This window comes from Anolis carolinensis, chromosome 2 (genome assembly GCF_035594765.1).
Source record: "Anolis carolinensis isolate JA03-04 chromosome 2, rAnoCar3.1.pri, whole genome shotgun sequence".
Lineage (NCBI taxonomy): Eukaryota > Metazoa > Chordata > Lepidosauria > Squamata > Dactyloidae > Anolis > Anolis carolinensis.
In genome coordinates, this window is record NC_085842.1 from 29683012 (window position 1) to 29827190 (window position 144179).

Sequence of the window (144179 nt, forward strand, 5' to 3'; positions counted from 1 at the left end):
GTTTGACACCACTTTCACTGCCAGAGCTCAATGTTGTAGAATCCTAGAAGCTGTAACTTAACAAGGTCTTTAGCTTTCTCTGCCAAAGAGTACTGATGACTCACCAAATTAAAACTCCCAGGATTCTATAGCATTGAGCCATGGCAGCTAAAGTGGTGCCAAACTGCTTCAATGCAACAATGTAGATGCGCCCTAAGTCTATGAAAGCTTGCGCTACGAATTTTTTACTCTGTTTCTCGAAGATGCTGCAAGATTCCTTTTTTATGCTGATATGGGAGTACACACCTGCTTCTTTATTTCACTTTTGGCAATACACACATGAAAAAACAAATCATTCCAACTTGTGTATCTTCAAGTATTCTATTTATGAATGATAATAACCCCATGGATTTCATAGGGTTTTTTAAAGGCAAGTAAACCACAGAGGTGGTCTTCCAGCTCCTTCTTCTGAAATATAGCCTAGATTGGCATTTCTTGGTAGTCTCCAATCCAAGCACTAACTAGTTCTGACACTGCTTAGCTTCCAAAATCAGATGGGATCTGGTGCATTTGTTTGTTTGTATGTGTGTGCCTTCAAGTCTCCTGTTGACATTTATTTATTTATTTATTTATTTATTTACAGCATTTATATTCCGCCCTTCTCACACCGAAGGGGACTCAGGGCGGATCACATTACACATATAGGCAAACATTCAATGCCTTTTAACATAGAACAAAGACAAGACAAACATAGGCTCCGAGCGGGCCTCGAAATCATGACCTCCTGGTCAGAGTGATTCATTGCAGCTGGTTGCAGCTGGCTTGCTCTCCAGCCTGCGCCACAGCCCGGGCCCATAATACATTTCTTACATACATACATACTTATGGCAACATAATACATTTCAAAGGGTTTTTTTAAAGGCAAGGAATACTCAAGTGGGGCTTTGTCTTTCCTCTGAAATAATAGCTTAAAGCACCCAGTATGCACTGGCAGTCTTCCATCCAATAAGTAACTAAGTTTGATCCTACTTAGCTTCCAAGACCATATGGAATGCTGTTTTTAAAGGACAGTACAGTATTTAAGTTTCTGGTGTTTTTGTCACTTTTATATACAGTAGTAATTTCTCTGAATGTCCAGCAGGTGGCAGCAGACACAAAGATGCTATGATTTGGTTGAAAAATGTAGGGCTTTAACTGCCATGCTTCAATGTTAATATGGAATGCTGAGGGTTTTGGTGTTTTTGTAATGTCATGTGTTAAAAGATACTAGATCCTGTCTGATCTTGGAAGTTAAACAGGGTTAGCCTTAATGAGTTAATGATGGAAAAAATCAAACACTTGGGGCCCAAAGCTGAATACTGGCTTTTGAAATTCTACAATCAATGCTTGGCACACAAACAGATTCCCAGAGCATGGAGGAAAACTAAGATCATTGCCATTTAAAAACCCGGTAAAGATGCCTCCAATGCCAGGAGCTACCGACCAATCTCTCTCTTATGTCATCTATATAAAGTATATGAGAAGATGCTATTAAATCGATCAGAACCTGTTATCGAACCCAAGCTTTTTGCACAACAAGCAGGTTTCAGACCAGGGAAAAACTGTACAGGTCAGATTCCCCATCTGACTGAGCATATTGAGAAAGGCTATGAGAAAGGCTGCATTACAGTTTTTGTGGACCTTATGCAGGGCCGGCCGGAGATAATTTAAAATATTAAGCGGGGGTGGAGAAAAGTGCCCCCCCCCGCCGGCGCCGCACAGGGGGTGGGGAAAAGCACACACCCCCCCCGCAGGGGCGGGGGAAACCTGACGGTGCCCCCTGGGGACCTGCGCCCGAGGCGGCCGCCTCACGTGGCCTCTATGGTGGGGCCGGCCCTGACCTTATGGCAGCTTATGACTTGGTGCAACATAGAAAAATGCTGCATAAAGTCTACCATATCACCCGGGACTTTGACTTCACAAAAACTGTCCAGACCAACCTGGAAAACCATAGCTTCTATGTGGAGTTTCAGGGTTGGAAAAGTAGATGGAGGAGGCAAAAGAATGGTTTACCCCAAGGCAATGTTCTTGCACCGACCTTGTTTAACATTTTCACAAACGATCAGCCACAACCACCACTCACAAAGAGTTTTATATATGCTGATGACCTTGGCCTTACAACACAAGCAAAAGATTTTGAAACAGTTGAAAGCCAGGGTTGTTATATGTCTTTCGGGCTGTGTGGCTATGTTCCAGAAGTACTCTCTCCTGACGTTTCGCCCACATCTATGGCAGGCATCCTCAGATACCTCACAACCTCTGAGGATGCCTGCCATAGATGTGGGCGAAACGTCAGGAGAGAGTACTTCTGGAACATGGCCACACAGCCCAAAAGACATACAACAACCCTGTGATCCCGGCCATGAAAGCCTTTGACAACAAGTTGAAAGCCAACTCACTAATGCCTTGAAAGACCTCTCCAGCTACTACAAAGAGAACCACCTGAAGCCTAACCCTGCCAAGACACAAGTGTGTGCTTTCCACCTACGTAACCGTGAAGCCAATAGGAAACTGAAAGTTACTTGGGAAGGCCAAGAGCTCGAACACTGTTTCCATCTAAATATCTTGGTGTCAGATCGAACATTAACATATAGGAAACACTGCACGAACACCAAGCACAAAGTAGCTGCATGCAATAACATCCTGCGGAAACTGACTGGCAGCTCATGGGGTGCAGACCCACAAGTAATAAGAACATCAGCCCTGGCCTTGTCTTCCTCAACTGCAGAGTACGCCTGTCCTGTCTGGCACAAGTCTGCCCATGCAAAGCAGGTGGACATAGCACTGAACGAAACATGTAGAATAATCACAAGATGTCTCAAACTTACACCTGTTGATAAACTCTACAAGTTAGCCGGCATTGCTCCTCCTGACATGCAACGGGAAGTTGCTGCTAACTGTGAGAGAAATAAGGTTGAACATTGTGAAAGCCACCCACTGCATGACTATCAGCCTCCTCCCAGTAGACTCAAATCAAGGAAGGGCTTCATGAGAACCACCACTCCTCTTGATGCTCCTCTAGCAATAGCAAGAGTGTCCCTCTTGGCAGCAAAATCAGGTAATTCCAACTGGATGGCCCCCATGAGGGTTTTCCTCCAGAGGCAAACCAAGAATGGGCAACTTGGAAGTCTCTGAACAGACTCAGAAGTGGAGTGGGCAGATCAAAAGACAACTTGGCAAGGTGGCACTACCTGGAGTAATCCTCCACCTTGTGTGACTGTGGAGCAGAACAAACAACTCCGCATATGTATGCTTGCCCACAATGTCCTGCCTCATGTACGGAGGAGGGGTTGTTTAAAGCTACGGGCAATGCGGTTGCTGTTGCCCGCTTTTGGTCTAAAACTATTTAGCTGCTTGTGATTTCCTTTATTTATCACTTTTAAATTTATATATTATGCAATGCTTTTGACACAAAATAAATAAACCAGGGTTAGCTTTGGTTAGTACTTGGATGGGAGACCGACAACAACAACAAAAAAAACAGGTGCTGTAGGCTATTATTTCATAGGAAGGAACTGGCCAGACTATTCTGAGTCGTCCTTACCTAAGGAAATCCTATAAAATGCATGGGGATGCCATAAGTAGGCAGACCATTTGAAGTCACAAATACACAAAAGAGAACCAAAGCATCCCCTGGAGGGAGCATTGAGCAGCCAGTAGGGAGTCGCAGCCAATCAAAAAACGTTCGAATCTTCAACATCCAATCGCGTGGCCTCGCCTGAATTCCAACGTGCCAATCAGAGAGCCCTATTCCAACCCTGCGCTCTTGCATGCCTTGTTGCATTATTTACAGTGGGTGCAATCTACATTAATGCGGTTTGACACCACTTTTAATTGCTATGGAATCCTATGAATGTGTAATTTGTTGACGCATTTGTCCTTCTCTATAAAATAGCTCTGTTGCCACAAAAATAACAATAGAAATCCCAGGATTCCGTAGCAATGAGCCATGGCAGTTAAAGAGGTGCCAAACTGCTTTAATTCTACACTATAAACACTCCGATTTCCTCTACACTCGTGGGAACTCTTTTTCTTTTTTTTCTCTGGTCGCCTATACAATATGGGTATATTTTTAGAAATTGCTAGGCAAAAAAAAAAAATTATTGTCCTTCGAGCCGGAATCGAACCAGCGACCTAAGGATGACTTTAGCATTACACACTCTACAGTCCTCCGCTCTACCAGCTGAGCTATCGAAGGCACGTGTTCTGCCGCCGGAGTTTTGCTTGATAAGGACGTTTCGCGAGGCGTTTGCCAGCCATTTAAACAGTAAAGAGGCTCATTCTTTTTATCTGGATCGCCAGTCCGACTAATTTAAACAATAACCTTGCTTTGAAAACAAAAGAAACACCGTGTTTGAACTACAAATGGATACCAGGCATTGCTTATTCGCAAGTCTCTCTGTCTTGTGTGAAAGTGTTGTAGGGTGCATCTACACTGCAGAATTAATGCAGTTTGAGACCATTTTACCTGCAGTGACTTAGTTCTACAGGGAAGAGTTGGGGTTGTTTCATGACGATAATCACTGGGTTTTGTGAGTTTTTCGGGCTGTATGGCCACGTTGCAGAAGCATTCTCTCCTGACGTTTCGCCCACATCTATGGCAGGCATCTTCAGAGGTGGCGAGATCTGTTGGAAACTAGGCAAGTGGGGTTTATATATCTGTGGAATGTCCAGGGTGGGAGAAAAAACGCTTGTCTGTTTGAGGAAAGAGTGAATGTTGCAATTGGCAACCTTGATTAGCATTGAATGGCCTTGAAGCTTCAAAGCCTGCCCGTTTCTTGCCTGAGGGAATCTTTTGTTGGGAGGTGATTAGCTGGCCCTGATTCCTGACACACCATATTATTTGAGATCACAGAAATGCTGGACCACTCTCACAACCACCATGTCAGACTACACAGAGAAGCCATTGAAATCCACAAGCATGTGGGCAATTTCAACAGAAGGGAGGAAACCATGAAAATGAACAAAATCTGCCTACCAGTATTTTAAAAACCTCTAAAATCAGGAGAGTAAATAAAGAACACCACTCCGGAAACAGAGGAATTCCAGATATGAATCAATTAGGTCCAGCTAACACCTTCCAACAGAGGATTCCCCAGGCAGGAATCAGCCAGGCCTTGAAGCTGCCAGGATATTAAATGCTAATCAAGTTGGCCAATTGCAACATTCACACTTGCCTTCAACAGACAAAAGTTCTTTCTCCCACTCTGGACCTTCCACAGATATATAAACCCCACTTGCCTAGTTTCCAACAGACCTCACAACCTCTGAGGATGCCTGCCATAGATGTGGGTGAAACATCAGGAGAGAATGATTCTGGAATATGGCTAGACAGGCTGGAAAACTCACAGCAACCCAGTGTTTCTGGCCATGAAAGCCTTCGACAACACATCAGTATTATTATTGTTGTTTATTTGCAAGTCTCGCTGTCCTGGGTGGAAGTGTTGAAGGGTGCATCTACACTGCAGAATCAATGCAGTTTTAGACCATTTTAACTGCACTGACTTAGTTCTATGTACACCCATGATGGGGACTGTAGTTCGACAAGGTCTTTAGTTGTTTTCTGCCAAACAGTACTTGTGCCTTAACAAACTACAAAACTTATGAATCTAAAGCACTGAGTCAGGTCAGTCAAAGTGGTATCAAACTGCATTAATGCTAGGGAGATGTTGACAAGCTGGAATGTGTCCAGAGGAGGACAACTAAAATCATCAAGAACAAGCCCTATGAGGAGCGGATTAAAGAACTGGGCATGTTTAGTCTGCAGAAGAGAAGGCTGAGAGGAGACATGATGAAGGCCATGTGAGGGAAGTCAAAGGGAGGAGGGAGCAAGCTTGTTTTCTGCTGCCCTGGAGACTAGGACGCGGAACAATGGCTTCAAACTGCAGGAAAGGAGACTCCACCAGAACATCAGGAAGAACTTCCTCATGTGAGAGCTGTTCAGCAGTGGAACTCTCTGCCCTGGAATGTGGTGGAAGCTCCTTCTTTGGAGGCTTTTAAACAGAGGCTGGATGGCCATCTGTCGGGGGTGCTTTGAATGCGATTTTCCTGCTTCTTGGCAGGAGGTTGGACTAGATGGCCATGAGGTCTCTTCCAACTCTATGATTCTAGTGTAAATGGCATCCCACTTGGCTGTTTAATGAAAACGATCCGGCTGCCATTCCTCCTTCCCGCCACAGGAGGGCAGTATTTGACCACTTTAGCTGGGTTTCTCTGGATTCCTTTTGATGCAGAGCAAAGAAACTGGAAGGCCCCTTTTCTAGTGGTATAAGGGTGCATCTACTCTGTAGAATTAATGCAAACTGACACCACTTGAACTGTCCTGGCTCAGTGTTATGGAATCCTGGGAGTTGTAGACCTCTTTGACAGGGAAAGCTAAAAAAGATTGTGTAAAACTCCCAGGATTGTAGAGCATTAAACAGTGGTAGTAGTGCAGTACTGCATTCATTCATTCTGCATTCATTCTGCAGTGTAGATGCACCTTTATTTAAAGCACTTCTGCCCTACTTTTCAGCCCAAAAGTCTCCCAGGGTGACTAAGAAATAATTAATTTGTTGTCAAAGGCTTTCATGGACAGAATCATGGGGTTGCTGTGAGTTTTCCGGCCTGTATGGCCATGTTCCAGAAGCATTCTCTCCTGACGTTTTGCCCACATCTATGGCAGGCACCCTCAGAGGTTGTGATGTTGAGCACACAAGCCCCCGCCCTCACATTGCTTTGTCACACAGCTGATTTCTGCCAGGAGTTCCACAGGCTCGCAGGAACTCTAAATTTCCCTTCCAGATAGGCTTCAGGCACACAGAAACAGTGTATCTTCCATTCAGAACTGCTACTGTAGCCGAAAAACCGCAGGCAGCCTCTCTTCCTTAAGGCTCCATTGTCCTTTGCTACACATTAACCAAGAGTAATAAATTGTATCTGCTGTTTGCTTTCACTTCCCAGCCTGCAAAAGAGCTTCTTTTGCAGGCTCTTCCTACAACTCAAAAATTAACAATAAAACCCTTTCCGAGCCGCAGATCTCTGCCAGGTTGGTCGAGGCGGTCCAGAACTGCCTCGGGAACAAGGGACTGCAGTCTTTCCCATCGTGGATATGGAAACCCACTGGGCTCCCATATCCACAACTCAACGGATTCACTCCGGACCAATTCTATTTTACTCTGGGACATTTTCTAAACTAAACTAAATCTCGCATTTTTCCACAACAGCCCCAATTCACCTCCTGACAAATGAATTGGTTCCTTTTCATGAATGAGTGGCCTTTTTATGAATTAGCATGGGCAACGCGATCTAAAAAGTACTTTTATGCCTTATTATGAACTCCTTATTATGAACTTTTCCCTTTCCCTGCATGAACCCCTTGTATCTCCCATTTCTAGGGGAACCCCAAAAGCCTTTTTGCCTGATGGGCTGCTGGAGAACCTCTGGGATTCCTCTCTTTGACCTTCATGGGAAACACAGGGGTGATCGAAGCCCTCTGAAAGCCCCATGAGTCTACCTGCGTCTGTCTCCCAACACATGGGGATGCTGGATCTCATGTTTCTCCCCCATTGTGAATCCCACATGTGCCTCCTATCAATTTTATTTTATTTTATTTTATTATACTTTATGATATCTTGCTCCTTATAAAAAGAAGCACTATGACCCTGATGTAAACTTTTGGCCAACACACCATCCTGACCTGAGTATCACCAGGCTGCCTCAGGCCATATTCTACAAACATGGATTACCATGATCACCATCTGGAAATAAAATAATGATCTTCCTCAAACTTCGGAGGGCGATGCCAGGCCACTTGAGAATGGAGCAACCTTTGGACATTCCAATCATTCACCTAAATGGCTTACCTCCTCTGCAAATAAACTGCAGCTATCAAGATAAATCCATCTCCCTTCCTTGGACTCTGAAATCTTAATCCCATCAAGATTTCCAATGCTGCTGCTCTTTTGACAATAGAGCTGACATCCAGGTGTCAGACTCCCATCCAAGGGACTTGTTATTCCAATCAGTATATCAATAGGCAGTCCAGTTAGCAGAGACCTAGAGCACCCACTGGACTGTTTGACAATGGACCCAAAATAGGGTCAATCATTAATCCTGTCATCAACATATGATTGCCTTTGTTTCTCCTGTTGCCGCACCTCCATTGGCCAGCCAGGGAGAGACGTCACAGGCTTGTGCTTCCATTGGCTGAGGCGTGTGAGCCCCCAGACCACTACTTCTGGCTCCTGACATTTCCCCTGACCAATCAGCGAGGAGCCAGCTGGGTTGGCGGGAGCGGGAAATTCAAAATGAAAAAGTATAAAATGTGTATTTTTCTGTGTAATGGCATGCTGGTTCTTCTTGTAACTTATTGCTGCCATCATCCTGCTCCAGCTGGACCAGAATAAATTAGGTGACTTCTGCTGCAAACTTAGTGAGCCTTTTATTGGAAAAGGGGAAATCTTTATTTGCTTCTCGTAAGCTTGCCAGGTGTTGTGCAACCCTCCTTCTGGGTCTAGCGTGGGTCTCCACTTCCAGTGAGATTCCCAAATCTTTGATCTCCTCATCTGTTGTGAGGTCTGTTTGAAACTAGGCAAGTGGGGTTTATATATCTGTGTAAGGTCCAGGGTGGGAGAAAGAACTCTTGTCTGCCAGAGGCAAGTGTGAATGTTGAAATTGGCCAGCTTAATTAGCATTGAATAGCCTTGCAGTTTCAAGGCCTGGCTCATTCCTGTCTGGGGTAATCCTTTGTTCGGAGGTGATTAGCTGGCCTTGATTGTTTCTTGTCTGGAATTCCCCTGTTTTTGAGTGTTCTTCTCTATTGTATATTTCCTTTATTGTGTATTGTGTATGTTCTTTATGTGTCCAGTTTGGTTCATCAGGTGCTCTGCTATGGCTGACTTCTCTGGTTGAGTTAGTCGGCAGTGCATTTCACGTTCTTTGATTTGTGTTTGAGCAATGCTGCGTTTGGTGGTCCCAGAGAATTCAGCCATAGCAGAGCACTTGATGAACCTATCTGGAAACAGCATATTATTTGAAAACGCATAAATGCTGGACCACTCTAACAACCACCATGTCAGATTACACAGAGAAGCCACTGAAATCCACAAACATGTGGACAATTTCAACAGAAAGGAGGAAACCATGAAAATGAACAAAATCTGGCTACCAGTATTTAATAAACTCTAAAATTAAAACAGTAAATAAAGAGCAACACTAAGAAAAGGGAATTCCAGACAGAAAACAATCAGGGCCAGCTAACACTTCCCAACAAAGGATTCTCCCTGGCAGGAAGCAGCCAGACCTTGAAGCTGCAAGGATTTTCAATGCTAATCAAGGTGGGCAATTGCTGCATTCACATTTGCCTCAAACCGACAAGAGTTCTTTCTCCCACCCTGGACATTATTCCACAGATATGTGAACCCCACTTGCCTAGATTCCAACAGACCTCACAATCTCTGAGTATGCTTGCCATAGATGTTGGTGAAACGTCAGGAGAGAATGCTTCTGGAACATGGCCAGTCAGCAACTAAAGTAGTGCCATCCTGCTTTCATTCTACAGTGTAGATGCACTTTTATTTAAAGCAGTTTTGCCCTTCTTTTCAGCCCAAAAGTCTCCCAGGTGACTAAGAAATAATTAATTTGGCAGCTTTCTGCCTTCAGGCATTCGATCTAAAAAAAAAAAAGACGTGCTAAAAATAGATGGTGCCACGTTTCTTTTTGGCCCATCGTAGTCTAGTTTCTCAGCTTCCTTACAACTGCTTTTGCAGTCGGCCTTCCATATGCACGGCTTCCACCATCCCTGGCTTTTAAAATATTGTTTTTAAAAAATCCAAAACGAAAAGCTTGATTTTGATATTTTATATAAGGGTTGCCTTTTTACTATGCCATCGTATATAATGGGGCTTTAGCCCCCATAGATTTGGATATCCACGTTGACCCTGAAACTAAACACAAGAGCTGAGCATACTTGGAATTTGGAAATCCGAAAACCCAAACTAGTCCACAGGGATGGCTGAGATAGTGACTCCTTTGTTTTCTGGTGGTTCAATGTACACACACTTCATTCTCTGCAAAATATTGCGTATATAATTACCTTCAGGCTACACACACACACACACACACACACACACACATATATACAGTAGAGTCTTGCTTATCCAACATAAAGGGGCCAGGGGAATGTTGGATGAGTGAAAATGTTGGATAATAAGGAGGAATTAAGGAAAAGCCTATTAAACATCAAATTATGTTATGATTTTACATATTAAGCACCAAACGTCATGTTTTACCACAAATCAACAGAAAAAGCAGTTCAATACACAGTAATGTTATGTAGTAATTTGTATTTACGAATTTAACACCAAAACATCGCAATATATTGAAAACATTGACTACAAAAACACTGACCACTAAAAGGCAGACTGTGTTGGATAATACAGACCGTTGGATGAGCAAAGGTTGGATAAGCGAGACTCTACTGTGAGTGTGTGTGTGTGTGTGTGTGTGTGATGTACTGTATATGTAACATAAATGAATATTGGGTCTCATCTCCAAAATATCTCAAGATGTATCTGCAAGTATACATTCTGAATCTGAAACCCTTCTAGCCCTAAACATTTTGGATAAGAGATACTGAACCTGAACTTTCTACACTACCATATAAAATCCATATATGGTAATCTGCTTTGAACTGAATTATATGTAGACTCATATAATCCAGTTCAGAGCAGATAACCTGGTTTATATTATTTGATCATGTGGATTATATGGCAGTGTAGAAGGGGCCTTAGTCACATTTGTGTACAGATTATTTAAAAAATATTATTATTGATAATATTTAATACACAGCAAGATTAGTACACAGCAAACAAGACCACTATGCTGGCTTTTGTATTGGATCACTTCCCAAGTGTCTAGGACTATGTGATGTATCTGTGCAAATCTGAGTAGGGTGGCCTTTTGCAGCGGACAGATGGTAATTTTGTCAGCGCCGATTGTTTTCAAGTGCTGGCCAAGGTCTTTAGGCATTGCACCCAGTGTGTCGATCACCACTGGGACCACCTTTACTGGCTTGTACTAGAGTCTTTGCAGTTTGATCTTTAAATTCCCATATCGTGCCATCTTTTCCAGTTGCTTCTCGTAGATTCTATTATTCCTGATATATTTATACACTGCTTTTCTCCCAGGACCAGGGCCCCATCTACACTGCCATATAACACAGTCTGAACTGCATTACGTGGTCAATGTCAATTAGATTCATATAACGTAGGCTGAACTTCATTGAACTGGATCATGAGTCTACACTGCCATATAATCCAGTTCAGTGGATTATATGAAACTACATTATGTGGCAGTGGAAATGGGGTCTGGGATTCAAAGCGGCTCCAGCCTTACTTTCTCCTTTTTGCAAATCGCAGCCATTTCCTAGTGAATAAAACAGCAAAAGGTAAAGGTAAAGGTTTCCCCTGACGTTAAGTCCAGTCATGTCTGACTGTGGGTTGGTGCTCATCTCCATTTCTAAGCTGAAGAGCCGGCGTTGTCCGTAGACACCTCCAAGGTCATGTGGCCGGCATGACTGCATGGAGCGCCGTTACCCTCCCGCTGGAGCGGTACCTATTGACCTACTCACGTTTACATGTTTTCGAACTGCTAGGTTGGCAGAAGCTGGAGCTAACAGCGGGCGCTCATTCCACTCCAGGGATTTGAACCTGGGACCTTTCGGTCTGCAAGTTCAGCAACTCAGTGCTTTAACACACTTCGCCAACGGGGCTCCTAAAAACAACAAAACCCCTTGCTAAATAGCCTTTCCCCTCCCTGGCTTTACACCCTTCTGTTCAGCCATCCAATTAGACTAATTGAATTATTGCTCTGTGTGTGCATTCATGTGTTCATGCACACAAGCAACCTATCCCCATTGCCAATACTCTGCAATTGATTTCCTGTCAAATAGCAGGGAGATCAATGGAATATTGGTAGAGGATGGGAGAAAACAGAGAAGTTGCCTTCACCTCTTAGGTATACAAAGCACAAACTTTGGGACAGAAAGACCAGGGATCTGAGTTTATTTAGCGTGCATCTACACTGTAGAACAGGCATGGGCAAACTCTGGCCCTTCAGGTGTTTTGGACTACAACTCCCACAATTCCTAACAGCCGATGGGCTGTTAGGAATTGTGGGAGTTGTAGTCCAAAACACCTGGAGGGCCAGAGTTTGCCCTTGCCTGGCGTATAATAAACTCAGTCTGGACACAACTTCAAGTGCCATGGCTCAATGCTATGGAATCACAGGAGTTGCAGTTTCACAAGGTCTTTAGCCTTCTCTGTCAAAGAGGCTGGTGCATCACCAGACCACAACTCCCAGGATTCCATAGCATTAAGCTATGGCAGTTAAAGTGGTGTCAAAACTGCATTAATTCGACAATGTAGATGCATTCTAGAAGAAACTACAGTAGTTTGCTTTATGTCCGAGCCAATTGAGAAAGGCAAGACAATGGAGGCTCCTTCTTTGGAAGCTTTTAAACAGAGGCTGGATGGCCATCTGTTGGGGTGCTTTGATTATGTTTTTCCTGCATGTCAGGGACTTGGACTAGATGGCCCGTGTGGTCTTTTCCATCTTGCCCTTTCCCTCCTTGTGAAGTCTTGGCCCTGTCTCTTCCTCTCCTTTGCTTTCGTTCCCCCCTGTTTATAGGTGTTCCCTTTAATGTAGATGGAGCCCCGGTGGCGAAGTGTGTTAAAGCGCTGAGCTGCTGAACTTGCAGACCGAAAGGTCCCAGGTTCAAATCCCGGGAGCAGAGTGAGCGCCCGCTGTTAGCTCCAGCTTTTGCCAACCTAGCAGTTCGAAAACATGCCAATGTGAGTAGATCAATAGGTACCGTTCCAGTGGGAAGGTAACGGCACTCCATGCAGTCATGCTGGCCACATGACCTTGGAGGTGTCTACGGACAACGCTGACTCTTCGGCTTAGAAATGGAGATGAGCACCAACCCCCCACAGTCAGACATGACTGGACTTAACGTCAGGGGAAACCTTTACCTTTACTTATAGTGTAGATACCTCCCTTTGTATTAGTTTTGGGTGGAGCATTAAAAAACCCCTGGAGGCCACCCTTAGTTGGTCTATTCCATTTGCCTCAACAGAGCTCTCTTGCTAGACTCCTCTTTCTGCAGCAGAGCTACAGTGACCAGAAGCTTGGGAATTGTCTGGTAATCCTAGGCCCAAGCAATCCAAAACAGGCGTTCTAGGCACCTGCATTCAGCCAGCATTCATTTCCCACCAGTCTCAGAGACAACAGAAGCTTTTGACTAGCTTAATCTTAGCAAGAAGGAAGGTTGAGACAGTTTATGAGCACCAGCAAGTAAACCATCGCCTTCCATCAGAGGCAGAAGACTTTCAAGGACTCCAGAGAGATGACTGCAACCAGCAAAATCTTCATTTGTAATGTATTGTCCTAAGCTATCTTATAATAGTCCCAGGTGGAGTTAACCCTTTATTCACCTTGTTTTCAGTAAACTCATTTTGGTTATCTTTTCACTTTGCCTAAAGTGCCTCTGTATGTTAAGGGTCTAAGGGTATACAGATAGCCCCCGAGTAAAGCCAGACACTATAGTTTTTCCCAAAGGCTCGGGCGTGCCATCACACTCCTGGTGAGTCAACTGGGTGTAAATTACTTTTGCATTTTGAACTTAATTTTTGGCATAACTGAATTAGATAGACGAAGGATGAAGAAAATTGGGACATTCTGAAAGCATCTGAAAAAGTGGGACAATAGAGGCTTAAATGGGACTAAATCCCTCCCGATTTGGGACAGTTGGATGGCATATCGACCTGCTTTTCTTCCCTCTTAACTCGTAGCAATTCTGTCTGTATAGCACAGTGGTTTGAGCATTGGAATATGACTTCGAAGGGTAGTGTTCAAATCCTCGCTCCGCTATGAAGCCTATTGGGTGAGCTTTGGTGCAAGTCACACTCTCTCAGCTTCAAGAGACAGCCCACCCCACAGTAGATTTACTTTAGGGTTGTCAGAAACAACTTGAAGGGTCACAACAATAGTTTAAAAACCCATTTACTGGCAAACTTTGAAAACTATGAATTGTGTGTACCTTTTGCTTGTAGCAATCATCACAATGCATGCTTCATATCCCTTGTTTAAACATGATTTTTTAAAAATGCCAGGAAGCTTGCTGGAGCTTTGTGTTCCTTTTGTTTGGCATTTGGATTAAACTATGCAAACTCACACGGAGGAGCTTATTTTGCATAAGCTCCAGGACTGCAAAGAAGGCTGCGGTTGTGTTTTTTCCATGGCTTGTGTGGTTGGAAAGGAGGAGGGAAAGAGCATTACTCAACATCCTGGAATAAGGGTGGGGTTCTGGGGGGCATAGTATTTTGTATCCCTTGAAGACATGTGACCCCTCCCTTTCCCTAAACATTGAGGCTAATTTTTCATAATCAAGAGAATGCAAATGATTGGCATGTAGTGACATAGAAACAGAGCCGGCCCTAGGTATTTTTCAAGTGTAGGCGAACAGAATTTTGGCGCCCCCCCCCCCCAAACCAATCACTGAAAAATAAAAGCGTTGGATAAGCGAAAATGTTGGATAATAAGGAAGTATAAAGGAAAAGCCTATAAAACATCAAATTACATTATGATTTTAAAAATTAAGCACCAAAACATCATGTTTTACAACAAATCAATAGAAAAAGCAGTTCAATACATGGTAATGTTATGTAGGAATTACTATATTTGCAAATTTAGCACTAAACATTGAACAGGGATATAGGGCAGTGTGGACTTAGATAACCCAGATAGCCCTCAGTATTAAAAAAAAAACAACCCTAAAATCAGGACAATAAATAAAGAACAACACTCTGAAAACAGAAGAAATCCAGACAGTAAGCAATCAGGGACAGCTAACTCCTCCCAAAAAAAGATTCTCCCAGGCAAGAAGAAGCCAGGCCTTGAAGCCACAGGGCCATTAAATGCTAATCAAGGTGATTAATTACAACATTCACACCTGCTTCAAAGAAAAGTTCTTTCTCCCACCCTGGACCTTCTACAGATATATAAACCTCACATACCTAGCTTCCAAGTTCCTACAGACCTCACAATCTCTGAAGGCCCCAAAGGTGGGCTTGCGTGGTGCGAAGGTGGGTCTGCGCTGGCCGGAAGGCCCAGCGCGGCCGCTGGAAGGCTCGAAAGAGAAGGAGGTGGAGAGTGATGCCCTCCTCCCAGGACGATGGTGCCCCCGGGACGATGGCGCCACAGGCAAATGCCTATTTCGCCTTATGGTTGGACCTCCTCTGCATAGAAACCATTGTTGCACACAGGCACACAGAATTTCTATGTCCAAAACCATATTGCTCTACAGTCGTCCTTCTACATTTGTAGTAGCGACTTCTGCAGATTGGATTATTCACCGATATTATTAAAAATTGTTCATGGAAACCCACCGGGAAAAGTTTATTTCATTGGAGATTTTTAAGCAGAGACAGGATGGCCATCTGTCGGGAATGCTTTGATTGTGTCTTCCTGCCTGGCAGAATGGGGTTGGACTGGATGGCTCTTGGGGTGTTAGCTAGCCCTGACTGATTCATGTCTGGAGTTCCCCTGTTTTCTGAGTGTTGTTCTTTATTACTGTCCTGATTTTAGAGGTTTTTTTTTTAAAAAAATACTGGTAGCCAAATTTTGTTCATTTTTATGGTTTCATCCTTTTTGTTGAAATTGTTCACATGTCAGCAAACACCTCCCAACAAAGGATTCCCCCAGGCAGTAAGTAGCCAGCCAGACCATGATTCTAAAAGACTATTTAGTGCTAATCAAGGTGGCCAGTTGCTGCTTCCTGCCTGGGGAATCCTTTGTTGAGAGGTGTAAACTGGCCCTGATTGTTTCTTGTCAGGAATTCCCCTGTCTTCTGATTGTTGTTCTTTATTTACTGTCCTGATTTACTGTCCAGAGTTTTTTTAATACTGGTAGCTAGATTTTGTTCATTTTGGCCCCTTTGGAAGAAGGAAAATGTACCTTTGATTGTCGCAGGGCAGGCAGTAATGACCTTTGCCCAGTACAGAGAATGGCTGTTGGACTGTAATTGGCAGCAAACCTCCTCCTGCAGTGAGAACAGTCACCTCTTGTGTGGCAATATTGCTGTGACCCGTTTTAAAAAGGGATTGGAAAAGAACGCGAATTTAGTAATTTGGTGGACTTCAGTAGTGGAAGGAGCAGGTTTTATATCATTTGAAGCTCGTTATTTTACTTTTAAAGCATTAAGTCTGCCATTTACAGCCAATGATTTAAAAAATAAATTGATGACAGTATCTAAAACTAGCTGCAATTCTTTAAACATGGAGAGGAAATAAAAGCATCTCCAGTCTAGATGTTCATGGGTCACAGGTGGAAGAGACCCAAAGGGACATCCAGTCCAATCCCATCCTGCCCTGGGGGAGGACAATACAATGAAAGGACTCCTCTGACAGATGGCCACCCAACCTCTGTCTCCAGAAGAGGCTCCAACATACTGTACTCCCAGGCTGAACAGCTCTTACCATCAAAAAGTTGGGTGGCTGTGAGTTTTCCAGGCTGTATGGCTATGTTCCAGAAGCATTCTCTCCTGATGTTTCACCCACATAGCAGGCATCCTCAGAGGATGTGAAGTCTGTTGGAAACTAGGCAGGTGAAGTTTATATATCTGTGGTATGTCCAGAGTAGGAGAAAGAACGCTTGTCTGTTGGAGGCAAGTGTGAATGTTGCAATTGTCCAGTTTGATGAGCATTGAATAGCCTTACAGTTGCAAAGCCTAGCTGCTTCCTGCCTGGGGGAATCCTTTGTTGGGAAGTGTTAGCTGGTCCTGATTGTTCCTTGTCTGGAATTCCCATTTTTGAGTGTTTTTCTTTATTTACTGTCCTGATTTTAGAGTAGTTTTAATACTGGTAGCCACATATTGTTCATTTTTATAGTTGACTCCTTTTTGTTGAAATTGTCCACATGCTTGTGGAATTCAGTGGCTTCTCCATGTAGTCTGACATGGTGGTTGTTAGAGTGGTCCAGCATTTCTGTGTTCTCACATAATATGCTGTGTTCAAGTTGGTTCATCAAGCGCTCTGCTATGGCTGACTTCTCTGGTTGAGTTAGTCTGCAGTGTCTTTTACATTCCTTGATTCATGTTTGGGCAATGCTGTGTTTGGTGGTCCCTATGTAGACATGTAATGTCTAAAGCTGCCTGGTATATGGTATATTCCTGCACACAGAACTGCTGGACCACTCTACCAACCACCATGTCAGATGACACAGAGAAGCCACTGAAATCCAAAAACATGTGGACAATTTCAACAGAAAGGAACCATGAAAATGAACAAAATCTGGCTATCGGTATTAAAAAAAAACTCTAAAATCAGAACAGTAAATAAAGAACAACACTCAGAAGGGGAATTCCAGGCAGGAAACAATCAGGGCCAGCTAACACCTCCCAAGAAAGGAGTCCCCCAAGCAGGAAGCAGCCAGGCTTTGAAGGTGCAAGCCTATTCAATGCTCATCAAGGTGGACAATTGCAACATTCACACTTGCCTCAGGCAGACAAGAATTCTTTCTCCCATCCTGGACATCTCAGATATATAAACCCCACTTGCCGAGTTTTTGATAGACTTCACAACCTCTGAGGATGTCTGCCACAGATGTGGGTGAAACATCAGGAGAGAATGCTTCTGGAACATGGCCATACAACCCAGAAAACTCACAGGAACCCAATGATTCCGGCCATGAATCCTTCGACAACACATCAAATAGTTCTTCCTATTATTCAGAAGGAATATTTTCCTGTAGTTTGCATCCATAGCTCCACGTCTTAGTCTCCAGAGCAGCGGAAAACAAGCCTCTCAATTGAGAAACTCTATTCCATTTCAGCTTCAGGTTAAAATCACACAGATACCACCACGTCTTCACATTCAAGCCAGCTCTTTCCTCTCCTTCCACCTTTAGTGTCTTGTGTTTTGTAGCATATTGACATCTGGCGATCTTGAAAGCTTGTGCATGTTTTCCTGTGGCCTTTTGGTTGCCCTAATAAAAATCTGTATTAATGAAAACACCTTTTTCCTTCTGGCCAACGCAGTTCCGTTTGCTTTTTTAAATGACAGATGGTCAATTACTTGCTTCACCCCGCTGAAACCTGAACAGTCTATTTCTTAACGGCTTCTGAAATTCCCCACATATCTCAACTCAATGTGCAGCCATATGGGCTTTAAAAAAATTATAGTTTCAGTCCAGTGATTTGCAGAATGTTTGTGTTCTATTTTTGCACACTAGCGCCAATTAAGACAACTACATCTTCAGCCTGAGGGATGTTGGGTCATCTGAAGACGCTGTTAGGTGTTTAAAATTAAGGATGTAGATTATAACGTATGTATGAAATGAGACTTCGAGAGATAGAACATTTAAAAGGCAATAAATCACAAACTACAAGAAGAAAGGAAGTCAAAATACAGAGCAGGGGTGTCAAGTTGGTTTTTTTTATAGTTTTGTACAGCCAGGAAGATAGCTGGAGGAAATGACTCAGATGCCATAGCTTAATTCATGAACAAAACACACACACCCTTCAAAATGATTTATGTGAGGTCACAAAAGACCTGAGAATGTGGTGTGTTTCATGGTTATTAAAGGAAAAAAATCACACATGCAACTTGTGGCCAGGTCAAATGTGATTTGCTGGGGCTGGCTCATTTCAAGTTAGGAAAGCACCAGCAACAAAATCTTAATTCTGTAATAAACCTGAATATTATGTTCCAAGAGAAAATTGTACATAAGGATGCTGCTTCTTTTAGGCAGAGTTCTTTTTCTCAGAGGTCCCATTGCTGGTAGGAAATTGTAATATGTATAAGACTAAACTAGGACCCTGAATTGGACTCCACACCCCAGTAGTCTTAGCCTTCCAGATGTTGGACTATAACCCCAGCAGCCTTCGCCAGGATTCACAATGAAGGATATCAAAAACAGCATTTCAGCAACAGCTAGAGAGCTGCCTGCCTGCTCCCACCCATGCTCTACTACAGGGGTCCCCAAACTTTTTAAGCCGAGGGCCGGTCCACAATCCTTCAGACTGTTGAGGGGCCGGATTATCATTTGAAAAAAATGCAAACAAATTCTGATGCACACTGCATTTGTCTTATTTGTAGTGCAAAAACAACAACAACAATGAAAGAACAATACAATATTTAAAAATAAAAACAATTTTAACCAACATAAATTTATCAGGATTTCAATGGGAAGTGTGGTCCTGCTTCTGGCCAATGAGATAGTCAAATTAATTAGGGTTGTTGCTGTTGTTGTTGTTGTGTGCCTTCAAGTCATTTCAGACTTTGGCTGAGCCCAAGTCTAAAATGTATTTATTTATTTATTTATTATTTACTGCATTTATTTACTACATTTGTATCACACCCTTCTCACCCCAAAGGGGACTCAGTGGCTTACAAATTATATGTACATACAATATATTATATTATTAGCATCGCACAATATTACCATTATATATTACTACTAGCTATGCCCGGCCACGCGTTGCTGTGGTGTTGTCTGGTGGTGTTGGTGAGAACTTGTTGAGGTAGTGGTGGTATTGAATGTCTGTTGTATGGTTGTCTTTATGTTTAGTATGCATTTGGTTGTTTGTGTACTGTGAAAGTGGTGAGGGTAGAGGGGGTCTATGTCCCTGTGTAGTATTGTATAGTATTTATACGTTGTCCATGTGTTGGGAATGCTTGGATTGTGTCCTGCTGCATAGTAGAAAGGGTTGGGCTGGATGGCCCTTAGGGGTCTCTCCAAACTCTTGTGCCTGTCCCCTGGGCTGAGTGCGTTGCTAGGAGACCAAGTGGGCAGAGCATAGCCTTCTAACTGGCAGCAATTGGATAAAAACAATTATTCCTCTCCCTGTAATTAGGACTTTATTTTTCTTTTCTTTTTGTTGTATCAACCTAGAGCCGTGGATGATGGGTTGTGTTGTCAAATTTCGAGGTTGGGGGGCCTGTCGTTTTGTTGTTTTGTCCGCTGCCCTGATGCCATCACTCTTTTATATATATAGATATTGAACTATACCACTATACTGTAATATTATTAGTAATATTATATGTAATATAGAATATATAATTAATATTATTATGATATGGTATTATTAGTAGTGTTATATTGTATTACATTATAATATTATTATCAATATTATATGTATATACAATATATTATATTATAAAACTGAGGGCGGGGGCCAGGTAAATGACCTCGGAGGGCCGCATCCGGCCCCCGGGCCTTAGTTTGGGGACCCCTGCTCTGCTACATCATATATCCTACTAAATAATTATTTATTATCTGCTGATCCATTTTAATAAACTTTAAATAGTTGTTCTGTTGATCCTCAGAAAAAGAACTGGGAATCTGTATCTTTAAGTACAAAGAGTAATGTGCATTTTATTTTAAAGTAACCTGTTAAAGAAGTGGTTAGGTTGCTGCGAGTTTTCCAGACTGTATGATCATGTTCCAGAAGCACTCTCTTCCTGACGTTTCGCACACATCTATGGCAGGCATCCTCAGAGGTTGTGAGGTCTATTGAAAACTAGGCAACTAGTTTATATATCTGTGGAAGGTCCAGGGTGGGAGAAAGAACTCTTGTCTGTTTGAGGCAAGTGTGAATGTTGCAACTGGCCAGCTTGATTAGCATTGAATAGCCTTGCAGCTTCAAAGCCTGGCTGCTTCCTTCCTGGGGGAATCCTTTGTTGGGAGCTGTTAGCTGGCCCTGATTATTTCCTGTCTCAAATTCCCCTTTCTTTTGAGTGTTGTTCATTATTTACTGTCCTGGTTTTAGAGTTTTTTTTTTAATACTGGTAGCCAGATTTTGTTCATTTTTATAGTTGACTCCTTTCGGTTGAAACTGTCCATGTGCTTGTGGATTTCAATGGCTTCTCTGTGTAGTCTGACATGGTGGTGGTTAAGAGTGGTCCAGCATTTCTGTGATCAATATGCTGTGTCCAGGTTGGTTCATCAAGTGCTCTGCTATGGCTGACTTCTCTGGCTGAATCAGTTTGCAGTGCCTTTTACGTATGTTCCTTGATTCGTGTTTGGGCAATGCTGTGTGGTTAGAGTTTACCAATGGCCCTTGGTAGCAATGATAATGTAATAAATGAAGTTTGCATTTAAAGTGGCTATTCTTGTTGCCTGTGATCTAGGGTCCCAATTAGTGCTGACAGTGATCGAGAGGAAAAGCAGGCATGACTCACTCCCATGTTCTGATTCTGAGCTCCCCTAGAACAGCTAGCAAGCCATTTGGAACACAGATTTACATAAATCTTTGGTTAGTGTGAAAAAAGCAAGGGTGTTTGGGTTTGTTTGTTTTTTTTGTCCTTGACATTCGTCTGGCTCTACTTAACACTGACTAACAAACATCCAATGACGCAATGAGATAAAAGACACAGGCTGTCTGAAAAGGACCAGTTTATTTTATTGTGGAAAATAAGTTTTTGCATCTTTAATTTTTTTTCTCACTAATTGAACTCTGGACATAATAACAGCATCTCTCCATCAAACACAATGCAATAGCTCCTGGCTTGCACCCGGAGTATATTTAGTTCAAATCTCAAAACAGACTTCTGTGTGTGGAAAGGGATGGGGGCGGAGGGGAGAGGGGGCAGCGGCTGCTGGTGGGCTCTCCTTGACAGAAACCCTTAGTCTTGGCCCTTGGGTCTCCGCTGGCTCCCTTAAGAATAATTTGTTATCCAGATCAGAAAGAGAAGCAGTAGCCCTGTGAACTTGGGCAAAAGACAAACACAGATGACATGCCAAGAGAGAGAAATAATCAGGCAACAGGTGGTACGGGTAGTTACACAGATCTGTGGGATCCAAGCAAGACAGAAAAAAATCCTCGAGTCAGACTCCTTGTGCAGGACGTGAAGGTTACTGCCTTAAAACACTCTCCATTCACTGGAAAGGATGTACAGAGATGTACAGATGTATGCTCCTAACTTCTGCCTAGATTAAAGGAAGAAGGGCAGAGATACAGGCAAATTTGGAGCACTTTAGGGAGGGAAGAAATGATGCATCACCAGCAGTGCTTTCCCCTCTTCCTCTCCAGCAGCTGTGGCTTTTTGCCTGGGTCCAAGAGGACAGAAAGGGAAGAGGGAACAGCATATGTTGCTTTCGTCTCTTTCCCTTGAAATCACTAGCTCTCTTCTACTAAAAAGGGCTGCCCATCCTCTAAGGTGTTCCTTTATCTGCAGCGGGAATCAGTCTGAACACGTAGTCAAAGGTGATGGCACCCTAGATTTGTCTTTTCCTTATATGCCACAACTTCCAACCTCAATTTTTTTTGGCAATGTTTGAATTAGGCAGTTTTCAAAAGCAGGGACAAGGGCCAAACGAATGTGCAAAAGGAATCAAATGCACTATCATCATATGCTTTACCATCTTCCTAACATATAAGGTAGATGTTCTCAAGCTCCGAGTTTCCAACTTCCGTATGTCCCAGTCAGCATTCAAGGAATAAGCAAAAGCCTTGGAGGACCAACATTTGACCTGTGAGCGATCATTTTCCCACTAACTGTTCAGGACAGAGGATAACAAGGTACATCATATCAAATTCATGTGCCCCAGAGGGCTAACTAGGGACAAATAAGGTTTTTACTTTCAAAATGCCTTCTTGCCAATTTTAGTTTCAAAGAGAAGTTAACAGAAGTTTCTGCTGCTGCTGCTGCTGCTGCTGCAAAAAAAGACTTCTCTGGGGACTAAAATGGTTTGGCCTCACCTGGCAAAAATGTCCCAAAACTCAATTTCTTCCACTAAGCTGAGCCCCCAAGCCTCTGCTAGTAGCACCCCTGCCCCCAGTGAAGGAGAAATTGGGGGCACAAGGGGGGCTGCTTTCCATGGATTGGGCAATATCACATACAAATGAATTCCTGCCTGCTTTATTCTCATCCCAGAAACTTTACAAATATGTCTTCCCTCATAGATGAATTCCTCTGAGAGAATCCAAAACACCTCACTTTGAAAAAAAATTACAAAACCTCAAGGTGAGGATCTTCAGCAGAACAGGTGTCTCCCCAACACATCTAAGGGCTGCGTTGCATCACTGCTGTTTTCCAAAACACAATAAAGCAGATACATCAAACCATTTCATTTTGTCCCCCAAGGCACCATCTCCTGTCTTCTCATCCACACCGACTAGAAGAACAGAGACATGAAAGGAAGGCCTCTGACACCCATTTCACTTAAACCTGACCCAGGAAGGAAATTCTTAACTAAAATTAGCAAAGAGAAGTGTTCTTCCTCCACTCACCAAGGAGAGCGTAGTATGTATTTTTGTTTTTTCTTTAGAAAAAAAATGACACATAAAAGTAATACAGCATTGGAACCAACAAAATACTACCCTTTGGTGTGGTCTGAATTTTGGCCAAGTGAGGTCTGAAGTCCTTTCTCAATGCCTGCTGTGAGTAAAGTGGTTGTAGAGAAGCTCTGCAGCACCTCAGAGGCAAAGATGGGCAAGGGGGAGTCTGCACCACTGAGTAAGGCTGGGCTCCTTTTCAAGAAAGCCCCTTCTGTGGCACATTCTGCTGTCGTCTCAGGAATGCTTCCCCTCCTGCCTCAATCCTCCCAGACACAGCAGTGTCCTGTTCTCATATGGCAGCAACAATATTATAACTCATTTGTGTGTGGTGGTGGTGATCCCCCTTTTTTTTTCGGACTACAATCCCCAGAGGTTAGGCTGGTTAGCTAGGGAATGTTTGGATTTTTAATATTAAAAACCACATTTTCTATGCTCTGGTAAATGCCACTGAAATGACAGAATGTTCTGAAGCTCAAATATTAGGAAGGAAAAAAGCCTTTCCCCCAAAAAGGAATTAAGGCAGCCTGGGAGGGTGGATGGGAAATGTTGACTCACTTGGGAAGAAAAAACATGGCATCTCTGATAGGCCATAATTAAACCAGCATCTTCTCTTAAATATCCTATAAGAATGGGCCACCAAAAACACTGAGAACAAAGGTGAAGAAGCTCTAGCTGAATGCAACCTGGTGCAATCCAAATGGGTTCAATTAAAACTCCTTGCTCTAGAACAGGCCTACACAACCTGCAGCCCTCCAGGTTGTGGGACTTCAGCTCCCAGAATTCCTGACCATTCAACAAGCTGTCTAGGCTAGGGAGGTGAGAGGCCCAAACATATGGAGGGCCACAGGTTGTGCAGACCTGATCTAGAACAGGTTTTTTAAACCCTGCTCCTCCAGGTGGTTTGGACTTCACCTCCCACAAATCCCAGCCAGCTTATCTGGAGAAACAGAGTTTGAAAAACACTGCTGTACAACATAGGAGCTGTAGTCCAGCACACAGCTGAGAAAAGTGGCTTCATCATAACAGATCCAATACCACCTCAGTCTCCAAATGGGGCCCCAAAAGTCTGCTAGCTTCTATACATACATCAACCAGAAGCCTAAGACCTCTGCATCACTGTGCGAGTTTTGCAAATGCAAGGAGTGTACGTTTTTGTGTTTCCAAGCATAATCCACCTGCAAGTTTTAAGGCTTTGGGTCAGTCTCCCTCAGCCTGGTATCCTTCATTGGACTTATACTACAATGTCCATCATCTTTTAGGCTTTCTGTGAGTCGAAGGAAGCAGTTTGGCAAGGGCTGAGAGGAGAGCTGCTGAGCAACCATCGTGTCCCTCTTTTAGCTGGGCGAGTGGAAGAAAATGTCTGCCTCTCTTCAAGATTTCGTGTAGGCTAAAGACAAGACAGAGGTCCAAAATGTCACTTTCTGGATTACAATTCTCAGAATCCCTCAGCCATGCCAGCACAGGGACATAATGGGAACTGCAGTCCAAAATGTTTTATTACCATGTCTCACTATGGTTCTGTAAAAAAGATAACACAATTCCATGCTATTCCCTTCCATTTTACCCTACTGTTACTGGTAAATGCAAGCCAGAATTTCTTACTTTGCCTCATCATCTCCAGAGCGATCTTCATGTCACTTGAATCAGCATATGCATCTTTTCTCAAATGTCCAATCCAATAGGGCTAAAGATATAAATTATCCAAGAGACCCATTTTTAAAGGCCAATATGGTCAATTAAAATAGTCCTTCTAAATGGGCCCAGTGCTCATTAATAAGACTTTCCTATCTTCCAGGCCAGGCCAAGTGAGAACAGAACAGGCAAACCAAGACGTGGGAAAACGACTGCATTTCTTTCCTGTACTTTGAGCTTACAGAAATTGTGACCCACCAGGCTGAATGTGGTAGACCAGTTATGTACAGTGAGCTATTGGGAGCTTTCTAAGTCAATCATTTTCATTTCCATGAAATCATAAAATACAAACGGGTGAGTTATTGAGCCCCTCACAGGCCACACCATAAGCTGATGAGCTCCATCTGGCATGCTGGTTCAGAAGCCACCCAGAGCCTGTGGTAGCTGGAGACACCTCAGTGGGTTTTGCCACTTTGGTCTTAAAATGCACCCATTTGGAGAAGCTACCAAAGAACCAACTGAGTGAACACACTGCTATGTCAAGGAGTAGAATAGGCACTAGGGAGGCAGAACTGAGAAACCCCAGAATGCTCCACCTCACCCCATCTTTTTGGGGGCATTAGAATCATCTCCACAACAGACCCCTCCAACCCTCATATTTTAAGTGCACAAAGCAACCCTCACCCCTGGAATGCACTCGAATGCCACACAGGAAGAAAAAAAAAATACAGAGTTTTGTCCACCCACCCACCCTACCCCAGCACCCCTTTCCTTGTAAGGTCCAACATGCTTAGGATCAACAGCTGCTAACTCCAGCTGGGGTCGTAACCTGTCCAGTCCGAAGGAGGCGCTAAGTAAACACGCCGCCCTCGATAAAGGAAGCTGACAATGCCCTGGTAGCCAGCACGGGGCACTCCCGACTTGAGGTCGTCCATGACGCCCAAAGCTTTTGCAAAGGCCTTGAAAGAGTCCCGAGTGGTATATTGCACTCGGACTGTACCCAATTCCCGGCGCTGGTTACCCTGTAGCTCCTCAACTCGCAGCTCAGGGGCCCCATAGACCTGGGCCAGGAAAGAGCGATCATACTCTTCCTTCTTGAGGTAAGATAGGTCCATCTGGGTGAAAGGCACGAAGCGGTCATTGAGCTTGATGAACTTCAGGTACTGGTCAAAGAACTGACCATGGCTCACACCCTTGCGGCCAAAAGTCATAGTGCGGGACACCTCGGGCCTGATGCATGAACGGCCCTGCCGTTGTTCAGGCTGCCGCATCCAATCATCCCAGAAGGCCTTGGGCCACTTGGGCTCTAACTCATCCCATAGGTCAGAAAGCAGAAGCCAGCCAAGACCAGGAAAAAAATCCGTACGGTAAAGCAGCTCCGGGTGGGCAACATCAACCATCTGTTCCTTGCCATTATCATTCCACGCAGAGATGCACCAAAGGCCTGGGTCAGCTAACAGGTGTGGAAAGATTGCTTGGAAATATTCAAAGAAATCTGGAGCTACTTCCAGGTCATCTTCCACCAGAATGGCTGCTTGGTACTTGAAGGTCCGGAAGACCTGGCTCAGAGCCCAACGATAGTGCCGAGCAATCTTGTAATAGCCTTGGAATTTGCGGTGGTCAGTGGGTACAGGAATATCACTCAGGTTAGGCTGCTTGATGTGCATGATAGCGTCTCCATAGGAGGCGATGACCCTGGCTGTCTCCTCGTGTCCGCAGTCCTGGCTTACAATGATGGGGAACCGCTCCTTTGAAGGCCGGTAATGTAATAGCTTGTCTAGGCAACGGCGGACTGTGCTGCGGTCACAGGCAATGACGACCACCGGTAAAGTAGCATCTGGAGAGATCTGACTGCGACGGGACAAAGGAGCAGCTGTGGAAGGTTTGGCAGACGCTGCAGCAGCTGACAGGTGGTGCTTTTTGGCCTCATCAGCCTTTCTCCTGGTCCAAAGGGCACTGTAACGGTAGATCTGATGCAAGAGGTCCTTCTGGCGCTCAAGTTCCACTTCAGCGTCCTGGGCCAATCGGATGACCTCTTCCGTCAGGTGGCTATGGTCTGAGAAAGACTGAGGCCGTGTCCACAAGAAGAAGAGAATCAGGGCATTCCAAGCCACAAAAAGCACCACGCCCCAGAGAACCAGGCTGATTTTCTTCACCATCCTTCACAGGCACAGGCCCCAACACTGTCTTCTTGTGTTGTTCCCGCTAATAGGTGTTAGACCATCACCATCAACCTGGAAAATAGTGGGGAAAATGTCTTTAATGGAGACACCAAATATAACAAGTTTCTCTATTTTTTCTTTGCCCCATCACTCTGGTTTTTTAAAAAAGTTACCAATTACTCTCTATTTTTCATAATTTATCCTAGATGGCAAAGTTGCATTTTGTTAGAAAATATAGGGCCCCAAATGAAGATGCAACTCAGCAATAATCAATAGAGACAAATGGACCTGCTTCCACAATGGTTCCCAGATATTGTACCAAAAGAAGCCATCTAGATATATCTTGTCTTAATTCATGATCCAAGTATTGGTTCCACATTACATGTACATTCACCTCAGCCTTGTGTTCTATGCAGGTTCCATTTCAGAAATGTTAATGAAGACAAAAATGAGGAAACAAAGCTGTCTTATGTCAGAAAGGAAGAGAATGACACAAATCTGCATCTTTCTCTGGCACTGTTTTCATTTCCTGTAACAGTCATGTGTTTTCAAAGCACTGTTACAAGAAATGAACAGTTCTATACCACAATCAACATGGAATCAAACGAGTCAGCTTAAATGGGAAGGTTATACAGCTTAGTTTGTTTGCAACTTACACATACAAGGCCCCTATTATTCATTTGACAATCTCTACTGAGGGACTGACCTATCCGTTGAGGGTCATCCTATGACCAACTACTTGAGGGCCATCAATCCATAGGGAAAAGGTCAAGGAGTAAGAGGCCAGGTCAAACCAGCTGTGTAAGTCAGCTCACCATAGCTAAAAGCCCATGATATACATTTACGACCCTGTCTACAGCAGTCATTTGTCAATAGATTTTCTAACCAAATTTTAAAAGCTATGGCACATGCAAACACACATTTCCACTCAAACATTCAAAGAGCTCCTTTCATTCATCACAGACTGCCAGCTTCTTGCAACAATTCTTTGCCTGGGCAAGCCAAAAGAATACTTGAAATAAGGCAGTTCTCTAGCCAAACTTCAATCCTTACCACATAAGGGTTTGAGTTGGATGTTGTAAAAGGCAAAGAACCGTTTATTATTTCCACACTTTTAATTGATTATCCAGCAATTAAAATCTTGAGGAAGGATCACTTTCCCCATCTGGTTTGTTGTTATGTGCCTTCAAGTCATTTCTGATTTATTAGAACCATAAGGCGAGCCCCTATTAAGGGGGTTTTGTGGTTAAATTTTTAAAAAGGAGTTTGCCTTTGTCGTTTGTAAGTGCCAAAGTTCATCCAATGGGTTTCTACATCCGAGCAAGGATTTTAATCCTGATTTCCAGAGTTCTAATCAATTGCTCAAACTTCTACATAATCCTGGCTCTCCCCCATCTCTAACAGGCATCCCAAATAAGAAAGACACCCTCATCCTGCCCCTACTCAGAGTGAAAAATAATTGTTAAGTGATACATATATTGGTAAAATGGATGTACATGTTATTTTTTTCGCGCCGGGGGGGGGGGGGGGGGGAGTACACACGAACTTAACATTTGTGCCCTTTCTGTATGCAGTCATCATTTCCCCACACTCTCAACAGCCATTTTAACCAGACTTCCTCTACAAAACCCCACAGGCTTTTATTCTGAACAAAGCTAGTAACTTGAGCTGTTACATGCGAGACAATTTTGTACCACAATCATTTGCATAATTTATATGGAAAACAGAACTTGAGCATTTGAAGAACGAAGTATGAACAGCTCCTCTTTCAGGATAAGAAAGAGCAGGATTAACTTCCTGAGGAAACCACAAAATGGGGAGTACTGAATGCTGGACTAGGGCCTGAGCTGGCACAAAGCTCAACTAATGCTGCTACGGAGCTGTGCAATAAGGGCCAGGGCGAATTGATGCCAGGCCAGTTCAACTAGATATTGCTAGGGATTCAAGGACAAAGCATACTTCTTTCTTTCTGCAGCCCTATGTGCCTCTGGTCATAAGGAATTTAAGAGGACATGTTCAAATTGACTTCCTGACAATGAGCAGTAGCTTTTATTCAATCACAGTATATCAAGAAAACCACCACTTAGAACAGTGCATGGAAGCAATGCATTAAAAATTATAACATTACTCTGAACAGGTAACCTTGGAAAAAAGGAGTACTGTCTACTTTTTCCCTTTGAACACTTAATAGATTAAGTGTTGTGACTGTGCCTTCGGTGACTGTGGATGATGGTGGTGGGATCAGGAGAGGAAGGAAAAACCCTCGCGAGGAGGGCTCCTTGGAGGATTTGTACAGGAATAGAATTAGGGAACTCAATGGGGAGTCTTCTGAGGAAGATTCAGATGGAGAGTTTGTGGAAGAAATGGATGCTGGGGAACAGGTGGTGGCTGAGGAAGTGAGCACTGACTGGGCACAGGCACCGGAGATGCCTGGGGAATTGGGGCCTATGGATACTGCTGAACCTTGGGTATCTTCAGAAGCAGATCCCACTTGGTCTGCTTGGAGGAGGGAGGATGGATTCTCAGGTGTGCATGGTGTTGGGTGTGGGCAGAATGATTGGAATTCTGATGAATTAGGCACGCCCGATCCACGAGCCTTAGCTGTGTGGAGTTCTGACTCTGATTAAGGATTTGGGACACCTGCTCTTTGGGTGTTGGTGTTTGGACACCCAGGGAGAATTGGGATAAATTGGGAGTGTTTGGTCACTTCACTTTGCGTGTGGCAAGGTGTTGCTGGGCGCCATTGGGATTCCTGTACGTGTTAAGAAGACTTGACTGGGACTTTGCTTCAGATGTAAGTTTACCTGGGTTGCTCTGCAACGGAGGGCTGGAACTATGTGGGTTTTCCTGGACTGCACTGTTATTACTATTTTTAGCTGCGGTTGCCTTCATTGTCTTGGCTCTTTGTGCCAATTCGTGGACCTTGGATTGATGACAACAGCCTCTGACCCTGGACTGGAATTTGACCCTGTTTCTGCCTTCGCCCTCTGATTAGTCTACCCACGGCTCTTGACTTCTGGCTTGCTTCTGGACCCTGCTGTTGTCTCCTGCCCTGACCCTGGATCAATCTGACGACGTCTCTTCACCTTGTCCCTTGAGCTTCTGGCATTACCTGCACTCCTGAAGCAGTTTGCTGCTGTTCCTGCTATTTTGACTCCGGACCGGTTGACAACGTCTTTTGTTCACTGCCCCTTTAAATCTCCAAAGCCTGCTTGCTTGCAACAGAAAGGGTTTGGAACCATCCCTTCCCTTTTTCACTGGCTCTGACTCTGTTTGCAAGCCCGGTTTTAGTTTCTGTTTAGAGCCTTGTGCTTATGACTTTTGGGAGTTTTTTGGGAAGTTTCCAAGTCTTCGTTTTGTTTTGGCTGCCTTTCCAAGCCAATTTAGTTTGTTTAGAGCTGAATTGAAGCACCTTTTGTTTTATCTAAACTATTTGCTTGGATAAATCCAGTTTGGTTGCTAAAGCATACTTTTTGATACATTTTTGTTTGGACTGCCTTTAAACACTGAAAGTTAAGTGTTTAAAGCCATCTTTTGTGTTTGTGCCTATTTTTTGGGCTATATCTTGAATAAACTCTGTTTTGCTCTCAAATTGGCGTCTGACTCTTGACATTAAGAGTTTAAATGAACAACTAATTTTTTTCAGGGTCATGGGAGAGGAGTTGGCCATTTTTGTATTTTAAGAATATTTTCAAAATAAATTAAACCTATCTTTAAATCATACCACAAAATCAACGCAAACCTGCTGGAATTCCACTTAGATTTTCCTTTATAATTTCAGATTTTTCAAGCCAGTCATCACAGCTTTAAGAGCTATGGTGGGCAAGTAAAAAATGATAGTAGATGGCTAGTTATTACCTAAGTGGATCAAACTCTGATAAGACAAAGGGACTCAAGAAATCAGTAGACTACTATCTAACACACCCTGTTCTATAATGATTACTTCATTCAAGTAGAAAGGTAAAATATACAAATTCTTTTAACATGCATTGTTCCAACAGAATAAGTAGGTACGCAGAAGGAAATCTTGGGAAATACCAGCACAGATTGAAGCTTTATGGCTGGAACCACTTTGAGATCAATTTCACATGAGCACTGCAAAACATTTCAATACAGTTTTTTGTTCTATGTGTAAATTTTCCATGGAAGCAAAATTTACAAAGTTCTTTAACCTATTAACTATTTGTTGGGGGAGTAAGAGCTAGATTCTCAGTGAATGTGAAGCTGAAAATAAGATCATATACGTGTAGTGACAGAGATGAATCCATTGACAGAGCCTTGTGTTTCAATATGGAAGAGTGCATATGGGAGACGAGAGGGGAGAAGGGGCCTTGTTCAACATGCTCTTTTTCAGTTCTTCACACTTCCAAGCTATGTGGCAGAAGCTGGAATGGCCTGTAAATCCTATCTCTCACACACATACCCATTCTGCAATTGACTCCCAGACCCAGTCAGTTCCTTAGACATTAATCCATGATCCTTTAATCCTCTTGACTCCCCCTTGGCCCCCGCAGCTTATCAGTGGCATCAGTAGCCTTCTAAATCTCCACTCAGGAAGTGCCCTGGTTGTGTATTTATGATGAAAATATATTTATCATATATACGTGCTCTTTGCTGCCAGATCTTAGTCAGAAATATGCAAAGTTAGTCATTCAGAAGTTCTGAGATGCTCACTTACTGGCTACCTACACCAGGCAGCTATTACCAGCCGCTTCCAGTTTTTAGGTCACAACCAAATAAACAAAGGTGTGCTGAAATGTAAACTGCCGTACAGAAGTATAAGAAGACAATCCCACAAGAATATTCTGTGAAGATTCCCCATGGGGTATTACTGGTGCTACCATGCTAAAATATATGTGTGTGCATGTACACACACAATCAAAGTGGTTTCAAACACAGAGCTCCTGAAAAATCGGAGATGCCTATTTAAAAATAAAACATGTTTCTAATTAATACCAGGTGGTGTAAGTTACATTTCAGAGGAAGGAACTAGTAAAACCACCTCTGGGTAACTATGAAATTCAATGAGTTGCCGTAAGTCAATAGGCAACATGAAGGCACACACACACATATACAAGTCTTACTACATGAGCAATGCAAAAAGGCCACTAAGGTTTCCAAGGCTGAAGAAAGTGTTGGTCATTTCAGTATTTCCTCGGGGACCTTTTCGCCAACATTGCTGTCACACAAAGTAGTCCCTCAAGATATTCCAAGCTATGTCATTTTCTGTTCCAAGACCTGTGAATTACTTACAAGGACAAAAGCATGCATACTATACACATACTCACTTCCTACTACATATCTGGAAATTAGTTAGTAACTGCAAACTACTTACATACTGAATAGCTTTACAAAGTATGGAAATCTCCATTAGTGAGACTCTACCTCATTGCTGGGACACAGTTATAGGGCAGGTGAAGCATCTGTGTGTCCACCATAGATGATTTGAGATAGGTTTCTACACCCAAAGGAATGGTGTGGAAACACGAACTGGCATACAGAGAAATATTAAAAACATTCAGGAAAATTATGTTCAGTCTTGCAAGAGGCAGAACAACAGGTTCCCACTGGACAGCAACCAAAAAGCAAATATTGATTCTAGACAAAGTAGTTTGACAGTGAGACTTACCTTCCTTTCCCCACAAACTGCCTTGGATGCCTTTTCTGGCAGAAAGGTGCAACATAAATTAAAATAATTCATTGATACAGAGGGGGGAAGCTTCTAGTCATCTGGTGTATTTGAACAAAACTTGCACTAACCTCAAGAAACGTGTTGATGGTTAGATTTTGTTCACATAAGTAGCGTTCAATGCCAATGCCAAACAGCTGCAGCTCTACCAGACTTTCAGCTCCATACAGAAGATGAGACTATAGTGATCCAGGCTATTACCCAAACATACCCAGGTCCTGAAGAAAAGAGTATTGTCTCAGAGTACTGAGAATCTTTTTGGGTCTGAAACAGTGATGCTGCTTGAAGGTCCTCAAGATCTTAAGACAAAGGCATATCTAAGTGGGGTCTATTGGAGTCCATCTGTCCTGCTCAGCAAAGCTCTCAAGAGGATTCCTGCAACATCTGTCAAGTTCCTTACATGACCTTCTTGTACCCTGTCAGGGGTTAAAAAGAGTACAGCCAGCTTGGCTGGTACCTAGACTGATTGATTCAGAATCCATGCTATTAAGGGAGGGGCAGAGGGAGAACAAAAAGGTCACAGAATACAAAAGGGAAGGTTCGACCAAGTTTATGGGGAAAGATGGCAAGTAGACAGATTTTTAAATGATTCTGTACCTGAGATAAACAAGTGAAACAAATGCTTCAGGGACCTCCACTGCAAAGGACAAACCTCCTTATACACTTGTGAGATAGTCACAGCAATTTTTTCTTCCAAAGTTTACGCACTTGAAAAGCAAGGCTCAGTGGATGTTTGTACCACACAGCCCATCAGAGTCTGTCACCACAGGGTTGCCACTCAAGTGGATCCCACAGGAATTATAAAAAGGAGTATTTTGGAGCAGATTCAAGAGAGATGAAGTAGGGTGCTGCATACAGGTTTTATCAGTTTAGTATCAGCTCGTTGTTTATGCTCTAGACAAGACTGAGTGCCTCAAATATAAAAGCTGTTATCCAAATATTGAAGAAATACCTACATCCTATGTATTTTAATTCTCAAAATGGTTTCAGAAGCAGTTTCACACATGTGTTAAATGCAATGGGAGACAATAATAATTCCACTGGAACCCTGTAAGGTAATTCCCAGAAGTAGGGAATTCTTCTCCAGCACCATAATCACAGCCACATGGGAGGAGAAAGAGAGCCTTCTCAATGAGAAAGAAGAACGCTCCTCTGGCAAAAGTCATCCAGAATAATCATGGCAGTTTTCTTTACTTAGGATTGTTGTCGTATGCCTTCAAGTTGTTTCCAATTTACAGTGTCCCTATCACAGCGTTTTCTAAGCCTGAAAGTATGATTTTCTCAGAGTCATTCAGTGGGTTTTCATGGCAGAGCAGGGATTCAAATCTTGGTTTCCAGAATCATAGTCCAATACTCAAACCACTGGGCCACACTGGTAGCCAAGCAAAAATCTGCTCCAGCTCCAGAGGGGAAAAAATAAGTCATCTCAAGAAAGGTTTCACATGACAGATGTGAAACCAAAGCTTGGGTTCTTCAAAAATTTCTTAATGCTGCTCTTTTCCATTGCCTCACCACACAATGAGTCCAGATTCTCAAGTATTTGGTGACACAACGGATACAAATAAAAAAAAATGGCACAGTTCAAAATGCTTTGCACCTTAAAATTCATAGACTAGAAACATTTGCATGATGTTAAGGCTCTTCCTCCGTGCAGCTCCGTGATGGGAGAGCAGCAAAGAAACTGATTCCAAAGCAGCTCAGGAGCTGGATGGGGATCTTTCTTTCTTGACAAAGAAGACACCCAATACCCACTATTCTTAATTTGTGGCCATTTGATCCCTGGCACTGTACTGCCAACAACATTTATATCAGTGTACTTACATGATTCATCAGGATTGCCATCTTCACTGTTAATGTACCCACAGAAATGATATGGTACACTCCAAACTATTTGGTTGGAGCTTGTTTGGAATATCTACAGCATGCAATCTTGCCATCACCCCTTATGGAACAGTCCATAAAAGTAACTGATCTAGATACTTCCACATCAAATAATTTAAACAGGTTTCCTTGCTTGAATCTGAACAAGGAGTCAAAAATTCTTTGCAAACACAAGTCACTTTTCCTCATGGCCCATGGAAAAACAAACAGAGCATATGACTTGTGTAGCGTGTTGCGCCCAACAATCCTCTGGTTGTCCTGAGTTGTACTAGAAAAGAAGATTAGCAGTTTCAAGGACTAATAACATTGGGGTCTGCAAACAGGAAGTTCATTTGTAGAGTAAGTTAATAAGCGAGATAGCTGAAACAACAGAGGATTCAATCTGTCCTTGTAGCTGACAGCAGAAAAACACATTCCATAAGGACCCTTTGCCAGACAAGGCATCTATGATATATGATGGAATATTTTGCCAGTTCCTCCTCAGCATTCAAGTTAGGCTGGTTCCTTCATATAGGATTAGATCCTAAATTATTGGGAATAGGAGTCAGTACCAATAAAGGAAAGACAGGAAAAGGATGGCACAGTCATTGGCTGAATCTACACTCTAGAATCAATGCAGCTTGGCTCCAATTTAATTGCCATGGGTCAGTGATATGGAATTATTGTAGTGTGGTAAGTAACCAGCACTCCTTGGCAGAGAAGACTGAAGACCTTGTAAAATTACAATTTCCAGGATTCCATAGCATTGAGCCATGGCAGTTAAAGTGGTGTCAAACTGCATTTGGTCTAAAAGGTAGATGCAACCAGTGTTTGCTAGCTGTCCTTACTTTCTGTTTCATCCAACATGCCCATCCACTAATGCCACATGTGTTACTTCCTCCACTCCTTCAGAACTTATAAACAGGGCAAAGAATGGCCTCAAGTCCCTATAGAGCCTGAATGAAGTCTCTTAAAATGAGCCAGAATTAAAACAGCAAAACTAGAAAGCATTAAAAAAGGTAAAAATAATCACCTCTCCCCACCCCATTACAGTTTCTATCAGATACACACTATCAAAAGGAAATAAATTTCATAACCCTCCACACTACCATGAAAGCAACAGAAGAATCTTCCTTACTCCCTGCTAGTTCCCTACATTTCTATATAACTGCTAGGATTCTAAACTTTTTTTTTTACCAGAAGGAAGTTCTGTGTAGATGGGTAGAAGAGGCATCAGGAGAACAGCTCTGGATATAGCTGTATGTTTGCCCCATGAAATTTCACTGAAGATCTAACACGAACCAAGACTAGTCTGATGCAACAGAATTGAGATTTACTTTAGAACATTCTCTGCGAAACTGATTTTCCCCCGGCTAGAAACCGGGCAGCCCTTCCTTCACAGAGCAGGAAGTAGTGTATTTTCTATACGCCTTGCAAAGCAAAGATTAGATAAGAATCTTGAAAGGGGGTGGTGGTTGCTGACATAGCATTGTCCTTCTAGAAAATTACAACAATACCAGATTTGAAGGACAATTCACTTCAATGAACTGGGGTGGCACAGGCAGCAGCTGAAACAATATGTTGGCCTGAAAAGGAACAGGATGTGAGGCTTTTGTGAAGGCAGCCATGTCTATGGATCACAATACAGATGAGCTGAGATTGGAAACAGTCACATGTTTTCAATTTAGTGAAGCAGAAAGATGAGAAAATGATTCCATTTTGGCATTCCTCAAAAAAAGGGAAGCCTGCAGACCACAAGTATAGTTTACATTCTACCTGGGTTGCCAGAAACAACAAAAAGAAGCACGCATCTTTGGAAAATTATCAGTTGCTTGGCAATCTGAAAGTCAGAAAAGAAGGGCCCTGACTGAGATGTATACCGACTCAACTTCCCAATCCACCACACAACAGAACAGAGGGAGCTACCTTAGGCTGAGGGTGCATCTACACTATACAGTTAATGCAGTTTGACACCACTTTAATTGCCATGGTTCAATGCTATGGAATCCTAGGATTTGTAGCTTGATGAAGTACTAAAACTCTTTGGCAAAGAAGGCTAAAGACCTTGCAATACTACAACTGCCTTGATACCGTTACATTGAACCATGGCAGCTAAAGTGATGTCAAACTGTGTTAATTCTATAAGTGTAGGGGCACCCTGAATCAGACAATTAATTGGATTTAATAGTGTCAACATAAGCTAACAACAACTCCTCAGAGTTTCAAAGCAGGGCCATTCTCAGTCCTACCTGGAGATGCCAAGAATAAAGGACATGTTTTTTCTATAGAAGGTCCCAAATTCAGACATTTAGTATAAAAAGCACATGCTTTGACTACGGTGCCATAAACTCACCCAATTTGCAAGACATATGGTCAACTTTACAAGTACACAGAGCTAGATTATCTCAAGTGCTCTCACTGGATATAAATGGGGCAGCAGGCTAGCCATATCCCTTGTGGCCCCTAGCTAAAGCAGCACAGCTTATAATCATAGAAGGAAAGAACAGTTTACTTACAAGCAGAGCAGGGAGCAATAACGCACAAAGAATTGCAATCCCTGTGGGAAAGAATCCAAAATTCTACCCTGGAAATGACGGGGTCTATACAAATGAAGAAATTGCACAACTGTTTCTGCCCGCAAAGACTGTATATACTAACTACCATACTTCCCCAAAAATAAGACATCCCTTGAAAATAAGACCTAGTAGAGGTTTTGGTAAATTGCCAAATAGAAGAAATTCCCCGAAAGAAAGACCTAGGAGGAGGGAGCTGCTGCCGCTGAAGAAGGCGTGTGCAGCGCGAAGGAGGAGGAAAAGGCGCACACCTTTCCCTCCTTCTCCTTCGTGCCACAGGTGCCTTCCTCGGCGGAGGAGGGAACAAAATAAGACATTCCCTGAAAATAAGACCTAGCCTGTTTTGGGGAGCAAAAATTAATATAAGACACTGTCTTATTTTCAGGGAAACACAACATACACATCATGGTGGGAAGAAAGAAAATAACCAGTTGAGAACAATAGACAATTCTGATACAGTTTTACATGGAGAAAGTTTCATTTCTCCTCTTTAATGGCTGTTGATGCACACCTGGTTATGAGTGAACTAAACAGGCAGGAGGATGGAGTATCTATCCGTGGGATTTTGGCCCCATCTACACTGATAATTTAATGCGGTTTCAAACAGGTATTGAAGAAAGTGGTTTTGCTGTGTAGATGATTACACAGGAAATCCTGGTACCGGCTTGAGGCTCGGACGGTGATTACACAAACCAGAAAGTACTACTGTGTATTAAGGGCTTTCTTTTGCCCGCTTTTGTGGGAGTTTGTTGTTTGGCTGCCAATTTGGATCTAGCTTTAAAGTGCATTAAATGGTCACTATCCATGGGGCCTCTGGCACCATTTGTTACTAGGAATATAAACTTCCCAGTACTTACTAGCAGGTTTTCCAGCTATTACTGTACTGCCTGCTAACTATGCTGTTCATACATTTCAGGAACATTGCTCTGAACTGCTAGCTAATGTCTAAAGATTGAATAACCATTTTGAGTGTCTGCTTCTTCCATCGCATGCTCTCTCAGTCCTCTTAATACTCTGCCAGTGTTTACTTTCCTGCTACTAAATTGCTCCTGGCCTTTCCTCTCCAAATGCTGAACACAATGTCTGAGTTTTCTATAATGTAATTCAACATGGGGGGGGGGGGGGGTGTTTCTGTTTACTGATTTGCGTAACTCTTGAATTTGCCGCGTACAATAGGAACAGCTCTGCTATTAAGAGAGTAGCTGTAGGTTAGTGTCTGGGTAGACACTTTGAAAACAGAAACTTCCAGGTGCAAAGCCTGACAACGCTAGTTAAAACGATCTCAAGGTGGGTAGTGGAGCGAGGAAAAACACAAAATTCTTGATGAGTTGATGCAAATCAGAGTAGACACCGTGGGTGTGTGGTGTCTAATAGTCTAATGGGTGCACAGGAATTATTATTCTAAAACTTTAGATTGTGTGACACACAAATCTTTATACAACACAGTCCCTGACATTCTGAGCAAGTAAAACCTTGCCCTGGATATATTTTACAAATTGAAAAAAAAACCCTACTTCATTAGGATGTAGGGGGTGCTTTGAATGCGATTTCCTGCTTCTTGGCAGGGGATTGGACTGGATGGCCCATGAGGCCTCTTTCAGCTCTACTATTCTATGATTCTCTGATCCCTAAGCTTTTTAATAGTTTCAATTGAAGCCAGTAATAAGCGTTTATTAAATTTTATTTTAACATTGTACGAGGGCAAAAGAAAAAAAATACCTCAATGTAAACCCCCCCCCCCCACAAACAACAGATAGAAGCACTTATACATAAAAAAGATAACTTCCTGCTTTTCTATTAGTGATATATATTTTAACAATATATTAACTACCACGATCTTTATACATGTTTTACATTCTCAACTCCTTAATTGTGAGCGAAATTCAGTTTTCCAAACTAACAAAGACATCCTATTCCAACATTCTCAAACATACAAAAATTAGTTCCAATCTTCCCAACAGACATAGCTACTTTACCTCTGCCTTTTCAAACATTTTTTTTTTGCTCCAACTGTTCACTGAGAGGATCTCTATACTTTTCTCCCCCAGGCATTATACTTCTGCCGCCGAATACTATTCGAGCAATCATCTTGCCAATCCCATTCAAAAAACCTTGCTCTGAAAGCCTCCTCAGAACAAGCCACTTGGGTACAGTTGGGCTCTGGAGACTTTGCAATGTATAAACATTTCCAGCTGTTTCCTGCTGCAGTGGAAGGGCAGTGGGGATTTTTGGAGAAGGGAGCAGCAGGGAAAGGGCTCTCTGGGGAGCCAGCTATCTATTGCTCCAGGACATCCACCTGACTACTTTCTGCCTGTGGCATCTGCAGTCAAACCAGATTCTCTGAGCAGCACTAAGGGCCCTTCCACCCACAGAACATAAAGCAAATTCAGTTGTTCTTCTACACTTGCTGCTTTAACTTCATTTGATTATTCACTGATTTGAATTTTTAAAAATCTCTAGGTCCTCCAGTGGAATTCTACAATCAACTTCCTGAAGCAATGCTGGAGGACACTTCTCTGGGACCTCTCTAGGTCTTCCATTGCAAGTTATGCTCAGTTTTCAGTGGAGGTTAACCACAGAATTGGGTTGGAAGGCCTAGACATTTTCAGAGAAGTAAAAAACAAACAAACAGCCATTTCTTTATTCATGTTTTTACACTTTCACCAGAGTCCTGTATCCCTCACCATTACAAATGTGAAGTGATGGTTGAACTCAGAAGGAACATGAAATGTATTTTTAACCTATGGTATTTAACCTGAAATACCAGATTCTAAGATCAACATCTGGAGCCCTTCACTAAAAGCCCATCTGAGGGAGGTTCAGAGGACTGAGGGCCCTTCCACATAGCCATATAACTCAGAACATCAAGGCAAAAAGTCCCACAATAACTGCTTTGAACTAGGCTATCTGAGTCCACACTGCCATTTATTTCAGTTCAAAGCAGCTAATATAGGATTTTATTTAGCTGTGTAGAAGGGGCCTAGGACAAAAAAAAGGTTTCTTTGGCTAGCCAATTTTGGGATAGCTTACGGAACCTTATCCTCAGTGATGCCTTCCTATCTTCATTTTGGTTTCCATGCATGTAGTCATATATAATGTGATACTTTAATGCATTAGCATAGTGTGCTTAAGGTTTTCACTGGCATTTTTATTATGTGAGTGTATGTATATTTTATTTTAATATGATGTGAATAATTTATTTAACTTTTAAAATGTAAAGTATTTACGGAAATGCTATGCTATCCAAAGTCCTTTTTAAAAGGTTGTTTGAGAATGTGGATGGATATTGCTAATCATCATCATTATCATCACAATAATAATATAATAATTTAAAAAATTGTATACCACTCTATCTCCCCAAAGGGACTCAGGGTAGTTTCCAACCAGTGCAAAACAACATACAATATACAATAACTTCAGTATTATCCAGGTTTTAAAACCTTATCCAGGTTTTATAACACTGAGCACCTTCACAATTGCAATCTATGATTCACCTAGATTGTATCTTATCTCTCATTATCATGCTACAATAAACACAAAGTATCTAGTCTGTCTTTTAATTCCTGACAGCAAGCCAAGAGTCAGTATTTGTGGCATTATTCCTGTTATGGTCAATACATAACACATTACTTGCTGCAAGTGTTCACTTTCCAAGTAAAAGGATCTATCTGGGTGGTTGGTAGTTTAAAATGGCTGCAATACTATAGGAGCTCCTTGTTAACTCTTGTTAACACAATACAAAACAATTTGATTAAAATTAGCAATAAATAAAATAAACAATCACAGTCAAAACCTTCGCTCAAGGGGGCAGGAATCAGGGCAGATTAACATGGTTCATATTAGGGATAGAAAAACTTGTACAAATTTGTACCTTATCTTCATATAAAATCAGGACAGTCCACTACTTCACAGTATCATGATCATCCAATAATTCTTCTTGCAACAAACTGAAACTGTGTCACACCAGGCAGGATGCACTTTAAGAACACGTTTATCAACTTAATAATGCTCCTTCCACCATCTCCTTCTTCTTTCATTTCAACCCAGAGGGAAGAGAATGAACAAGGAAGCATCAATGAATGCAAAATTGTTGCTGCCACTCATCTTCTGCCTTATCTCCCGAACCATGCTTCCCTTCCCAACGGCTTAACCAAATTCATGAACCCTGAGATCTTTTTTTGAAATACAAAACTGTCATCTGGTCTCCGAAAAACCAGGGTTGGGTATACCTATTTTTTCACTTCAATAATGAAGAACTGGGAAGAAATTTGGGAGCACACAAGCCATGCCATCCAAAGTCTACAAAACTATTTTTAAAAGACATCAAGTAACAGCAGACATAATGTGACTAAAGCTACAAAACTGATCCAATACCATAGGGAATTTTGCACTTGATTACTTCGCATCCCTGAAGTGTTTACTGTTGACACAAAAGCTTAACATCAGAAATTTAGGAACAAGAAAAATACCCACAGATCCAGAGAGGCCTGGGGACAATTTAAGGCACAAAAGTAAATTGAGAGGTTCGGGCATGATTCCAGTTTTACAACTTTTGTGGAATTCAAATGGTTTCTGACTTCTCCTTGTATCCCATCTTGGGAAAAAGGTGGGATATAAATCCTATAAATACAGAAATATCTTGCTTCAAACTTCACATCTACTCTTCCAAGTTCAGCCAACTCACCTGGCTCCATATTGATTAGGAAACACCTTTGACTCCATCCGAACAAAAAGGGGCTTGATATGAACAATTCCTTTAAAATTGAGCACAGAGGGTTTCCTCTTGCTGAGGAAAAAAATTACTTGGCAGTAGGAATGGGCACAAGAAAGAAATGAATTTAGTTTAACATTGATATGGAGGTCCAAGTTTTAAGTTGGCCTCAAGATACCAAAATGAACTTCATAAAGAAGAGTTGATGAGATTAACAGAGCAATTAACTATGCAACAGGAGAAACAAAATCCTACCACTCTATACATTAATGGGATTGCAACTGGTTGTGATTAGCTCAGAAGAAGTCATGAATCATGGTGAAAAATTCACAAATGATTTTATCTTAGTAGATGGTGTCAATTAAAAGTAAATACTGCAATTAGTTGGGAAAGTGATGGAAAATAGCAGTGAGTATCACAATTCTATGATAAAAAAAACACAAGATAATGTCAGTGGTTTGAAAATTGTGCCAATTCTGTGTCAAAAAGTTCCAGTTACCCAAAAGATGAGAATAACCCCCATACCCGCGGGAAATAAATGCTTCCTAGGAATTTTCTGCATTTTCCAAAAGATTCTATGGTATGCTTTCACAAGAAGTTGCCATAGAATTTTGTTGGAGGACCTATCCAATTCCTGTAAAGTCTACATCTCTAGGAATTTATATGTTCTCCAACACTAACCTATAGTCGCTTCCAGCATTCATTTTAATAGGATTTGCTATTATCCGTGGTTTCCTGTTTCCACAATGCATTCAGGAACAATTTCATGAGGATACAGGGATAGTACTGTGTTTGAAAGGGATGAATAGAATGAAATCAGAAGCATTAATGATATTGGAGGAATGGAATACTGATAACAAATGGAAAAGTCCTTTGCACAGAATATAATTGTAAGGCATCCTAGGAGGTGTGACAAATTCATAGAGGATAGAGGTGTAAGTCATGATGAATATATGCAACCCCCACAATGAGAGGTAGTATACTGACTGGAGAAGAACAGCACAGGAAGACTATTATAATTTTATGGACCACAAGCTTTACATTTTTTACAGTTTAGACTACTGATTATACAATGCAGAATACACATATAGATGAACAGGCCTGGGAATCAGTCTGGAGAGTTAAATTATATGTCTAAGGTTATCCCAAAGTGGTCTTCCGGATGTTTATTGACTTCAGTTTCTAGAAGCCCTAATCATTGGCAAAGACAGTTGAGGGTTCTGGGAGTTAAGGTTCAAAACACCAAGATAATTAGAGTTTGGGGATCATTGGTTTAAAGTCTATACACATTACCATTATCGGTCTTCATTTAAAATTTTTATTTATTTTATTTATTTCTCACATTTATATCCCGCCCTTCTCACCCGAAGGGACTCAGGGCGGGGCTTACAACGGCTTACAAAATGAATAATACTAACATTTTGCAAAGACCTCTAACTACCGTGTTTCCCCGAAAATAAGACAGTGTCTTATATTAATTTTTTCTCCCAAAGATGCTCTAGGTCTTATTTTCAGGGGATGTCTTATTATTCCATGAAGAAAAATTCACATTTATTGTTGAACAAAAAAATGAACATTTGTTATATACTGTACAGTAGTTGTCATCACAAACCAACATAACCAGACAAACTGTGAATCCTATCAAGAATTTCTTGTTACTACCAATATTTCCATGTACAACACTTTATAGTATGTACATTTACCGATCCTGCATGCTCTGGTGTTCTGTTTGGCGGGCATGCTTCCAAACAAAATCTTTGCTAGGTCTTACTTTCGGGGGAGGCCTTATATTTAGCAATTCTGCAAAACCTCTACTAGGTCTTATTTTCTGGGGATGTCTTATTTTAGGGGAAACAGGGTAAGCAGTTTGTTTTTAACATCTGGACACATTGGGGTTGATCTATAGTAGGCACTCCATATTTATGGTTTTGAGATTTGATTATTCATGAATTTACAGTAATTAAAATGTTCTATATAGGAACTCTCGGTCCTCCAATGTGATTCTATGCTCAGCTTCTAGCGTAAGTTGATCATAAAGTTATGCTAGAGGGCCTAGAAATTTATAGAAAGGTGTTATCTCAGATAAAAAAGTATTTTTTAAAAAATTATATTTATTGAGATTTATATATTACCAATAGACAAGAAACACAATAAAATGGCAACTTTTAAGTCATAATTTTAATCTTTCATGAGGTTCTATGCCCCTAACCCCAGCGAATGTGGAGAGCTGACTATATTGTACTTTTCCTGTGATTAGTTCCTCCATAGGAAGGGCCCTCCTACTTTTGATTTCCCTTCCCTAGAATTCTCAGCTTCCTATATCACTGAGAGGCAGGCAATCAACAGAAATACACTGTCCATTCCTTTTCTTCGTGTCTTTTATATACACAAATACAAAGATCCTTTTGGGAAGGACTTTTGTGCAACAAGGATGTCTTTGCTGAGCAGGGATGCTGAACTGAAAGATCTCATGGCCGAGTTCCAACATTACTCACTAGAGTGGCTTCTTGAGTTTGGGCTGGTATATCTCCCTGGAGGCTATCTTATGCATTAGCATAATGGAGACATTCCAAGTACAGGCAGACCCTGAGTTACAAACGACTCACAGTTGCAAGCAGGGGTTGGACAATAGGAAGTGAGAGTAATCTACCCCTAAGGAAGGGAAATTCACTACTGAAAGAGTTATCATGGGCAAAAGGTGCCTCCACTGAAACTTTATCACCAATCCTTGTTTCCACAAGACAATTTTTTTCAAAATTCAGTTATCAAAGGGACAGAAAGTGAGATGAAATCTTCTGAACAGGGGCACAGGGGTGTTAACCCTTCTCTACTCTATCCAAAGCTAAAAAAATTGCCTGGAGTTACACTTAAAAATGTACCTGTTCCAACTTATAAACAAATTCAATTTCAGAACAAACCTACAGAACCTATCTTGTTTGTAACTTGGGGGCTGCCTGTACATGAACACATTTTTCAGTGCAAGTTAGCAATTCACATGTCTTGACGCACCTAGATTTGCAAGATTTCCGTCATGTTTCAGGAACATCCGGCTAGTTTTGCACCTAATACTAAGGGCCCTTCCATACAGCCACATAACCCAGAATATCAAGGAAGAGAATCCACAATATCTGCTTTGAACTGGATTATCTGAGTCCACACTGCCACAGAATCCAGTTCAATGTAGATTTTATACAGTTGTGTGAAAGGGGCCTGAGAAGCCTCTTCCTCATTTCTCCTCAGCATCCCTTGGCCTTCCTCCAACAACATGTATAGGCAGACACAGTAGAGTCCAAACATCTTTTTCGTCCAAGAAATGTGAACCACACCTTGTACTCCCTTCTGCCCCCAATTCATAGGGGAAGAACCACTGCCAAGAACCTGAGCTACTCACCTGATCCAATATAGCAGTGCCAAGTCAACAGAAGAGTACAAGGACTTCGGATCAGCTGGATCTTTTCCAGCCTCAGCACCGACAGAAACCTTGAGCAATCTGTTTCTAGTAATAAAAAAACAAACAACCACAGGCTTATTGAACACAGCTTGAGTAAATAAAGCCAAGCCTCAAATAAACTGCCAGGAACTGAGGTCAAGACACCTCTCTTCCATCCCCATGCTCTGTTGCTGAATTAATAGCTACACTACAATATCATCCACAGCACTAATCAAGTTGTTAATGAAAATCTGTGACCAAACTAGTTTGACTGGCTAGAGCCGAACCCTGGCCTGGTTTTAAAAAGAAAAATTGGGAGGTCAACAAGTCCCTGTCTCTGTTTAGTCTAGCTCCAGCTCCACCTATAGGAGGAAAACTCTGGCCTCAATGGGAGCCTTGAGACACACTCTGGTTGTATCTACACTGAAGAATTAATGCAATTTGACATCACTTTAACTGCCATAGCTCAATGCTATGGAATACAGGAACTGCAATTTTAGAAGGCTTTTAGCTTCTTCTGCTAAGGAGTGCTGGGGTCTCATCAAACTACAAATCCCACAGTGTAATGTACCTTCTGAGGTTCTGACAATCTGAGTCTTTTTTGACTCCTCTGATATTTTCCTAACAGAAGATGGGGAATTCTGAAATATTTTTAGTGTTTATTACATATATATACATACACATACACAGACATACCAAAATAATTTAGAGCTAGACAACCTAGTGCCAGAAAATATTTTGGACATCTCCAGATCCCCAAAATCTTGAACACTGGCCATGCTGTCTAGGGCTGATGGGAGCTACAGTTCAACATCATCTATGGGATGCAATGTTACCTACTTGTAGCATAATTGCATTTTAGCTCTAGATATGTGCTCGAAGGCTGAGTAATGACTGGAACCAGTACTGGGAACCTGATAATATTTGTGACTTTGTATGTACAATAGTACTCTATCCTGAAGGTGAATGGGAGGAGTGGGATCCCACCAGGTTGCTGGGATCAAAGACTTCTAGATAAGAGAGACAAGCTGTAAAAGACTCCTCTCAAAGACCAGCTGTTCCCAGTGAGGAGAGATCTGATCTGCTGTAGCTGAGAAGATATGCCCAAATCCTGTGCCAACTACAGAATAACAACCCATATAAATCATCATTATAAAACATTAGAAGAGGGAACAGAATGGCCTTTAGGAGTGTCAAGAAAAAGTCCCTATTCCATGGGAAATAATAATTTCCTCCCAAAACAGTCTTATTCCAGCAAGAGATTGGCCTACTACAACATTTTCAAGCAATGACGCCAGAGACCTTTAACCATCAGTTCTGAGAATTCAAGTCAATTTCATTAGTATGTCAGGGCTAAGAGAGGAGGTATGTCTAAATTTCAGACTATGGGACATTTCTGTACTTCTACAGGGAAGATCCCAAATTAAGGGCTAGGGCTGGACAAGGCATCAGACAGAAGACAAGGAAATCAAACCTCTAAACTGAGAGAATCTCGGTCTTAAAAGATTGACCAGGCCATACTCCTTAGATTTGTGGCTATTTTCTTTTGAGAAAGAAATGGACTTTTGCCTTGACTGGAGTATATAAACCAGAATATAAAGGAGGCTGGTGCAAATTCAAAGGCATTCAAGAGTCCCCTTGAAAGCAGCTGTGTATGCCTGGGGACTTTATTCTGAGAACACCATTGGGGAGTTCAAGGTAAAAACAGAATCAAAATGTATAAACTGGACATCTAAAAATCATAACTGACTTAACTGTGTTTCACAGTCCACTGAAACATTGTTGACAGATTGTGGACCTTTAGGATTCAATGAGATTATTTAAAATCAGAGGTAAGAAATTTCTTCTTTAAATAAAGCTTAATGGTAACAACCTGTAATTCTGTTTTCACACTTTAGTGAACCTGAATGCACTGAGCCGCCTTTCAGGAAGTCAGTGCAGCTGCAGATGCATGACTATTGGTATCACTGTACGCAGAACAATGACGGTTACCTCCCTCTCTCATGCTGGTTTTTATATCTACAGAAGCCAGGTCCTGCGTTCTGCTCTACTACCCTTATGGGTCTGGAGAAATTCAGTTTTCCCTAGATAAAGGTGAGAATGACAGCTTTGCAAATTCTGTAAGGTCACAGAAATTAAAGCATTAGACTTTGTCCTAACACTTTATAAACTCTAATATTTATAATGTACTGGGCAACAAGACAGACAATGGGAAGCAAAGCTACCCAGTAACAGAAGATGATCAGCCACTAATCTTGGGACACCAACAGTCTAACACAGTGTTATCATTTAACCTTGGATTTAGAGTTGGACTTGGACAATGATCTGTACACAGAGATTAGCAGGCTCAGCAGGTCTGTTACAACAACAGCTCAACCAACACTGTGTGCAATAGCAAGATCTTAAGACAGCTTTTGAAATATTAAATTAATAGTATTTCATCTGAAAGCTTCCCTGAGGTTCTCATTGGGGTTAGAAGGTATGGGGGTGCTAAAGTTTCTTGAAATCCATTTCTAACATCATAATCCTTTGGAGGACAGAAAACAGTAAGAGAAGACAACCAAGAACCATACATAATCATTACTTTTCCTTAATACAATTCTAGTAAAAGCTTTAATCCATTTTACAAATTTGTATATGCAGTTATTTGTTTCCTGGATGGGAAACATACATAAATCACAAACACACACAATTCGTTTTTATAATCATATATGTTGTTGAGTGCCTTCAACTAATTTCTCTTACGACAATGCTAAAGTGAATCTACCAAGGGGTTTTCTTGGTGGAATTTGTTCAGAGGGGGTTTGGCCTTGTCTTTGTCTGATGCTAAATGTATGCAACTTGCCCAAGATCACCCAGTGGTTTTCCATGGCCAAATGGAGATTCAAATCCTGGCCCTCTAGTGTCCTAGTCCAACACTCAGACCACTGTATCATGCTGGCTTTCACACACACACACACACACACACACACACACAGAAACATACATTCTACACGAACATATACAATCAAGTATATATGACTGTATTTGCAGTCACTGCCTATCAAGTTCATTATGTGTGCTGCATCAAATTATTGGAAACAAGTTAGAATGTATACATTTTAGGTTAACCTTACCATGTTAAAGCTTGACTGCCGTGTTCTTTGCAATCTCTTTCCGAATAAGGCAAATGTTCCAGTCTTTTAAAAGTTCAACTTGTACCACTGCCACCATTATCTCGCTATAGTCACACGCTTGGTACCAAACTTCCTTCCTTAATCTCACACTCTGTGAAGTCAAAATGTCCACACTGTTGTCCCGAGCCCATTATAAAGTCCAGCTTCGTTGAAACAATTCCTGGCCCATGACACAGAGATAAGTTCAGCTCAAGAACTCTCTGTTGCTATTAAGTGGTATTTAACTTTCCTCTGGCCCACCTTTTATCTTACTCCAATCAACAGCCCAAATCCAATGTTATGAGCTTGCTGTCTGTCTCTCTGGCAGGTTTCATTGCTTGGGATGGAAAATCTTTCTACCGGGATCTGATTTCCAAATGTGGGAGGATGGCAAGGCTCCTGCACTCTGTCAGACCCGTTTGGCGGCAGAAACAGAATTGGAGAGGACGGCACGCTGCTCTGCTGAAGTTTGAAGCTCTGAGTGATAGTTTCACTCCCTCCCAGATAACTGGAATGGTGACTCCTCCTTTTAGGAAGGATGTGGGCAGGGTTAAAGCAGTTGCTATAGGGTGCCTTCTCTATCAGAATTCAGGAAGCTGGGGGCCCTCTGCTCTCCAACCTGAAGGAGGAAGGCTTAACTCGCACACACCCAGAATCAGTGCAAATGAATCATTCAGAAGCTAACAAAGGTTTAAAGAGTGACTGCAAAGGACTGGAGTGAGCCCTCATGCTTCTATGTTTCCACACAGGCCACTGTGAGCCTGAAACTGCCATCCTAACCAGTATGAGAACTCAGCTACAAAGGTCAAGTACCATTTATGCCAACAGACAAATATGGCCTCTTCTGTTAACAGCGAGGTAGAACTGGATAAGAATATCTGGAAAGGAACATGAGCTGACGCTGAAGGATGGTTGCTAAAATGCTTGGGAAGAAAAGAGGGAAAAAAAATCCAGATTTCCTGGAGATGATTAGCTAGCAAAGCAACAACTGCAATGAGCTAATTTCTGCTGCCACGTTTCTCCACAGAGGAGTGTTAACCATTAACTGTTCTCTTCCCAGCCTACTGGTTGCCTGATCTCTGCTGGGGAAGGGAGAGAGAGGAAGAGAGAACTGGCTTAGAGGTAAACACTAAACAGGACATAGAAGAGGGAGGGCAGAACCCTGTGGAAATCAGTGAAAAGACATTAGGTGGCCTGTGCATTAGGGGGTTCAAAGACACACCCACATACATAGCTCTCCTGTAATGGGAAGGGGATTAAGGGAGGAAGAGAAAGCATTAGCAGGTTCCTCACAGATCCCAATGGAAGAAGACAGGGGAAAGTCAAATGTCACCTGTGGCTGGGTGTAGTTTGGTCTTTCACACAGATATAATGGGACTGAGTGGTAAGGGAAGAAACTGCTTGGAAGGAGGAAGCAGAGATAAAATGGTATATAATATATTGGAGCTTTAAAGTGGACATGTTTATATGCCATTCCTCAACCAAAGGTGGAGTAAGAGTAGGAAAAATCCAATTTACTGCACAGGAAGACAACGTAGTTAAAAGGACAGAGGTTAAAATCCCCACTCACTTCCCCAACTTGCTCGGCCTCAGTGATTTCATGATGCCATTAAGGAAGCAAATCAGATTGTAGCACACTTAGAAGGGCAACATGTACAACACTGACAATGAAAAGGTTTTATTGCTTTGGCAGATCAAGGCTGCAAGTGAACATAGGAAGAGCCAGACAAAAAATTAGGACCAGCTCATTCAATCCCATCCTTACTGCAGCTGCCTACCCCTTAATCAGAAACAGAATTTTGTATCCCAGCCTGCCTAGCCCTTGCATAATTATGCAAAAGGAAGGGGAAAGGAACAGAGTGGACCAAAAAAACAGGAAGCCAGCACATGCAAATTCAGGAGGTAAAAGGAAGTTCTAGCAAACAGAACCAAAGAAATGTGGAAGGAGCTAAATGCCGACGTTAAAATTAAGGATTCTCAAATCCCCCCCCCCCCAAAAAATCTTCCTTTCACAAAGAAACTTGTAGTGATATGCATAGGGTTTTAAGAAGATCCAAATTAATTTCCCTTCTACAATGTATGTCTTGTGCACAACTAGAGTTTCTCAAGTTTCTCAAGTTGCTCCTGACACGAAAAAAAGCTAGAGCAAATCCAGCTAGGCAACTATGGTCTATTATTTTATTGTTTCCCAAGACTACATAAATATAGTCTAGTGATTAGAGGAGAAAACCCAAAGGATAGGATGAGAAGTGGAAACAACACATCATCATACAGCAAAAAGCTGCAATTTCAACAAAGTATTTTCTCAACCTTGCGCAGGGCTGGTTCCAAAAAAAAATCTGAGGGAGAGACAGGTAAGTGGCAGAGAAAACTCTATTTGAAACACAAAGGCTTTCCATATGGTCTCCCAAGGCCAGAGCTTTGGAGTTTGGTGCCATCTCTACACAGATGAGACTCAACTCTACTACTCCTTTCCACCTAATTCCAAGCAAGCCCCCCGGATCCTGGACCAGTGTCTGGCCGCTGTGATGGGCTGGATGAGGACTAACAAGCTGAAGCTTAATCCTGACAAGACAGAGGTCCTTCTGGTCAGTCGTGCATCGGATCAGGATATAGGGTGGCAACCTGTGCTCAATGGGGTTACACTCCCCCTGAAGACACAGGTCCGCAGTCTGGGGGTCCTCCTGGACTCAGAGCTGACGTTTGATGCCCCAGCTCTAACCTAAGATATAGCTTTTGCACTTTACTATTGTTTTTTTAAAATTCATTTTTATTAAAAGAGAAAAAAATAGTAATAAAAAAACAAAATACAAAAAAGATATAAAATTGCACTCACAAGTATTTTTCATTACAATAAAAGTGGGGGAACATAAATGATAAAGAAAAGTAGGAAAATTGAAAGAAGAGAGAAAGTGGGGGGGAAAAAACACACACACACACACACACACATGCCTTAAAAGAAACCAAAGTATACCAAAAAAAAATCAGCTGATTGGACCCTTTTGAAAGAATATTTAAAATGAGAGAAAAAGAAAAAGTTGATACCCAAATACAAAAAACAATTTTAGTAATAGGGAGGTAATTTTTTATCAAAGAAAAGAAATGTATATTTCTTTATAAGTATATGGAACCTAATTCTAAACTTCTATGGAAGAGATCGGAAGTCGACAAAAGTGTGTGTGTGCACTTTACTATTGTTTACTACCCTTTGGATATAATGTTCTGTTTCATATTGCCCTTCTAGCCCTAATTTATCATCTGGCTCCTACACTTTACCCATCAGCCCTGTCCTTGCAACTGATTTGCACCAACCTACCAACCTGAGCTCAGTATTTGTTTACTATGTCAGGTTATTGGTTGCTTGTTTGATGGCTGATTTATGCTGTTGTTTTATGGATTTTACTGTGTGTTATTTTAAACCATGTTGACCGGGCTTGTCCCATGTAAGCCACTCTGAATCCTTTCAGTGAGATGGTGGTGGGATACAAAAATAAAGTTGTTATTGTTGTTATTCCTCATTACACAGCTCAATTACTTTCATCTATGAAATGTCAGACATGGACTAAGTTCTGTTTAGTACCAGCTCCAACAACAGGTCCCTTTTACTGTGCAAAGAGCAGCATAAGGCTTTGGCAGGGTTCTCTTGGATGTAGCTCTGTTTTGGCCCTTGAAAGGGAATATGCAGATGTGACACATCACAAGGAGAGATAAATTCCAAAATCTGTGTTCACACACTGAGAAAGACAGGGCTAAACAGCCACTGGCCTAGACCTGAACTTGTTCTGGAGCGAGGCAGTGGGTACAGCCAAAATTGCTTACTAGACAACTATTGCTCACTTTAAACTGCATTCCCTGGTATGAAGCAAAATGCAAATCTGAGCTCTTGAGATTTCAAGCAGTCTCTTCCTCCCTTGACAGCATCCGGCTTACTCAGAAGGTTGCTTCCCTTAGGAGTTGATTCATATTTTGGTAACTGCCAAGACTAAAGTTTGGAAAATTACATTTAGACTAGCCAGAATAGGTGATTCTAGAAACTATCATCCAAAAATACATGTTCCAGTTCTGACATCATTTATCCTAGGCAGCAAACAATGCTGATCTCCAAGATGAAGTTTTTCGGGGCATGGAAAGAGCACTTGAAATGAATGCCAATGAGCAGAGAGCAACCCAGCCACAAAATATAGCTTCCATTCCAACCATCTTTCAGTCCAATACAGGGCTTGAAGACTACATATCTAGAGTCAAAATGAAGGAAATCACAGACTCTGTGTTCCCCTTCCTAACAATGTCACAGAACCCAATAACCTCAATTTAACCTTGCTTTTCAAATATGTGGCAACTCTTAAGGAAATAATCTTCTGGACAATTCTGGGAGTAATCTTCTTGACAAGCTAGATGCTATCAGGAGACCACCTTGAAAGCTCACACAGAACTAAGCAAAGCAGCAGTGAAGTCAGCCTTGTTCACAGGTGTACAAAAACATGCCTTCCCTTGAGACTCAAAGGATGGGGATGTTTTTGTCCAGCTGGTTTGCTCAGGATGCCAAATTCCCCTTTTCTACGACTATCAGCAGCTTAATCAGGGAAGAGTCAATATAAAATATTTTACTAAAAGCAGTAATCCAAGCAAAGCCTGGATTTTCGTCTAAAGAGCTGCAAACAGAGTAATAGAAGGAGAAGAGAATTTACTGAACAAATGTTGAAGATTTGTTTCAACATGGCTTGGCTTGGTTAATGAGTGGAATCAAACAATACAGCATTTTTGCATTGGATAGGAGTAGCCCCCAAAGTAGCAAGAAGAAGAAAGAAAAGATTATTTGTTATCCACTCACCAAGGCCAACAAGTATGAGCAGGACTAATACTACTGCTATAAGGATAAAAGAATCCCAGATATAGAAAGGGGAGAGAAAGTTGTGTGGGCAACTAAAGAGATCTGGTAAGGCCATGCCCTATGAATACCTCTTGTTATGTCAGCTTTGGGAACCATGCAGTGCTCCAAATGTTTTCAGACTGCAACTCCCAGCAACCTTGGTCAGAAAAACCAATGCCGAATATTGTAAAGTGTTGAAGCCCAAAAAATCTGGGGAGACAGATTATTCTCACTTGTTTCAAGCCTTCAGTTGCTTTAGACTCCACCGCTATTAGTATCATTAACCAAAAACCTGGTCATTTGGAAAACACGTTGAAGCAATGATTAAACAATCAAATTTTGTGAAGTTTTCTGCAGCTATTAGTTGGACTTAGACACTCATCCTTTGTCCCTTTTCAGGAAGGTTCAAGTGCAATCAAGCTTCAGAATGAAAGAAGACAGACATGAGAAAAAAAGCTTCTGCCCTTTCCTAGCTTACAGATAGCCTCCCATTACAGAATAGCTTCTCACCATGAGTTATGGATTACCTCAAAGAAACAATCTCAGAAATTAGATCCTGCAACCAATCTCCTCAGACAACATTTATAATGGGACCTAACAGATACTTTCATTTGCCAACGATGTCCTTGGGTGCACCTGTACTGCAGAATTAATGCAGCTTGACGCCACTTTAACTGTCATGGCTCAATGCCACGGAATCAGTAATGTTGAAGTTTTACAAGGTCTTGAGTCTTCTCTACCAGGAAGTTATTGTGCTTCACCAAACTACAACTTCTAGGATTCCAGAACATACAGCCATGACAGTTCAAGTGGTCTCAAGCTGAATTAATTCCACAGTGTAGTTGCAGCCCTTGATATGCCTAGTAGAAAAGAAGTAGGTGGCCAGGACAAGGGAACCCATATAACCTATCCCTCATGTGTTTCAGCAGTTCTGCTCCACTGGTTACAAAGCAATCCTTCTGGATTTTTATTCACACCAGCAGATATAGTTCACTGACAAAACACAAAATAATACACATTTGTATACGGAAAAAGATGTTTCTGAATGTTCTGTCTTCCCTTTTATTTGCATCTCTTTTGTCCTCATCCATTATCGGCACTCCCACTCCTTTCCTCTGTTAGATTCACAGGAACAACTTAATATACTTCAATGGTGAGGAATGCAGGGAGTTAACATTCAACAACACCTGAGGGTCATGATTCCTATCCCTATCAAGAAAGGCACAAACACCAAACAGAATCCAGTTTCTCCTTCTGGCACTTTAAGTGGGACTGCACAGCAAGAATTCCTTCTAATCTCAGTTCGCTATTGTCTGCAGGCTGTAGCAAGCTGGCAGCAGGTCAATTCATAATTACCCCCTCTAGTAGTGTGTCATCGTATTTCTGTTCTGTTTCTGGCAATCTATTTAAAAATACATTTTTCACCCACACATAGAAATCTTTTTGGATGTGTGCCTGTTTCGTTCCAGGACCCCCTGTGGATACCAAAATCCATGGATGCTCAAGTTCCATTACATATATAATGGTGTAACAAAATGCAAAATAGAAAATGCCAAAATTAATGCTTGCTTTTAGGGGGGAAATCAGGAATATTTTCAAGCTATGGATGGTTGAATCTGTGGATACAGAGGGACAACTATGTGTGTGCACATGTGTGTACCTTACATGATGCCTCAAGACAGGAAAAGGTTTGTATTACAAAGGAAGCAGGAGTATGTAATGGGTCTGCTTGAAAAGTACTGGATGCTGGCAGGCAGCAAAAGTACACTCTTTTCAGGAACTTACTTGTAGTAGTGTTGGGAATAGGACTCCAGGAGACCAGGGATCAAATCGCTGCTCAGCCATGGAAACCCACCAGGGAGCACTAGGCAAGAAACACTATTTCACAGAAAGCTAATGTAAAGCCTCCATTGAAAAAACCTTGAAAGAAAACCCTGGGACAGGATCAACATAAGCCAGAGCTGGCTTGAAGGCATATAACAGTGTTTTCTCAGAAATATATGTAACCATGCCTATAAATTCCAAGGGTTGCTGATCTTTCCTAACCACATAGGGGCCAGTCCCTGCTTGTCTGATCCCAACTCTTTAGAACAGCAAAATTCTGAGATCAGGGGAATTTGTGGCAATTCCACCACCATCCACAGATCAGACTACCGGCAATCCCTGAATTACAAAAATCCAACTTACAAAACTCATAGGTAAGAACAGGGGTGAGAGAAATCTACCCCTCAGAAGGAAATTTCACTCCTGAAAGAGTTTTCATGGGGAAAAGGAATCTCTGCTGAAACTTCCTCACCAATCCTTGTTTCCACAACAAGCCACATTTTTCAAAATACAATTATCACAGGGACCAAAAGTGAGGTGAAATCTTCTGAAAGGTGCACAGACAACAGAACAAACACACACAGGGGTGTTAATCCTTCCCTTTGCTATCTAAAGATAGATATAGATAGATATGGCTAGAGTTAATTTTTAAAATGTATCTGTTCTGGCTTACATATAGATTCAACTTAAGAACAAACCTACAGAACCTATCTTGTTCATAACTTGGGGACTGCCTGTACTTAGATCCTAATTAAGGTATGTACGTCCAAAAGAACATCTTCACTGATAATTTTCTTCCGCCTGCTAAGAACTGAGAGGTGAAATACCATGAAATAAAGCCTTTCAAGAAAAAAAGCACAGCCTTGTAAAAAAAAATTTACACTTCCGTCATAGCTGGATTCTCTTCCCAGGGAGCCTTGCCAGTATTCAACTCTAAGCTCTTAAGAGACATGGGAGACTTGCATTTAGTACATCATACTTTTTAAAAACTTGATTCTATTACTTATTATATTGTGACCACTCCTTTGTGTGCTTTGGTGGCTAGCTAGCCTCTCCTTTTGGAAAGAAAGGCAAAATTAAAATCCTAGGAATATATATAAATAATGAATATCACAGGCAGAAATCTCTGCCTATTATTCTGAGAGAATATGATCTGTGGGTTTTCATCACCCATTGTCTTGTTTCATAGTCCCTCTGTTAGCCTTTAAAAGGACTAGACCGATACCTTCCATGGACATAATGGAGGCATAATAGGCACTGAATCCAGCCTGCCCTGCCTGGGACACTGTGATTCATGTACCAAGAAGAAAGAGAGTTTCATAATGGGAATGAGAGGCTAAAGTCAAGCAAAAGGACTGAACTGAGTTTTCAGCCCTGGCTAAAGAATGTATTTGAAAAAGAAAGCAATAAATTAATTGGGGCACAGGGAAAAGGTTAATGGTATTTTTCAGAAAGCTGATCAAAAGTAGCACAGAATACTTCAGAATGTGGTGGGTCCTTCCACACTAAAATCCTTTAAGCATAGACCAGGTGGCCAACTGGTAAGGATGCTGTAGCTGCAGTCACTAGATGGTCTTCAAGATTTCCCCTCCCACTTTATGATTTTGTTGCCTTCTAAGGATTGGTATTGTAAATGGAAGTACAGGACAGTGTTATTCTAGGACTAATGAATGAATTATCTAAGCACAAAGCAGTACAGCTGGACTGTTCTCTCTATAAGAGGTCTGTAGACAATCTGTATGGTTCAGCTTCAAACAGATTACTATTTGTTTTCTGAAATGTGAAACCTGCCATATAATAGCAGGGAAATCCCTGCTCAGATAATTTTAGAACACTTAGAGGTAAAACTACTTTGTTAATTCCTCTATGGCTTGATATACCGTAAAATGAGAAGGAAGCCTTAACCTTTTCATTTGAGGCCACCAGTGTCTTCAAACTTCCCTATCTCCATAAGAAGGAGTTCCCTGTGATGTAAATAAATGACATAAGATCCCAAAATCTGCCTTTTAAAATGCCACCAAGTTGGTCTTTTCAACAGTCATTGTCTTGGTTGCTTGGGGCAAGCAAGAATGAAATCAAGATGGGAAAGTTGGAAAGATTCTGCAAAACAAACAAGTCATGGCCTCCTATTTCTGGAGGCAATAAAGAGCTAATAGGCATGTGGCACAGAAGTAGCTAGAAAAACATATTGGTGGGCTAGAAACATCTGTGAACAATGCTAGTACAGACTATATATTACAGACTATATATCTCTCCTGGAAGAATTAAAGATATATAGCTACCTCACCCACAGCTTATTTATTTATTTATTTGCAACATTTATATTCCACCCTTCTCACCCCGAAGGGGACTCAGGGCGGTTTACAAGTATATATACATACAATATATTATATTATATGACTATATTGCTTCACCTAACACTGGAAACTGGAGCTGTTCAGCATCTGTAAACTTTGGTAATGCTATAAGCAGACTATTAGGTGGCTGCGGTAGGGCTTTTTAAAACACAATAGGCCCAATTATAAGACCTGAGATCCTGGTGCTAGCTCACAATGCTGTTTATATTCCATTATGGTTTTCACTTGCAGGCTACATCTTTCTGTATTTTATTCCCTCTACTTTCAACTCTTTTAAAGCAACTCACCAATTCTAGAGAACATTTGAAGATGAACAGAAACATTCACAAAGGACAAGCTTCAAAGTGGAGGAAAAAACATTGTGCCTGACTCTAGGAGAGAGTTAGCAGAGACAGCATCGAGGCTATGCAGCCCTCCACTGTGGCAGAAGAGAAATAAAATGGAAGATCAAACTGTAAATATAGGACACGATTTTCAGCACACCAGAGATTTTTTTAAAAGGCAGGAATAAAGTTCAGTATATTGAGTGGGCTAAAGACCGTGTAGCCTAAAGAAATACAGCTCAGGATTCCTTTAAGTAGCCACAGAGACTGCATATCCAATCTTATCACCAAAATCACAATCATGAAATTTTCTTCTCCTCTTAAAGAAATTCAGTTATCAATAAACATAGAGCTTAATGAATTATATAAATAATATGCTAAATTTGTATTAGTTTGCAGCTCTTCATTGCAGCAACGAGATGGGAACATCAACACCTCAACAGGTGTAATACCTATGTAACAATTTGCAAACTCATCAGTCATTCTGTGAGAAAGCTTTTGGGAAGACCTACTAGAGCAGGCATGGGCAAACTTCAGCCTTCTGGGAGTTTTGGACTTCAATTCCCACAATTTCTAACAGTTAAAGTCCAAAACACCTGGAGGGCCAAAGTTTGCCGATGCCTACTCTAGAGGAAAGCTGAATATAACCCTTCTTTGACTAAAAGCTGTGGCAAAAATATTCTGTAAAAGATACGTAAAATCTATCTGGAAATAAATCCAAGTACAGTAGAGTCTCACTTATCCAACATAAACGGGCCGGCAGAATGTTGGATAAGCAAATATGTTGGATAATAAGGAGGGATTAAGGAAAAGCCTATTAAACATCAAATTAGGTTATGATTTTACAAATTAAGCACCAAAACATCATGTTATACAACAAATTTGACAGAAAAAGTAGTTCAATATGCAGTAATGCTATGTAGCAATTACTGTATTTACAAATTTAGCACTAAAATATCACAATGTATTGAAAACATTGAGTACAAAAATGTGTTGGATAATCCAGAACATTGGATAAGCGAATGTTGGATAAGTGAGACTCTACTGTATTTTAAACATAGAGCTGTGTGCCGGGCTGTGGCGTAGGCTGTTGAGCAGCTGCAATAAATCACTCTGACCATGAGGTCATGAGTTCGAGGCCAGCCCGTGGTGGGGTGAGCACCCGTCAATTAAAAATAAAAAATAGCCCCTGCTCGTTACTGACCTGGCAACCCAAAAGATAGTTGCATCTATCAAGTAGGAAATAAGGTACCACTTATAAAAAAAAGTCGGGAGGCAACATTAACTAATTTATGACCTGGAATGAGGAAGTGCCGTCAGAGTGGATGATGAAGCAGCTGCTCCCCCCTGTGGCCAGAATCGAACATCCCCTCAGGAGAAGGTTAAATTGCCTCTGCGTCTGTCTGTCTCTGTTTGATGTGTTTATGGGCATTGAATGTTTGCCCTATGTGTATATAATGTGATCCGCCCTGAGTCCCCTTCGGGGTAAGAAGGGCGGAATATAAACACTGTAAATAAATAAATAAATAAATAAATAACAAATCATGACAATTTAAATGTATACTCAATGAACTGGTGCAAGTCAGTCTGAAAGCACCTCTGCTGCACACAAAAATATATATTAAAGGTTTAAATAGAAGTCAAATGAGTATTAATGCATGGTATTGCCAATCAAAAACATAACACAAGAAAGGTTTCAATTTTTACCTCCTTCCACGACAGACTTCTAACAATTGGGAGCTAATGTCAAAAATAGGTGTGATTGGCCAATGACTGGGTTGATATATTAGGATAACCTTTATTTTAAACTCTTAACAAATGAGGTATAAGACACATAGACAATTACAAAAATTCAAGACATGTCATAGGAAAACCACCTATATATTGGAAAATCATGAAATGCAGATTTTTTTTTGCCATGTAGCAATTTTCCCTCATTAAAACCTAGCTTTGCGCCTCAGCATTTATACATGCATGCATACTTGGCACATTTTTAAAATTCACACATTTTAAATTCAAAAGTTCAAGAAGAAAGGTTGCAATAAAAAATATAAAAAGACTTCATAATGAAATACAGAGTTCAAACCCATTCATTTTACAGTTTCTCTGTACATTGCCAGGAAAGGAAATGTCTTTTTAAAAAATTAAAAAGCAAAAAAGGCAGGATGTTCACATTCTGTTCAGGATCATCTGCTGAAGTATGACATCAGCAACTAAGGGTTCCTGAGCCACCTGCAAGTAGCACTCAGTCATGTGATCACGCATAGTAATTAAAATGCAGTCTTTAGCTGATAAATTTTTATTGTAGATTGTTTTCACTGAAGCCAGAAGCTCATTTGCAACAAAAGCAGATATGCCCAAAATTCTACTTTATTTGGATTACAAACAGTATGCCAATCAGTGAAAAATGTTAAATGTTCCATATTTAAAATGATGTCCATGAGAGACTGGAATCCCATTTTATGACATCAGGGTTAGGAGTAAGGTCTCCAAATTGTCTGGGGCTGCTACAATCAGGGATATGCACTTATTCCATGCCATCCCTTCATAGTTTGATTTTTAAAATCTCTTCCCAGACCTCTTCCCAAATTAAGCTGCATAACCCCACTTCTGCTGGCATTTCTGAGCCAAAACCAGGACACAACATGAAGCAAACACACACCAGGTCTAGTGCTGCTAAACGGACAGAAATGTATGGGCTTTGATGACCAACACAATTAGAGGCTGCAAAGTAAGAAAGATCTAGGAGAGTAGTTTGTGTTATTACTGTGCCCATGTGCAATATTATAAACATGCACAGAGGCATCACATGGGGAAAGTAATGGCATTCGTAGTATAGTACTCACACTAACACAATGAAAGCTTTCTGCTGTGAGTGCAAATGCATCCAGTTTGTGGTGCTCCCTAAGGCTATGGTTCTTAATTGGAGAAGGCTGGGGAAAACTGGATAGTTCAATTTCACACATTCAATTTGGAGGAAACACATGAACGGATTTCATGAATCCAAGTACCAAATATGGATCAAATCTCTCCCTCTCAGCTGAACAGCCACCTTGCTCCAAGCCACCTTTCAGGCAAAGCATTTGCAAGGCAACTGTCACAGTAGGCAGTCAGAAAGACACAGAACACAAGAGACCTAATATGCTCCAGGCAGATAAGAAAGCATTCAGCCCCTCTGAACATGCCGCAAACACATCACCCTTATCCAAAAGCCATTTTTAAGGGTTAGGAGGGCAAGAACAAAGACTGTTCATTCTCCTATGTACTTAGCATCTGTGTTCTTTCTCTCTTTTTTAAGCAAAGGATGCAACATGAGTGTCCAGCAGTCAGAATTATCATAGGCTCAGCAGCATTTGAGGAAAGAAAAGACCTCTATTGTTCATTTTTATTCTTTATGGGAGCTCATATAGAAATGCTATGATTCAGGATTTTACAGCATTGAGCCATAGTGAAAACAGAAGAACAGGGGAGCGTGCTTGCTCAATCAATGTTTAACATTTACACAAATGATCAGCCACTGCAAAAAAGGACAGAAAGTTTTATCTATGCTGAAGCTTGATCGTGTCATCATGCCTTACACCACTGGAGAAATCAATGCTGTTTAGCTGGCATTGCACCACTTAATATCCATCAGGAAATAGCAGCCAGTAATGAAAGAACCAAGGCATTGACATCTTCGGCCCATATTCTGTTCGGATATCATCCAGCACAGCAATGCCTTAAATCAAGAGATAGCTTTCTAAGATCTACAGAGATACTTTCAGGAACACCTCAGCAAACGAGAGTCCAAAAGTGGCAGGCTAAAACCTGGAATCTCAATCAGATGAGAAACTCCCCCCTGGGCACACAGAAGACTTGGTGGCTTGGAAGGTGCTGAACAGACTGTGCTCTGGTACTATGAAATGCAGAGATTATCTTAAGAAATGGGGCTACAAAGTGGAGTCCACAAAATGTGGGTGCGGAGAAGAGCAAACCACAGATCACTTACTCCAATGCAGTCTGAGCCCTGCCACATGCACAATGGAGGACCTCCTTACAGCAACACCAGAGGCACTCAAAGTGGCCAGCTTCTGGTCAAAGGAAATTTAGTATAATGCCAAGTGTTTCACTTTGTTTGTGGTTTTTTTCACAATATAACTGTATTTTCAATTCTGACACGATAAATAAATAAATAAATGGCAGTTAAAGTGATGTCAAGCTGCCTTTATTCTACAGTGCAGGTGCACCCCTAGAGATAAGTGTTCTCTGCCAGAGACCAAGCCTCTCAAAATGTTTGAGATCAATCTGCCAAAAAATAAATGCAACGTTCAATATTTCACGCTAATGAAAAAGGGTCTTCCCCAAAATGTATTCTGATTATCCAGAGATACAAATCAGACTCAGCTGAATTTTGAATCCAATGTCCTCAGATTGTGTGACCTCAAATAGATAGCATGTCTTTTAAATAAGTCTAACTCTATTTTAGGGAAGACATTTCTTATCTATAATTATTAGCCACAAAAACTAATTGGAAACACTATGGATGGAGCAGCAGAGCTCTGATGACAGGTTGTTTAAATGTAAATAAAGGATGCAAATCAAACCTTGATCACCTGCTTTTGTCTTCTCACAAACAACTGATACCTGCTGCAAACAGAATGCTGGATCAGATAAACCAGCAAGACATTTCTGACATACTTATGACAAGCTAATAATACTAGGCTTAAAACAGACTGTCATATACTGAGAACCTCTTTCCAGGGCTACGACACTGTAGAATGTATACATGCAAACACAAATATATTTTAATTTGCCTTCAAGCACAAAACACATATTTGTGAAGATTGAGAGTGGAAAGTAACCGGACAGCACATAAATGAAAAGAGAAAGGCCCTAAAATGTGCAGTTCTTTAGTTGTAACAGGAGCCCCATTACAGAAGTACAAATACTTTTGAATGCAAAGGCTATCTTTTCCTTCTTTCTGCCCTTAGTCTAATATCAAACAAATTTACCCTCATTTCAAATCAAGCAAGTTAACTGAGCTGAATCTTTGAGACAGAGGTTGCCCTCAAGACTGCTTGAAACTCCTGACTTCTTCAAATCCCCCAGACTTTTTTCTGAGAATGGAAGAATTACCTTTCCCAAAAATCTCCAAAAGTGACAATTCATCTTTTAAATATAAGACACTTAACTGCTCCTTCCCACACTGTTCGGCTCTTTAAAAAATCTCCTTTTATCAAAATCAAACACGTGTATATTTTCTGCTTGTATGGTTTTTGGCAACTTTTGGCTTAGGGAACTCAACGCAGTCCTCAAAAGGTCCAGGGCGTAAAACTGACTCCCTTATTCTGTGGAATTCCCCGTTGAGTCTTTAAGATTTGGTTCTATTTCTTCATTAGTTTTTCTCTGGGTCAATTCCAAAGGACCTACCATTGCACTATGAACAGATGGCACTGCCTACAGATAAAGGAACAAGTGATGCTGTTAAGCCATCAGTTGCTAAATGATCTTGACAAAACTTAACTAGAGTTTTGCTTGATTTGGAGTGGCACACTAACAAAATTGGAATTAACTGCTGTCATGGCAACAACTATAAGACAACTATCAGATATGGCTCACAAAGGGAGAATCCCTCTTTTGTATAGTCAGATCTGGTCCTGTCTTCACACAGAAGCTGGGCATATTGATAAGTCACCCAAAACCACACTCAGCCAAATTGGGGGGGGGGGGGGGATAACTCTCCAGCACTATTGCCCAAAAACATGGCATTATCATGGCAATGTCTGAAATTTAAATACCTCCCTCTAATTAACTTAAAGCCATAACAAGCTTAACTGATTTGAGAGAAAAGCAGGCCATAATTGGGGCTCTTGCTCCATCTCAGCAGTTAATGATTATGTAAACAGAAGCACAGTAATTATTTCAGGTAAACAGAGATGGATGGCGTCCAGTATTCATAGCAAGCAGCTGGTGGAGGTACTCAATAACAGGGTGTGGTTGGAACAGCTTGCCTGTACTACAAGCTTAACCAAGCATCACTGAAGCCGCATCAGAATCACTGACCTCATTAAAAATTTACACAAAACAAGCTGCACAGTTTATTACATATATAGTGTAAACACTGTGATGCACCGAACTGGATCCTATTAAGAACCAATGTTGATACATGGAGGAAAAGATGGGGTTGAAAACAGCAACCTAAATGGCATCCTACTTCTTACCAAATGTGTGAAACACAACCTTGTCATCACCAACATGCTCTTCCACCAGAAAAAGACATTATGAAACCACCCTCGGTCCAAGCATTGGAACCTCTTAAACTACATAATTATATGTGCCAGATGGCCATCAAGATCACCCCCAAATGCAGACTCCACGAGAGAAAGATAAGACATAAAATGAACACCCAAGCTCTTCAACAGCCCTCTAAAGAGCCCTTCTCCAAACAAGACTTAAGGATCATCTACCCATAGAACACCCTGAAAATGTTGAGGAACATTGGATTAAACTGAAGACCTCTATCATCACAGCTTGTGTAGAAACCACTGGATACCAAAATAAGAAACATCAAGACTAGTTTATTATTACAATATTTATATCCCACCCTTCTCACCCAACAGGGGACTCAGGGTGGCTTACAATAAAACAGACATATAAAAACAGCACAATACACTATAAATCAGTTAAAAAATTAACTTACATATAACATTCATAAAATGCATTTATAAAATATAGATAGGCATGTACAAGTTTAAAAGACTGGGTCTGTCAATTGACTTCCAGCATACATAATAGTAATTAATGCTGCTGATTCTTATTCGAAAGCCTGGCCCCACAACCAAGTTTTTACCTTCCTACGGAAGGATAGGAGGGAGGGAGCCTGCCTGATTTCAATGGGGAGGGCGTTCCATAGGCGGGGAGCCACTACTGAAAAGGTCCTGTCTCTCGTCCCCGCCAGCCGCACCTGTGAGGCTGACGGGACCGCGAGCAGGGCCTCATCCGACGATCTTAAGCTTCGAGGTGGGTCATAGTTGCGGCTCCTCCATGATAATATGATGGTAGCAGTCTTGGAACAGCAATGGCTCCCAAAGTAACCCATTTAAGATGGAATCAGGTTTCAAACAGGGATCTGTTATTGTTCCAACTTTATTTTCCATCTTCAAGCTATGATACTGCAACTTGTTGATGGGAAGCTTCCTACCGGTGTGGAAATCATCTATTGGACAGATGGCAAGGTATTTAACCTCAGTAGACTGAAAGCCAAAACCAAGATCATAACATGGTCTGTTATAGAACTCCAATATGCTGATGATAATGTAGTCTGTGATCATTCATAAGACGAACTACAAGCCACTCCATAAACTCCTTTACAGAAGCATACAAAAAGCCTACAGTCACCTACAGACTCCCTGCCAAGACCCTACACTTGAAAGGCAATCATACTTGGCCATGAATGATAGCCTATGATTATGATACCAATACATTCCAGTAGCTTACATATTGAACTAGGATTCTATGAGACCAGGGTCCAAATCCTGATCAGTAATGGAAATTCACTAGGTGGCCTTAGTCAATTTTCACCCTCTTAGCCTCAGAGGAAGGCGATGGCAACCCCCTCAGCACAAATCTTGTCAGGAAAACCTTAGGATAAGGTAGCTATAAGTTGGAGTTGACATGAAAGCACATAATAGTAAATCTTATTGTTTCCTAGTAGAGAGGGAAATGGTGAATCTGAACAATAGGTTATATCCATCTACACTGACCACTTTATGCAGTCATAGCTTTGCACTGTAAGAAGGATAGTCCAAGTAACAGCCAGCCTGCTAGTGCATATTATATGTTGCAGTCTGTCGGATCTGAAGACACTGAGTTGTGTCATCGTTTCAGACTGCTATATAACAGTCTAACACATATAGCAGTCTGAAACGATGACACAACTCAGTGTCTTCCGATCCGACGGACTGCAACATATAATATGCATTAGCAGGCTGGCTATTACTTGGACTATCCTTCTTACAGTGCAAAGCTATGACTCCAAGATTTTAAAGTATTAACTCAAGAATGTAGATGGCAAGCACTGCAGCTGACACAAATAATAGGGCACAATAATGCATGCAAAGAAAACATACTAGTTACAATAAGATTACCTCCCAAATTATCTGCCCTGTACACCTGAGTCTTCTGATTTTACTGCAGTTGGACAAGAGTAGGATGGCGATGGTCACCAAGGAACTTTTTCTTCAGCCACCCCCAGATTGTGGAATGACTAGCTGGAAGAGATTCGGCAGCAAAATTTACTGCCTGAATGTAAAATAGCAATAAAGACCTATCTGTTTTTGCCAGGTTTATCCAGATGAATTTTGAATTATGATTTCTAAATTGAGTGCCAATTGTTTTAAAGATATTTTAATTGTCTATGTGTTGAGTTTTTAATGACAGTCATGTTGTATTTAAGATTTTGATTTCCTCTGCCTCAATCCATGGGGAGAGGCAAGTGAGAAATAAGGACTATTGTTTTAATAAGACACCAAAGAACTGAGCTCCTGGTTCCTATCAATTCTAAAGAAATAGCCAAAGCCTACAAACACTTATGAATGTATGTAGTCTCAAACTGACTTATATCTGAAACAACATGATGAGAATGGTAAATTATGTGTCTGAATTGTGATCTCTAAGCCCTTCTACCCAATCTCAGGTCCTAGATTGATCGACTGGTGTCTTTAGACAAAGTGCTATATCTTTGCCTCCCATCCTACATTGTCTAGTAGGGAAATGATACTGTAGAAATTGTACCAAAAATATGAACTGCATTGAAAATTAACCTACTCCATCAAGTAGATTTAATGTCAATCATTGTATTACTGATACTACACTAGAAAATGGAAGAGATCACTTCAAATAAAATTACACACACCCCCAATGGAAAGGCCACACTAAGAGGACCTCATTTTTACCCTAAATTAAACTACTTGACATAATCACTGCAAATCATAGCCAAAACTACTACATCCTAAAGCATCATCAATACAGTATATCCAACATACTTTACCAGTCATGCTAACTACACAAGTGATTTTTTTTTTCAGAAACACACATCACAGTTCAATACACTCATTCAAGCCTGTCCATATTGTTATTTGTTTTTGGCTTTTTATGGGCCTTATGAGTCTCATATCTAAAGCTTACAGAGGTCCCCGGACCCTGAATTACTGCATACAACTGGTAACAAGGACTGCACAGATCAAGCATTCAGACCCTTCCTTTGGCAAGAAAATTCAGTATTGAGATGATGGTATTTATCAAGTTTATTGCAGATCATCCCTAAGAAAAAAATAATGAAAACCAAACAGGCACACACAAATCTATCTAACTTACATTTTTGTAATAGAAAGTAAATAAAATACTAGGGAGAACTGTAAGTGCACACCACAGAGATGAACATACCTCATATTTACAGGTCCTGCCCACCTTCAGGAGACTTTACTATTGTGATTAGAAATATGGGTTTCAGTCCACTTGTTTCATACTTGCATAATACTGGAAAACTCAAAGCCTACAATAAAAAATATTCCAATGTGTAACAAATGTTAACATCTCCAGTATATTAAATCCCATCACAAAGTAACAGTTCTCACCTGATAGGCATCACCTCTCCACAGATGTTCAGCAGCCAACCTAAAGATGTCTTCTGGGGGAGGGGGGTCTCTTGGTACCCCCCTCCCCCTTCAAAGATCCCACTTGGAAGAATCAGCACAAGAGGTTAACCCAGAATCTTTCTTTTTTTCTTTTTCTTTAAATGCTTTATGCAAATCTTGTTACACCACGAAGTGATGGGTGGAGATTCCTTTAGCTCCTGCCGCTACTATTAAGAATAGCAGCTTGGCCTTCTGATCCTAGGATAATTTCCATCATGTCTTTATGGCTCTTGCAGAATTTTCCATCTCACAGAAGGGATGTCTACCCTTCACCACCAGCCATCAAGGTTGCTCAAGAAAAAATACAGGCTATAATACTCCATTGCCATTAGCATCGTTGTGCTCCTCAGACAACTGTTCTGTAGTCCAGCTGCACATCAGTCAATGAAGTGGTTCCTTCAAGCAATATCTCAAGGAAACATATGTCTTCTCCTGGCTGTATACCATCTTGACAGGAACGGAGATACTACATGGCACCTACAGTTGTTCCGGTCTCAGTTGTTCCTGCATAGCATGTAAATCTGGATTAGGAAGTCCCTCCCAATTTGCAAGCAAGTCATCCCCACATGGCCTCGATCACTGTTGCGAATATTATCTGCATTAGAAATTACATTTAGAAATTTCTTTTAAACAACACTACTACTTCACACAAACACTAGCAGCCATTATAGACAATTCCTACCCATTTCAAAGAGCATCAAGTTTTCACAAGCTCTACAGGTGTGCTAACCTAAATAAAGAACACCAAACCATTTTTACTCTAAAACAAAAGCTCCTCCTGCAGGAAGGCAAGAGGAGGATGAAGTACCTGTCACTCCACCCCCTTCCCAAAGATACACCGTGAGAGAAGCAAATAAATATAAAATTACATCAACCAGCACGAAGTGCATCAAGTGTTCACATACTCCACAGGTGTGTTAACCTAAATAAAGATCCAGCCAATATTAAATCTATAATGCAAGCTCCTCGGTATGAAGGCAGAAGAATGAGCTACTTGTCAGTTACCTCCCTTTCCCAAAAATAGATATATATCACACACAAACACAAACATACACACACACATATATATCTACATCAACTATCCCAAAAAGGATTAAGTGTTCACACACTGCTAACCCTAATAGAGAACCAAACAATATTTACTCTACAACAGTGGTTCTCAACCTGTGGGTCCCCAGGTATTTTGGCCTACGGCTCCCAGAAATCTCAGCCAGTTTACCAGTTGTTAGGATTTCTGGGAGTTGACGGCCAAAACACCTGAGGACCCACAGATTGAGAACCACTGCTCTATAAAAACAATTTATCCTGCATGAAGACGAAAGGATGAAGCACTTGTCACACACCTCTCTTCCCAAAAATACATACATATATACAGTAGGGTCTCTGTAGACTCTCAGTTAACCGGAACTCAATAAAATAATATTTTAAATAAAAATAATATCAATTTGTACAATATAGTAAATCCAGTTTTGATTATTTTATATATATATATATATACACACATACATACATATATATACACACTGTTTTATATCCTGCCCTCTCTCCCTAGCCAAGGGACTCTAAGCAGCGAACATCCAGCAACCATTTGATGCATTGACATATCAATACATATAAGTAAAACATATCAACACTTATACACTAATTTAAGTACAATAACACAAAAATTAAACATGACTAAAACCATCTCACTTATAAACTGAGATTACCTTAAAATTATTATAATTAAAACTGCTTCCAACTCTTTGCCGTGTTCCATATTCATTGCACTTAACCTGGTTTATACTGTAAAACTGTGTGAGATTAGGTTTGCCTTTCATTACTCGTATCTCAATATTAATGTCATGTCAATCTAGAGCTTCTGCTACCTTATAGTACCAGAAATTAATTTATTAGGAATCTATCCAACCACATGAGTGCCGGTTAATTGAGGGTTTACTGAAGGCATGGGCAAGCTTGGGCCCTCCAGGTGTTTTGGACTTCAACTCCCACCATTCCTAACAGCGTCAGGCCCCTTCCTTTTCCCCCTTAGCTGTGTAGCTGAGGGGGGAAAGGAAGGGGTCTGACGCTGTTAGGAATGGTGGGAGTTGAAGTCCAAAACACCCAGAGGGCCCAGGTTTGCCTGTGCCTGGTCTACTGTATATACACAAACATACAGACAGAGAGGTGCAAATATATCTACAACTACATCAACACTACGAATGATTTGCTTCCAGTCAGTATTAAGGCAATACTGGGCTAGAGGGACCAACATGTAGCATATTCTAAGCGTGCTCTGTTTACCTATCTCTCCCAACGGCCTTTCCCCATTCCTGTTTACTTCACCTCCTCAGGGGCCTCTTCCTTTGCTCAGCATACTGCAAGCTTTATTAGGTGGAATAAGAATAATAAACATAGCAGGGGCCACAGAAGGGCTGCGCTTGCTCCATCCCCGCTTTCCTCCTCAGACTCATCTATCCTCCATCTTTCTCCTCCAAGCGAGGCTCGGCGAAACTCCTTCCCTTTCCCCCTCCTCGCTTCAACTGACCGTCAACCAGCGCCAGAATTCCAGCCACTTCCGCCCGGCAGCGCCGGAAGCGAACCCATGGCAACCGCCTGTCCCGCCCATACCCCGCGCGCCCTTCCTATGCAAGCCCCGCCCCTCTCCCCCTCAAGTTCAAAAACTATCATTGAAGCCACGCCTTCTTTCCCAAGCCACGCCCCTTTACCGCCTCCTCTCTTCTGAAGCTCCAGATAGCCACGCCCCGGTTCTCCAGATCTGACGTTTCAAAACACGTCACCTCCTGCGTGAAGAGAGTGGCCCGAGGGGGAGTGCGAGGCTCCTCGTAGTGACGTATATGGCCCCGCCCCCTCTTGCCTCATAGCCATTCGGAGACTCTTTCCTTGCCGCGCTTCCCTGCTGTGTTCTGAGCCACGAAGACGTCTGTGTGTCTCTCGCGCCACCTATCGGTGCTGTGTGGTTACTGCAAGAGGAGCTGCATTGAAGTCGATTTCAACGCCAGGGATGGTGCATGGAAAGCATTGTAAGACAATTAAAAAAGCATGTCAATTAGAATAAAATAAAACTGTTACAAATTAATTTGGAAGTGGTATTTTAACACCGGGAATGCTAAATGTTATGAATAGAAACTATAATGAAAAATGTTGGAGTGGGTGTAAGGAAACTGGGACATTATATTACACTAGCTGTGCCCGGCCAAGCGTTGCTGTGGCGAAGTATTGGTGGTATGGGAAATAAAGTACTGAGGAATTGGTAGTAAAGGGTAAAGGTTTTCACCTGACATTAAGTCCATTATAAATGGGTTACATAGCTGTGTGGAAGGGCCTTGAGTCTACACTGCCATATAATCCAGTTCAAATCAGATAATCTGTATTTTATAGGCAGTGTGGAAGAGGCCTAAAGTGAGGCCTAACTCTGCCTGTCCCCTGGGCTGAGTGGGTTGCTAGGAGACCAAGTGGGCGGAGCTTAGCCTTCTAACTGGCAGCAATTGGATAAAAACAATTATTCCCCTCCCTCTAATTAGGACTTAATTTTTCTTTTCTTTTTGTTGTATGAACGTAGAGGCATGGATGAGGGGTTGTGCTGCCAAGTTTAGTGTTTCTGGGATGTGTAGTTTTGTTGTTTTATCCTAGGCCTTTTATATATATAGATGTAATAATATTACAGTATAGTGATATAGTACAATATAGTAATATATAATGCTAATATTGTGCTATGCTTAGTAAAGGTAATGGTTTCCCCTGACGTTAAGTCCAGTCGTGACCGACTCTGGGGGTTGGTGCTCATCACCATTTCTAAGCCAAAGAGCCGGCGTTGTCCGTAGACACCTCCAAGATCATGTGGCTGGCATGACTGCATGAGCGCCATTATCTTCCCGCCAGAATGATACCTATTGATCTACTCACATTTGCATGTTTTCGAACTGCTAGGTTGGCAGGAGCTGGGGCTAACAGTGGGCACTCATTCCGATCCCGGGATTTGAACCTGGGACCTTTTGGTCCGCAAGTTCAGCAGCTCAGTGCTTTAACACACTTCGCCACCAGGGTATTATATAGTAATATATAATGCTAATATTGTGCTATGCTAATAATATAATATACTGTATGTACATATAATTTGTAAGCTGCTCTGAGTAAATATACAGTAGAGTCTCACTTATCCAAGCTAAATGGGCTGGCAGAACCTTGGATAAGTGAATATCTTGGATAATAAGGAGGGATTAAGGAAAAGCCTATTAATATAAATATTGTAAATACAGAATATAAATACTGTAAATAAATAAAAATTAAACATCAAATTAGGTTATGATTTTACAAATTAAGCACCAAAACATCATGTTATACAACAAATTTGACAGAAAAAGTAGTTCAATACTCAGCAACAACAAGAGTATCCCCCTGGGCAGCTAAACCAGGCAATTTCAACTGGATGTCCCCCCATGAGGGTCTTCCTCCAGGGGCAAACCAAGAATGGGCAACTTGCAAGTTCCTGAACAGACTCAGAAGTGGAGTGGGCAGATCAAAAGATAACCTGGCAAGATGGCACTACCTGGAGGAATCCTCCACCTTGTGTGACTGTGGAGCAGAACAAGCAACTCTGCATATGTATGCTTGCCCACAGTGTCCTGCCTCATGGACAGAGGAAAAGTTTAAAGCTACAGACAATGCAGTCGCTGTTGCCCGTTTTTGGCCTAAAACTATTTAGCTTGTGATCCCTTTATTTTATCAGTTTTAAATGTATTTATTATGCAATGCTTTTGACACAAAATAAATAAATAAACTCCCCCCAAGGATGCAAGTCCACGATCTGGGGGTCCTCCTGGAGTCTGCGCTGATGCTTGAAGTTGAGGTGTCAGCGGTGGCCAGGAGGGCCTTCACACAGTTAAAGCTTGTGTGCCAACTGTGATCGTACCTTGAGAAACCTGTCTTCGACACGGTGGTCCATGCCTTGGTTACTGTAAGACTCTGGAAGTTCTTGGAGCTGAAATAAAGCACAACAATATGCTGGAAGCAAATTTTTATTCCGTCTTTCCACAATCACTGAATAACAGTTCTAAAGGTTTTCCGCTCAAACACTCTGTAATATGAGGGTTATTTAGAAAGTAGATTACATTTTGGAATTAAAAATGAACAAAGTATAGGAGAAAACATTTACCATATGCAGTTGAAAACCACACTCCAGCCTTGGATTCGTCAAACCCCGCACATCGCATGATGAGTTCTCTGCACCTTATCAATTTCCCTGGCCGTATTGTATGTTATTTTGCACAAGCCCATGCCCAACCCTTTTATAGCTTGGTCACGCACATTTTTATAATCATTGTCATTGGTTTCTGTTGAACAGGGCCTGTTAGAGCCTCAATGCTGCTGTTTTTCTCTTATGTTAATTGTGTTTTATATTGGTTGTTTTATTTTATGATGTTTTCTATTTTATTCTACTGGTGGTTTTGCTTTAATGGATTATTGGACTTTCTGTTCCATATGTAAGCTGCCCCGAGTTACTTTGAGGAGATGATGGAGATATAAAAATAAAGTAGTAGTAGTAGTAGTTGTTGTTGTTGTTGTTGTTGTTATGGTTGTTGTTGTTGTTGTTGTTATTATTATTATTATTATGCATTTGCATTGTAGAATTAATGCAGTTTGACCCCATTTTAACTGCTATGGCTCAATGAAATGTAACCATGCCATGTGTAGTTAGATAAGCTAAACCTTTGTGAAATTACAAATTCCATTGAGCCAAGGAAGTTCAAAAAATGGGGTCAAATTGCATTAATTCTACAATGTAGAATTGCATACAGAGAGAGTGTTGTTTTATGTAATCAATAAGCCTGCTGTGTTTTTTTGAACGTTTGCAAATGAAGTTTGTCATTGTCAGAGTGTGAAATATAATATTAAAAAAGAAAATATTGACATTCATAAGAGGCAGAGTTTTGTGGGGAAGGAGTTGCCAAGCTCATTCATCACTATGATAAGTGCCTAGATTTGAATGGCAACTATGTTGAGAAGTCGAATGAATGACGTAAATGCTGGGTTGCTGAAAGTTTTCTGGGTTGTATGGCCATGTTCCAGAAGTATGTAAATGCTGTTTGACATAGTCAATCAACAGAGTTTTTATGTAAATATACAAGGTTACAAATTCTTGTTCATGCCACTGTACTTTAGAAAAAAACACTTCAGAAACTTTTTTTCAGGCTTTGTTTCTCTCCATTCTGCTTTTTTTCGTGTCAGGTGCGACTTAAGAAACTGCAAGTCGCTTCTGGTGTGAGAGAATTGGCCGTCTGCAAGGACATTGTCCAGGGGACGTCTGGATATTTTGATAAGTTTACCATCCTTATGGGAGGCTTCTCTTATGTCCCCGCATGGAACTGGAGCTGATAGAGGGAGCTTTCATTTCCCTGGGTTGGATTCGAACCGGCAACCTTCAGGTCATCAGTCCTGCTGGCACAAGGGTTTAACCCACTGCACCACGGGGGGCTCCTTCCATTCTGCTGAATTAAATGTTGATTGATTTTCCATATTTGGAAGAGGTTTTTTCTAATTCAAAAATGCTTTGTCGGAATTCCATAGAGGAAAAAATGGAGTGGGTTGTTTTTATCTTTTGTTTCCCCAATTATTTCTTTTTTTATGCATCCTATGAATTAATTGATGGCTAGAAATGGGGAATTTGTAGAGCAGTACATCTGTAAACTGTGGCAGAATGCAATGCATCAATGTTAAAACATGTGATCTAACAAAAACCGTTCACTAATATTTTCATCTCTCTTCTCCAGACTGTCACCCACCATCATCACTATGTATGCTGCTCATTCACCCATCCCATGCACTGGATTGTTTTTCTGGGCTGGGAGAAATGAATAAGAAATTAATGTGTTCATTCAAGTAACAGGACACTGATTCGCTTCGCCTTGTATTAGCAAGCCTTTCCTTGTTGGCTCCATTCATCTAATTAGGCCTTGCATCAGATTCTATTCTATCTGCGATATATTATCCAAAGCAGGGCTGTTATGACTGTGTAGCTCCAAGGCTAACCATTTGAATATTAAAAAGAGAAAAATAATGGCCAGAGATAATTTACATAATGTTCAAGAGGGCAATGAAAGCTTTGAAATATTTAAAGGTCTTCTGTACTGTGACTCAGTCATTAATCAAAACAGAGATTGTAGTCAAGAAATCAAATGAGGCCCCATCTACAGTGCAATATGAACTCGAACTGTATTATGAAACTGCATTATATGACTGTGTAGGCAGGGTCTAAGATGGTTAGCCATAAAGGAACTGGATAAGACCCTCAAATGTAACAACATAAGATGAATGCCAAACTCAAAAATCATCCAAGCTATCATATTTCTATTTTCTATGGATGAGTGTGAAATCTGGATAGTGAAGAATTCTGACGCAAAGAAAATCAGCTCCTTTTAAATGTGCTGGAAGAGATTTCTGTAGATATCATGAACTGCCAAATGACAAATAAATGGAGTCCAAGAGCAAATCAAGCCTGAATTCTCAATAAAACCAAAATAATAGTGTTGAGCTTTTGTATGGAATTGCTGTTCATTTTGTGTAGTTTCATGCATTTTGTTTCATTTTTGTATTTGTTCCTGCTAATGAAAATGAGGCACCTATATGAAAACAATTTTCGTCTGGCTTATGAAACAATTTTTTCGGACCATTGGCTGCAATGGGAGGGCTGAGGCTTCCTCCTCCCCGCCCCCTGGCTCGGTTTTTGGGCTAGAGGGGTGAAAATTGCCACACACAGAGGGCATTTCGACCCCTTTTGGCCCACCAACTTTTAAAACGTTTGGGTCTTCCCCAGAGTACTATTGTTATTCATATTATTATTTTGTTATTCATATTATTATTTTATTATTAACACCCATTGGCACACATCAGCTGTCATGGGGAAGCAGCCCTCTCTCAGACTCAGCTTAGGGTCCCAGAATAACTGTTGTTATTAATATTAAGACCCTTTGGAACACATCAGATGTAATGGGTAGGCACTCCTCTCTTAGAGTCAGCTTAGAATTCCAGAATAACTGTTGTTCTTAATATTAATATTAATAATATTAAGACCCATTAGTATACATCAGCTGTAATGGGAAAGCAGCCCTCTCTCAGACTCAGCTTAGGGTCCCAGAATAACTGTTGTTCTTAATATTAATATTAATGATATTATTAGGACCCATTGGTTCACATCAGGGAAAACAGCCCTCTGTCAGTACCTGCTTATTGTTACGGGGCCAAAACAAAAGGAAAACGAAAGCAAGCATGATGACTGTGTGGCTTTCCTTTGCATGTCACCTCATTTTCTACAAAAACATTATCATTCGTTTTGTGTAGACGAACAGTCAAAAGAAAACAATAGCACGAAGGAAACGAAGGAACAATTTTCACACACATCTCTACAAAATAAGTAAGTTAAGGCTGTCATGCTTTTGATATCTCATGAGAAGATGTGACTCACTGGAAAAGATGGCATTGCCTGGTAAAATGGAAGGCAGGAGAAAAAGAGAGTCCAGACTAGAGGTGGATTGATTCAATCAAGGAAGCCATGGCCCTGAATCTGCAAGACCTAAGCAGGTCTGTTTATGGCCAGATCTCTGGGAAGTCTTTCATTTGCAGGGTTGCCATAAGTTGAAGTCAGCTTGATGACAAATAAAAAAGTTCCAAGGCTGTATGAGAAGGCCCTTCTGTTTCTTTAATAAAAGTGGTTGAATTCTTCCTTTCTATTTTTCTTCCCCTTGAATTTTGTTCTGCTTTAGTTCATTAATATTTTCATGGGAAATCTCAGTTCCTCCAAATATTGTGAAGTTTGTGTCTACTACCTTGGCCACTAAGCTGCTGGACTTGCTGACCGAAAGGTTGGCGGTTTGAATACGGAGGGCGGGGTGAGCTGCCGCTGTTAGCCCCAGCTTCTGCACCCTAGAAGTTTGAAAGCATGCAGATGTGAGTAGATCAATAAGTACTGCTCCGGGGGGAAGGTGCAGTCATGCCGGCACCTTAGAAATGGAGATGACCACCACCTCCCAGAGTCGGACACGACTAGGGGAAAACCTTTACCTTTATCTACCTTGCCCAATGCCAGGGAGTGATTTGAATATTGATTTATTTATTTCCATTATTTCTATCCCGTTCTTCTCACCCGAAGGGACTCAGGGCGGAATAGTGATACTATGTAACAAAATTTGAAGGAAAAAAAACCCCTGTTTCTGGTCTGAAAATGTTATTTCCAGTTTAATTGTGCGGTACTTTCTTTGAAAGTATTTGTTATACTCCTGAAACTGTTTTTGTGGCTGCCAAAAACTATGTTGAATTGGTTGATAGTCTATCAGATATTCATTGAAAAACTATAGCGAAATGTGTGTTTTTTTCATGTTTTTATGATAGAACCAATTAGGAAATGACATTTCTGACCCAGGGACAAATATCATATCACATAGTGTAATTAATAGCAGTGGAGGGCTGCTTATTCTTTATTTCTGTCCTGCCTTGTTCCCAAAAATTGGAAGTCAAGGCATCCTACAGTTTTAGAGAGAGCAATGTAGAAGGGGCCCATTTCTCCAGAGCAGCAGAAAACAAGCTTTCCCTCTCCTCAATGAGACATCATTTCAGATATTTAAACATGGCTATCATGTCCCCTCTCAACCATCTCTTCTCCAAACTAAACATACACAGCTCCCTAAGCCACTTTTCATAGGGCTTGGCTTCCAGACCTTTGACATCTTGGTCGTTTTTCTGTGGACACATTCCAGCTTGTCTATCTCCTTCTTGAATGGTGATGTCCAGAACTGGACATAGTGTTATTCAAGATGAGATCTGATCAAAGCAGAAGAAAGGAGCAACAGTGCTGTTTTTTAGTGCTGAACCTAGAAGTTGGTGAGGATTTTTGCTCTGATGTCGGAGGCTTTTTTTATTGTGTCAAACATGACTTGCAAGTCGCTTCTGGTGTGAGAGAATTGGCCATCTACAGACGTTGCCCAGGGGATGCCCAGATGTGTTACCATCCTGCTGGTAGGCTTATGTCATGTCCTTGCAAGCTAGAGCTGACAGATGGGAGCTCACCCCATCTTGTGGATTTGAACCGGCAACCTTCAGGTCAGCTACCCAGCCATGGGCTTAATAAATTGCGCCTCCGCGGCTCATGTCGGGGGCTGAATTAAACAGAACTACAACACCCGTCAATAAAAAATAAAAAATACCCCCTGCTCGTTGCTGACCTAGCAACCCAAAAGATAGTTGCATCTATCAAGTAGGAAATAAGGTACCACTTATAAAGTGGGGAGGCAAATTTAACTAATTTACGACGTTTGAATGAGGAAGTGCCGTCACAGTGGATGATGAAGCAGCTGCTCCCCTCTGTGGCCAGAATTGAACATCCCCTCAGGAGAAGGTTAAATTGCCTCTGCGTCTGTCCCTGTCTCGGTTCTATGTGTATATGGGCATTGAATGTTTGCCCTATATGTATATAATGTGATCCGCCCTGAGTCCCCTTCGGGGTGAGAAGGGCGGAATATAAATACTGTAAATAAATAAATAAATAAATAAATAAATAATACAACACTCAATTTCAGGTGGTTGATTGTCTGTTAGTGGAAGCTTCATAAGTAGATTCAAATATGAAAACGTTATTTCCACTCTCAATTTATATATTATTTACTATTCCTGCCCTCCGTGTATATAGAACCACATATCCAGCCAGGAGCAAAAGCTGCCAGTGCAAATTCACAGCCTCTTAAGATGCCATTGAACAAATAAGACTGTTTGTTCTAATTCAAGTGTGTAACCATCAGGGTGGTGCAGGAGGTATTGACCCTAAAGCCAAACACTAACAAAGCCATTGCCCTTTGCATTCAATAACTGTATCCTTTTACTAGTCCTTTGGCAAGCATGTTTTGTCAAACTGTTTGATCAAGCTTCTTTTTGATCAAGTTTTGGGGATTTGGAGATTTCTTACTTCAAACAGGAAAGACAACAAAGGTGGAGTAAATGACTCAGATAGGATGGTTTTGTAGAGCTCATGAAATGTTGCGGAAAGATGGAGAAAGTGGTTTTCCCCATTGCTTCCGCCAAAGCCAGCAAACATTTGTTCTTCTATAGTCACCAACCAATGTACTGAAAAAAGAAAAACCTGAAAAAAATAACTTTTTAGACGTCTACCCCTAGATGTGCCCTGCTAGCATGGCCATTAGCCGTAATGGCTGGAGCTTTGGGGAACTGTAATCCCAAGGAGGAACTCAACAAAATTCAGACAGAAATGTGTACAGTACTTCAAGTGTAACAAATGATGGCAGTTGCCTTTTTTAGTCAGTCGACTAGATTTAATGTCAGGGGAAAACCTTTACCTACCATAATAAAATTCCTAACCCTGGCAATGCTGGGAACCTAAGCTTGAAGGTAGACACATGTTTTAACTTGCCAACGAAAAATGAGCAGGAACAAGGCTAGCCTGAGAGCAGCCACTGAGAAGTCCCTTGAGAGGCTGGTGGCAACAAGGGAGAGGGCCACTTCCAGATGATCTTAGTTTTCTAACAGGGTCATACAGAGAGATACAAACCATCAAATAACTTGGACCTAAATCATAATCATGATGCTTCCTTTGTGCCCAATTTGTGAAAGCCCAAAACCATTTGCTTTCTCAGTATGGGCTGGATTAAATAGATCCAGGTTCATCAGGGGAGGCCCTCCTCTCAGTCCCACCACCGTCACAAGTACGATTGGTGGGAACGAGTGAGAGGGCCTTTTTGGTGGTGGCCCCAAGGCTCTGGAACTCCCTCCCCAAAGAGGTACGTTCAGCGCCCTCATTATTGGCCTTTTGCTTCCAAGCAAAAACTTTTTTATGGAAGCAGGCCTTCCCCGATAATACACAAAAGTAGTCACTTCAGTCAGATAAGTCTCAAGGCTCATACGATCAAAGATCTAGAGCTCTGAACTGTTCAGCTTGATGTTTTAATGTGTTAGGACAATCTTCAGTGGCCTGAAGTGTAGAGATTTAAAAATTTTAAAATTATGATATATGTATTATTTTTATGCTTATTTATATTGATGTAATTTGGGTCTATGTAACGTGTTGATGTATTGTCTACTAGCTTGGGAACCCGGTGATACCTGGGTTATTTGAAAAGGGCCTTGTTTGTTTTTGGATGTGAGGTAATATCAGTTGGGTCATATGTTACGCTATTTCTTAGGGGAAAAAAATCAGTCTTTTTTGTTGTTTTTTATGAAGGCTCCCATTAGAAAATGCATAAGGATGTGGATGAACTACAATTCCCAAAATCTTGGGTCAATCCTCCCAAAACTCCCCCAGTATTCACAGTTGGCCATGTTGGATTTGTGTGCCAAATTTGGTCCAGGTCCATCATCAGATGGGTTCAGTATTCTCTGAATACGGGTGAACTATAATTCCTGGGTATCAAGGTCAATCACCCCCAAACCCTGCCAGTATGTAAAGTTGATTGTGTTGGGTCTGTGTTCCAAGTTAGTTCCATTGGTGCAGTTCAAAGTGGTCTTAGATTGCAAATGACCTATACATCCCAGTCCCTACAACTCCTATAAATCATGATGAATTCTTCCCAACCCCCTCCAGTCTGTTCAGTAGTGGTATCTCTCGCTCACCTCACTGGGGCCCACAAAAAAGATTTTCACTGTCATTATCCCTCCTTTTCGTGGCTAGGCCACAGAGCCTCAGCTTACATAACTCGTCAAGCCAAACTAAGTGGTGAGGAGGCGGGCCTAGCCATCTCTTGCGGCCGTGCCCACACTAGTTGCTAAAGGGAGGAGATTGCTTGGCCATTGCTAAGGGGAGGACCGTCTGCTACGATGGTTATTAAGGGTGGAGGAGACTGATTGGTCGTTGCTAAGGGGCATGGTTTTACCTGTCTCAGGTGTGACAGGTTTGTGATGGTAGATATGTGAATACCTTAAAACATTTGTCAGTGAGAGATGTGGTTCCCAGAAACAGACATTACGTTTTTATTTATATAGATATGCTGGGTTGTGGGATGAGGGTTTTTGTATTATGTAGTTGTGTTCTTTTCTGTACGCCGCTTTGAGTTCCATTTGTGGGAGAAAAGCAGGAGAAAAGTAAATAAATAAATAAGGTTAAAGGTAGCTGTTCTCCACTTTCAGCTCAATGGCTTTCAGGTGGCAGCTAATAGTTCCTTGCCAGTAAGCTGGTGACTCCTGATTTTACTCCATGTTTTAAAAGAGGTATCCAAGGTGCTGGACCCATCGGCTCAATTCCTTGGGGAGTTTTTTAAAATTCAGATATGTGTTGAAACTGCAAAAAAGTAAAAAAATAAATAAATCTGGAAACAAATTCATGGGGTAATCAAAGAAATCCTTAAGAAAAGAATCAGCTTCAAAACAGAATTTATATTACTGGATTTGCTGGATGATCAAAAAAAAAAAGGAACATGAGACACACTACTGCAGTACATGCTAATAGCAGCAAGAATTTCAAATGCTCAAAAATGGAAGAGATACCAACTGTAGAAGACAGGACAGTAAAAATGTGGGAAATAACAGATATCGACAAGTTAACGATGCTATTGAAGACACATTAACTTAACACATTCTTAGATGAATGGAAAACATAAAATCACTTTGGAAGAGCTAGAGATTCCTCGAGAGAATATTGTAACCACATTTATGAATAATATACGTATAATCTACAAAAGTCAAACCTGCAAATATGGAAGACTGGCTATATTAAGTTTTCTTTTGAAAACAAGACTTTATGATTCCACACCCTCTGCTTTTTTTTTTTTTTGATGACAATGTAACTCAGCATCACCTAATAAACTGGCTGACTGGCAGCAGATTCAGGACAAACAAATGGAATAATTGCAGAACAAACAGTGCATAATCAACTTCAGTCATGCACAAAGCAGTTATGGCCGGATGCCCAGTGAGATTGAAAAGGGGATTAGGTCTGTGTTTGGTAATATTGTTTTTTGGACAAGAGCTTTCAGAATTTCCTAGAATGTTCAACCGCTTCTACAGTCTCAAAGCTCACTGTGCTAAGGGGACAAGGCATTGACGGATCTGTCAAAAACATAGTCTAAGGTGCATCTACACTGTTGAATTAATGCCGTTTGACCCCACTTTAACTGCCATGGCTCATCACAGTTTCTTGTGTAAGAATAGGAAAGTACATCCTGGAAGTAATCCATATTCCATTCTAATTTGTGATTTTTTTTTGTTTCATCCACATTGTCCAATCTTAAAAAGCAGTGTTCACTCCAGTTGCCTACATACTGATTGCCAAGACCATTGTATGATAATTTGTTGTCTGCAGTCATGAAGAACAAGATGATATGTTGTCTCATAAAGGCTGTTCTCACCCAAAGAGAATGGGAAAACCTGTAACTTTTATATGCAGAAGTTCCCAAGTTCAATCCCTGGCATCTCTTGATAGAAATGGGAAAGAATTTTCTGAAACCCTGGAAAACCACCACTGCCAGCCAGTGTTGCCTGATACTGGGATAGGGGACCATTGGCTTGATGCAGTATAAGGCAGCTCAGTGTGTGCCTCTTTTTGGCAATTTTTCCTTTTCCCAAACAAACCATCCCTGAAGGTGGTAAAGCTAGGTGAAGAAGATTCAACTCTTTCTGCTCGTCCTTGTTTTTGTTACACTTGTGGCCTTTTTGTGGAGGATTTAATTTCACTTACAGGAAGGAAAGAGTCCAATGTCAGATCCCTCTGCTCCTCCTCAGATGTCATTAGTTTATAACCAAAAACTTTCATGACTTTCTTGCAGACGGCTTGAACATCTTGGACCTTTTCAAAGCTGAGTTGCTGCCTCCATGCCTGGGAAACGAATTTGGCATCTTTCTGTATGCTCAGAGGCTCCTTATGATCACTGCTGGTGGGCCAGTGAGTAATGTTATAGACCCATTTCTCAAGTTTGGATGTAGAAGTCAGGCCCGTGAAATTGTACCACTTGGCTAGGTGCCCCAATGGGTCTTCCACCAGGTCTTCATAACGTGTTAGGAGATAGCGTCCCCTCCAAGCTGAGGGCATGTGGTGCAAGGCTGTGAAGTACATCTCAACTTGGCTCTGGCAAACTTTGTACATGACCTTACGAATGTCAGGAGTGCTGTTGGTGGTCTTCAGGATGAACTGATTATCAGCAAGAAGAGAGATAAACCGGCGCGAGGCAAAGATTGCCCGAGGATCTCTGACGAGGTGGATAATGTGAAGGCGGAGGGAAGGGTCTCCCAGGAGTTGATACAGAGCTTCCAGTTGGAAGAGGCGGACTATCTTCACTACCACATGGCTATAGGTAGCACAGGCTTCAGAAATCTTCTCAAAGGGGGCATGGCCACATTGAGTAATGCACTCCATTTTGTCCACAATGTCAAAACGGTTGAAGGCTTCACAGGCCGGTGGAGAGCACAGTCCCCTGCTCATGGGCCACATGAAAAGATGAGAGACCTTACTAGCGTCTGGGATGTAGAAGCGGAAGGCCTCCATGTCACACAGGAACACAGAGCGCAGCAAGTCCCGCATGGCCCCCTGAATGAGCTCGGGACTCCCCCAGGGCATGCTGTTCCACAAGTGTTTGGCCGGCTCCATCAGATAGAAGACCTTTGGGTTCTGGTTGAAGAGTTGCCCTGCAAAGGTGGACCCTGAGCGCCAACTGGAGAGGATCAGCACATGGATCTTGCGGGGAGCTGAAGTTTTTTCTCTTGCTTCCAGTCTTTTCCAAGTAGAGTAGAACAAGAGCAAGAGCACGAGCAACAATGAGGCTAGGAGAGGTCGAGTGTTGGTGATTCGCATGGACATTTCACCAGGCTGAGGAGAGGGGCCTACAGGACAGAGTTAGAGTTTAAACCATCGTAAACTGTTTTGATTCCCAAACTGGGGAAATGGATATTATGAGACATTTAGAATACTATGGCAATTTAGAATATACTGTATATATTAATGTATAAATATATGCCCCAAAAAACCTGGTTCAACATATATATGGGTCTGTGTAAGTCAGTGGTTCTCAGCCTGAGGTCCCCAGATGTTTTTGGCCTACAACTCCCAGAAATCTCAGCCAGTTCACCAGCAGTTAGGGCCGGGCTGTGGCGCAGCTGGCTAGTAACCAGCTGCAATAAATCACTACTGACCGAGAGGTCATGAGTTCGAAGCCCAGGTCGGGTTAAGCCCCCGACCATTAAATAGCCTGGCTAGCTGTTGACCTATGCAGCCCTGAAAAACAGTTGCATCTGTCAATTAGGGAAATTTAGGTACGCTTTATGCGGGAGGCTAATTTAACTAATTTACAACATCATAAAACTGCCAGCAAAACACGAGGAATGGAATGAGGAAGTACAGCCACTAGTGGACAGTGAAGCAACAGCTCCCCCTGTGGCCGGAATCGTGAAGCTGGAAAAAAAATGTTAAATGCCTCTGTGTCTGTCTATATATGTTGTTTCTCTGTTGGCATTGAAAGTTTGCCATATATGTGTTCATTGTAATCCGCTCTGAGTCCCCTTCGGGGTGAGAAGGGCGGAATATAAATACTGTAAATAAATAAATAAATTTTGGGGAATTGAAGGCCAAAAACATCTGGGGAACCCAGGTTGAGAACCACTGGTGTAAGTACTATGCCTTAACTCTTATCAAAAAAGGAATGAGCGTCTCTCTGAATAGAGTAGCAAAAGGTTAGAGCTTAGTCCATTCTGGGACAAGCTCTCTCAACCTATGGGTGGCTTCTGGCTCTTTTGAATGCCCAGGCAGGAAATTGGCAGTCACAATGGGTTGACTTTCCCCACTCTGTGGAATGGCCATTGACTTCTATAAATAATTTCAAATTTTATAATTTTGGCCCCCAGACCTGTCCTGAACTAATACATGAGATCGATTTATATGCAAGTATATATGTAGATTCCCAAACATTTCAGATTCAAAATTTGTTACATTCTCAGAGAAGACATGGAGGGAATACCCATTTTTGCCTTTTTGAAGCAAATACATACATATATTTCATCTGGCCCAAGCTAGGATGGACAATGGTCCACAAAAGCTCATTCCAAGTAAAAGTTGTTAGTTTTTAGCCTCTATGGTGTCACAAAGAAGCTCTGTTGTTCTTCACAGATATGCAAAAAACAGATTTTACAAAGTGGACGTTACAGTACTATTGGCAGTTCTTGGGAAGCATAAGGGAGTGTTTCATGATTTGGACTTCATGTGTATTGTTAACCTCAGAGGTAGGAGAAAGCAGCCCTTCAGGTATTGATGTACTACAGCTTCTATCATTCCTGACTATGCTGGCTATTACTGATAGAAGCTGGTGTCCAGTAGCAACTGAAAGGGAGCAAGTTCTCTCTCTGTCTCAGCTGTCTATTTATGACCATCTTATTTGCTTTGCCCAGTGAGTAGGTTTTATTGTGAATAACTCAATTAGGTGAAATATGCTTGGCATGTAAAATGTTTCAGGTTCAAGTCCTGGCCTCCTTGCTTGAAAATATTTTGATATTGCAGATTATCAGATTTTTTATTTCTTCTTTTCTTATTGCTTGGCACCCTGAAAGGCTACTGTCAGCATGATGACTAGGTGTTCAAATGGTCTGACCTGGATCAGACTCCTACATGGCTGTATGTAATAATGTGTAGAAAGGGTGACATGTACAGGTCATGCAGAAACTGAGTTATGAGATTTATCCACTCTGCCCTTTCTACAATGAGCTGCTGGTGTCCTCCATAGTAGTAGAGATGGTGAATCTCCTCTGAATTTTAGTGCAGTCTTTGAATGAGCCATCCAAGATGTTGAAACTATTGAGGAAATAGAGTTTGTCTCTGATAGTTTCTTTAGAGTTTGGACTAAAATCCAAAACAAAGTCACTGTCTAACTGGCATGGAAACTGCCATCTGCCACTTCAAATGCCAAATACAGTAGAGTCTCACTTATCCAAGCCTCGCTTATCCAAGGTTCTGGATTATCCAAGGCATTTTTGTAGTCAATGTTTTCAATATATCATGATATTTTGGTGCTAAATTCGTAAATACAGTAATTACAACATAACATTACTGCGTATTGAACTACTTTTTCTGTCAAATTTGTTGTATAACATGATGTTTTGGTGCTTAATTTGTAAAATCATAAACTAATTTGATGTTTAATAGGCTTTTCCTTAATCCCGCCTTATTATCCAAGATATTCGCTTATCCCAGCTTCTGCCGGCCCATTTAGCTTGGATAAGTAAGATTCTACTGTACATGGAATATCACCACTTTCTCTTTAAATGAACTCTGTAGGTTAATTTGATGGACTAACATTTTAAAAGGAATATTGGGATTTAGAGTTTGGGGTGAAGCATTTTGAGTCTTCAGTAAAAGAGTGTTCTCAAACTACTAACCCCAGCAACCCATAGGATACGGTCATAATGGTGAATGTAGAAGCCTAGTGCAACCACTAGATAATGTGAAAGGACCCCACATCTGGAAAATAGTGCATGCTCTCTCTTTTACACACACACACTCACACTCATAGAGTTGAGAAGTCAGTTTTGATGCAGCCTGTGCCATTTGGCTAGTTGTAATGGGACAGGTTTGGGAGATAACTGGAAGAGGGGATCTCTTGGTGCTGGCAAGGAAGGTACCTGCCAATGCCAAGAGAGGAAAGAGGCATGTGAGGGACACTAGCCTTTTTCTGATATCCTTTCTTCCTTCCCAGGGCTGGAATACTTTAGACCCGAATGGAAGAACTATGGAGAATACAGCCCACATATGCCACAAGAGCTGAGCATAGTGGCTTATTGCTAAGGCTTTGGCATGTGTTGTGTTTTTCTTTTTTAATAGGTGACACAAAAGTAAAGGGAGGATTAGGATAGGGTTGCCTGGTTTTCAAAACTGCAATAAGGCAGAGTCACAATTCATGACATGTACAGCTGATAATTAGGGAATGGTGATAATAAAACTATTGTTTAAAGTGCTACAAGAATGTTGTTTTAAACTATTGGTCCATGTCCTGAGGTCATCTTACCCTAGCTTGGGTTTTACCACTTAGAATGAAGTTGCCTATCTGTACTTTATGCATTTCAGTTCCTTCCAACCTTCTGTTTACGATCTTTGTACTTTACTGTATATATATCTGCCTGCTGAATGAACACTTTATCTGTTCTATGCAGAAGACAACAATCACTTTTGTTTAGTCTTTTTTTAAAACACATATTCTGAACCTTGGAGGAAACAGATAATACAAATATGGTGGATTGGATAGCTTTTAAAGGGTGCCAAGACAATGCAGTTCTTTGACAAAAGGAGAGGGCTTCCTTGTCAATTATTTTATTTGACAAAAGTGGAGAAATTGCATTAGCTATTAAACCTGCAAAAAAAAAAAAGGATCCTGATGTGAATGACAGACTATTGTATTGCTCCTCCAAGTATCCCTTTGCAGGACTGAACACCTATATGTGTGCCACAATGTGTTCCCAGTAATCTCAGATCTCTTGGACTCTGAGAAATAAATCCAATTAATAGTCCCAACTCAGATAGAGCCACTGAATATTGTGTTCAGTTCTGGGCACCACAACTCAAGAGGGATATTGATAAACTGGAATGTATCCAGAGAAGTGTGTCCAAACTGATCAAAGGTCTAGAGACTACAAATCCCTATGAGGAGCAGCTTAGGGAGTTGGGTATCTTTAGCTTAGTGAAGAGAAGGTTAAGAGGGGACACAATAGCCATTTTTAAATGTTTGAAAGGATGTGACATATAGGAAGCAACCACTTTGTTTTCTGCTACTCCAGAGACTAGGACATGAAGCAATGGAGTCAAACCACAGGAAAGGAGATTCTGCCTAAAAAGTAGGATGAACTTCCTGACGGCAAGAGCTGTTCAACATTGGGATATGCTTCTCCTTCTCTGCAGTTGTTTAAATAGATTCTGGATGGCTCTCTGTTGGGAGTACTTTGATTGTGTGTCCATGCATGACAGAATGGGGATGGACTTAATGGGTTTCTTGTATCTTCAAACTCTATGATTCGAGAATGGAGCAATATTTATTCTGTTAGTCCATTGATCATACCATACTAAAGCCAGGAATCAAAATTTACATGAAAGTACAATAATCATTCAAACTTAATAATAATATAGCAATTAGAATGGTAACATCAGTAAAGTATGTATTTTTTTTTAAAAAAATAGCTATTAATTATATAGCACATGGTCCTTTTAACAAGAGAGCAGACTGACAATTTTTAAGGTATGTCAAGATACTGTTCTCAGATTTTAAGGTCTTCAGGGCAGTTTATGAGATGGAAATAAATAAACCATATATTTTTGTCCTTGTTTGGAATGATTTAAAGAAAAATAGGTGACATTCCTTTCCTGCATTTTTGACATTTTAGTGATATCTGTTTCAATTTTCTGTGACAGGGCTGGGGGGAAAGCAAGATATGGACAAAGTAAATAATAAAATATTTATTTGCAGAAAAGCCACAGTTTTTTTCTTTATTGCCAGAAATCCCATTTATTTTAGAAATTGATCCATGTAGCAATCTCTAATGCACAGCTAGCAATCAAAGATATATGGCATCTAATAGTTCAAAACTGGTTCCCTACAAACACAAACTCTTTCTCATATCAGCCCACTGAATTGATAGGAGTTTCATAAAACAACACATATATTCTATTGATTCAATAATTCTACTCTATTTGGGGCTAATATATGGATATGGACTTGAATATATTTTCAAAAAAATCACAGTAATATATAAAAGCTATTGTGTTTTCCCAGTATACAGTATATAGTAAATCATGTTTTACCTTTTGTCAAAGCAGTCCTGCTCCGATCTCAGGTGATTCCACTTCTTATCTGTGAGAAGAAGATCCACTGGAGGATTTGTCATAATTCCCTTTCCCATTGTCTCTGCTTTTGTGTGCTTAAAGGGTGGCTCAGGACTTTTTCAATACACAGACCTGAGGGTAAATTATAATCTACTGCCAAGTAGGCATAACAAACATACTCCCAGCATACAACAAACTGAGATATCTGCCGAGAAGAGCTACAAAGGATACTCCAGTGTCAGTCATCATGTTATCAAGCCACGTTAACCCACCGCCCTAAAAATTATAGTTTATCAAGAGACTACAAGCAAATATATTATTTTTTCTTTTTATTAAAAACATTTTCCAGCTTCCATATAGACAGTTGCATGAGAAATGTAAAGAACAATGTAGAACCTCGGGCTTCCAGACTGCAAAAACATGGTTTGATATGGCAATGTTCCAGAAACCAAAAGGACTTATATCATATATATACAAAAATCTACTGACTTGGCACACGGAAGAGGAAGTAGTAAAGGACTCGATGGTTAGATGGGCTCAAAACATAGGCCAAGAGATAAAAATGGCCCAATGGGAAAAAAACATGGAAGAGAAGAATGAAGTACACGGTATGTCAAAACCTAAAAGAAAACATCTACAAAATGCACTTGCGATCGTATCTTCCTCCATAGAGATTAGTGAAGATGTACAATTGCACCGACAAATGTTGGAAATATAGAAAGAAAAAGGCACATTTTACCACATGTGGTGGTCATGCAACAAAGTAAACAACTACTGGAAACAGATTCATGTATATCTTGAAAAAAAATATCAAACACAAATTTCAAATGACACCACAAATGTACCTTTTGAACATGCCCAATGAAGAACTAGAAAGGAAATTCGTAAAAATTTGTTCTAGCTCGAATATTATATACAGTAGAGTCTCACTTATCCAAGCTAAACGGGCTGGCAGAAGCTTGGATAAGCAAATATGTTGGATAATAAGGAGGGATTAAGGAAATCCCATTAAACATCAAATTAGGTTATGATTTTATAAATTAAGCACCAAAACTTCATGTTATACAACAAATTTGACAGAAATAGTTCAATACGTAGTAATGTTATGTTGTAATTACTGTATTTACGAATTTAGCACCAAAATATCATGTTATATTGAAAACATTGACTGTAAAAATGGCTTGGATTATCCAGAGGCTTGGATAAGCGAGGCTTGGATAAGTGAGACTCTACTGTAGCTCGAATAGTTTGCGCCAGATATTGGAAACCACAGAGACACCTCCCTTAGAAGAATAGGAAAAATACATTACAGATTGGTTGTTAATGGATAACATAACTGTACTTTTAAGAGGAGAACCTTTAGAGAACTTTGTTAATGAATGGCAACCAATGATCCAATATCTCAATGTAAAATTAATCTAAAAATGTACATAGGCGAAGCTGTAAGACTGTAGACAAGAAGGAAATGCATATCAATTTGGAGCCTATAATACCTTTATATGTACTATTTAAGTAGAAGACTGTGAAATGAAAATATATTATCTGAAAAACAACTATGGAAGACTGATAGCTGAAAAGTATTAAACTGTATGCAACAAACACTCGCAAATGTATGTATATTTGAATGAATTAAAAAATAAATAAATATTGAAACAAAAAGAAACATTTTCCAGAGGTCAGGAGTTGCAAAATTCCAAAGTGTTACAGGTTCTGGAATGAACCTAGCAGCAGCTGTACCCTACAAACTCTTTCAATTCTAAACATCAGGAGAAAATGCTGCTAAACCATGGCCATACAGCCCGGAAACCACACAACACCCCAGGGATAAGTATGTTTGTCTGTTTCAAGGAAATCAATTGAAGTCTTGTGGTACCTTTTTAAAACAAACATTGATTTTAACATGAGCTTTCATGGATTATATTCCATTTTCTCAAAGGCACAGCAGATAATCTTACAGCTTTGTCTATATAAGCAAAATTTGCACAGTTAGTGGTGACTTCTATGTTCTAATATACAGTACTCCATGCATCTGAGAAGTGAGCTATAATCCAAGAATGTGTCTTGAAAGTGTCATCGATTCTTCCTGTTTAAAGATCTACATAAAAATCTGAAGGATCAGTAATTCAAACCCATTAAGACATTAATCACACCAGTTCTATGTGTGTTCAATCTGAATCAAGGGAGGTTGAGACAGTCTTATGTGTACAATCGCAACTAGGGATGGGAAGAATATACAAAACTGTTTGGGGAAAAATCGTACAAAAACAGATGCCTTTAATATTGGAAAACCCTGATAAGAAGAAATTTAGGGCCTTCCACACAGCCATATAATCCAGAATATCAAGGCAGAAAATCCCACAGTATCTGCTTTGAACTGGGATATCTGAGTCCACACTGTCATATATTCTAGTTCAAAGCAGATGATGTAGGATTTTATTCAGCAGTGTGGAAGGTGCCCTAGATGGGAGAAACAACTTTAGACTTCAAAATTTATTCTGTGAGATGTTTATGTGTGAAGGCAAAGAAAACTCCATGTATATGTTAAAAACAGGTTTCAACATATAAAATAGCATTTCCTATTCAGGAATTTCAGTACAGAAACAAGTTTCAGCTGTTTGAAAAGAAGGAGGTCCAGAGATCAGAGAATGAGTGAACTCCTGGAGTCTTATTATTGTGTATTGGACATTGCCATTTTTGAGTTTCCTGTTCGTGGTAGTTGCCGTCTTGTGCTAGATTCAGTCTGTTTACAAAGAACTATCTTTGAAAAATGTCTAGACAGAGAAGAATCCGGTGGGGATTGATTGATGACAAAGTTTGCTAGAGTGTTCTAGAATAGATCAATTTCTCATTGGACTGTGAGAAGAACTATTAGCTGTCTTGCCCTTGTTCAGAGATCCTATTAATTTATAGAGGCAAAGACTGTATGTTTGGGACAAAGGTGTGTTCCCGCTAAACAACTGTTGTGCTCTTTATATCCTTACAAGTTTTTATTCTAATGAAGCCCCATAAGACTCATGCAGAAAAGGTTATGAATACACTTCAATGGCTTTTGTTCGATTTTCTGATTATATTGATCCACTCTCTATGTAGATTGAATGTTTGGGGCTTGTTTAATTGCCTGAGAAGGGCACAGTGGTTGTAATGGCAAGCTGCTCATTAACTTAGAATTAATGAGTTCAGATTGGCCTGATATTTAAACCTGTCCTTCTACCATATTAAAGTGTAGAATGCCATATCTGAGAGAAAATATTTCTATCAAAACTAGAATAACCTAAGTGCTTGGTTTGGATCCATCTCTTTCTTTTCTAGCCCATGAAGCCCTGGAAGGTATATAAAAGATTTTGTACATACAAGCTGAAAGTATATACAGTAGAGTCTCACTTATCCAAGCCTCGCTTATCCAAGCCTCTGGATAATCCAAGCCATTTTTGTAGTCAATGTTTTTAATATATCGTGATATTTTGGTGCTAAATTCGTAAATACAGTAATTACAACATAACATTACTGTGTATTCAACTACTTTTTCTGTCAAATTTGTTGTATAACATGAAGTTTTGGTACTTAATTTGTAAAATCATAACCTAATTTGATGTTTAATAGGCTTTACCTTAATCCCTCATTATCCAAGTTATTCGCTTATTCAAGCTTCTGCCGGCCCGTTTAGCTTGGATAAGTGAGACTCTACTGTAGTTGTTTTACAGCATGTTAATGGCTTGTCTCCAATTCTTCCCAACTTTCTTTTCTGGTTGACTATAAATGATGGGATCTTCCAAATTAACTAAAAGTCTCAGGATCAGGATGAGTTGACCTCTATCTACAGAGATTTCTAAAAATAACCATACAATTTATGTTCTGTCCTAGTGAATTTCTCATGAATATAAATAACCATAACTTAAAACTCAGGGCTTTTTTCAGATTTTGAAGTTCCTGATACAGGCAGAGATATAGAGCCATCTCTTTGTCCATTTTCTCCATGCCTCTTATATTTCTAGTCCCACTGATCATGTATTGAACAGGGCTTTGATTTTTGCCAAGGAAAATTTTCTCTGCATTGCCATTATTAATTAATGTTCCTGGATTTAATGTTTCTCCATGGATATACCTTGTTAACATGCTTTTTTAATGTGCAAAGCATATATGAAGAATCAATATTCAGCTCTCCACATGGGCTGGGGTTAGGGGCATGCTTTATTTCCCCCTTGTTCTTAGCCATGCGTCCTATTAATAACAACTATTGTAAATGTATATGGTATCATTCGATCTCAGCAATTTTCAGTGGTTGCTCTAGACAAAATGTTTTATAGTGTACTTAATGCAACCAGACTTAATGGACTTTTAATAGCAAATTTGCATCTTTCCAATTAATCATGGGTGTAGCTGCTTCACCTTTATGAGAACTTTTTTTGGAACTGCTACAACTTTTAAAAACTTGATATATTATACAGTTTAGCAAGTTTTGGGTATTGTTTCTTCCTGAGGATCTATACCATTGGTGGGGATCATGTAGCCTTTCAGATATTGGACTTTTGGTCCCAGCATCCCTAATCAGTACAGCAAAAGGTGATAAACACTCAAAGTTATAGTCCAACTGTTGAGTAAGAATAAAATATCTTGTTGAAGGCTTTCATGGCCGGAATCACTGGGTTGCTATGAGTTTTCCAGGCTATATGGCCATGTTCCAGAAGCATTCTCTCCTGACGTTTTCCCCACATCTATGGTAGGCATCTTCAGAGGTTGTGAGGTCTGTTGGAAACTAGACAGGAAACAATCAGGGTCAGCTAACACCTCCCAACAAAGGATTCCCTCAGGCAGGAAGCAGCCAGGCTTTGAAGCTGCAAGGCTATTCAATGTTAATCAAGCTGGCTAACTGCAACATTCACACTTGCCTCAAGCAGACAAGGGTTCTTTCTTCCACACTGGACATTCAACAGATATAAATCCCAACAGACCTCACAACCTCTGAGGATGCCTGCCATAGATGTGGGCAAAACATCAGGAGAGAATGCTTCTGGAACATGGCCATACAGGCCAGAAAACTCATGGCAACCCAGGAATGAAATAATCAGACCTACTGTCTTTTCCAAGTAAAACATGGATCTGGGATAACCCTTGAAACTGAGCAGAAAGACAAACAGACAACAAACTGACAGCATCAGTTAAGATTGATAAAGTTTATTATAAGCATCAGTATTTTATAGAACCTCAGTTACCACAACAGCGAAAAAGTACTCATGAGCAATATTTAATCATAAGGCATATATGGCAATCCTTTACCTGAAGTATATATGACCAGCACATAATTTATCTACTGCTTGTTTGTTGTTTAAGAAGATGCTTCTCAGGGTCTGGCACTGGCTTAAGATCTTCTTGGCCTTGCACACTTAATATTGCATTTACAGCATTTCTAACATAGCACAAATGACAGATCTCAGCAAGCAACAAAGGTCATGGGGAGATGTCAGCTACTGTCAAGGTGGAATTGATCAAGCTCACTAAAAAGATCAGCATACAGTTACATCTTTAATTTGTATTATATGTCAACCCAGCAACATCTGGAAGACCCCAGTATTCCCACTTCTAATTTGTATCTTCCCATTCAGGCCAAAGACTCATGGGGTATCTAATGTAGCATTTAAAAAATGATAAAAATAGGATTGTAGCACATGAAAAACAATGTGAAATAATAATGGCAGAAAAGTCAAAAGCTGAATATACCAATGTAGCTAGCTGGATCATGGCTGTTTATTTGAAGTAATACCTGACTTCTGTTTTGTCTGTTTACAGCAAAGTCTTTCTCTTAAGACAAAGATGAACAATCCGGTGTCCTCCAAATATTTTGGATTACAACTTCCAAAATCCTACTGACTATGCTGACTAGGGCTTGTGGGGTCTGACATCCAAGACACCAGATTGACATCAAGTCACTTAGGTAAAAGTAAAGTTATTCTCCTGACATTAAGTCTAGTCGTGTCCGACTCTGGGGGTTGGTGCTTATCTCCATTTCTAAGCTGAAGAGCCAGCATTGTCCATAGACACCTCCTACAGTAGGTCATGACCACATGAAGTTCTGTTACCTTCCTGCTAGAGCGGTACCTATTGCTTTACCACATTTGCATGTTTTCAAACTACTAGGTTGACAGAAGCTGGGGCTAACAGTGGGAGCTCACCGTGATCCCAGATTCAAACTGGTGACCTTTCAGTCAGCAAGTTCAGCAGCTCAGAGGTTTAATCCGCTGCGCTACCGGGGGCTCCATATGTCTATTTATTTATTTGCAGTATTTATATTCCGCCCTTCTCACCCCGAAGGGGATTCGGGGCAGATTACAATGCACATATATATGGCAAACATTCAATGCCATTAGACATACAACATATAGACAGACACAGAGGCAATTTAACATTTTCCAGTTTCCGGCTTCATGAGAGTATGCTCGATTCCAGCCCCAGGGGGAGCTGAGTGACAGGAGAAAGTCAAGCGACTTACTCCTGTCCTGAGAACTGTTCAATTATTATTATGAGCTGAGAAACCTAATCATTTCTTGCTAGTATTTCCTTGCTAGAGCATCTACGAGTGTTGAATGAAAAGTAATGCCTCCACCTTCATTACTTGGGTTTGGATGGGAATATTTTAATAAATCAAATGCAGAAATAATCCTTAGAATGTGCTCTTTAACTACCACTATTCGCTTTTTCACATAATCACCAGACAATTCGATACATTTCTGCCAACGATGAACAAGTTTTCTCAAGCCGTAATGGAAGAAGTCGACACTGTTTCCGCAACCAGCGTCTCACAGGACCCATTGTGCACAGATCTTCCAATAGCCAAGCAAAGCAATAATATGACCCACACGTTCTTGAGAAATGTCGCTTATGCTTGAAATTTTTCTCTGAGTGAGACAACAGTTGACCTGAATCAATCTGTCAACCTTTTGCTTATGAAACTTGGTGGTTGCTGTCACAGGATGTCCAACTCTTTGTTTGTCACGCAAGTCAGATGTTCCCACCTCAACATCTTTAAACTTACTCGCCCAATGACACACAGTATGCACATCAGCACAATCACCATAAACAGCTTGCATTCTCTGATTAATCTCCTTTGGGGTGACACCTTCTGCTGTCAAGAATTCAATGACTGAATGACCGTCTGCGCAGGGTTCCATACTTCGCACTTTAACAATGCAACCGTTGAATGCTAAGGCTTCCCACCAAATGGAACTGTAGAGGAGATTCTACTGAACAAGCCAGTACCTGACAGTACAAGCCATCTGTTGAGGAGTTACGAAGGTGGAGGTATGTATTGCACTTGCTAGGTAGTGCTCTCCAGGGTCCTGAGGAGTTGGCTCTCTGTTACCCAGTTTTAGAAATAAGTGATTTAACTGGTTTAGACCCTGCAGTGGCCATCATGCCTTATCTTGTTGGACTGTTCCTCATACTTTGCAGATAGTCTTTCCTGAAGTCTGTCCATGAGCTTTCAGGTCCTTACCTTACCCAACACAATAAACCACAAGTGGTATTTATTTGCTTAATCTTCCTTTTGTTCTTAAAATGGAAATTGATAATTTAGTGAAGGGGACATTGCCCTAGCTAAAGCCTTACAATGCAGCCTCTTGCAATGATTAGATCAGAGCAACTCACTTCCCTCCAGCAGCCATCAATGCTAAATTAATGTAGCGAGCAAGATATGCTTCAGAGAGTGAAGGGTGTACTTTGATGAAGCAAAGCCAGGGTGCGCATATATAGAAGCAGAGTGAATAATTCCACATGGCCCAGGCTCTCCTTTTTGCTGCTTTGGCTTCACTTTGCTTGGGATTTGTGGTAGGTAAGTTATAATTACGACTTATTTCTTGCTTGCTATATTGGTGATTACCGGTACTTCTTTCCCCAGATTGTTCAGTCCATCTGGAAGCTGGACTGAACATAGAATCATAGTTGGAATCATAGTTGGAATAGACCTCAAGGGCCACCCAAAAGGGATCTACACTGCCATACAATCCAGTTTCTGAATCCAGATTATCTGCTTTGAACAGGATTATAGGAGTCTACACTAACATATAATCCAATTCAAAGCAGATAATCTAGATTCAGAAACCCGATTATATGGTAATGTAGATGGGGCCTCACTCCAACACCCAAAAAGTAACTTTTCCATCATCTACCTATAAACACAGCATTAAATGATGAGGTGTGTGATTTGCAAGGTCACCTCCCATTTTGTTAGAATGGTAATAAGTTATTTGTCCTATTTCTATCTTGCTTTCCTCCCAGTGAGGAGTGATTAGATTTCACTGAACACTCACAAAAACTTTATAAAGTGGTGTAGAGAAAAAGTAATTAGTATTAATTACTGAAAGCATCAATCCCACCTGATCTTGGAAGCTAAGCGGGTCACGCCTAGTTAGTATAGGAATGGGAGACCACCAATGATAGCAGGTGTTGCGGGATCTATTTTAGAGGAAGGAAATCGCAAAAACACCTCTGAGTATTCCTTGCCTAAGAAAACACTGTGAAATCTATGGAGCTGCCATAAGTTGACAGATAAGGTGAAAGTGCAAGCAGTCACAAATTCAAACTAATCTAGATCTCATTAGTACAGTTGTAGCAGACATCAAATTAGCAGGACCTATTTTACTTAAAACTTTGCAAGAACTCTTTTTGTTGCTTCTCCAAATCTTATGGATGTTGTGCAATTTTACGTCAATTATATTTAATTAAATCAATATACTGTAATGTACAGTACATTTAAAAATTGAAATATTTTGGCTTTTGCTTCCTTTGGAAAAATTCATTGATTATATTTATACAGCTTTTCGAAGCTTGGAAAAAGTTACTTTGGAGAGACAACTCCCAGAATACTAGACTTGCCAGTCTCAGTCACACTGTTTCCTATTCTAGAAAGTTTGATCTGCAAAGAGTGCCTCATGGAAACAGATGAAGACGGCTGCCTCTTCACTGTCGGCATTTGCAAAGCTGTGGATTCCTGTAGGACATTCATTGTCAGCGATGGTGTGTTAATATTGGGGTTTTATTCTTTTCTGCATTTGAAGTCAATCTGATTCAGTTCCTAACAGTTGGGAGTGTTAGAGAAACTCAGAGAGAACCCATATAAGTGACAGCAAACTCCTAACATATTTTAGTCTAGGGCAAGGATGGGGAAATAGGGTGGGGTCATTTGTATCCACTGCTGCCTCATTGGGTCCCAGTGTGATACCTGGCTTGACTGTAATACATGTGAAAGGAATTTCAGAATCTTGGTAGACCACAAGCTGAACATGAGTCAACAGTGTGATGCGGCAGCTTAAAAAGGCAAGACAATTCTAAGCTGCATCAATAGGAGTAAAGTGTCAGGTCCAAGCAAGTAATTGTTCCAAAGTAATCACTTTGGTTAGATCTCACCTGGAATACTATTTCCATTCCTGGGCACCACAATTCAAGAAGGATATTGACAAGTTGGAAAGTGTCCAGAGAAGGGTGACCAAAATGATCAAAAGTTTGGAAGTCATGCCCTATGAGGAGGGGGGTCAGAAAGCTGGGAATGTTTAGCCTGGAGCAAAGGAGACCAAGGCCCCTTCAACACTGCCATATAAAATTCAGATTATCTGCTTTGAACAAGATTATATGGCAGTTTATAATCCAGTTCAAAGCAGATCATGTGGAATATCTAATGGTCTGGATTATATGGCAGTGTAGAAGGGGCCTGAGAGAAGACATGGCAGCCCTATTTAAATATTTGAAAATATGTCACTTTGAGGAGAGGGCAAACTTGTTTTCTGCTGCTCTAGAGACTAGGACGTGGAGTAATGGATTAAAACTGCAGGAAAAGAGGTTCCACCTAAACATCAGGAATAATTTCATGATGGTAAGAGCTGCCTAGGAATGCAACCAAGTTTCCTTCTCTGTATGCAGAGGCCATCTGTTAGGAGTGCTTTGATTGTGTGTTCCTGTATGGCAGAACAGGGCTGGACTTGATGGCCCTTGTGGTGTCCTCCAACTCTGTGACTCTAACTCACCAAAACTGGTAGTGACATAACATCATTTCTGATTTCACTTTTGGCCAAAAGGTGAGGGTAAAGGACTTGGTGAGGTTGGGAATAGTTAAGTTAACTAGATGATCAAAGAGAGCGAGAGCGAGAGCGAGAGCGAGAGCGAGAGCGAGAGCGAGAGCGAGAGCGAGAGAGAGAGAGAGAGAGAGAGAGAGAGAGATCTGATGGATTATTCAAAGCTGTGCTAGTCTGTATCCGTATGCAAAGGGATGTTGTAGCACCTTTGATACTAGCTGAAAAATGTTTGTAGCACAAGCTTTCATAGACTGAGTTTCATCAGATGCAATCTGCTTCAATGAAGTCTCCACTCTTCCCCACAGAAGAAAAGGTGCTATTCCGTGTTTATGGCTGCTTCGTATCTGCTTCCTATCCCTGTGGGATGAAAAAGAAATCATATGACGGTCAAATATTAAGTGTCAAGTGCTGCTCACACAGCCACCTCTGCAATAGAAAAGTTTTGAACTGATCATTAATTATTTCAGATGAGCTAAAATATGCATGTTGTACAATCTGCAAAAACAAAGCTTTTTGGAAGTTTTTGTTAACAAGTGAAGTGTTTTCATTACCTTTCGAAGTGTTTTGAAATTTATTAATTGCAATAATAAATGGAAAATATTACTCATTACTCTTTTTTGTTGGGGAATACATTTAGTATGATGAAAAGAATGCCACAAAACCATAAAAATAATCCTATAGTAATGCCTCCAAAACGGCCCAAAATGCTCTTTCAATCTTATCTAAACCTTTAAAAAACTTTATTTATATCCCGCTCCCGCTGTTTTGTTTTATAGTATATTTGTTGCTGGCCCTCGTGGCAGAATGTAAGCCGCTCTGAGTCCCCTCGGGGAGAAGGGCGGGGTATAAATGCATGTAATAAATAAATAAATAAATAAATAAATACCATCTCCACAAAGGGACTCAGGTGGCTTACAAAGACACTCCAGGGTGCACATAGAACACACAGCAGGTAAAAATGGTACAAAAGTATAAAACAAGTCACATAACATTATAACAACAACCCCTGTCAGCACATATAGCATAAAATCAAAATAATGTAATTTTAAAAACAACTGTAGATAAAACTAGTTGCCATCAATTCACAAAGTGCCAACTTCATATGGGCCCAAAACAAAATTACAGTAACTAAAATGTTGCTTGAAACTTACTGGGGCTAATTTCCAGGATCACTTATCAATATCAACATTTGTGGATGCTTAAGTCCTACTAAATAAAAACATAAAATGGTGTCCCTTATATAAAAATTGCAAAATCAAAGTTTGCTTCTTTTTCTAAATGTATTTTCAAGCCATGGATAGTTAGATCCATATATGCATATTACATGGATACATAAGGCTGCCTGTCAACATTATGTTTGTAACTCTACTTATTCTATGATTGAATTTCTGTTAAACTCTATTTTGTATTGTAAAGACATTTTACAAATAAAGAAATTGTGTAATTCTGATTGAGAAGTTCTATCCGATAGATCAGTGGTTCTCAACCTGTAGGTCCCCAGATGTTTTGGTCTTCAACCCCCAGAAATCCTAACAGCTGGAAAATTGGCTCTGTGGATGCAGTTCTTTGTCCTCCACCTCTAAGCATCTATTACAGGCATGGGCAAATTTGGGCCCTCCAGGTGTTTTGCTCATGCCTGATCTATCAAGATCCCAGAGAGACTTCAGCTGCTGTTATTCACAAATAGGAAGAAGAGAGAAAAAATTCAGACCACAGAGAAGCAGCTGGTTTCAGCCCAGTCAAGTGGAAGAAATGACAGTGTGTCTCAGGTGGAATGCACCTTTCTTGCTCAGGTTTCTGCGGTCTAATCCAAAGTTTTTAAACTTTGAATTGTGACCCCATTTGAGGTCCTTCTAAGAATGTGGGTGTTGGTGGGGGGGGGGGGCGTAATTGTGTCTGTACTTCACAGAAAAGGGGAATCAACCTGCCTTCGTTAGCAAGCCTTACAAATGCTAGTTTTGCTTGATGACTATTTTTTTCAGTTTTAGAAACATTTTTCTTCAAATGTTGATTCTAAAAACCTAAGTTGGGTTCATAAACCATGCTCAATTGAAATTTTTTGAAAAACTCTTAGTCACTTGCTATTAAAACCTCAAGAATTGAGGTTTTCTGCTGCCCTGCAGACTAGGACACGGAACAATGGCTTCAAACTACAGGAAAGGAGATTCCACCTGAACATCAGGAAGAACTTCCTCACTGTGAGAGCTGTTCGACAGTGGAACTCTCTCCCTGGGGCCGTGGTGGAGGCTCCTTCCTTGGAGGCTTTTAAGCAGAGGCTGGATGGCCATCTGTCAGGGGTGCTTTGAATGCAATTTCCTGCTTCTTAGCAGGGGGTTGGACTAGATGGCCCATGTGGTCTCTTCCAACTCTACTATTCTATGATTCTATGATTCTATGAATAATTTGCCTGCAACCTGTGCAGGGAAAGAAGGGAGGACACCACTTATTTATTTTTTGGGAGAAGAAAAGATGATGAAAACAAGAGTGAGGTGAATGTGGTTCCATTTCGGGTATATGGCTCCACTTTGCAACCAAATTCAAGAGAAAAAATGGAGAGCCAACACAGTATATTTAGCAATTTGAGACTACAAACAAAGCATACATTGCCAGCAAGGCATGAAAAATGTTGAAAATGCTCTATGTCCTGAAGTATCAAATATTCACCCAAGATTTAATTCTTCATATAAAAAATGTATCAATCTCATTAGTATGCAAGTTTGCTTTCATCTTAAATAAATGGTAACATTAAATGTAAACTAAAGAATTGTTTTATAATAAATTTATTTAAACTTTATTCGTAAACGTTTGCTTTCTATATCTGTTTTATTCACCTATATATCAGGGGTCATGTAAAACATTTTCAAGTGAAAAGGGTTTTCAAGTGGGAAAAGTTTAAGAAGCCCTGGCCTGGTCCATGCTTCTATGTGCCTTCATCATGTCTCTCCACTTAAGTTGATCTCATTAATTTTATAGGGCTTTCTTGGGAAAGGAATACTAAAGATAGTTTTGCTAGTTCCTTCCTCTGAAATAGAGACTAAAACACCTAGTATTTGTTGGTGGTCTCCCACCCAAGTACTAACCAGGGCTGAGCCTTCTTAACTTATAAGATCCAATGGAACATACTGAATTTGTTTAGATGACACTAGCTTTGAGGAGAACAGTATACTAAAAAACCACAGCTTTTTCTGCCTGGGTTGGTGCCGCCTTGTGGCATTATTCAAATAATTGCCAAAAACTTGACTCTGCAGTCCTGAATACACTTATTAGGGAATAGGACCGACCACAATGTTCACTTGTAGCAATCTGCCAAGAGAGATGGAAAGGGATGAGAAGCAAAGTGATAGACAGGAATGGAATGGTAGCTGGGTTTAAGAATGCAGTGACCCGAATGGTTTATTAATAAAACACATATCTTCTCCTGTAACACACTAGTTCTTAAACTATTGGTCCCAACCCCAAATGGGGCCCACTGAGCTAAAATTTGGCAACAGTAAAAGTCTTTCTGAATGCCACCTTGTGGCTGTTTTAGACATTTACACAGCTCTGTTGTGCAGTGTTTACATGGACTCTGCAGAAGATGCTTCAGCTGTACTTATGTATTATTTACTTACTGTACTTAAACCGTTTCTCATCCCCAAAGGGGGACTCAGGGCGGTTTATAAACTATGGCAATAAATAATTCAATGCCCGATTCAGTCAATAACAATATTAGTAAAACACACATTTCTGCATTACATCTTTGAAATCTTCCCTCCAAAACTTCAATATTGCTTTCGGGTTTTTTTTGCTTTTGTGTGTATTCCTCAGTGTATTACAACTTTCTTCCAAAATTGGACCAAAGGCTTCATACTTCATACAAAGGAAGCCCAGACTGTTTAGTAAGTCGTGAAAATGCTGATTTAATATTAGTAAAAGTTTGATATTTATACCTGTTTTATATACCTATGTATCTCGGATCACAAAAATTTCTTGGGCTAAAAGGGCTCTCCTGAGTGGAAAAGTTTAAGAAGCCCTGCTATAACAAAGTTCCCAAGGAGAGTAAGGCTTTTTCTACACAGCCATATAAAATCCAGATTATCTGCTTTGAACTGGATTGGATGACAGTGTAGTCATATAATCCGGCTCAAAGCAGATAGTGTGAATGATCTGCTTTGATTATCTGGATTATATGGCAGTGCAGAAGGGGCGTGAGGCTGGATCTACACTGCCCTATATTCCAGGATCTGATCTCATATTATTTGCTTTGAACTGGATTATATGAGTCTCTATCGCCAGATAATCTGGGATACAAAGATAATCGGAGATCAAATCCTGGGATATAGGGCAGTGTAGATCCAACCAGAGATACAGAAAGAAAGACAATCCACAATAACTGCTTTGGACTGGGTTATCTTAATCTACACTGCAATATAATTTAGTTCAGAGCAGATAATCTGGGATTTTATACAGCTGTGTGGAAGGGGCCTGAGACAAAGTAGATCCAGTTTAGTTCCACAAAGAGTGTGACTGAATGCCTCTCTACACCTGTTGAGGGTACAGTAGACTCTTGGTATCCACTTAGATTTGGATACCAAAATCCATGGATGCTCAAATCCCATTACATTATGGCCCCTTCCACACAGCTGAATAAAATCCCACAATATCTGCTTTGAACTGGGAAATATGGCAGTGTGGACTCAGATAACCCAGTTCAAAGCAGATATTGTGGGATTTTCTGCCTTGATATTCTGGGTTATATGGCCCCAAAAAACACATTTTTTGTTCCTGGGTTATAAATGTCATCTCCTAATTGATTCTATCATAAAAACATGAAAAAAACTTTATTAAACTTCAAGAAAATCCTACAGCACATTTCGCTATAGTCTTTCACTGAACATCTCACTGAGTCTCAAACAATTCAACATAGTTTATGGCAGCCACAAAAACGAAGTTTCTTGAATAGAACAACTATTTTCAAAGTACGTACCACACAATTAAACGGGGAAATAACACTTGCAAACCAGGAACATATTTTTTTTCCTGAATTTTGTTACATAGTGTTATATATACAATGCCATGGTGAAATGTTGTCTGTTGCTTAAAATGGCAAAAACAAGGCTTGCTTTTTGGATTTTTTGTTTTGTTTTAGGCCGGAGGGGGGAATATTTTAAAGCTATGGATGGCCGAATATGTCGATATGGAGAATTACAACCATCATGTCAGACTACGCAGAGAAGCCACTGAAATCCACAAGCATGTCGACAATTTCAACAGAAAGGAAGAAACCATGAAAATGAACCAGTATTAAAAAGCCCTAAAACCAGGACAGTAAATAAATAACAGCACTCAGAAAACTGGAGAATTCCAGACAGACAGGAAACAATCAGGGCCAGCTAACACTTCCCTACAAAGGATTTCCCCCAGGCAGGAAGCAGCCAGGCTTTGAAGCTGCAAGGCCATTCAGTGCTAATCAAGGTGGCCAATTGCAGTATTCACATTTGCCTCCAACAGACAAAGAGTTCTTTCTCCCACTCTAGACCTTCCACAGATATATAAATCCCACTTGACTAGTTTCCAACATACAGTAGAGTCTCGCTTATCCAAGCCTCTGGATTATCCAAGCCATTTTTGTAGTCAATGTTTTCAATATAGCGTGATATTTTGGTGCTAAATTCGTAAATACAGTAATTACAACGTAAGATTACTGCATATTGAACTGCTTTTCCTGCCAAATTTGTTGTAAAACATGATGTTTTGGTGCTTAATTTGTGAAATCATAACCTAATTTGATGTTTAATAGGCTTCGCTTATCCAAGCGAATAGGATATTCGCTTATCCAAGCTTCTGCCGGCCCGTTTAGCTTGGATAAGTGAGACTCTTCTGTATCTCACAACCTCTGAGGGTGCCTGCCATAGAAGCAGGCGAAACGTCAGGAGAGAGTGCTTCTGGAACATGGCCCTACAGCCCGGAAAACTCACAGCAACCCAATAAAAAGCGCATTTGTGTCCAATGGTTTGAAGAAAGGAGAATCAAGACAGATAGAAAGAAGGTACATATTGAGTGTGTTCAAAGGGGCGGAATACGTCCACTCACGGTACCTCGGCTTTGTAACCAAGCGGAAGTTGTCATAGATTGGAGACGCTCTATCTCAAGCTCCCTCCGAGCTTGTCTCTCCGGGAAAGGAAGTGAGTTCGGCCTGTGAACCCACATGGAGGACCTGGATTAGAGTCGGTAAGAACCAGGCGGTTCGTTCGTTTAGGCTCAGGGCTTACTTAAGGCAGGCCTGGGCAAACTTGGGCCCTCCAGGTGTTTTGGACTCCAACTCCCAGCATTCCTCACAGCCTCAGGCCCCTTCCTTTTCCCCCTCAGCCGCGGCTGAGGGGGAAAAGGAAAGGGCCTGAGGCTGTGAGGAATGCTGGGAGTTGGAGTCCAAAACACCTGGAGGGCCCAAGTTTGGAGTCCAAAACACCTGGAGGGACAAAGTTGGCTCAGGCCTGCTCTACACTGTAGAATGAATGCTGTTTTGCACCTTAACTATAGAATCTTAGGAAATGTAGTTTGGTGAGGCAGCAGCACTATTTGGCAAGAAGGCTCAAGGCCCTGTAAAACTACAGCTCCCAGGATTCCATAGCACTGAGCCATGGCTGGTAAAGTGGTGTCAAATTATATTGTGTTGATGCAGCCCTAGGGAGAACATTTGGATTAGATCACTGACTAGCCAAATCCTCAAACTAAAACCTGCAGATGTAGAAACCCAACTATAATTTCCTTGTTTATTCCATTTGGGTGCACTTGCTTTCCTCTGTTGTCTAAGGGCCCATCCAAACAGCCATATAACCCAGAATATCAAGGCAGAAAATCCCACAATATCTGCCAAAGACCTCGCAAAGATAAAGCTCCCAGGATCCCATAACAATGAACCAGGGTGGTTAAAGTAATACAGTAGAGTCTCGCTTATCCAACGTAAACGGGCCGGCAGAATGTTGGATAAGCGAATATGTTGGATAATAAGGAGAGATTAAGGAAAAGCCTATTAAACATTAAATTAGGTTATGATTTCACTGACTACAAAAATGCGTTGGATAATCCAGAACGTTGGATAAGCGAGTGTTGGATAAGTGAGACTCTACTGTAATAACAACAACTTTATTTTTATATCCCGCCTCCATCTCCTCGAAGGGACACAGGGTGGCTAACACGGGGCCAAGCCCAAATAATTACAATAAAACAAAATAAAATATAGTGTTCCCTCACTACTTTGCGGTTCACTTTTCACGGATTTGCTGTTCTGCGGTTTTTTAATAAACTCCAAAAGACTGTTATAAATCATAAAAAATTACAGTTTACAGCCCAAGGAAAGGAGGAAGGAGAAGCCAAAGGGAGAGAAAAGGAGCCCAAGCGGCAACGGGAGGAGAAGGATTGGTTGATAAAGACTTAAAATAGTGTATAACTACTAAAACTCCTGCCAACCTAACAGTTCAAAAACATGCCAATGTGAGTAGGTCAATAGGTACCGCTCCAGCGGGAAGGTAATGGCACGCCATGCAGTCATACCGGCCACATGACCTTGGAGGTGTCTATGGACAACGCCAGCTCTTCGGCTTAGAAATGGAGATGAGCACCAGCCTCCAGAGTCGAAAGTTGAAAGTCATTTATACACAATATTTTTAAGAACTTTTGTGCATGAAACAACGTGTGTAAATTGAGCCATTAGAAGGAAAAGTCATCACTATCTCAGTCAGCCATGTGGACAACTTTGGATTTAGATAATATTACATATTTTGGAATTACAGTTAAAGGATGCTCAACCTGTACACCTTCCTTCCCCTACAGTCTCTCTTCTCCTTGGTCGTTATGGAACAGAGTAGTTCCTGCTTTGAGTCAGAACTTGATTTCTGCCCCGAATGTGGTACAGTCCTTCCGCTGCCAGGTCTCCAGGACAAGGTGGCCTGTCGCTGTTGCTCCTTCTTCATTGATGTGCAAGGTGAGGGCTTTCTGCCATTAGAATATTCCATAACTAGAGGTGGAATATTTAGCACACAGTAACAATAAAAAGTGGGTTAATTAGTGTACATATGCTTCTTCTCTGCACATATGTTACTTACTTACTTAGGCAGTCCCTCGTTGTCTGAGTATGATGGCCCTCCAAGTGTAGTGTCTTGGCGGTGGGTACGTAGGTGACTGTGGAGTCCTATTTTTGACCTGCATGTTCTCCCGCAGTGAGGGCATTGGTTTCCAGACGGAAGGCGGTCCCGGTCAGGGAAACTCTTGGCATGTTTCTCTCTTTCTCCCTGCATTCATGCCTCTTCGAATTCCACTGCGCTGCTGGTCACAGCTGACCTCCAGTTAGAGCGCTCAAGGGCCAGGGTTTCCCAGTTCTCAGTGTCTATGCCACAGTTTTTGAGGTTAGCTTTAAGCCCATCTTTAACATGTTTACTGTCTGCACAGAATTTGAAAAGAGAATTATTGATACATCAGTCACCTTCAACAGGACAGATTCCACAAATTTGGAAGTAGATGGAGGAAAAGCAGTCAAAGGACCACTGGTGAGTGAATAGGGAGGTGAAATCGCTAATTATAATGCTAATCATTTCATATGTCTCTTGCAAAACATATGCAATCCTATTTCCTTTTACCTATTTTCAGATTGATAGGAAGTGTCCCCAGTGTGGGCAGGAGGGCATGACATACCATACTCGGCAGATGAGATCTGCAGACGAAGGGCAAACAGTATTCTACACCTGCATTCATTGCAAGTAAGAAATCATCAGATGCTTGTTCATTTATTGTTGTTGTTCAGGTGTGATTTCTCTTTGTTGTGCAGTACAAAATGTATTAGCCTGTTGGCTTGGCAGGCTGTCTCTGCTAGAAGGTAAATGCTTCTACTCTGGGCCTCCTATTGGCCTCCCATCCTTCTGAGCCACTTACAGAGCCTGAGTACTGGATGCACTGTTTTAAGATGGCTCTAATTCAAACATGGTTAAACTTCAGTCCTCCAGGTGTTTTGGACTCCAACTCCCACAATTCCTAATAAGGGACACTCAAATTGTATATGGAAGGAATATGCACTGTAAACGTCAGTCAGGCTCTTGGAAAACACATATTCTGGAAAAATTATATCCTTCATGTTTTACAGTATCTACATGAAAGTGGGAAGAGGTTGATCATAATTGTGTTTTATATGTGTGCCTTCAAGTTGCCTGTTGACTTGTGGTGGTCCCACAAATTTCCTAGGGTTTTCTTATGCAAAGAGTTCTCAGGGGTGTTTTCTTTGTAAAATTGTTCTATAAAATTGATCCTATGGGACTCTGGTTCAATTTCTCTGAATTTATGGGTCATTGGTAGGAGTTATTATGTTTCTAATTAATTTTTGTGTTGTTTTAATTCCAGGTTCCAAGAGAAGGAAGATTCTTGATTGACCAGATTTGTGAGAAGTAGCAAACATGAAATGCCTCACTTCCAAGTACATCTCGAAATAATATTTTGAGTGTGACTGTGACATCGTAATGCACTCAGTTGCTGTAGAAGTATCTTCTTGATTGATATGGATTATTTGTGGATAGCAACTATAGTTTTCTGCAGTGGGTCACACCAACAGCCACAAGTTTCCAATGATAGAAGACCAGTTAATTGAAACATAGAACTGATGGTCATGCTAGACATCTAAAGTCTTATGTCCTTATTCAGTTTCTAGCTCTCTTGTTTGGTCAGGGAAAAGAAAGAAATGTAATGCTAAACACATCAAGGACTAAGCATACTATTGCAGCCGTCATTCCCATATTGGGAGAAAGAAAATATATATACATTATATAAATAAATATTTGCAAGTTTTACTATTGCTAATGGCATTTTTTATCTCCCAGAACACTGCTCCCTCCGGCCTCCCGTCACTCTTCTGCCACTGCAAATTTGAATTTGAGTTTTGTGCATGTGAGAAATCTTCAGTTATTTTTCTGGGACATGTTACACCCTACAATAATAATGACAAATGTATTACTTGCTTCTCCCTGTGGCTCGAGGTGGGATTCCACCTGAACATCAGGAACAACTTCCTCACTGTGAGGGCTGTTCGGCAGTGGAACTCTCTCCCCCAGACTGTGGTGGAGGCTCCTTCTTTGGAAGCTTTTAAACAGAGGCTGGATGGCCATCTGTCGGGGGTGCTCTGAATGCGATTTCCTGCTTCTTGGCAGGGGATTGGACTGGATGGCCCATGAGGTCTCTTCCAACTCTACTATTCTATGATTCCATAATTCAACATCATTAAAACAAGAGATAAAACACTATTAAAAGGCGTTCAACAAAATACACAGAGTTAAAATACAAGTTAAAATCCATTGATAAAGTACAAATTAAAATTCAGAACTTAAAATTGACTGGGTAGGCCTACTGGAAGAGATGAGTCTTCAATTGTGTCTTAAATTCCGACAGCTTATCAAATAGTTTTCACCATGTCAATTTAAAGTCTTACTTAAAAGGAAGATCTGCATGAAAATGCAGAAGCAGGATTATGGTTTAATGTTAAGAAAAGAAAAATGTTATTTATTATTATTAATTTATATAGTGTCCTCCCTGTACATGGTACTTTACCAATAACAGTGCAACAAAGCAGTTCCCTGTCCTTGGACTTGCAATCTAATTAAGACATGACACAAAAGGAAAAAGGGAATGGAAGTGAGCGAAGGAATTAAATCCATCGGATAACTGCCTCCTCTTCTCCTTCAAGGCCAGGGCAGTGGTAGGTTCATCAGATGGTTTATGTAACTTTACAGTGGACGATGAAAACATCAATCTTTGTGCGCCTTGAGCCAGTCACAAATGGAGACCGGAGTAAAGAAATCAGAAGCCTGAGACTTGGAAGAACAGCTAGGAATTAACTAGATAGGGTTGTCAAGCGTGAAGTTGCATCACTGAATATTCATGATATATAATTATGATTTATTTTATCATAATTGTTCTATATAACTATTGTTCAGAAATTGAATTAGGGACCAGGAGAATGTTAGGATGTGGAACTAACATTCATCAAATGAGCATAATGCACACATACCTTTCAAGGCAGTGCTCTTGCCCTGAGATTCTTCCCCCTTGGAAAGAGGACCAGAGAAGCTTATATGGGATATGGTAACACTATGCTTGAGCAGGAAATGCAGCTTCCTACTGTCTCCATATTTTGCACCATTTTATACACTCTGTTATGTATTTCCCACATCAAATTGTATGGCATAGAAAAACACTTCCCCATGTGGATTAAGTGGACAATATTCTGTCCACTTAATTCCTGTGGTTGCTCTTTTCTGCAACTTTTCCATCTCTACAATGTCATTTTTTAAAAAAATTCTCATAAGAAGGACTGTGTACAATATTCTAGATTTAGTTGGCATAAAGGCAGAATGGTATAGCAGCGGTTTTATTTTCAAAAGTTCTTTTTCTAATGAGATCCAATTTAGAATTTGTCTTTTTTTAAAAAAAATGGATTTTCTATCTTGGGGAAAAACTTAACGTTCTTTGTACAGCAATGTGCAAATTGCTTAATGTCCTTGTCAAACTAAATCTGAAGAATTTCAATGGCTGCAGGGAGTCAAAGATCAATTACAAAGCGTTGGGGGCATCGCTTAAGTCTGGCTCCAGGATACGGGCTTAAAGCCTGCAATACACCAGTCTGAATTCTCCCCCTGCAGCCTGAAATGAAGGAGACGGTGACCTACTTTACAGCTGGAACGGAAATCTCACCCACCTTAAAAGCAGGGCTATAAATGTAACACGCAGACGGTGCAATAATAAAAGAACAAAAAGCACCTTGCTCTTTTTGAGCAAGAATCAAATGCTCACCTAATGATAATTTGATCCTTTCTACACATATCCAACAGAGATGCCCCCTTTCTCCTGGCTGATTTCTTTATAAAAATTCTGCTTTGTGTATATCAAGTTAGTTTAAACAGGAAGATGTTTTACCAAAAATTGCTAACTTTGGTCCAAGCTTTAAGAATCGGAAAGAAAAATCCCACAAAGCAGATGCTGCTGAATGTAACAAGCAGTGCTTAATAAAATAGGTTATATCTTGTATTAATTTAAAGCTGCTTTGACAGGACTCGGGAAATGAGATTCGGATTCCCAGTCGCATCAGCTCTATCCAGAATAGCCAGTCATTATAAGCATAGGGTGCATCCACACCAGGCGTGGGCAAACTTGGTCCCTTCAGGTGTTTTGGACTTCAACTTCCACAATTCCTAACAATTGGCTGTTAGGAATTGTGGAAGCTGAAGTCCAAAACACCTGGAGGGTCCAAGTTTGCCCATGCCTGATCTACATTGTAGAATTAATGTAGTTTGATACTGCTTTAACTGGCATGCCTCAGTATTATGGAATCCTGAGAGCTGTAGTTTGGTGAGGCACCAGAAGTTTTTGGCAGAGAAAGCTAAGGACCTTGTAAAACGAGCTCCTGATTTCAGTGTCGAGCCATGGCAGTTCAAGTGGAGTCAAACAGGGTGGAGTCACACAGAGAAACTGGTGCCTTTAAAAAACAATTGACAAAGTGGGACATCAGAGAATTAATTAGGCCAGCTGTCTCAATGAAAGCAAAAATTAATTGAGTTAATTATAAGATGCTTTTGTGGCCTTTCAGTATTCAGAGTGTTTGACCCAATGGAAGTAACAATTATATAACTTTATAATAGTTAGTTATATTTACATAATTTCTCATTGTTAAGTAATTTTTAATTGACAAGTCTTCCAATTTTAATTTATATCTGTGTTACTAATATACTATGGTAATTCATAATTAATAATCTATCTATCTAGCTATCTATCAGCATAATAAAAGTGAAAATCTGTATGTGTGTATGTGGCAAGGGTGTCCGCTCTCTCAGACAGCCTACAGCCTCCACAAAAAGGCTATAGTTCCCAATGCTGTGGAGCCAAGTCACTCCCTCCCAGGACATTGCAGGTTACAGGGAGCAAACCCCAGTGTTCCTTTCTCTTTCTATTTGCATGATCCTAACCACTACCTCTCCCCTTAACCTTTTTCCTATAGCACACAGCAAACAGAACACTTGATCAGCAACTGAGCATACTGGAGAGGTTTGGGGAGAATTCACCATGATTTATAGGAGTTGTGGGGACTGGGATATATAGTTCACCTGCAATCTAAAAGCATTCTGAACCGCACCAACAATGGAGCTGGAACTAATTTGGCACACAGACCCAACATGGCCAAATTTGCAAACTTGACATTCAGGAGTTATCAATCAATAAATCAATTTATTAATGCTCTGACCAATGGTCATCTGCATTTACAGGAACAACATCAAACACACATCTATACAAAATACTGTAAAATCCAATAGTTAAAAGTAGGATGCGAGCAGGATAAAGCAGAGACGCAAATGCAACATGTGCTAGGAATTGCACATTTACTGGTAAGAAGCCAATATAAAAGAGCAGTCATTTTAAAAACTCAGCTAACAACATCTAACAAGCATCTATACAAAACACTGTAAAATGAGTTTTTTTTCCTAAGAAATAATCTCATGAACAAACTGATATTACCTAACATCCAAAAACTAACAATGCTCTTTTCAAATAACCCAGGCATTGCCAGGTACCCAAGCTAGTATAATATATAACTTTATAATAGTGATTTGCTGTATGGCCATGTTCCAGAAGCATTCTCTCCTGAAATTTCACCCACAACTATGGCAGGCATCCTCAGAGGTTGTGTGGTTTCCTTTTTTGTGTTGAAATTGTCCACCTGCTTGTGGATTTAAAGGGCTTCTCTGTGTAGTCTGACATGGTAGTTGTTGGAGTGGTCCAGCATTTCTGTGTTCTCAAATAATATTCTGTTTCCAGGTTGGTTCATCAAGTGCTCTGCTATGGCTGACTTCTCTGGTTGAGTTAGTCTGCAGTGCCTTTCATGTTTTTTGCATTGTGTCTGGGCCATGCTGCGTTTGGTGGTCTCTATGTAGACTTGTCCACAGCTGCATGGTATACAGTAGACTCCTGCAGAGGTGAGAGGATCCCTGTTGTCTTTCGCTGACCGTAGCATTTGTTGGATTTTCTTTGTGGGTCTGTATATGGTTTATAGGTTGTGCTTCTTCATCAGTTTGCCTATGTGTTCAGTGGTTCCCTTGAAGTATGGTAAGAACGCTTTTTCTCTGGGTGGATCTTTGTCTTTACTCTCATGGCTTGCTCTTGGCCTTGCAGCTCTTCAGATGTCCATGGTGGAGTAGCCATTGGCCTGTAGAGCCCAGTTAAGGTGGTTCAGTTCACCTTGAAGGAGGTGGGGTTCGCAGATTCTTTTTGCACGGTCTGCCAGGACTTTGATTGGGCTTCTTTTTTGACTTGGGTGATGGTTGGAGTTTTTATGTAGGTATCAATCTGTGTGTGTAGATACAAGCATGTGGATAATTTCAACGGAAATTAAACAAAATCTGAAAACTATAAAATCAGGACAGTAAATAAAAAACAACACCCTGAAAACTGGGGAATTCCAGACAAGTAACAATCAGGGCCAGCTAACACATCCCAGCAAAGGATTCCACCAGGAATTAGCCAGGCCTTGAAGCTGCCAGGATATTCAATGCTAATCAAGGTGGACAATTGCACCATTCACACTTGCCTCAAGCAGACAAGAGTTCTTTCTCTCACCCTGGGCCTTCCACAGATATAGAAATCCCACATAGTTTTCCAACAGACCTCACAACTTCTGAAGATTTTTTGTGTGTGTGTCAGGAGCGACGTGAGAAACTGTAAGTCGCTTCTGGTGTGAAAGAATTGGCCATTTGCAAGGACGTAACCCAGGAGATGCCCAGATGTTTTGATGTTTTTATCATCCTTGTGGGAGGCTTCTCTCATGTCCCCGCATGGAGCTGGAGCTGACAGAGGGAGCTCATCCGCGCTCTCCCCGGGTGGGATTCGAATCTGCAGCTTTCAGATCAGCAACCGAACCTTCAAGTCACGAGGCTTTAATCCACTACGCCATCAGGGGCTCCACTTCTGAAGATGCCTGCCATAGATGTGGGCGAAATGTCAGGAGAGAATGCTTCTGGAACATGGCCATACAGCCCGGAAAATAATAAAATAATAATAAAACTTTATTTATACCCCACCAGCATCTCCCCATGGGGACTCGGGGCGGCTAACATGGGGCAAAGCCCTGTCAACATAGTTCACAGAAGTAATGACATAAATACATTTGCACAATATACACAAGTGCAAACACAATAAGGTAATAACACAAGAGTTAATACAACAATAATAATATCAAACAACCACCAATACAATTCAATCAACTTCATGCACAACAACGTAATTTCTAATTGTTAAAAATAATTTTAATTGACAAGATTTCCCAATTTAATTTAATTTTAGATCTGTTTTCCTAACGTCTTTTAACCAATGTTAAAGCTACTTAGGAAAAAAAATCAGCTCAAGGTTCCATTCAGCAGAACGAAGAATATCTCTACGCATGCGTAGCCGGTCTCGCAAACTTCTGCCTCGCACTGCGCATGCGCTATCGGCTTCTCCAGTACGGCGGAAGTGACTTTGGAGTCTTATCTGGGGGACGCTTTAATGTGAGGGACGGAAATAGAGAGGGGGAGGAAGGCGGAAGCGACGGGACAGACCGGAAGTGGGCAGAGGGGAGAGGCTTGCTGCACCTGCGAGGAAGGTGGAGCGAAGAGGCGAGACGGGGAGAAGGTGGCTAAAGCGGGGCCACGAAATAGCTTCCCCCCGGCGGCCCTGTGAGCGATTCCTGGGCCGAGCGTCCTGCGGATAAGGGCTCCCGTGCAACCAGAGCCACGGCCGGAAGGGACCCAACCCGCCCGACCACCTCGTCCACCTCTACCACCACCACCATCACCATGGCGGAGTCTGCGGCCAGCGTGGGATCCACCGCCACTCTGACCGAGACGGAGGTGACTGAGCCGGTGAGAAGCCTGAGGCTGGGCCTGGTGGAGGCCTGGTGTGGGCCTTGTGCCAATGCCATGGCAACCATGGTGATGGTGATGATGGAGGAGGAGGGGAGGGGAGCTGTGCTGCGGTTGTTATAGCAACCAGTGGGTTAGGGCCCTCCGTGGGTCGTGAGAAGGAAGGAGCTCTTTCTCCTCTGAGAAAGGAGGGGAGGAGGAGGAGGGAAGATGACGGTGACAGCCACCAGGTGGGCCTTCCCATTGAAGGCTGCCACTGCCAACGCACTGTGAGGCATGCTTGCTCCATGAAGCGCCCACGTTCACAGGTAAAAAGGGCCTTTGAGAGGAAAGCAAAGGAAGCCTTCTGAGCTCGTATCCTCGCTGCCTCATTTGTGTTCTCGGTGGGAAGCAGCATTTATTTGGATTGCCGTGAGCTTTCCGGGCTGTACGGTCATGTTCCAGAAGCATTCTCTCCTGACGTTTCACCCACATATATGGCAGGCATCCTCAGAGGTTGTGAGGTCTGTTGGAAACTTGACAGGTGGGGTTTATGTATCTGTGGAAGACCCAGGGTGGAAGTCTGTTTGAGGCAGGTGTGAATGTTGCAGTTGGCCACCTTGATTAGCATTGAATAGCCTTGCAGCTTCAAGGTCTAGCTGCTTCCTGCCTGGAGGAATCACACACACACACACACACACACACATATATATATATATATATATATATATATATATACATACAGTAGAGTCTCACTTATCCAACATAAACGGGCCGGCAGAACATTGGATAAGCAAATATGTTGGATAATAAGGAGGGATTAAGGAAAAGCCTATTACACATCAAATTAGGTTATGATTTTACAAATTAAGCACCAAAACATCATGTTTAACTACAAATTTGACAGAAAAAGTAGTTCAATATGCAGTAATGCTATGTAGTAGTTACTGTATTACGAGCCCCGGTGGCGAAGTGTGTTAAAGCACTGAGCTGCTGAACTTGCAGACCGAAAGGTCCCAGGTTCAAATCCCGGGAGCGGAAATGAGCGCCCGCTGTTACCTCCAGCTTCTGCCAACCTAGCAGTTCGAAAACATGCTAATGTGAGTAGATCAATAGGTACCGCTCCGGCGGAAAGGTAATGGCGCTCCATACAGACATGCGGGCTGCATGACAACGGACAACGCCGGCTCTTCGTCTTAGAAATGGAGATGAGCACCAACCCCCAGAGTCAGACATGACTGGACTTAACGTCAGGGGAAACCTTTACCTTTTACCTTATTACTGTATTTATGAATTTCTACCCCGCCATCATCTCCCTGAAGGGACTCGGGGCAGCCAACAAAATACAGCTAAGTGCTGTACATAGATAATACATAAATCTGAAACAATAAAAACCACAGAATTGCAACCACACACATACATGATTACAATGTAAAACATTAAAATTCATAAAATGCAGTCATAGTTGCGGATAAAAGCAGTTGTTTCAATTGACATAGCCCAGTGCCGACGTGATGCCCACAGTAAGTCCTTGGACTAATCTATAAAAACCTACATAAGATCAAAGGCTTTCTTGCTTTGTTGGGACATGTTACAGTTATTTATTTATTTCATGTCAAAACCATTTCATAAATAAGTGTAAAACTGATAAAAATAGAGGGACCACAAGCGGTTAAATAATTTTTGACCAAAAACGGGCAATAGCAACTGCATTGAACACTGGAAGAGCATCCTCGAAGATTGAATAAATACAATCAAGAATCCCCTGGGCAATGTTTCTTGTAAATGGCTAATCTTTCCAACCCAAAAGCATTACTTTTTAACATTTTAAATTGCTTTTAAACATTTTTAATTGGAGATGATTTTTCTCTCTCCACAAATGGATGAACACCAAAGGTTTTTATCAAGACCATTGCTAACAATTATATAGATTGCTAAGGAAGAGCTACTTGCTAAAATGTCTGAGGACATTTCATGTGACATTTTATGTATACAGGGAGGTGTTAGCAGGCCCTGATTGATTCATGTCTGGAATTCCTCTTTTTTCTGAGTGGTGTTCTTTATTTATTAAGCATATTATTTGAGAACACAAATGCTGGACCATTCTAAAAACTACCATGTCAGACTACACAGAGAAACCAGTGAAATCCACAAGCAGGTGGACAATTTCAACAAAAAGGAGTAAACCATGAAAATGAACAAAATCTGGCTACCAGTATTAAAAGAAACTATAAAATCAAGACAGTAAATAAAGAGCAACACTCACAACACAGGGGAATTCCAGACCAGAAACAATCAGGGCCAGCTAACACCTCCTAGCAAAAGATTTCACCAAGCAGGAATCAGCCAGGCCTTGAAGCCACCAGGCTATTCAATACTAATCCAGCTGGCCAATTGCAACATTCACCCTTGCCTCAAATAGACAAGAGTTCTTTCTCCCACCCTATACATTCCACAAATCTATAAACCCCACTTGTCTAGTTTCCAACAGACCTCACAACTTCTGAGGATGCTTGCCATAGATGTGGGTGAAACATTAGTAGAGAATGCTTCTGGAATATGGCCTTACAGCCTAAAAACTCACAGCAACCCAGTGATTCCGGCCATCATAGCCTTCGACAACATAGCCTTTATTTGTTTTTAGAATAATTTTTGACTCCAAAACATGATATAAATAATACCTATACACACACAAAAGAATTTTATAATAGATTACACTGGCCAGCATAGATGTTAATCCTCTTTTTGGCTATATTTGACTTGCTGATTCCATTTTCTTTTCATAGATTTCATTGACAACCTGTAATCTATGGCCCCTTCCACACAGCTGAATAAAACCCTACATTATCTGTTTTGAACTGGAATATATGGAAGTGTGGAAGTTCAAGGCAGTTATTGTGAGATTTTCTGCCTCAGTATTCTGGGTTATATGGCTGTGTGGAATAATAATAATGCTTTATTTGTATCCTGCCACCTTCTCCCTGAAGGGACTTGGGGTGGCTCACAGAAAGCACTTAATAGTGCAACAATATAAAAATACAACAAAATACAGAAAAATGAGGATATTCCAAAGCTGGGTAGCCATCACCGAGAAGGCTCTCTCTCTCGTCCCCACCAACTGCGATTGAGATGGAGGTGGGATCGAGAGGAGGGCCTTCCCGGTCCATATTAGGGCCCATGCCAGTTCATAGAAGGAGACACAGTCTCTAAGATAGGTTGGGCCTGTATAGGTCTTTGTAGGTAATAACCTGCACTTTGAATTGGGCTTTTTAGCAGCCACGTCATGCTATTAGCTCATGTCCAGCTTGTGGTCTAATAAGATTCCTAGATCCCTTTTACATGTACTAATAACACAGAAAGCATTTTAAAAGAATACATAAAGTTAAACTATACAGCTGCATTGTAACTATTACAACAAACTACTAAGCTAAATCAAAGTGTAGGCACATAAACAAAACACACACCTACATAAACACACACAGATTATACTAACAAGTATTTTAGCATGATTAAATCCAGCAGTACTCAATGACCTCAGGGGTTTCAACAGCTTTTTCTGTATATTTAACTGCAGCCTTTGGTGAGGAACCTGCTGCACCCATCTACTTCTCCCAGTAACCCTGTCATTTGGGAAGGATAGGTATTGGTCCAAGGTCACCTAATGAATTTTTTTTTTGCCTTAGTGGGGATTTAAACCTGAGTGTGTCTCTTCCACATCTAATTGCACTTTAATGATCAGACTAATTTATTTCTGTAATTGTGGCGATGGTTCATTTCTAGGAAGTGAGAACATTTGTAGGAAGTAAGAACATAGGCTTTTTATTTGTAGGAAGTGGGAACTTTGGCAACCACAATCAAGAAGTTTTGGCTGTAGAGCAGAAGAGCGACAAGAAGACATTTGGGTCTTGTTAATCATGACTGGAATAAATGTTTGGATGCTACTGGAAGTACAGCAGTCCTGGATAATATTCCCTGGGGTTTGCATCTAGGATTCTCTGTAGATACTAAAATCTGTGCACGCTCAAGTCCTGTTATATGCAGTGCTTTAGTAAAATCATGACCTTATATAAAATGGCTAAAATCAGTTTATGCTTTTTGAAATAAATTATTTTTGGGGGAAATTTAACACTGTGAATCAATGAATACAAAGGGCCAGCAGTAAAGATTTTGACCTTAGCCAGCCCTAATAAGAAAAGTCCCCAATTCTCTTTAACTATGCAAGAAAGAATAAACAACTTCAAAAGACAGAGTGCCTTAATTGTCATCATGATGGTTTCTACCACCTGTTGCTTCCAGTTACTGCATTTCCCCCCTAGTTTTCATCCATCTTGACCTTTGGCCTTGTGTGTGTGTTTGTGTGCTGTATGTGTGCTGTCAAAATGACAGCAATGCATGAGTATTATAGCATGATTAATAAGATAATAGGATCAAGGCTCTGAAGGCAGTCGCAAATGGAAATGCAGATGGTACCTATAATAAAAATCAGAGGTCCTTCCTTGCTCCTTGGCTAGTAGGCTGAAGCACCATGGCAACATGGAAGAGGTTAGAAAGTTCAATTAGGCCTGAATCCAAAACCTACTGAATTTGCTGTCTATGAGAGCCATTTTTTCACACAGAGAACAAGATAGTAATTGAAGAGAAGCCATGTCAGTCCAAAGACAGGAATGGAACAAAGACAGCTGCTAGGAAGGATGAAATCTATCATTTTCTTTAGCATTTCTTTATATACAAGACACAGGTTGATACATATTGGCCTCTATGGATATATTCTGGTGTCACTTGCATAATGGTGGTCTTTTTCCTCTGATTGGTATTATGTTGGACTTTTCTAGTGTTAGACCAACGGATTTTATCCCTAGTGAAATATTTTTACATACTCATGCATTTTGAGTAATTTCTTTTCAATTAATTACTATTCTATTTCAAGCATGAACTGCAGAGTTTATGCTTGAAATAGAGACTCTCCTGCTATTATTATCGTTATTATTCAGATCTCACCCACTCTGTGCTGTGGTATCTTTATGCCAAACAACATCGTTGGCTTAGCCTGTCAAGAAGGTCTACCAAGTTATAATGCATGTGATTTATTGATAATGTTTTTATGTACTAGTTTACTTAGTTTTTGTATTTACTTCATGCTGGCCCAAATATCTCTCTTCCTATGTTCCTGGGCATATTTGTTCTTCTTGAAAGTGATGAAAGGTGTTTGGGAGACTTAGGAAGAATGTTAAAAATACTAATGTTACTTTTAAATTCAAGGTGTCTGTGGTGTTATTTTATTCTTTTTAACAAACGTGAAAATCTTGCCAACATATGATATTCTCATCAGCCTCGTTGTGTTCCTAGAACAAAATCCCTAATGTGACAATATCACAAGATGGCTAGAGGGCATTCCTCGAGGAGAGGAAAAGATTATTCTTCATTGATGGCAACACTTCTATGCTTAAAGTAGAGAGACATTCTCATCTACTTGATATTTAGAGGTACAAAAAGTGCAGTTCAAAGACATTTCTATCATATATTCTGAGACTTGCAAAAAATTATAGGCTGAATACTGTAGCCTGAAACTAGTTTTAGTAGAAGCTTTTTCTTAATGTCTTTCCTGGTCCAAAACAATGAGGTGTCTTCCAGTGTCCAGAATTTTAGCAGAACTGTGATTATGTAGCAGCATATTTCATGCGTCCTCTTCCCCTCTGAAAGAGAAGCAACCAGATGATCTAGTACCTTAGTAAAGAAAGATGGATTTTGTGATAAAGGCATGCATCTCAATACTCCGTGGACACCTTGTGAAGTGGTAGTCTCAAAATCATGGCTGATGTGATAAGTGATACACTAATAAATGTGGTATCTTGAGTTCTGTCAGTTCATTTATATCAAGACATCTGCTGTTGGAAACTTATTTCACTGCCACACTTCATTCAGTCATATTTAGGGGGAGGTGACTTATACATAAATATTATGAACTGGGGAACCTCTCCAGTGAGTTTCTGTTGAACAGATAGGCTGCAGCTACAGAAAGGTATGTATCAGTGTAAATACAAAGCTGTTCAATTATCATGCTCTGCTATAGTTTTGAGAGGACCATTACGCAGTCCATTAGAGTGAGATCAGAGAGTGTTCTAAAGCTTGGTATGAGCATTAGCTATTGCACTGATACAGTAAGTGAATAAATTCACATCTTATATTAAATTACAGCAAGGCTCTATGTTTAATTGCTACTCTGCCGATGCCAGTATAAAGAAAATGAAAATGGGAGCCTAAAACCCTGATCTCATATTACCTAAGACAGATAAATCTTAGATTTCTCCATTGATTTCTGCATGGCAGCTCTCATTTCTACTCCTGAAAAAGGCTTCTCTAATGAGAAGCTGGAAATTTCCTGCATAGGCAATGAGCTGATTCTCTGTAGATTTTCTTATCTCTATGGGAAGTTTCATGGCTTTGAGATATTGTGGTATGGGTGAGTTTTGATAAGAAAGGTAGGAGAAACTGCCCTTTTACAGTCTCCTTAGCCAGACAGGTTTGTGCAGAAAGTGTTTCCTGAAGTGTTTGAAAATATTATATATGGAAATTCCTCCCTTCCCTCAGGAGAATCGCAGTCTTACTATCAAGTTGAGAAAACGGAAACCAGCCAAGAAGGTGGAATGGTCAAGTGACACAGTTGACAATGAACACTTGGGACGGAGATCTTCTAAATGTGAGCTACCATTTTATTCTGAAATATTTCCACCTCACTATGCCCATATTGTTGTATGCGTTTTCCTGAATCTTTGTTCACTAGTTAAATTGTTGAACCAAGCAGGTGTACTCTTCCAGGTTTTCAAAGAGCTATCATTTGGCCTGTACACTTTTTTCCAGATTTGTAGATGCTACATTGGGAGGAATATAACTCTAGAATTCTCCAAGTAAAATAGCAAGTTGGTGGGGTTGGAGTTGTAGTGCAAAACCTTCAATAGCACAATGACCAAGGTTATAATGATACAGGTACACAGTATTACATAAAGACTTATAGGTCAAAAAACCTGTGAAATTAAAAGCATTAGGCCACTTGCTTCCCACATCACATAGCCCTGGCAAATAAAGTAGAATTTGTAATCTGATCGGCTGCCATTGTTGTTAAGAATTTCGCAGTGTAGAATGATAGAATCAAAGAATTGGAAGAGACCTCGTGGACCATCCAGTCCAACCTGCTGCCAAGAAGCAGGAAAATCGCATTCAAAGTAAATATGTATATAACCAGTATATATGGTTGTGTCCCCTCTGCCCCTTCTATAGTTTATTTCATTACGCAACAAACATGTGTGCTACACCAGACTGAGACGTGATGCCTACAATATGTTCGCTAAAGCAGCCTTATATCTGAGTAGTGGCTTCAATTCATGTCCTGACAGCAACACCACACCATCTTTAAGCTTTATAGTAACACCAGAGCAGTAGGATTTGTGAGATTTATCTGTTGGAGCAGAATCTGACACAAAGATGACCAAATGTTAAATTCAAAGCCAGATCTAACCCTGATACAACTTCACTTGTTCCCTAAAAGCCACCTCAGCAGCTCCACTTGTAAGGGAAAGGGAAAAGAGAAAGCTTTAAGAAAGAAATTTTCTCATATTTTAGTAGAGTAGGCCCTGGGTATTTGCTAGTTCTTGGTTTTAGGACAGCCTCCCCCCATGGATGCCCAAATCTTTATGGTGATTGTTTTTTGTTTTGTTTTGTTTTGTTTTGTTGGTGGGGGCATATTTCAAGCCATGGATGGCAGATATAAAGAGCTGATTCCATTAAATCAGGATCTAGCACCAATGTTAAATAACAGTGTTCATATTTGTAGGTAATGTTCAGCCATAGTAGATATGTTCTACTGTTATGAAGGATTTGTGGCTAGATGGTGCCATCAACAGACCAGAGGTGAAGCTTTGTTGGCAATGCACCTGCATTTGGCCCTGAGACTAGCGTCCAGTGGCCTTGGAGGCCATTTGGTGATCGGATTTGCACCATTCCTGCTCTGTTGTTGGGTGTGAGTTTATATTTCTGGGTCCAGGAGGAATCTTGTAAACTAGTACAGATGAGGAGAAAATCCTTGGTAGAATAAATGTGAGGAACTCCTGGGTTTTGGCCCACCTCACCTCTTCGCAGGCTAGTTGATGGCTCCCTTTAAGAGAGGTGGCCTAGCACTGTTTTCTAATATGTCCTCACTGTACCTAACTCAAGGGCAGAACTTCGATTGGAATTGATAGGCTTTGGAGACAAAAGGCTGCTTATGCTGTTCTCCAGAGAGAAACGATTACTGTGGGTGGTTGCCAGCAGGAATGCTAGGCACTCAGCAGTTCTCTCTCAAAGCTGGAAGAGAGCGCATCATGTGATGGCAGCAGTTAGATGGGTGAGTGTGGGAGAGACTCTGCCATTGCAGCATCTGCATTGATCAAAGAGAGGAGAGCTCACAGAAAGTGAGGCCAGAAAGGAAAAACCTTGCAGCACTGTACCAGAGATGATACTGAAGCACAGCCACCTTGAAGCTTAGAACAAGGATGGAGGGGCAGTGGCCTTCCAGCTATGGTTGGGATCGCAGTTTCTATCAGCAGTGTATGTCACAGCTAGTATGGATTATGGGTGTTGTGGTCCAACAGATGGAGTGAGATGCAAAAATCATGTTCCAATGAGGAAGTGAGCTTCATATATTATATCTTTCCTTTCTTCCAAGGAATTTAAGGCAACACAAATGATCTGCTCTCAGTTTTATCTTCTTGTGAGAAAGGTTCAGTTAAGAGAGAGTGACAGGCAAAAGTTTAATTGAGCAACAGTTTAATCCCACTTGTCATCGCCACCCCACGAATATCTCAAAATGCAAAGGAGAAAAGCCAAAATACATAAAAACGAGTGTGCTTTATAGAGCATTGATGTTACAACATAGAAGAAGGTTAACAAGTGCAGAAAGGTCATAAAAATAGGTGGAAGTGAAACTGAAGGTTTCCCACTCCTACATCAATGAACCAGGGGAATAAGGTAAACAGAGAATATAAATCTAGAAGGAAGCATTCATTCTTGATATTAATAATGTGAAGTGTCTATACTTTACCTTCTAGCAAAACCTCCGTGGGGCCACTAATTGAGATGAGCATGTGTCTCTTTCGTCCTTCCCACAGGCTTACACTAAGTCACTGCTTGAATGGTGTTGAAATCTTTAAAATGGGGGGCTAAAACGTTGCTGTTTTTTGGCTCTTTACTCAGTTTTTTCCTGAGGATATACTTTGCATTGACCATACTGAGGAATCTTTTCCAAGGCACCTGGAGGCCTTAGGCAGGAAGAGTCTCATTCCCCATTTCTCCTTACCCCTGGAGGCCTTTTAAAAATTTATTTCCTCTGTCTCCTGCATCGCTTTTCTTTTTTTCTTTTGGTTTCTACCATTTGACTTATTCCCTCTTTCATGTCCTTCCTTTGCCATACCAATGTGTGGCAGGGAGACCAGAATTGCCACCTGGTTCATCTGGTCTTAGGATGTCTTTGCTTCTGCCTAGGTGCTAGGCTTTGTACTAAGAAACTAGCAAGCTGTTACTGCTGCTTGACTCTCAGGATTCATGGATAGCTAGCTGAATTCTTAGCAGTAGATTGCCATGTTGGCTATACAGCAAATCAAACCAAAATCCAGATCCCCAAAAGAGCAATGCTTTTATTGGCCCACCAAAATGCATAAAACAGTTTTCAAAGATCCATTGGCTTCTTCACTGGTCTGTAACTTCAACATTACCATTCTTTTTTCTTTCACCCATATGTTTTTCTTTTCAAAGTATCTTGCCTGATGAAGGAGCTTCATAAGCTTGCATGATATGGTTGTGCATTTTGGCTGGCTAATAAAGGTATCATTCTTTTTTGGAATTTTTTATTTTGTTATGATAGAAATGTTCCGCAGTTGTCAGCGGGATAGTTATACTAGTTTGTTGTGAAACCTTAAAGACTAACTAGTTTTACTGGACATCAGGACAGATTGAAGAAGTTAGTTTATTGGACTAGAATTCCCAGAATCCCATAGCTGACCATCCTGCCTGGAGAATAGTGAGAGCTTTGAAATTGCTGTTCTCATTGTTTCAAAACCAGATTCTAGCATCATTATAACATGGCTTTAAGGAGTTTTTAAAAAGTAATTGGTTTTTATTTATCACCTTGGGAGGCCTTGTGGGTTGGAAGGCAATATAGTAAGTTTTTTCCCCGCATTAGGAGCAACTTGAGAAACTGCAAGTTGCTTCTGGTGTGAGAGAATCGACCGTCTGCAAGGACATTGCCCAGGGAATGGCTAGACGTTTGATGTTTTACCATTCTTGTGGGAGGCTTCTCTGATGTCCCCGCATAGGGAGATGAAGCTGACAGAGGGGAGCTCACCCACTCTCCCTGGATTCGCACTGCCAACCTGTAGGTCTGCAGTCCTGCTGGCACAAGGATTTAACCCATTGTGCCACTGGGGGCTCCAATAGTAAGTAAATAAATGCAAACAAGTTGTTGTTTCGAGTTCTGTAAACTGTAGAAAAGTTGAGACTCCCTGGTACAAATGGGACAAACAGCAGATCCACCACTCATTGTCAATTATTTTATTTCATTGGCATTTCACTTTTCTCCCAAGAAGAGACCCAAGGCTAAAAGAGGATAATTAAACCAGTTTTTAACAGACTTGTCTAACTCTCAGATCCTATTTCCCTGTTCCTTTTTAAGTCCCCCCTTGTACCTTTAGTGTTTGTCCTTAATCACTTACCATTTTTTAGTTGCTTCCCTCATAATCCCTGACTACCACTTCTACTTTATCTGCAATTCTTCTTCTCTTTGCCTTATATCCCAGCGCTCTTTGGACTTCACTGTTCTGTCGTTCCTTCCCCCTGACCTCTGATGAATTGCAGTGCTATCTACCATATTCATACTTCTTCCTTCTTGGTGTCCTTCCCAAACCCTACTTTTCTCTTTGAGGCCCCCGAGCTTCCTTTTCCTTACAAACTCTTGTTGATCTTCATAGTTTCTTCTCCTCTTCTCCTGTCCTCAGGTTGCTGCATCTATGAGAAGCCTCGAGCTTTTGGCGAGAGCTCAACAGAGAGCGAAGATGAGGATGACGAAGGCTGTGGCAATGCTCATTGCATCCGGGGCCACAAGAAAGGCCAGCAGGGGAAGGCGCAGGGTACATCGGGGGACCCTGGCCCATCAGAAGGCTGCTCCCGGAAACCAGAACCGCCTGACCAGAACCACTCCAGGGCCATGCAGCACTGAAGCCCACCCTGCCAGGGGATGGGGGAAGAGAGCCCCCCGCTCCCTCCTGGAGCCAGGGACTAACGCTGCTCCAACTCCGGGGCGGAGGGGAGGGAGGGGAGGGCCCACACATCCAGCTACCCGTCTGTCTCTCGTGCCGGTGCTGACACTGCCTCAACACGGGGTGGGAAGGGGGAGGGAGGGAGGGGGAGGGCCCACGCATCCAGCTCCCCATCTGTCTCGTGCCAGTGCTGCTGCTGTCATCTATCTCCCCATCCATGGCTGGTGAGTCCATCAGGTGCCACCCATCCACACCCCACCCAACGTGGAATGTATTGACAGAGTCTCTGTATTGACAGAGCTTTTTCCTCCTGCTTCTTAATTAAATATTTGTATCAGTGACGAACAAGGTGGGAAATTGATACTACTTTGGAAATAGCAGCAATAGAGCTGCATCCAAGACCCTTCTGTTGGGCAAGTGTGCCCTCTTCCCTTACCTCTATCCTCGTTTCCCTTTTCCCCACCTATAGTTTCAACCATTAGGACAGTCCACTTCTCCCTTGCTGTTCCTGAACTCCACTTAAACCCTTCTCCTTCCATGCCCTGCCTGGTTAATTCCTATACTGTCTCTCACTCTGCCACAGTTGCACTCACTGATCCCTTTGGGTCTCAGCTCCACTGCCTCCTTTTGTATGCAGGCTCCTAATTCACCAAAGCAAGGTCACTGCTTTTGCCACACAACTGCTTTAAGGTTGCAGCCTTCAGGCCTTTCTGTTCTCCTCTTTCTACCCCCTGGGAAAGTGTAAGCCTTGACTTTGGCTTTTGTTTCTTTTCTGTTTACAGTCAGGGTTCTCTTCAACTGAGTTTTTCTAAAAAGAATCCCACTTGCTGTTTCTGCTTTTAAAAAGAAAGAAACCCCATTTTTCATTATGCTTGGGAAACTGTGAGCGCTTTCTTTTCAAGAGGAATGGAGAAAAAGGCATAAAGACATGAGCCAAGTAAATGTGGAGTGTAGCAGCTGTTACTAAGTTTTGTTTATGTGGTGGATATGGAAAGGGGCTGAGGATTGTGTGTTCTTCTGGAATTTGACATCTTACATTTGAAGGAGGTTGTGATTAGTTTGAAGATGGCCCACGCCAGATCAAAGCAAGTTTCATCATCTATGCTGATACAGAAGATCAGCTCCACTTTTTAGGCCAAACAATCATCCTTAGTAAGACCTCATCTTCAAGTCACATATGGGTACCGCCAAGTCCTGCCATGATGTGGGGAGGGGGCACAATCGTCCCTTGCATGACTCACAAATCACTTCCTTGCTCTTGCCGACTTTTGGTTTAATATGGGAGGGCAGACAAGGGTCTTTCCTCAGGATGTCTTTATTTTTCCTCTGGGTGTCAGAACCAGCATGGTTTTGATTAAAAAGTAAATTTCAGTAAGAGAAGCACATAACATATCTGGTGAGTGTGTGATCCTGAGGCCAGTTCAGAATGTCTTTATCGTGTTCCCCAAGTTTCTGGCTAAGGCACATTTTTTGACCAAATCTCTATTGCAAGCAAGTATGGTTCTGAAATAGAATATTCTTAGGAGTATGAAAGCAAACAGTCACTTTGCCCACAGGAGTGCTTCCTTGCTGCTAGTGGTTGTTGGTTTCCTCCCTTCTCTTTCTTTTTTCTGAGCATGATTTCTAAACAGAGAACAAATGGGTGAGAAGGCAAGCAGGAGAGACAGCAGTCTGTATTGTATAAGGCTTGGCATGTCATGCTAGCATTTCTGCTGCACAGCATTTGATATAGTTGCAGAAGGGTGCCTATGGGTACAACACACATGCATGCACACACTACTTTTGTGATAGCCCTCCTTGGGTACCATTTATATTATAGGTAAGAATGGCCACATATGGTAAATTGTGGGTAGGAGGAATCTGAGAGTAATGCATCCCTTCCCCCCCCCCCCCCCCCCCTTTAATCTCACCACTGGAAATGACTGACCACAGCCAAATCAATGGTTTTAAACTACAGGCAGCAGGGAGAAACTTTGTGAGTCAGGGTTTTTTTTTTAGTTCTGGTGAAATATTATCAGTCTCTCCCGCACGAGCAAAGACAGGGAGATGGCAGATTTAAATTCTGCATATTCATATTGGGTGTCTGAGAAATAAACTAGGGGTATCCTCTACCCCTCGTGCTGGTATCAGAAGTATTCATTGGTGAAAATAAGATACTGTTTAAGAGGGACCAGCAGGAAAACTGGCCATAATTGTGGCATAAGTAACTATACACAAAAAGAATATGTTAGGTAAAGTGCTTCACAGCAGCATGTCCTCCTTCTATCTGCCCTTCTCTTAAAACACCTTACTTTTTAAAAAGTGCCTGAGCATTAGAATCCAAATGCCTTGGCATTCAAACTTGGATCAGAGCTCCCCAAGTCGCTCCCTGCACTGTTTTAACTTGTCGATGAAACAGTCTCAATGTAATGTGATCTGATTTGCCAACTTTTGTCAAAATCTGTGCAAGTGGCATGTGTGGTGCAAGTACTGTGTGGTTATTTGATCCACCAATTAAATTTTGTTTCATCTAAACACAAATCCTGTCCTGCAGATGTCTGTGGAGTCAAGGCTTTGTTACTCACAACGTATGAGGAATGTTGCCCTAGTTATGGAAGGGAGCTCTAAAGGAAGAAAGCCACCAGAGGGAGAAATTGGTAGAGGAGATGTAAGGAGGCAGGTGAAGGAATAGAGAAATCCTTCAACAAAGCCATTTGTGAGGCTCTTAATACGTGCTGCAGTTCCCCCGATATAAATCATCCCTTGCAGCTCTAGCGACGTGTTTTCAAAAGATCAAAATTATGAATCTGACACCTGCATTTTTCACTGCAAGATAAAGTGTATTGTCGAAAGCTTTCATGGCTGGAATCATTGGGTTGCTGTGTTTTTCAGGCTGTCTGGCCATGTTCCAGAAGCATTGTCTCCTGATGTTTCGCCCGCATCTATAGCAGGCATACTCGGAGGTTGTGAGATGCCTGAAAAACTCACAGCAACCCAAGATAGAGTATGTTTTTCATCAGATAATAGAGTCTACACTGAATTATGCTGCGTAAGCATACATGTGATCTAGCTGCCCAAATCAAATTATGGCATGAAGGCACATCTTTCTACAAACTGGCTAAAGAGCAGTCTGATCAATTCTAGGGTGGAAATCCTACCATGTTCTTCATGGGTTGAGAAATTGTGTGTATGTATGTGTGTAGATAGATAGATAGATAGATAGATAGATAGATAGATAGATAGATAGATAGGAGCCCCCAGATGGTGTAGTGGACTAAGTGACTTGAAGGTTGGCTTGCTGACCTGAAAGCTGCGAGGTTCGAATCCCACCTGGGGAGAGTGTGGATGAGCTCCCTCTGTCAGCTCCAGCTCCATGCAGGGACATGAGAGAAGCCTCCCACAAGGATGGTAAAAACATCAAAACATCCGGGCGTCCCCTGGGCAACGTCCTTGCAGACGGCCAATTCTCTCACTCCAGAAGCAACTCCGGTTGCTCCTGACACGAAATATATATATATATATATATATATATATATATATATATATATATATATATATATATATACCATACACATATACAATGAACTCTCAGTTAACTGGAATTCTAAAGCAAATGGCAAAAAAAACTAATACTTTAAAAGTAAAACCAATTTGTAGTGGAAATGTTACATTAAGTTTGTCTTCATTTGCTTTTAATTACAGTATTTCAATATCACTGTCAAGTCAATACAGAGCTTATGGTATGGTATAGTATGGAGTATAGTATTAGGCCTATTTTAAAGAGAAATTCTCAAGCAACCAAAAACTACAGTTCTTCAGCATCTTCCAATTGCCATGGGTACTGGTTAACAGACTACGTGTTAACATGCACCACAAAATGTATGTAACATAAAAAAAACCCTGTTAGAGGATTTACCATTGGAGGGCAGCAAAGGGACCTGCTAAGACTTCATGCAGAGGTAATGCTGTCTATCCCTTTGACTAGCTTTATTTGGTGGTTTGCAACTCTTATCTCTAGAGCAGTAAAAAGAACTTCCTAAGGAGGTGCAGGAATATTCTAAGAGAACATGGTTTTCTAGATGTAGCTAGACCACAACTCCCACAATGCCTCCGGATGATGAACCCGCAGGCATTGAGACTTGGTGCTCAACCTTTGCTCCTCCAGGTGTTTGAGACTTCCAACTCCCAGAAGCTTTGGCCAGCATATCCAATGGTCAGGAATTTGAAAACTGAAGACCAAAGATAGCAAATAGCACTTTTGTCCAGCATGACCCATCCCTTTGCTTCTCCCTTCTTTCACAATGCTACATGGTAGATCAGTTTTTTCTTTTATCTTTCTCTCCCTAGTGCTTAATAAGTAAGGAGACACAAATTAACAGGTGAAACTGTTTATTAAAAAAACAGTAGTTCTCCCATCTCATCCGTTTTGGCCTTCAATGGCCATGCTGGCAGGGATTTGGGATGAATCAACACTGTAGAATTAATACAGCTTAGCATCATTTATATTGTCATGGCTCAATGCCTGGAAGTAGTTTGGTGCAGTACCAGCATACTTTGATAGAGATAAGGCTAAATACCTTTTGAAACTGCAACTCCCATGATTCCTTAGCATTGAGTTACAACAATTAAAGTGGTGTGAAACTGCATTCTAGGAGGTAGATGCACCCTTGAGGAGATTGTTTTTTTTTTAAAAAAATAAATACTTGAAAGGAAACTGGGGAGAGGTTGAAAATCATTTTGCAATGGTGTGGCACACTTGAAAAACCTGTGATATTTTTCTCACCTCTGTGAAAAGGCACACATTTTTGTGGAGCATAAACAGGCTGTCCTCATTTAAAGAAAAGCCTTCAGTAATATGTGTAACCGCCTTTTGTATATTCTCTTGGAAGCCTTTGTGTAAACATCTGACCAAAGCTGGAGCCTGGACTGACCCAATATCTGGCTGGATCCCTTTTAGAAATGGCTCTATCCCTCTCCCTGCAGACATGTCAAGGCAGAGAGGCTGTGCTAATGTAGGAAGAATCCAGGTGGGGTTTCTGAACAACCACCAACCTTTGGAAAACATTTAAATCTTGGCTTTCAACACAGCGCTGCAGCTTGCAAAGGAAAGCTCTTAATTACCATGGCAAGATCTGGCCTGAAGAGCACTGGAAAGATGCATCGTGCTTGAAAGGAAGTAGGTGTTGCATATAGCAGGTGGAATATTGTGTTCGGGTTGCCATCTCCCAAAGCAATATGAAAAAGTCTGCATTATGTGATCCCAGTGTGGTTGTATTTTCTCCAAATAGTCACTATCAATCTGGCATGACAATATTATTCAAATCATTGTGAGGTTTGTTGTATGTGTGTCAGGAGCGACTTGAGAAACTATAAATCGCTTTTAGTGTGAGATAATTGGCTGTCTGCAAGGACGTTGCCCAGGGGACGCTCGGATGTTTGATGTTTTACCATTCTATGGAAGGCTTCTCTCATGTAGCACGGGAAGCTACAGCTGACAGATGGGAGCTCACCCTGCTCCCCAGATTTGAACCACCGACCTTTTGGTCAGCATCCTACCAGCACAAGGGTTTAACCCATTGCGCCACCAGCGGTTCCATGGTGAGGTTATCCAGCATATCTAGTGGACAGGGAAAGGAATGCCTAAGTGTTTTGGCATTAAATGCTAAACTCCAGTAGGCAAAGTACACTGTTCTGAGTTTTGAATTGCAGCCACCATCATTCTTCACTGTTGAGTTTGCTGAGTTGGAAAGACTCAAGGAAGTTGCATACCAACAACACAGAATCGTAGAGGTGGAAGAGACCCCAAAGCCATCCAATCCAACCCCATATCATTCAGGAACACACAATCAAAGCACTCCTGACAGATCACCATCGAGATGCTTATTAAAAACCTATTGAAAAGGGGATTCCACCATACTCTTTGGCAGCATATTCCACTGCTGAACATCCCTTAGCATTAGTAAGTTCTTTCGGATGGTAAGAGCTTGGTTCTTTCACGAGATGCACCTGTTACATTTCAGCTCTTAAACAAAACACTCTGGTCCCAATCAAGATTTCAGGTTGCCAGCATACTGAATTAATTTTGGAGAAATGCTATAGAATTGTCATTCCAGATTACTGAAGGAAGGAAATGGGAAGAGCATAAATGCTTACACAGTATTAAGTAAGGATTTGCCCTGTGGCTCTTTGATCAGACCTCCGAAGTCAACTCTCTTTTCAAGTAAAAGCCTCTGATTTCTTTTGGGATTATACTTTTTATTTCCATGGTTTTATAATACCACTGAAGGACTCAAACAAATCTTCACTGCACACACACAAATTAATATTATACAAATTATAATATAATGGTTACACAAAATAAAGATAAAAATAATATGGTGCTCATCGGGTTATAATTCAGTCTGTTATTCATGGATGCCACCAGTAAGACAATATATTATGGCAAGAGCTTTGGAAAAGGAAACTGCGTGTATCGTCCATTTCTGTATATGGGGAGAATCATAGAATTAAGAAAGAATGGATTTGGAAGAGACCACTCCAGGACTACTAAATTCAACCACAATGCACAATTGTACTCCTCTAAGAGATTATCATGGAACATTTGATTTAAAAGCCTCCAAAGAAAGAGAGTCTGCCACTTTCCCAGAAATCTTAGTCCATTATTCAACAACTCTTATAAATAAAATGTTCCTCCTAATCATTTGCTGAAATCTTTTTTCTTGTAACATGAAAACATTGGTTCTAGACTCCAGAACAGCAGAAAACAATCTCTATCACCTAGGTGATGTCAGGAATTTAAACATGGCTATTGTGTCATCTCCCAACCATCTTTTCACTTGGTTACACATACCAGCTTCCTAAGTCATTCCTCATAGGGATTAGTCTATAGACTTTTGACATCCTAGTCGTCATTTGGTGTTTCAGTTTGTCAATATCCCTCTTGAACTATGGTCACAGAAAATGTGAATATTCTTGCTAGAGTCTAGTCCAGCGTTTCTCAACCTGGAGGTCAGGATCACAAGGGAGTTTTAGAGAGGTTGCCAAAGACCATCAAAGATTACAATTAACACCATGTTGGGTATGTCCCTCCCCAAACCCCACCAGCATTCAAAGTTGGTTATATTGGGTATTTGTCCCAAGTCTGGTCCAGATCCATCAGTTGGGTGCACATTGCTCTGTTGATATGGGTAAACTATAACTCCCAACTTCTGAGGTCAATCCCCTCGAAACCTCACCAGTATTCAAAGTTTGGCATGCTAGGCACATGTGGCAAGTTTACTAGTTCCATCACCAGTTTAGTACAGAGTGCTCTCTAAGTGTTGGTTAACTACAACTCCCAGAATGTCAAGGTCTATTTTCGCCAAACTCCACCAGTGTTCACATTTGGGTGTATTTGTGCCAAGTTTGGTCCAGATCCATCATTGTTTGGAGGCCACAATGCTCTCTGGATGTAGGTGAACTACAACTTCAAAACTCAAAGTCAATGGCCACCAAACCCTTCCAGTATTTTCTGTTGGTCATGGGAGTTTTGTGTGCCAAGATCGGTTCAATTCCATCGTTGGTGGAGTTCAGAATGCTCTTTGATTGTAGGTGGACAATAAATCCCAGCAACTACAACTCCCAAATGGCAACATCAATCCCCCTCAACCCCACCAGTATTCAAATTTGGGCGTATTGAGTATTTGTGCCAAATTTGGTCCTGTGAATCAAAATACATCCTGCATACCAGATATTTACATAACGATTCATAACAGTAGCAAAATTACAGATATAACATAGCAACAAAAATAATGTTATGGTTGGGGGTCACCACAACATGAGGAATTGTGACAAGGGATCACGGCATTAGGAAGGCTGAGAACCACTGGACTAGTCTAATGCTTGAGGATTTTTTAGCCTCTCCCCAACCCTAAGTTTGCATGAAATGATCAAATACCACTGTCCACATGCTTCAGATCTGGAAAAAAAGAAGACACTGCATCATAATGGTACACTTTACTAGCCGAATCCCCAGCACCTGGTGATGGTTTTAAACAGATCAGTGGTGTGCGCTTCAGTGTTTACTGAACACCAGTTAATGTTGAAATTTTGGCTATGTGTAAGGCTAGCCAACATTTGACTATGAGCATGACCTGAGATCTATTGTTTATGGGAAATCTTAGGTCTACCAGATGGAACCAGGTACAAACATCTGGCTCTGGAAGTTGACATTAAATTTTAACAAAGATGTATCATTGAGAACAACAGGTTCAGCTCAGTTTGTTCTCTGTACCAGGACAAGAGATTGTTTCCCACCCACCTCTATTCCAGCTCCCTTGTACCTTCCTGTTTTCTTGATTGACTTCAAGAGCCCAATTTAGCAGTGCCCGTGAGGAAGAATTTAATGGTGTTGTTATCCTCATAAGAAATCACCCAGCACTGATCTGCTAACAATAATTAGAGATCAGTTGGCCCCAATCTACCTTCTGTACATTCTTACTATAAAGTAGATATACATTATGTGATCCTTGTCTGGAAAGCTCACAATTTCCACCAGGCAGTGAATTTGATTTGGGAGACACCAAAAACTGCTAAATTGAAAGAATAGTATAAGGAAGTTAGATAGCGGGGGAACATTGCTAAGCAGTATTTTGCCACCTCCATTCTATAGATAGCCAATACGTTTATATTTCCTTTTACTGAGAAGTTGAATGTTGTTGTATGAACAGTTTTGTCTGTTTATAAGCACAAAATCACACAATGCCAATGCCCACACCCTCCATTTCCATGGCTCCAGGAGAAAAGGCACAGTATAGAAAATCAGCAACTCTCTCCAAAAAGATTTGGGCTGAAGTCTGTTTCCTTGCTGGAGATGTAAGTCAGGATCCCCCCCCCCCCCCAGTTTCTGAAGGCTTGGCGTAAGACAAAATCCTTCTTCTCTGATGTAGTTCAACTCGAAATCTGCTCTGTCCAGTTATGCGGGTGAGTTGTCATTTGAATCAAAGGCAAAGTCCACTTTCCAGTTGAATTCTGTCATCAAGGTTCATGAATATGAGATGTGACGGTGAGTCAAGCGGCCCTGGGCTTGCCTAGAGTTCCTTCCCTCAGAGAGGAATGACCACAGTGAGAACCTCTCTTCAAAGCTGAAATTAAGCCCCACAAGATGAAATTCTTCTTAACTCCTGTGGGTTCAGGCCATGGCACCCCTTCAGCCCCTCCATCCCCTCCCTGGATCCGGATGCATCTGTTTGGCTGCCGGAACCGGAGGAGACTTCTTTGGGCCATTTTGTTGCTGCTGCTGCAACCAACAAGTCTTTGCAAACCAGGGACCATTGAGGGGGGGATGAGGCTGAGTTTCCAGGGTGTCAACATGAGAAAGCTTAGCAGAGGCTGCTGGCATCACACTAGCTGTGGAGAGACAAAATAGTGAAATATAAAATGCACAAGATGTATTTTTTCCATGCATCAATCATTCACACAGCATAAGATGAAGAGTGGCAGTTCTTCCCAACTGTATATTGGGATCCCTATTTGTGCCGTATGAACAGTTGGATCTGGTTTACATCCACAATACAGAAATACAGTGTTTTGGTACAATTCTAACTATCATGACTAACACCATGGAATCCTGGGATTTGAAGAAGGGAGAGGTATCTCTACAGTTGGGTTTTTGTGTGTCAGGAGCGACTTGAGAAACTGCAAGTTACTTCTGGTGTGAGATAACTGGTCGTTTGCAAGGACGTTGCCAAAGGGACAACCGGATGTTTTTACCATCCTTGTGGGTGGCTTCTCTCATGTCCCCGCATGGAGCTGGAGCTGATAGAGGGAGCTCATCCGCACTCTTCCCAGGTTCAAACCGGCAACCTTCAGGTCAGCAACCCAACCTTCAAGTCATCAGTCATGTCAGCATAAGGGTTTAACCCACTGTGCCACTGGGCAGTTGTGATTATATGAGAATGTAATGGGATAATTGCAAACAGCCTGATCATGATATTTCAGGGTTGGAATTGTAGAATGTCCTCTCCTCGGAGGCCTGATTGGCACTGAGACTACAGCTGGCCCACCACATTCCCAGGTTTGACTTTTGATTATTCATGGCTGTTATTAAAATATTCTTTCTGTCAATAAAACTGAGAGGTGAAACATTAACAAGTCATGTAAATGACTAAAATATATATTTGTGGCCCAATCCCCATCCCTCCAATTAAATTGTTTCTATAATGATAATAGTGATGCCAATGATCGAGGAAAAACCAATTTCCTTGAAATTATTACCCATATTTACTCGCGTCTAATGCACCATTGAATCTAATGCACACCTCAATTTTCAAAACCCCGAAACCAAAAAAGTATTTGCTGACTAATACAAGTGCACTCTTTTTAATTTGGCCACAAAAAGGTGTGCATTACAGTGGCTGCATGCTTATAATTCCTTTTTTAAAAATGGTCATAACACCAAAGCTTTCAAGCACTGGGGGGGGGGGGGGATTTGAGGTGCATCTATGCGGTAGAATGAATCCACTTTAACTATCCTGGGGTCATGGGACTGTCAAAGAATCCTGATGCCTCACCAAACTACATATCATAGCATTGCATAGCATTGACCCATGGTCATTAAATAAGAGATGAGGTTTCACAAATAGAAGTTCCAGGTGTTCTTGAGGCACCTTCCCCCTTTGCTTTGCATCAGCACTGCAATTACCATGTTACGCAAATGTAATGTGCACCCTAATTTTGACAAGGTAATTTAACCAAAAAGGTGAGCATTAGATTCAAGTACATACAATATTTGCATGTGGAGGGCTACAATAGCATTCATCCCAAGTAGGTCATCTGCCCTTGCATGCCTGACATCCCTGAGTCCAACCTCTGGAGATAGTTTCAGTTTTAAAGGACCCTGAAGGAAAAACATGGGTAGACTTACCATCTGCAGATTTCTCTGATGCCTTCCTGAGAAAGGTTGGTGGAGGAGGGGGAGATGAGAGAGAGGGAGGGTGGGAGAGGGAATGAGAATGAATAACATTAGACCAACAGATCCAAACGATTATCAATGTTCATATATTGACAGAAGAGAAACTGAGGAGAAGTTGCTTCCTCTCAGGCTATCACAGTGTCATTTGCCCAAGCACACCCAATGGGTTTTCATGGCTGAGCAGAGATCTGAATCCTGGTTTCCTGAGTCCAACGCGTTCACCACTACTCCATACTGACTTTCCGTGGCAGCTTTACCGCACTTTAAATGTCTGGCAAAAGTCAAAGCTCAATGGCACATTGAAACCAAACCCAGAGCTGGGGAACCTTAGCTCCCAATATCACCACTTGTGTGTCGGTCCAAAGAAGGGAACTTTCTCACATTCTGAAACCATGGCTGCAATCTAACACCCCTTCTGCTTAGCATAAGTATTTGCATGTGGAAAGATGCTATACCAGAATTACAGCAACTCCCAGGCAGAATGGCAAACTTGGGCGATACATCTCAATGCACAACCATATCACACATTATTCGATACACAAGTGGAATGCACACTTGCAATGCTCAATACAAAGTGTTGCTTTCTTCGTTGCCAGCCAAATAAATCTGTTATGCTATGTTGAAAAATGTGCACTGCATGGCATAACACTTATGGATGAGTATGTCACCAATAGGAGGCTAACCGCTGTGCAACAGTGCCTTTCATTGAGTTGGTGTGAGTTTTCCAGGCTGTATGACCATGTTCCAGAAGCATTCTCCCCTGACGTTTCACCCTCATCTATGGCAGGCATCCTCAGAGGTTGAGGGGTCTACTGGAAAGTGAGGTTTATATATCCGTAGAATGTCCAGGGTGGGGGAAAGAACTCTTGTCTACTTGAGGTACGTGTGAATGTTGCAATTTGCTACCTTGATTAGCATTTTAATGACCCACAGTTTCAAGGCCTGGCTGGTAGCTGCCTGGGGGAATCCTTTGTTGGGAGGTGTTAGCTGGCCCTGATTGATTCTTGTCTGGAATTCCTTTGCTTTTTGAGTCTTGATCTTTAGTTATGGTTCTGATTTTAGAGGGTTTTTTTAATACTGGTAGTCAGATTTTGTTCATTTTCATGGTTTCCTCCTTTCTATTGAAATCGTCTTTCAACCAGAGAAGTCAGCCATAACAGAGCACCTGATGAACTAACCGAGGACAGCGTATTATTTGAGAACACCGAAATGCTGGAACATGCTAACAACTACCATTCCAGACTACACAGAGAAGCCATTGAAATCCACAAGCATGTGGACAATTTCAGCAGAAAGGAGGAAACCATGAGAATGCTTCTGGAACATGGCCATACAGCCCAGAAAACTCACAACAACCCAGTGATTCTGGCCATGAAAGCCTTCGACAACACAGTGCCTTTCATTTTCTTCATCAAAAGATAGCACACATACAGATTGTTTCCCAAGGATGTAGAGTTTACCTTGACATTAAAGGCAAAAAGGAAACCCAACACAGATAGTTCAGATCCACACTGACTTGTGACTGCTTCAGTACAGAAAATCTAAAATATTATTTTGCACAAGCACTATTCACCACATTCTCAAGCTATGATAATGACCACTAACTCACTGTCGAATTAATCCAGTATGACACCTCTTTAATTTCAAGTTTTCCCAAGCCCAGAGGTTTTTAGTTCTTGGAAAACCCAGCCAGCATGGCCAATGGCAAGAGATTATGGGAGGCATTATCTAGCACATCTAGAGGGCAGTGGATTATGTAATCCAAGAAACATTGCTCACAGCCACATAATCTTGACCGGGCAACTAACAATTCTGGCAAGGCTGAGAAATGACAGCACTGTGGGACGACTAGGCTCACCAGGGTGGAAACAGTAAATCCCTCAGTGCTTCAATCTATGCAAGATACTTATCAAGACATGTTATTACAGCTCCCAAATTATCCCAACAATTCGTTCTTCTTCCTAAGGAAGGCAATGTTTGTACTACAAGCTTGTCAAATGGAATGACCTCATCAAGCTCAGCAAAGATCTGAAATCAAACAAACACCTGAAGCAAACAAACACCTTCCAGGATTTCACATGTGCAAAATATGGCCAAGTTTTTAATATCTCCTTTCTTTTTATGCCAAGAATCATTGTTCAATTGCCCACACATCTATCTTCCCCAAAGTGCCAAAGCCCTTGCTCACCTCACTCTGTGCTGCAATTTTCCCCAAAACAGAACTTTCCAGATGTGTTGGACTACAACTTTACTTTCCCCTACCATATGGGAGCTATAGGTAAAGGTAAAGGTTTTCCCTTGACATCAAGTCCAGTCGTGTCTGACTCTGGGAGTTTGTGCTCATCTCCATTTCTAAGCCAAAGAGTTGGCTTTGTCCGTTGATGCTCCAAGGTCATGTGGTCGACATGACTGCATGGGGTGTCGTTATCTTCCTGCCGAAGTGGTACCTATTGATCTACTTACATTTGCATGTTTTGGAACTCTTAGGTTGGCAGAAGCTGGGGCTAACAGCAGGTGCTCACCCCGCTCCCCGAATTCGAACCACCAACCTTTCAGCTGGCAGTACGTTAGTACATTCTCTTTGCATGTCTTTCAAAGATGTGCATGCCAAAGAATGTGTTTGCTCTTTTGATTTAAAAGAAAGTGCTGTTATTCTGATTACTTACTACTGTTTTTAAAATAGCTTTTGTTAAGATAAAGATAATATTTACAATTTTATAAATTGTGTACATTTAGGTGTGTGTGTCTCCACTGTTATTGTTATCCATTGTTAGCAAATTCTTAATGTCTTGCTAAATCCATCACCAAGCTTCCCATTATAGCTTTGCCCTAGCCACCTGATCCACAATAAATGTTGGTAAAAACTGTCCTTAAAAGACCTACCAGCAATCCTGGATCACACCCTTGTGATTCTAAGTGTTGCATTATCAGTGCATATCTTAACAAGCAGTCACTTTAAGGTGCACAGAGACCTGCTGGTCCTGCAATCTTATTTACATGATTGAATGCAGATATACAAGATGCCATCTGCAGCATGTGGTGCAAAGGAACCACAGACCTAGGTATGTGTTTCTGGAATAACAAGTCTGGAATCCTGAAAGGAAGCCTGAGTAACCAGCACCTGAATATTTTAACTTGGAACATGACTCTCTCTTTGATTTGTCTGTATTAGGAATTGAGGTGCCATCCCTTTCAAATACTTTTCATCCACAGACTTAGAATGTCAACATTTCATGATTTCAGCCTAGAGGAGAATGTGCAACACCAACATCCACTTAGGAATACTGACAGTATTGTTTTTGCCTGGTTTTAAGTCTTTTCCAACAGATCAACCTTTGAAGGATTTGCCTTTGCCATCTTCTGAGGCTCAAAGTCAGCCAGAGAGTCCACAACTGCCTCCTTGGATGCAGCTAGCCTTTTGTTTTCAACAACTGAAGAAGGCAAAATCAAAAAGGAGTCTACTTTATACCATGCAGTTGTGGACGGGTCTGCATGGGGACCACCAGGCACAGCCCCCAGACACAAATCAACAAACATGAAAGGCATTGCAGAATAACTCAACAAGAGAAGTCAGCTGAACTAACCTGGACACAGCATATTATTTGACGACACAGAAATGCTGGACCACTCTAACAACCACTTGTATACTCTAAGAACAGAGGAATTGCAGACATGAATCAATCAGGGCCAGCTAACACCTCCGAACAAAGGATTCCCCCAGGCAGGAAGAAGCCAGGCCTTGAAGCTGGCAAAGCCATTAATGCTAGTCAAGGTGATTAATTACAATATTCACACTGGCCTCCAAATGACAGGAGTTTTTTCCCCACCCTGGACCTTCTACAGATATATGAACCTCCCTTGCTTAGTTTCTTGCTGCTGCGATATACCTCGCAGCCTCTGAGGATGCCTGCCATAGATGTGAGTGAAACGTTAGGAGAGAATGCTTCTGGAGCATGGCCATACATACGGAAAATTCACAAGAACCCAAAATCAAAATGATTTTCAAATTTATTTAGTTCTGTTTGTTAATCATCCCACACACAAACATACACACATGCAATATTTTTATCCACCCTATATCTGGTGCCTATGGTAGTCTTGAAGACTGCTACAATCTTACATCCATTAGAACAAGCAGATATAAAGGAGGAAAAACTTTCTGTAACTTTAAAAGGAGTGAGGCTGAACCCACAAACCCCACTCTTCCCTAAAGTGGAAAAACAGAAGGTTTCTTCAGAACAACCAGATTTGGAAAAAATTACCTTTGCGAGTGTCATCTTCCAGAATCCCTATTTCACCATGGGAATGCCCAAGTTCCCAGGGAGTTATTATCTCTAAAGTTAACATTTCCAAGTTAAAGAAAAGGAAGGGAACTATGTATCTCATCTACAGTGACCATTCAATGCATTTCAAAGCTACGTAGCTTTAAACTGTGGTGGCTAGACAACAAATGTTCACAAAGCTGCATGAAGGAAAGCCCTTAATACACATTAATGTTCTCTAACAACCATTCTGGCTTCAAACTGTCTCCAGGATTTTCTATGCCATCATCTGTACAGCAAAACCACTTCCTTCAATACCAGTTTGAAACTGACGTAAGTGGTCACTGGAGTTGTGCCAAAGGATTCCTAACAAGGGGTCCTTGTCTAGTATTTTTAACAGTGGATATATTAGAAATTCTGATACATTGCACATTGTTAACCTTATCCTTCGCCCTTTAGTCTCAAGATTGAAGGACCAATTATATTGCTCCGGGTCACTAAACATGTTTTAAATTGTTGTTGTTGTATGTTTTATTCTGATGTATTTATTGTTGTGTTTGGATTTGTTTTTACTGTTTTATTTTATTACGCTGTTGGGCTTGGTCCCCTTGTAAGCCGCCCGGAGTCCCCTCGGGGAGATGGGGTGGGATATAAGAATAAAGTATTATTATTATTATTATTATTATTATTATTATTATTATTATTATTATTATTATTATTATTATTTTATTATGATACAGCAAACAAGATAGATATGCTGGATTTCATATCACAAAATCACAAGTCGAACACTTCCCAAGTGTCTAGGACTGTGTGATGTATTTTCGGATGATGTGCGCAGATCCCAACAGGGTGGCCTTTTGCAGTTGGCAGATCGTAATTTTGTCAATGTCTATTGTTTCCAAATGCCGGCTGAGATCTTTTGGCATGGCACCCAGTGTGCCAATCACCACCGGGACCACCTGCACTGGTTATATTATTATTATTATTATTATTATTATTATTATTATTATTATTATTATTATTATTATATACAAAAATTGCAGTGTTTTTGTGACAATTGCAAATACTTGAGAAGGTGTTCGCTGTATTTAAAGAGGGAGCTCTGCAATGTTAGGCAAAGGATGGTGGAAGTCCCTTGCAAATTTGTGGGCCTGCAGGTATCACTAGGCCCCTTCGATATAACCCAGAATATCAAGGTAGATAGCGCACAATATCTGCTTTGAACTGATTTATCTGAGTCCACACTGCCAGATAAGCCAGTTCAATGTGGACTTTATACAGCTGTGTAAAAGTGGAGTAGCTTACTTGCTATCCCAGGTGCTGCTGATTCTTTCAGCCTAGGAAGAGCTGGTTTCATTTCTAGCCAAGGCAAGGAGTAACATAAACCTGTTGCCACTGCTTTGGGTGGCCTTAACTAATGATTGCCTTACCAGTTATCTGTTGTGGGGAGTGTGACAGCAGACCTGAAGGCCTCCCCATTGTTTCCCCACATCCTGACCCTGAGCTGTCCCAATTAAATTGCAGGTTTGCTGCTCAGCTTCATGACTCGCTCCAACCATTCCATGGGTATGAGTTCAGCAGACTCAGCCAGCTCAGTCCACTAGGAATTTACAAGCTGCTCGTGCTAAGCAAACCTGGGGCAGCAATGTCAGGCCATGTCACAGGTTTTGTTCCAACCCTCGGGCTGCCTCTTAGCCACAAATGAATACTCTCCTAAAGAGCAAGAGGCTGTGCCTGGACATTTTAGCTAAAGCAATGAAGAGGCTCATGACCCTTTTTATTATAGGACAGCTTTTGGCAGCTTAGCTCCCACTTCTCAGGACACATCTGGTGCAGTGATGGAGCAGAGAAGGAGGCTCCATCACCATCCTAGGCACATATAGTTCTTATTATCATGATGATTTTCCTAATGTTTGGGAGGAAATTCTTTTCCTGTTGCTTGAATCTATTGCACAACGTCCTACAGGCTACTAGATCAACAGAAAACAAGCCTGCTCCATTTTCAGTATCTCATATTTTCAGATACAGTAGAGTCTCACTTATCCAACATAAACGGGCCAGCAGAACGAATATGTTGGATAATAAGGAGAGATTAAGGAGAAGCCTATTAAACATCAAAATAGGTTATGATTTTACAAATTAAGCACCAAAACATCATGTGATACAACAAATTTGACAGAAGAAGTAGTTCAAGATGCAGTAATGCTACGTAGTAATTACTGTATTTATGAATTTACCACCAAAATATCATGATGTATTGAAAACATTGGCTCTAAAAATGCGTTGGATAATCCAGAACGTTGGATAAGAGAATGTTGGATAAGTGAGACTCTACTGTATTTAAATATAGCTATCATGTCCCATCTAACCTTTTATTCTCCAACCTAACACACCCAGTTTCCTAAGGCACTCCTATAGGGCTTGACTTCCAAGAATTTGATCATTTCTCTTCTTTGAACACATTCCAGCTTGTCAATATCTTTCTTGAATTCTGGTTCCCAGAACTGGACACAGTATTCCAGGTGCGATCTGACCAAAGCAGAACTGAGAGGCATTATTATTGCCCCCAATCTAGACTATACCAGGCATGGGCAAACTTGTTCCTTCCAGGTGTTTTGGACTTCAAGTCCCACAATTCCTAAAAGCTATTAGGAATTGTGGGATTTGAGGACCAAAACACCTGGAGAGCCGAAGCTTGCACATGCCTGCTCTATGCCCTTTCCTATTCATGCAGTCTAGAATCACACTATTTTTCAGATGCTGCATCACACTTTTGACTCATGATCAGCTTATGGTTTACTAATATGACACCTAGATCCCTTTCACATGGACTGTTTTCAAGCCATGGGTCACCTATCCTATATCTGTGCATTTCACAGATAACCCTAACCCTAACACCTGACACTTCTCCCTGTTGAAATTAATTTAGTTTGGGCACAGTTCTCTAACCTGTTAAAGTCATTTTGAATTCCAGCCTTGTCTATTTGGACACATAACCTGAATTTCTGCAGGCTTGAGTCAACTTTTAAGTTATTGAAATACTAGAAATTTGAAACTGAAAAAGCACTTTGGGGAGAACAAGGATGAATGCCATTATTTTGCATTCATATTTTTCATCCTCCCCAATAGCTACAGCCCGGCCTAATCTGCATAATGGCTAATAGGGAGGAATGCTAGTATTTGTAGTCTAACACGTATTGAGAGCCACACAAATTCCACCCTGCTTTTCAAGTATAATTGCCTTTGTGAAAGCCTCCTTGTAGCCAAGGTATGCTGTACAAATATTTATTCATAAAGGGAAATGCGACATTTTTGCCCCTGGCATGATGCTGAACCTTAGGGGCAAATTCTGTGGCATTGAATGGATGTTGCTCCAAGGGATGGCA

General features: G+C 41.1%; 4 protein-coding genes, 2 long non-coding RNA genes and 1 other non-coding gene across 22 annotated transcripts; 3 read left to right on the forward strand and 4 right to left on the reverse strand.

Annotated features, from left to right (window-relative positions):
• Positions 1 to 4124: 4124 nt before the first annotated feature.
• trnay-gua (transfer RNA tyrosine (anticodon GUA)) lies at positions 4125 to 4216 on the reverse strand. The gene is given in 2 exon segments: positions 4125 to 4160; positions 4180 to 4216. It is a non-coding gene; the product is annotated as a tRNA-Tyr (tRNA).
• Positions 4217 to 21436: 17220 nt separating this feature from the next.
• mgat1 (alpha-1,3-mannosyl-glycoprotein 2-beta-N-acetylglucosaminyltransferase) lies at positions 21437 to 70218 on the reverse strand. 14 transcript variants are annotated; one of them, XM_062969560.1, is made up of 6 exons: positions 70126 to 70218; positions 67539 to 68102; positions 67348 to 67456; positions 66051 to 66173; positions 45357 to 45461; positions 21437 to 27204 (listed from the first exon to the last, which is right to left on the reverse strand). In XM_062969560.1, the coding sequence occupies exon 6, from the start codon at positions 27127 to 27129 to the stop codon at positions 25777 to 25779; it is 1353 nt and encodes a 450-aa protein (XP_062825630.1). In that variant the 5' UTR covers positions 27130 to 27204; positions 45357 to 45461; positions 66051 to 66173; positions 67348 to 67456; positions 67539 to 68102; positions 70126 to 70218; the 3' UTR covers positions 21437 to 25776. The 14 variants fall into 14 exon arrangements, with proteins under 14 accessions (XP_062825630.1, XP_062825627.1, XP_062825622.1 ...); XM_062969557.1 differs by having other exon boundaries at positions 67539 to 68193; positions 70126 to 70210; XM_062969552.1 differs by having other exon boundaries at positions 69882 to 70157.
• An 11954-nt stretch (positions 70219 to 82172) lies between these two features.
• On the reverse strand, positions 82173 to 83449 carry LOC100564506 (carbohydrate sulfotransferase 5). The gene has a single exon (XM_003217961.4). The coding sequence runs from the start codon at positions 83380 to 83382 to the stop codon at positions 82225 to 82227; it is 1158 nt and encodes a 385-aa protein (XP_003218009.1). The 5' UTR covers positions 83383 to 83449; the 3' UTR covers positions 82173 to 82224.
• Positions 83450 to 93533: 10084 nt separating this feature from the next.
• Positions 93534 to 104646, reverse strand: LOC134295958 (uncharacterized). The gene is made up of 2 exons (XR_010002488.1): positions 104513 to 104646; positions 93534 to 98792 (listed from the first exon to the last, which is right to left on the reverse strand). It is a non-coding gene; the product is annotated as an uncharacterized LOC134295958 (long non-coding RNA).
• On the forward strand, positions 96052 to 101229 carry LOC134295957 (uncharacterized). 2 transcript variants are annotated; one of them, XR_010002487.1, is made up of 3 exons: positions 96052 to 96199; positions 97273 to 97383; positions 98741 to 101229. It is a non-coding gene; the product is annotated as an uncharacterized LOC134295957 (long non-coding RNA). The 2 variants fall into 2 exon arrangements; XR_010002486.1 differs by lacking the exon at positions 96052 to 96199 and having other exon boundaries at positions 97080 to 97383.
• polr1h (RNA polymerase I subunit H) lies at positions 104513 to 108247 on the forward strand. Its single transcript, XM_003217934.4, has 5 exons — positions 104513 to 104645; positions 106248 to 106398; positions 106863 to 106960; positions 107061 to 107170; positions 107805 to 108247. Exons 2-5 carry the CDS (start codon positions 106269 to 106271, stop codon positions 107827 to 107829), a joined length of 363 nt encoding a protein of 120 aa, XP_003217982.1. The 5' UTR covers positions 104513 to 104645; positions 106248 to 106268; the 3' UTR covers positions 107830 to 108247.
• Positions 108248 to 114018: 5771 nt separating this feature from the next.
• Positions 114019 to 128118, forward strand: ppp1r11 (protein phosphatase 1 regulatory inhibitor subunit 11). Of its 2 annotated transcripts, none has more exons than XM_003217960.4 (3): positions 114019 to 114337; positions 120905 to 121013; positions 125338 to 128118. In XM_003217960.4, exons 1-3 carry the CDS (start codon positions 114272 to 114274, stop codon positions 125556 to 125558), a joined length of 396 nt encoding a protein of 131 aa, XP_003218008.1. In that variant the 5' UTR covers positions 114019 to 114271; the 3' UTR covers positions 125559 to 128118. The 2 variants fall into 2 exon arrangements, with proteins under 2 accessions (XP_003218008.1, XP_062825635.1); XM_062969565.1 differs by lacking the exon at positions 114019 to 114337 and adding an exon at positions 114344 to 114645.
• Positions 128119 to 144179: the final 16061 nt, after the last annotated feature.

Coding starts and splice junctions, on each gene's coding strand:
- mgat1 (XM_062969560.1), bottom strand. CDS start 27,129: ATGGTGAAGAAAATCAGCCTGGTTCTCTGGGGCGTGGTGCTTTTTGTG.
- polr1h (XM_003217934.4), top strand. CDS start 106,269: ATGGAACAGAGTAGTTCCTGCTTTGAGTCAGAACTTGATTTCTGCCCC. Junction 106,961..107,060: donor AAGCAGTCAAAGGACCACTG/GTGAGTGAATAG, acceptor ACCTATTTTCAG/ATTGATAGGAAGTGTCCCCA. Junction 107,171..107,804: donor TACACCTGCATTCATTGCAA/GTAAGAAATCAT, acceptor TTTTAATTCCAG/GTTCCAAGAGAAGGAAGATT.
- LOC100564506 (XM_003217961.4), bottom strand. CDS start 83,382: ATGTCCATGCGAATCACCAACACTCGACCTCTCCTAGCCTCATTGTTG.
- ppp1r11 (XM_003217960.4), top strand. CDS start 114,272: ATGGCGGAGTCTGCGGCCAGCGTGGGATCCACCGCCACTCTGACCGAG. Junction 114,338..120,904: donor AGACGGAGGTGACTGAGCCG/GTGAGAAGCCTG, acceptor CCCTTCCCTCAG/GAGAATCGCAGTCTTACTAT. Junction 121,014..125,337: donor GGGACGGAGATCTTCTAAAT/GTGAGCTACCAT, acceptor TCCTGTCCTCAG/GTTGCTGCATCTATGAGAAG.